Source organism: Pyrgilauda ruficollis, unplaced genomic scaffold (genome assembly GCF_017590135.1).
Source record: "Pyrgilauda ruficollis isolate IOZ18807 unplaced genomic scaffold, ASM1759013v1 scaffold21, whole genome shotgun sequence".
NCBI classification, from domain to species: Eukaryota; Metazoa; Chordata; class Aves; order Passeriformes; family Passeridae; genus Pyrgilauda; species Pyrgilauda ruficollis.
In genome coordinates this window covers 1,602,052-1,742,433 of record NW_024520318.1, presented here as the reverse complement: position 1 = coordinate 1,742,433, position 140,382 = coordinate 1,602,052, and the positions used below count along the sequence as shown (strand labels likewise).

General features: G+C 42.9%; 7 protein-coding genes and 1 non-coding gene across 18 annotated transcripts in view; 6 read left to right on the top strand and 2 right to left on the bottom strand.

The window, feature by feature from the left end:
* PPM1L (protein phosphatase, Mg2+/Mn2+ dependent 1L) overlaps nucleotides 1-28,548 on the top strand; it is a 57,396-nt gene extending 28,848 nt beyond the window's left edge. Inside the window, exons 2-4 of the mRNA XM_041467744.1 lie at nucleotides 21,617-21,791; nucleotides 26,369-26,530; nucleotides 27,008-28,548. Coding sequence (XP_041323678.1) covers nucleotides 21,617-21,791; nucleotides 26,369-26,530; nucleotides 27,008-27,357 — 687 coding nt within the window. The 3' untranslated portion in view covers nucleotides 27,358-28,548. The remainder of the gene's footprint in view (nucleotides 1-21,616; nucleotides 21,792-26,368; nucleotides 26,531-27,007) is intronic.
* A 134-nt stretch (nucleotides 28,549-28,682) lies between these two features.
* On the bottom strand, nucleotides 28,683-38,015 carry B3GALNT1 (beta-1,3-N-acetylgalactosaminyltransferase 1 (globoside blood group)). Of its 8 annotated transcripts, XR_005955176.1 has the most exons (5): nucleotides 37,904-37,962; nucleotides 37,184-37,502; nucleotides 35,812-35,966; nucleotides 32,996-35,322; nucleotides 28,683-32,920 (listed from the first exon to the last, which is right to left on the bottom strand). XR_005955176.1 is itself a non-coding variant. In XM_041467746.1 (4 exons), the coding sequence occupies exon 4, from the start codon at nucleotides 35,260-35,262 to the stop codon at nucleotides 34,276-34,278; it is 987 nt and encodes a 328-aa protein (XP_041323680.1). In that variant the 5' UTR covers nucleotides 35,263-35,322; nucleotides 35,812-35,966; nucleotides 37,184-37,375; nucleotides 37,904-38,015; the 3' UTR covers nucleotides 32,936-34,275. The 8 variants fall into 8 exon arrangements, 7 of the variants coding, with proteins under 7 accessions (XP_041323680.1, XP_041323681.1, XP_041323679.1 ...); XM_041467746.1 differs by lacking the exon at nucleotides 28,683-32,920 and having other exon boundaries at nucleotides 32,936-35,322; nucleotides 37,184-37,375; nucleotides 37,904-38,015; XM_041467747.1 differs by lacking the exon at nucleotides 28,683-32,920 and having other exon boundaries at nucleotides 32,936-35,322; nucleotides 35,812-36,025.
* Nucleotides 38,016-38,651: 636 nt separating this feature from the next.
* On the top strand, nucleotides 38,652-39,566 carry ARL14 (ADP ribosylation factor like GTPase 14). Its single transcript, XM_041467913.1, has one exon. The coding sequence runs from the start codon at nucleotides 38,735-38,737 to the stop codon at nucleotides 39,314-39,316; it is 582 nt and encodes a 193-aa protein (XP_041323847.1). The 5' UTR covers nucleotides 38,652-38,734; the 3' UTR covers nucleotides 39,317-39,566.
* A 12,835-nt stretch (nucleotides 39,567-52,401) lies between these two features.
* On the top strand, nucleotides 52,402-71,254 carry KPNA4 (karyopherin subunit alpha 4). Its single transcript, XM_041467720.1, has 17 exons — nucleotides 52,402-52,422; nucleotides 57,543-57,587; nucleotides 58,243-58,332; nucleotides 58,420-58,449; nucleotides 58,529-58,581; nucleotides 59,268-59,363; nucleotides 59,465-59,550; nucleotides 61,225-61,311; nucleotides 63,031-63,200; nucleotides 63,287-63,331; nucleotides 64,204-64,335; nucleotides 64,510-64,638; nucleotides 66,007-66,111; nucleotides 66,716-66,787; nucleotides 67,379-67,541; nucleotides 68,259-68,353; nucleotides 69,320-71,254. The coding sequence occupies exons 2-17, from the start codon at nucleotides 57,546-57,548 to the stop codon at nucleotides 69,416-69,418; spliced, it is 1,494 nt and encodes a 497-aa protein (XP_041323654.1). The 5' UTR covers nucleotides 52,402-52,422; nucleotides 57,543-57,545; the 3' UTR covers nucleotides 69,419-71,254.
* On the top strand, nucleotides 64,958-65,240 carry LOC121353874. The gene has a single exon (XR_005955206.1).
* LOC121353831 (skin secretory protein xP2-like) lies at nucleotides 69,580-76,146 on the top strand. Its single transcript, XM_041467991.1, has 4 exons — nucleotides 69,580-69,586; nucleotides 71,610-71,642; nucleotides 72,646-72,782; nucleotides 73,810-76,146. Exons 1-4 carry the CDS (start codon nucleotides 69,580-69,582, stop codon nucleotides 74,521-74,523), a joined length of 891 nt encoding a protein of 296 aa, XP_041323925.1. The 3' UTR covers nucleotides 74,524-76,146.
* Nucleotides 76,147-76,283: 137 nt separating this feature from the next.
* On the bottom strand, nucleotides 76,284-105,932 carry SMC4 (structural maintenance of chromosomes 4). The gene is made up of 24 exons (XM_041467719.1): nucleotides 105,718-105,932; nucleotides 104,921-105,116; nucleotides 103,638-103,816; nucleotides 102,893-103,084; nucleotides 101,178-101,354; nucleotides 91,439-91,603; nucleotides 90,084-90,211; nucleotides 89,726-89,866; nucleotides 88,863-89,013; nucleotides 88,392-88,556; nucleotides 87,430-87,663; nucleotides 86,688-86,873; nucleotides 85,999-86,160; nucleotides 85,624-85,849; nucleotides 85,447-85,526; nucleotides 84,656-84,808; nucleotides 84,426-84,552; nucleotides 83,322-83,511; nucleotides 82,669-82,813; nucleotides 81,887-82,060; nucleotides 81,251-81,433; nucleotides 80,465-80,697; nucleotides 79,881-80,064; nucleotides 76,284-79,345 (listed from the first exon to the last, which is right to left on the bottom strand). The coding sequence occupies exons 2-24, from the start codon at nucleotides 105,075-105,077 to the stop codon at nucleotides 79,157-79,159; spliced, it is 3,921 nt and encodes a 1,306-aa protein (XP_041323653.1). The 5' UTR covers nucleotides 105,078-105,116; nucleotides 105,718-105,932; the 3' UTR covers nucleotides 76,284-79,156.
* Nucleotides 105,933-108,023: 2,091 nt separating this feature from the next.
* IFT80 (intraflagellar transport 80) lies at nucleotides 108,024-139,158 on the top strand. Of its 4 annotated transcripts, none has more exons than XM_041468036.1 (20): nucleotides 108,024-108,195; nucleotides 109,279-109,355; nucleotides 109,922-110,143; nucleotides 112,912-113,022; nucleotides 114,805-114,873; nucleotides 118,109-118,218; nucleotides 118,523-118,612; nucleotides 120,230-120,367; nucleotides 127,050-127,229; nucleotides 128,678-128,796; nucleotides 129,494-129,568; nucleotides 130,036-130,199; nucleotides 130,809-130,873; nucleotides 131,287-131,422; nucleotides 131,799-131,946; nucleotides 132,354-132,525; nucleotides 134,265-134,354; nucleotides 134,440-134,612; nucleotides 135,647-135,770; nucleotides 138,067-139,158. In XM_041468036.1, the coding sequence occupies exons 2-20, from the start codon at nucleotides 109,319-109,321 to the stop codon at nucleotides 138,178-138,180; spliced, it is 2,337 nt and encodes a 778-aa protein (XP_041323970.1). In that variant the 5' UTR covers nucleotides 108,024-108,195; nucleotides 109,279-109,318; the 3' UTR covers nucleotides 138,181-139,158. The 4 variants fall into 4 exon arrangements, with proteins under 4 accessions (XP_041323970.1, XP_041323973.1, XP_041323972.1 ...); XM_041468038.1 differs by having other exon boundaries at nucleotides 108,026-108,087; XM_041468037.1 differs by lacking the exon at nucleotides 108,024-108,195 and adding an exon at nucleotides 108,978-109,119.
* Nucleotides 139,159-140,382: the final 1,224 nt, after the last annotated feature.

Below are 140,382 nucleotides of genomic sequence, written 5' to 3'. Positions count from 1 at the left end.
ACCATCCCATGCCATTCCTTCTAGCCCTCCTTCCTGTGGTGTCCCTGTGAGGGAGGGCAGCTCTTATTCCCTTTTTTCCCAGTATTTTTTTTCTCCTGGTTCTCTCCCGTCCTCTCCCTGTGGTGCAGACACTTCCCTCATCCCCTGCCTGCCCAGCATTTCTCCCTGGCAGGGACATCCCTTTACTGACTGGAGATTATTCATTTGATATTTACTTGGGGATGCTGATGGAGTTGCTGGCAGTTTGCAGGCTGGGATTCAGCAGAGCAGCTCTGACACTTCGTGTTCAGCAGGAACCTGCCCTTGGCTGGCATTAATAGTGTCATTAATAGTGTCATCATTGAAATTCCTAATAATCAGCCTGACAGCTTCCCCTGGAACAGGAGCTGCTGCTGCTCAGTGTGCCTCGGATCCCAGAGTGGGAGGAAGTTATGGAGGGTTTAAAGTTTCCCAAAAGTGCCTTTCAGGGGGTGTTTTTTGCTCTCAGCAAACCATCAGCTCTGTGGTGGGAGTTGTCCCTGGGAATGCAATCCTGCTTTGCCACAGGAGTGCCAGGGTGGGATTGGGATGGTGGTGCCTGGAGAGGCCACCTGCAACAGAATTAAAGGAATAAAGCAGGGATTTATTAAAATACCTCAAAGGATACACCTTGGGCAGCACAAGAGCCTGGGCAGAGCTACACCCAAGACTGACCCAAGATGGACCCAAGGTCAGGAGTTCTCACCCTTTTATAAGTTTTGGTCCATTTCCACGTTGGGTTCCCTGTCCAATTCCAGCCCCAGGTCCTGCAGTCCCACCCTCCCAGGCTGCTCCCCTCCATTCCCTGCTGTTTGCACTGTTGGGCTGAAGCTGCAGCGGTGTCCTTGGTTCTGGGGCTGGAAGAGGATTGCTCTGTGTGCCTGAGCTGAGAGGAGAGCTGCTGGCACTTTATATGGAGTTCAGAGTTATATATATACTGTTATAATGCAGTACAGAATCTGGAAAACAAAAGCTAAAGTAAGGCATCAGTAGGACAGAGCTGTGTTTGGCTTCTCAGGGTGCACACCCTGGAGTCCAGGGCTGTAGGAGAATGGTCATTCCAGCTGGATTTGTTGGAATTCACCTTGGCCCCAGCTCTTGGTACTTGTGCTGCTCAGGGAGTGGCCCCCAAGTTGTGTGCACACATTTTTCCTGCCCTGCACAAGTCCAGGGTTGTTTTAGGTCCATCCCATCCTTCCTCCTGGCGTGCTTTCCCCAGGTGAGGTGAATTCCTGTTTGGGCAGGAGTTGTTTGCTCTGGGTGGCTGAATGGGCTCCAAGTGTTCCTCTGTCTCCTGTGAGAGGGTGAAGGGGAAAGCAGCTCACCCTGAGGGCTGAGTTTTGAGTTTTCCCCTTCAGTCTGGGGGGGTAAATTGAAATTCCTAATAATCAGCCTGACAGCTTCCCCTGGAACAGGAGCTGCTGCTGCTCAGTGTGCCTCGGATCCCAGAGTGGGAGGAAGTTATGGAGGGTTTAAAGTTTCCCAAAAGTGCCTTTCAGGGGGTGTTTTTTGCTCTCAGCAAACCATCAGCTCTGTGGTGGGAGTTGTCCCTGGGAATGCAATCCTGCTTTGCCACAGGAGTGCCAGGGTGGGATTGGGATGGTGGTGCCTGGAGAGGCCACCTGCAACAGAATTAAAGGAATAAAGCAGGGATTTATTAAAATACCTCAAAGGATACACCTTGGGCAGCACAAGAGCCTGGGCAGAGCTACACCCAAGACTGACCCAAGATGGACCCTGGGTCAGGAGTTCTCACCCTTTTATAAGTTTTGGTCCATTTCCACGTTGGGTTCCCTGTCCAATTCCAGCCCCAGGTCCTGCAGTCCCACCCTCCCAGGCTGCTCCCCTCCATTCCCTGCTGTTTGCACTGTTGGGCTGAAGCTGCAGCGGTGTCCTTGGTTCTGGGGCTGGAAGAGGATTGCTCTGTGTGCCTGAGCTGAGAGGAGAGCTGCTGGCACTTTATATGGAGTTCAGAGTTATATATATACTGTTATAATGCAGTACAGAATCTGGAAAACACAAAAGCTAAAGTAAGGCATCAGTAGGACAGAATTGTGTTTGGCTTCTCAGGGTGCACACCCTGCAGGACAAAGCCTGGAGTTCAGGGCTGTAGGAGAATGGTCATTCCAGCTGGATTTGTTGGAATTCACCTTGGCCCCAGCTCTTGGTACTTGTGCTGCTCAGGGAGTGGCCCCCAAGTTGTGTGCACACATTTTTCCTGCCCTGCACAAGTCCAGGGTTGTTTTAGGTCCATCCCATCCTTCCTCCTGGCGTGCTTTCCCCAGGTGAGGTGAATTCCTGTTTGGGCAGGAGTTGTTTGCTCTGGGTGGCTGAATGGGCTCCAAGTGTTCCTCTGTCTCCTGTGAGAGGGTGAAGGGGAAAGCAGCTCACCCTGAGGGCTGAGTTTTGAGTTTTCCCCTTCAGTCTGGGGGGGTAAAAGCTGCTCAGGGATGATGGAAAGCCTGGCTGTGAACAGTTTGCCTTTTATTGCAATTTATTGTTGCATTTTCCCTCAGTAATTATTTTCTGTGGTGGACCCACATCAGCACAGTAAAGCCAAGCACCAGGATTCTGGAGCTGATTTAATTTGTGTGAATATTTTGATCAGCAGCATCATCAACCCCAGTGCCAGGCTTGCCCTGATAAAGAATTTATGAAAACATCATGTTACTGCAGATTTACCAGGGAGCTGATTTTGTGTACACAAGGTTTGTCACTTTTATATCCTGTCCCAACTCCAGCAGCTGTGTTTAAATCCATTATTTTGGTTTTGAAAAGCAAAATATAAATATAAATGGCCTTGTGTAGATGAAAGCCCATCAGTGCTCACTGTTCCTCTGGGTCCCATCACAGACATAAATCCTTCCAGTTCCTGCATCACCCCCAAAAAATGGGTAAAATGCTGCAAATTCTTCTCCAAGTGATGCTGGCAGCATCAGGAATAAATGTTGTTCCTGGGATAACAAACCCTGGCTTCTCTGTGCCACTTCAGGCTTCAGACTGGCACCAAGGGCTACAGAGCACCAAGTCCCCAAAATACTCCACAACTCCTCCTCCAAACCAAATCCTCTCATTTTTTACTCCACTTCTGTGTCAGAAACAACAAAGCAGCCAGGAGGAGGGAGAGCACTTCCCTGCATTTCCCTCCCAGCTCTTCTGGCAAGGGCTGCACATCATTTATCTTTAAACACTTTTGCTCTGCTCTGAGTTGGCTTTGGACTTCAAAGAGACGACAGCTTTTGGGGAGAGGAATTTTGTTGCAGTGTGTGTAAAGCAAGAAGGTGTTTGTGTAGTACTTGCCTGGCGCTGGAGAGGCTGGATTTATTATTTATATCTGTGTTATGATACAGGCAGACAGAGGATGTGTTTATTAGAGCTCGTGTTGTTCACAGGGAGGCAAATCCTGCAACATTCCAAGTGCTGCTGCCCTCAGTGAGGTGTAGGCAGCTTTAATGAGATTTTTGATGGCATTAATGTGGTCAGGGATCCAGGGAGCATCATCAGCTTCCTGCCAGAAACATTTTAACTGGTCACTGCTGAAGCCACCGCGTCCCCAGATGCTGCTCTGGGTGCTTGTGCATGGAGAGCTGGAGAAATCCCACGTTTTTGGCAGGAAAACCCCAAACCAGCAGCTCCGCCTGTGCTGGTTTTGTCATCCCTGGAGCAGCAGCAGCTTCAGGGTGCAGAGGGAAGGGCCATGAACAGGAGTGGCTGGAGCCACAGCCAGACCTCTCCTTCTGCTTTTCTCTTGCTCCATCTCCAGAGGGATTTTACAAAGGGGAAAAAGCTCATCATCTCTGATTTTTAAATGTTGCATTGCAAGGCAGCACTGGAGGAGCAGCAGGTTCCAGTAGCAAAAGGTGCAAGTTGTTCATGTCTTCCTTAATCCAGGAAATCCAGGGTTTTGTAGTTTATTCACTTAGTATTAACATTTAGGAGTGGTGCTCAAATCTTCCAAAATGCTCAGTTCTGGATTGATACATGGCTTTGCATTCACATCTGAAGCAAAAATTATATCTGAAATTCAAATCTCAACTCTGTTACAGCGTCCTTAGATCTCTGCTGAGGTTTTCATTTGGGTTCTGGAATCTGTTTCTAAAATGTTTGAGCCATTATAAATTCAGGGAGAAAATCCTGACGTGTGAGTCCCATGTCAGCAGCAATTAGGGCACTTTTGTCAGGAATAAAACCCCCCTGATTAATGATTTTTAAGCATTGCATGTTACGTGCTCAATAAACTCTGCAACTGCAGAGGTGAAGGTGCTCACAATTACAGTGAGAGTGGGAAAATGCCCTTTAATTTTTGCTTTAAATGTTTGAAGAATTAGAAGAGCAGAGTTAACATTCTTAAGTCTGCAATCCCCTAAATTTAAAAGTGGAGTTAAGTTTCTGCTCTTTGCAGTGTGTCCCACACTTCCCCCACACTCATTCTGTGCTGTTCACACTATTAGATTTCAGTTGTAGGGGTTTTTCTTTTTAAAGATGCTAATTTTGCATTAACAGAAGGGAAAAAAAATCCTTCCAGCTGCTTGAATTAAAATGCATGGTCGTGATTTCATCTTGGCTCTGTGCTTGGGATGAAGATCCTGAGGACAGGGATGGGGCAGAGCTGTGCCCCTGGGAGGGAATCTTTCCTCAGACATTCCCAAATCACAATTTATTTCCCTGTTTTCCCTGGGATTCAGCCTTCAGGTGTGCCAGGAGAGCCAACAGCAGCGCCAAGCTCTGCCTGCAGCCACAAATGAATCCAGCCAAGCCGTTTGTGTTTGGCTTTCCTCAGTCCCAGGGGTTTAATTCCCATTCCCTCTGCTCCACACAGCTAAACTGGCCTCCATGTCAGCCCCAGTTCCACTGCTGCTGATTCCCTGTGGTATTAACCCATCTTTGATGGAGTGGAGAGGAAATCCCAAATGCCAGCTGCTTGTGGGGCTGCCTGCTGCAAGCACGAGAGGGTGGGGTGGCTCTGCAGGGCAGCATTCCTGGGATGGGCCAGGAGCTGGGATCTTCATCATCATCATCACCACCATCACCATCATCACCACCAGCCACGAGGAGCTTCCTTAGCCCCAAACTTCAGCTCCTCCTCAAGGTTTCCATCTCCTAAGCAGAGCCCAGGAGCTCGGAATGAAGCAGCTCTTTGGTTTGAGCATAAATTTATCCATTTTCTGCAGCCTGCTCATTAAATTTTAAGTGCTGCAGTCTTTTCCAGAGGGGCTTGGAGCAGGATTTTCCCTTTGCTGGGGTAAATGACTGCTCTCTGGAGATGCTGGAGCTGTGGGGTGTTGAAGGGTGGTGGTGCACAGGTTCTAAAGCTGGCAAACACCATTATATTTATTGAATTAACCTCTGAACTTGCTTGAGAATAGCTCAAAACACCCAACACAGAGCAGACAGCTTTTTTTGGTTTATAGCCACAGTTTGGGTACAATTTACTTCATTTGTCATTCTTCTGTAATTATTTTTCTAATGCTGCATCTACTGCAGGGACAATATGTGAATTTGAATAAGCTGTGAAAAGCTGCTCATGAGGGGAATAACAATTCAGAAGCGTGGAGGTAGTTACTTACACTCATTCATTTCTTTTTAATGGAGTTTCTTTATCCTCTTTATCCTCAGCCTTTATTGTTAATAATGTTGTGGCTTGTCCCCAGACACTGCAGGGGGTGTGAGGTGAGTCTTATTGGGAGGGCAATTCTTTTCTGTTAACCTGAATTAGCTAAAATGGTGTCAGACCACCAGGCAGGAGCTGGAGCTGCTCACCTGAGCAGCAGAACTGAAATGAGGAGCAAACCTCTGCAGGGAGCCCTGGGAGAACGGGGAGTCTGGCAATAAAGTGCTTTAATGGTGGAGTCACCACCCCTGGAGAGCTCAGGAAAGGTGAGGATGTGGCCCTGGAGGATGTGGTTTAGTGGTGACTGTGCTGGTGGTGAGCTGGACTCAGTGGCCTTAAAGATCTTCCCCAAATTTAAGGATTCTCTGATGAATTTGACCCATCCTGGTCAGTTCCTGGTGTGCTATTGGATCGTTTCCTGCTCATCTTCCAACCTTTTAAACTCTGGGAGGGGTCCCACGTGCCCTGCTGTGAAGGAGGCTCCACATCTGACAGGGAGATGGTTTTAAACTGGAAAGGGAAAGGTTTGGATTAGGAAAAAATCCCTCCCTGTGAGGCTGAGGATGTCCTGGCACAGAGCAGCTGTGGCTGCCCCTGGATCCCTGGAAGTGTCCCAGGCCAACCTGGAAGGGGCTTGGAGCAGCTGGGACAGTGATGGGGTCCCTGCCCCTGGAATGGGATTTAAGGTCACCTGCAGTGTCCCTTGGAGCAGCCTGGGACATTGGCAGGGTCCCTGCCCCTGGAATGGGATTTAATGTCACCTGCAGTGTCCCTTGGAGCAGCCTGGGATATTGGCAGGGTCCCTGCCCCTGGAATGGGATTTAAGGTCACCTGCAGTGTCCCTTGGAGCAGCCTGGGATAAGTGCCAAGTGCAGGGCTTTATTTTCCAGCTGTCAGCACTTATTTAAAGGGTACCAATGTCACTCCCCCTGAAATGCTGCCAGCTGGGGACAGAACTTCCTTATCACCTGCTCATCTCCTCCTAAAGTAGCTCTCTGCACAGATTTATCCCCACTGATGAAGATGTCTCATCTCAGGTTCTTTATTTAGCAGAAACTCAACAGTTCTTGTGTTGCTGTGGCTTACAGGAGTTTTGGTTTTTTTATATTTGGATTTTACAGATCTTGTTCTTCATGGAGGCGAGATCAGGCTGGTCTCCCCTTCTCTCATTTCTCCTTGAAATAAGATTAAAAAAAACATTTATCCAGAGGGATGTTCCATGCAGGAATCTGCACTCTGAGCAGATCACAGCTGGGTGACTCTCTCTCCTGTTTTCCCACTGAATTCCACGGAGGAATTATGTGCTTTGTTCTTTTCCCTCAGTAAAGAATCTTTCCTCAGTCTCACAGGACTGAGCTGCACTCCTCCTCAGTCAGGTGCTTTGGGCAAATTCACTGTTCTGTTTCTCCACATTCCCTCCCAAACCCTTGTGGCTGCACTGAAAGGAAAAGAAGGGAATTCTCTCAACGCCATTCACGAAATTTGATTTTCCTTTCCGTCCCTCTCACCTCGTGCCGTGTGTTGGAAACGTGGAACGTGCAACGCAATTAAGACACAACGCAGTTCATTAAAACCCACAACAAAGCTCTGGGTTTTGGGATTGACTCACGGGAGCATCTTGGAGCAATCCCAAGTTTCAGCCCAGCCCACAGCGCCCTTTGGAGGTGTTCTTGCACAGCGCCACACCAAGTGGGGATGATGAAGAGCTTTCATGGCACAGATCTGCTGCTGGCTAAATACAGAATTAGGAGGGCTCTTCCTAAAAGCTGGCAAGTCTCTGCCCGGAAAATGAGGGGATATTGGGATTTAATGGAAAAAGAAAAAGCTGGGAAAAAAACCCTCATGGATGAGGAGCAGCAGAGGTGGCACTGAGTGAAGGATTGTTCACATGGAATTCAGCCCATCCGAGGGCAATCCTTTATTTTGGGTGTAATGTCAGTGCCATGGGAACGTGGTGGGAAGGAGCAGGGCTGTCCCTGAGGAGGATAATTGGTGTTAAATCAAGTTTGTCTTGCATCTGCTTGGGAAAACCGCGTGGCCAAGGAGCATTTTTGGGACAGAAGTGTGGCCACGGGGCTTCCCTCGGTGTTTTATCAGGTCACATTCCTGTTTTTCCTCGTCCCTTCTCCTCCCAAACCACCTGCATTTTAACAATTCTTGGGGTTTTTAATCATTTGCCACTCGTTCTTCCTGTTTTCTACCAGCATTCCTCTGCTGGATGTGTCCAGGCTCTGTTGCCCAAGGTCCCATCCCTGTCTCCGGCTGTTTGTTGGATGTTGATGGGAGTGGGATGTGAAAATCTACCCCAGGCTGGATTCTGGACCAGGAAGTTCCACGGCCTGAATGTTATCCCAGTTTTTATCCTGGCAGCTTCCAGGCTAAGCCTGTGGTTTGCACATCAGGACACAATAATTCCATTTTCAAGTGCAGAATTCACAAACATCCTGTCCCCTCGTGTGGTGACACCGCTTCCAAAAATGCCTCCTAAAATAACCCTGAAAGGGACACATCAAAGAGGGACCTTGGCAAAATTTCCCCCAAAATAAACCTGCAAACAAAGCCCTGGCTAGGGCGTTGGAATTAATGATATTTTGTGTTGTTTCCTTGAGAAAAGTTCTGTGAACTTCAAGGTTTGTTATCTATTTATAAAGCGTTTTCTCTCTCAGTGGTTTCAGTACAGTGGATTTTAATTTGATTTATGGGTTGTGGTTAAGGTAGGCTGGCTTTTCCTTCAGTTCCACACCTAGGTACAGGCAGTGGTGAAAAATTAATTAAATTATGCTGCCCATACTGATTGCAGTGTTCCCTGGAATGGGATACCACCAGGAATGGGATGCTCCAAGCACTTTATTTAGAAATTATATACAAATTATCTACATAAATTACATCCACAGCACATCATGTTCTCTACAGGAAAATGAGATTTTTTTTTCCTCTATTTATTGAGCTTTAGAAATCTATCAGATATCCTGTTCTGCTCACACCATTGCTCTGGAGCTTCCTTCCATCTTCCTTCACTTCCAAGGAATTTCTGAATCATGGCCACTCCATTTTTTCCCAAGAAACCTCCATGCAAGCTGATTTAAATACTCATGTCCTTGGTTTTGTCTTTCTGTGACCTGATGGAGCTCTTTAATCCTGCAGAACGAGGCCAACCAGCAGTAAAACTCCAAGTTTTACCCTGCCACATCCAGTGGTGCCACCCAGACTTCAGGCAGGCCAAAACATTCTATTTTTAAACCCAAAATAATGCTTTGAAGTACTTATTCCAGCCAGAAAAGGCACTGGGATCAGCACAAACTGTATTTTATTTATGCCTGAGGTACAAAATAGAGGTTTTTGCTCAGAGACAGGCAGAGATTTAGGCCTGGAAATGGGAATACTTTGATTTTTTTTTTTTTCCCTGCTTAGCCATTCCTTGGCTAAAGGGTTTTTTAGTTTCTTCATTGGTTTCTTGTAAAGGAATAAATGGTGCCACAAAGCTCCCACTGACATTTGAATTGTGAATTGTGAATTGTTCTGGGTATTAATGCAGATTTCAACTGGTCAGATTTCCAGCTGTCAGCACATCTGGTTGGTTTATATTCCTTTATTTTATATACAATGAATATATTGTATATTTTTATATATATTTATTTATTAATATATATTGTATATTATGTATATTTCATACATATTCTATAATTTAGACTAGGTAATATAGAATATAAAAACATATATACACACTATAATATAATGAATATATAATGCATTATGTATTTATTATATATTTATATATTAAATATTATATATTTTAATGTATTTTTAAAATATTTTATATATTTCTAAATATATATTTTATATATTCCAGTGGTAGAAACTGGGGAAGAACCTCTCTCCTTCCCCCTCCCAATGCCCCACAAAGCAGAAACTTCAGGATTTGCATCCCCTGCTTTTCCCCCTGGGATTGCTGCAGCTATTCATGACCAAAAAACACGAGAAGGTTCCAAAAAAAGTGATGGAAATATTGAGGGAGAGCTTTTGCTTCCCTTTTTTCTGGTTCCACCATTTGGTGTTTGATTAAAAACTCCAGACCTGGTGTCTTTTCCTGTGCAAAACACCTCGAGCTGGAAACAGTCAGACGTGAAAAGTGGGATTGATCCTCAGTTCCCAGTGGGATTTATCCCCAATTCCCTGTGGGATTGATCCCCAATTCCCTGGGGGATTGATCCCAAATTCCCTGTGGGATTGATCCCGAATTCCCTGTGGGATTTATCCCAGTATTTCTGTGGGATTGATCCCAATATCTCTGTGTGATTTATCCCAAATTCCCTTTGGGATTTATCCCAATATCCCTGTGGGATTTATTCCAAATTCCCTGTGGGATTTATCCCAAATTCCCTGTGGGATTTAAGTCCCAAATTCCCTGTGGGATTTATCCCCAATTCCTGTGGGATTGATCCCAAATTCCCTGTGGGATTGATCCCAATATTTCTGTGGGATTGATCCCAATATCTCTGTGTGATTTATCCCAAATTCCCTCTGGGATTTATCCCCAATTCTTTGTAGGATTTATCCCAAATTTCCTGTGGGATCTATCCTGAATTTCCTGTGGGATTTATCCCAATATCCTTGTGGGATTTATCCCAATATCCCTGTGGGATTTATTCCAATATCCCAATGGGATTTATTCCAAATTCCCTGTGGGATTTATCCCAATATCCCTGTGGGATTTATTCCAAATTCCCTGTGGGATTTATCCTCAGTTCCCTGTGGGATTTATCCCAAATTCCCTGTGGGATTTAAGTCCCAAATTCCCTGTGGGATGTCCAGCTCGTGGCATTTTCTGTGTGAATACTCGGACAAATTGCATGGAAATGATTTTATTTATTAGATGCCTTTCAAGGCTAAATGCCCGTTAGTCCTTGCAGAAGGGAGCAAGCTGCGGGTTACTTTGGCAATATTTGGTGAGAGAAAAACAGATTTTTCTCATAATTGATTTCACTGTAAAAAACCACGACGTTAAATCACCAAGAGTTCTTGTTTGAGTGGGTTCCTAGCTCGGTTTCTAAGAGAAAATCTGATTATTTCTTGGCCACCTACCTATGAAAACATTTTAACAGCTTTTTTTACTTGAGCCTGTAGTTATATATTTTATTTTAAATAATTCCTGTAAGCACTGAGAAGGGCCAAAGAGAAAACCACAGGAATCAGCAGGAAAAAGCATTTTCTCTCAAGCACATCCTCCTGGTGCATATAAAGTACAATTTAAAAAGATTTTAAGGAGTTTTATTCCACCTCAGTTATACCCCCTAAATGTGAAGTGCTCAGAGTTTGTTTTTTAGGCCCAGCTGAGCTTCACTGTTTTATTTATTTTCTGTTTATTGAATATATTGAAGAACCACAGAATCATTTAGGTTGGAAAAGACCTTTAAGATCATCAAGCCAAATAATACTCAGAGGATCATAAAGCCCCAAAACCTGCAAAATAAACTTTAATATTCAAAATTCATGGTGCAAAAATAGCACAGTGAGAACCAGAGGTTGGGTAACAGTGTTTGGGCTCTGCTGGAAAGTTGAGGCCTTAAATTCAAAGTTTTTAAGGACTTTTAAGGAGAATAAAATGAGGTTCTGTAAGAAAGGATGCAAATAACTGGGATTGGGGGAGGAATGGGAGTGGGAAGGCTGTGCAGAGAGGCCAAGGGCAAAAGCACAGCAATGAGAAGTAAAAATAGCAGGATAAAGATCATTCTGGTACCAGAAAATAGCCTGTAGCTCCTCGTGTGCATGTGAAAGGGGAATAGTGACCAAAATAACCTCCATGGAAAAGAACTCCTGGATGCTTCCCCAGCAGCTCTCCAGAAAATCTGTGTACGGATGGGAGTGGGGAAACATCTCTTGTGAAACAGCTTTCTATCCTTAAAACCCAGAGAAACTCCTTTTTTATTTCTTCATTTGATTGCTGGGGTTAAATACTTCATTTTTCAGCTTGTTTAATCTGCAGGTCTTTAAAAATATAACATGCCCTAATTGTATCCAATGAAAAACGTTCATTGCATAATTTTGTGTTTGGATTCATTCACCCTCTGATTTCCACCTGATTTCCAGGCAGCAGAGTTTATTGCAGAGCTTTAGAAAACCAGATTAGAATATTATTTTAAGTGTCAGGAAGCATCAAGCATTTTATCATGATTTCTTGCAGTTGTTGCTCTTGCAAATTTGATTTCCCACTTCACTGAAATCCACTTTAGGAAAATAGTGCAGCCACGTGTGGGGAAAGGGAGTTTATGGGCTCCAAAATGGGGATAAGGAGTTCAGAAATAGCCCTGATTCAATTTTCCTGGGCTTTTTGCTCGTGTGTTTTGTTCTGGTGGAGCCTCTTAGGTGGGAAATGAAATCCAACGTTTCCTTTAAAGCAGGATTTTCACCTCCCAGAGCAGCACATTCATTTGCTCCCAGCTTTTCCTCCCGGGATATTTTTGGGTTGGTACAGGAGAATCAGCAGCTCCTTAGGGTGAGGCTCACTCTCACTCTTTGTTTTGCAGGGGATTTTCTGCTCCCTAGAACAGGGTGGAATTAAAACAGCCAAAATCCAATCCCAAAGCCAAGAAGGCAAAATAATCTGATTTTGAGCTGCTGAGCTGGCACAAACTCCTGGGCAGGGATCAGCTCCAGGCTTTTCCTGGGGCTTTGCAGCTGGAAAAGCCACCTGGAGCTCCCAGTTCCTTCCTGAGCCCAGCTCAGAGCTCCTGTCAGCCCTCATCCCCAGCCAAGGGGCTTTTCCCAAAAAATGGATTTCATCCCTGTCAGGGCACCCAGGATTTGCCAGCAGGAACCTCCCAGATGCTGGAGCAGCAGCTGGAACATCTCAAGCCATGGTTTTCCTTCTCCTTGGGAAAATGGGAGTGGTTTTTATGGAACTGGAGGCCAGTGCATGGATTTGGACACTCCCGAAGGACCATGGATGAGGCTTGGGAGGTTTTCATGTTCAGCACCTCAAGCACCTCTTCTTTCTTTTGGCCTCCTAGCAAAGCTCATCCTTAAAGGTATCTCCCAAAATTCCCTTTCCTTTAACTTTCCTTAAATCTCCCAAAATTCCCTTTCCTTTAACTTTCCTTAAATCTCCCAAAATTCCCTTTCCCTTAACTTTCCTCAAATCTCCCAAAATTCCCTTTCCTTTAACTTTCCTTAAATCTCCCAAAATTCCCTTTCCTTTAATCTCCCAAAATTCCCTTTTCTTTAACTTTCCTTAAATCACCCAAAATTCCCTTTCCTTCCTCTCCCAAACTTCCCTCTCCTTTAACTTTCCTCAAATCTCCCGAAATTCCCTTTCCTTTCACAAGCTCCTTGGTGCTCAGCCTCCCCTTTTGTCCCTTTTCCTTCTGCCAGCCTTTCTCCCTCAGAAATGCCATTATTTGGCTGTACCATCGGGTTGGCTCCAAAATAAGTTTCTCACTCTTCTGCACACCAGGTTTTTCCCCCCCTCAACATTTCCTGCTAGTATTTTATTTGTCTCAATTTAGATGAGTTTCTATCACACCCACAAGATTCCCAAATCCTCTTTTTACCCTTTTTTTTGCTCAGTGTTGGCAGCGTTTCTTTGAACCTCAACGATTCTTTCAGATGTTGTTTTCTCATTCCCTGTTTGTGTCCCGCCGTCGGTCGTCAGGAAACAAACCCACTTTTTTTTTTTGGGGTGGAAAGCTGCAATTCCACACTTTCCTGCCCAAAATTATTCTCTCACTTTTTTTTTTTTGTCCCGATCTCTCGAGACACCTCAAGCTGTTGAGATTTCTTTTCCATTCTGCTCTTCTCTGGTTTCACCACAGTTCATCCCTTTAGTGTTTACCTGCTCCGAGGGTTGCTGGGAATAAATCTGGATTTATTATTTAAATGTATTTATTCCAGCAGCTGGGATCAGGCAGTGCCTGGAGGGAAGGGGCTGTGGAGGTGGATTTAAAAGAGGCTGCACCTGGAGGTGATGTGCTGGAAGGTTTAGACATGGTTTAGTGATCAGGTGTGGTAAACAGAGCTCAGGCAGAGATGACACCTTGGATACGTCGTTCTGAGAATAATCCTGGAATTCTGGGGGATGAGAGGATGACAGGAGTGAAGATTTGGAGTGATGCTCCCACTGCTTCATCTGGAGATGTTCCCAGAGCTGTCTGGCTGGGGTTGGGGTCCAGGAGTTTCAAATTGGGAAGTCATCAGCTGGGAGTGGGACTCAGCCATGAGCCTTGCCTTGGACAACTGTTAGGGAACTCTCTGGAAAATTATATGGAAAAACTGTCTGGAAAATGATGGAAAATCTGGTGGAGTGGGAACAGTTCTGTGGAGATGATCCAGGTGGAATAATGGGCAGCAGGGGGAAGAATCCCCACAGAGCCCCCCCATCCTGAGGGATTCAGTGAGGGAGCAGCACCAGGGAGAGGGACAGAGCACCAAAGAGCCCAGGGAATTTGGGGAGAATCACTGCCTGAGTGACAGCAAAACATATGGGAAAACTGTCTGGAAAAATGATGGAAAATCTGGTGGAGTGGGATTATTTCTGTGGAAATGATCCCAGTGGAATAATGAGCAAGCAGGGGGAAGAATCCCCACAGAGCTCCCCCATCCTGAGGGATGCAGTGAGGGAGCAGCACCAAAGAGCCCAGAGACTTTGGGGGGAAATATTAATGATTTTGGGAGATAATAAATCAATGCCTGAGTGGCAGCAGAACATTGATTTGCTAGCAGCTGTTTTTCTGGGAAATAAACTTGATCTCCCCAGCTTCCACCTCAGAGCCTGTCAGACCTGGCTCAGGACTTGCTCACCACCAAGGCAGGAAAGCCCAGCCAGCCCCTGGGATATCTTGGGTTTCTCTGAATTTCAGATTTGTTTTCCTTCCGAAACCTTGGCTCAGGTTTGTTTAAATTTCTGCTTAAACTCCTGGAAGTGCAAGGTTGAATATTTTTGGGAACGTTGCCAGAATATGAGGCTGTGTGAGTTGCTTTGCTCCGCGCTCCCGATAAAAGGTGTTTGCTTTTTGTTGTCTCAAGGCTTGCCATGAAATCTGAAAACTCCAGGCTGTGTCACTTTAATATACAAACACTCCAAGCAATACAAAAGCCTTAAAATCAAAGCTGTGCCGTTATCTCTTCGGAGCAGGAGCTTTTTTCAAGGAGCTTCTAATGCAGGAGCAGAATCACTTCCAGTTGCTGCTTTGAAGTTTTTTATAGTGTGCTATCATGGACCTTTAATCCCTGCTGGGGCTGCTCTTAAAAATAGGAGGAAATTGCAAAGTGAAGCAGTAAAGGGAAAGAAACAGCTTGGACATTTAATCAGCCTCCCTTGGGAGAGGGACTGGTGCTGTCCCCGTGAGAGGAAACCTGGTCACGGCTGTCACTTGGAATGGCCCTGTCTGGGTGCAGCCTGGCCAGGAATAAAAGATATTAAAAATGGTGTAATAAAAGATATAAAATCTGCTCAGTTATGGCTACAGCACTCTGATGTCACCCAGAGGGTCTCAGCTCACTGTTTATTCCCCTTTTCCCCCTCAGCTGCTTAATTCCCTGCTCAGCTCCCCGTTCTCCATCCATTCAGAGATGAAAATAGCTGGGAACCTCCTTGACCTTCTGCTTTGATAATGAGTGCAATTAACAGCCCTAACAAGCTGGAGAAACACTATGGCTATGTACCATCTTATTTAATTAAACTGTGGTTCAGGAAAATTTCCTTTAAATGGCCGCTGATATGGCCATTTAAAGGAAAAGATTCCCAGTCTTTTGGAAAGATTTCCCTGGTGTTGCATCACTGGGGTTGGAGAAGATTTCCACGACCATCGAGTCCAACCTGTGCCTGACCCCCACCTTGGCAGCAGCCCAGAGCACTGACAATTGGTTTCATCTTTCCTTTTCCTGATTATTCCCCTTCACTCACTGTTCTCCCTTCCATCAGTATCTATCCCTTCTTTTCTCCTGCATCTGCCTCCTCCCTCCTTGTTTTCCCATCTTTTGGAATGAACTGCTCCAGGACTTGAGGAATATGAACAAAAACCCCTCCGGATCATTCCCCGCTCCCCACCTGCCGTTGGGCTCAACAACCAGGGATGTTCTGACCCCAAAAATCCTTTTTTTTTTTATTCTTTCACGTGTACATTTGTGGAGGGAAGAAGGAATAACATCCAGGCACTGGTGTTTGTCCTGACTGGGGCCTGATTTATGTCCCTCCTGCTCTCCAGGGTGCAGCTCTCAGGGTTTGTGTTGTGAAATGCCTCCAGAAAAGGAACAGGCTTTGGGAACTATTTATGGATTCAAATTGGCTGCTGTTCTATTTAATGAAGTCCCTGTCTTTGAGCCTCTGCCATTTAATTAAGTGCTTTATATAATTACTCTGTGACATCAATTCTGTCCACTCTGGAAGGTTTGTCTGTTCTTCCTGAAGGAGGTGTTTTATTTAATGGGAGTTTCTGGGAGGAGAAGCTGAATTCCAGGGCAGTCACTCTGTAGCAGGGTGGGATCCTGAGATCCATCCTTTTTTGCCTCGGTCACTGATGTCCCTGAAATTTCTCTGATTCCTCCTGTTTTTAGGAAAAGGAGCTGTGTCACTGCAATCTGAGCCTTCACATCCTCACCTCTCTCAGCTCATCAAAGTTTCCTTCTCTGGGGAAAAAAAAAAAAAAAAAAAAAACCTTTTAAAAGAAATTTTCCCCTTTTTTTATTGTTTTCTTAAACCCTCAGATATTCTCTCAATTCTCAAATTCCAGGTGCAACAAGCAGGGTTTTCCATGAACAATTCCCAGTCAATCATTATTACCCCACTGTTTGTACACCTCGGGATTCCAGGAGCCTTTTCAAGCACTAAGTTGTGCCACAATCTCGTGTTTCAGCTGCTTATCACCCACATGATCCCAAAAATCTCCTTTCCTGGCAGCCTGCTGTTCCAGGAGAGGACACAAAAGTTTGCTTTATTCTGGATTAGTTTTACAGGGACCAGGAATGTGGCTTGTCCAAGTGCTTTCCTGACTGGGAAATGGGAAATAATTGGGATTTCATGGATCACACGTGTGTCCCCGCAGTGTCACCCTGTCCCTGCTGGGTACAGGGAGAACAGAATTTATCATTTTTCCATCCCAGATCTTGTTGACTTCCTTGCTCCTCGTTCCAGCTTTCCTGGCTGCCTCCAGCTCATGATTCGGGTCAATACCGTGGATTTTTCAAACCCAAAGGGAGGACCTCAGAAAATAACCACAATTACATTTAACCAGAGCTCATCGAATCTGCAGTTGTTCCCCTCAGAAATTTTAATTCCTGGAGGGAAATGGGATTGCACCTTTTGCCTGTTAACTCTTTGTGGGCAGGGTTTGTCCCGGCTGGAAGGGACAGAGCCACGTCCCAGCGGTGTCTCCATTCCTGGGTCCCTCTGGGATGAGCCCTGAGGCTCCCCAGAAGGTTTTATCTCATCTCATCTCCTCCTCCTCACAGCTTTGGGTGGAACACCAGGCTAATTATTAATGGGATTTCTTAATAGAGAACTTTTTAAGGTCAGACTTCAACAGGAGCTTAAGGACTGCTCCCAGCATTGGATTTATCTCATGGAAAAGCCTTATCAGGGCCCCAAGGGACAACATCTCCTGCTCCAGGAGCTTTCCTGCTTCCCTCAGGGGATTTCTAGCTGGGAAAGACAAAATGATAATATTTTATACATTAACACTCCGCTGTTATTTGAGAATTCCTGTGTGTTTGCTGCTTGCTGAGCCTTGGGGCTGTGCTGGAAGGAATTACAGAAATATTCCACTTAGAGGTGCTGGGAAGAGTGGGAGACAGGTTTGTGACCAGCTGGTGAGCACTGCTGAAATTCTAAGCAGGTGAAAACAGATTTTTTTATTATTATTATTATTATTATTATTATTATTATTATTATTATTATTATTTTGGTCTCCTGTGTAACTCACCCAGACCGAATCTTCCCCTTCTTGGTTTCTGCTTGGCACAAAGTGAGCTCTCTAAATCAGGAGAGACCATTTAGGCTGAAATATTCCACTGCTCTCCCTCAGAGCTGGGAGGGAGAGAACAATGGCAGGGAAAGATGAATGCTTCTTGCTCTTTAATTGACTCTAATAGGCTATAAATACATTTTTTCCCTCAACTACAGGAGCAGAATGAAAGGCTTCTGGTAAAACTGGTTTTTCACTTAAAAAAAAAAACCTGCTCTTTGGAAAAGCTTCTGCACAGAGACACCTGTGGAAATCCCCTGGAGTAGTTTTAAGGCATTTTAATTCCTAATAAAAGCTTTCAGTTCAGGGGCTGCGTTGATGCAGGGTTACAGAGTTGGAAATGGCATTTCAAGTTGAGTCATTTTGCAAACCTCCTTTTATTTTTTATTTTTTTTTACCTTCAGTGTTGAACTTGATGAGCTCAGTAAAATCCAAAATGCAGCATTTTGCTGTATCAAAAAATGAGCAGTTCAACACCTGTGTAAATGCAGAGGGTTTATGACACTCTGAGCATTATTTTTAGGGTTATTGCTCTTCCTCTCTCTTCTGCCTGTTTATGCCAATATAAAAAATGATCCCTTTTGCTTAGATTTGATTACAGGGATATAAAAAAATAGTACAGTTAATCCTGCTTGGGTGAAATGCTCCTGGCTGGCCTTCAAATGCAATCCCTGCTCACAAAATTTAGGGAAAAAAATTGTAATTTGGGACCTGGGGTTTTCTGCATTGTTACCTGCTAATGGCCAAGTCTTTTCAGGCATTTAAAACCTATTTTTTTACAGATCTCCATTCCATACTCAGCTCACCACCCAATTAGCATCAAAATCAGGTGAAACCTCGACATCCCTTAATTTTTTTTTCTAGCACTTCGATCACACCCATTTTGCTTTGTGCCATGAACTAAACCCTGCCCTTTGGTAAATTCAAATATTAGACATTAAGGTCCTTTCCTGGTGCTGTTGGTCGGAATTTTTGTGTCTGTGCCTCTCCCGTTTTTGTGGGATCCATCCCCCCTGAAGCAGCTCCAGCTCCCCGTGTGTCAGAGCTGCCAGGAATTGCACCAAGCACCTGCTCTGGGCCTCATTTGCACTTCCATCTCCCCACTAATCCTGATTTTTCTCCTAAAATAGGCAATGATTGACTTTCTAATTGAGATTCAGGGTTTGTGTACGTGCAGTTTAAATGCTGATGCTTTTCTTTTTGCCGCAGGAATAATTCCTGTGCTCTCATTATTCCTGATATTCTTAATTTTGGGGGGGGTGTGTGTGGTTGTCAGAGCAAATGTTCAGGGTGGGATAACCCAGCCCAGCTGGGATTTGATATTTCCATATCAAATGTGGGAAATTTGGCGACTCCACAGCCTCTCAGGGCACCCTGTTTGACCAGAAAAAAACCCCTTTTTATTTAAGTTTCAATGGAATATCCTGCATTTCAGTCTGTGCCCATTCAGGATAAACAGAAATTGTTGACTTGGTGTGTTCACTTGGAAAATTGTCCTCAGACTTCTCTGATCTTTGATGGAATTATCGACAAATAATTGATAAATCCAGAGGAATTGCACTCATTTGCTGGGGGAGCATCTGCAAATAACTTAATGCACCAAAATTTGGTGTTAAAAGGAAAAATTCTCTTGGGAAAGGAACGGGAATTGAACACATTGTCCCACAATGGACATTTTAGACCTTTCCTCCCCCCCTGTACAGAGCAGCTCCCAGAAAATGCCAAAAGTGCAAAATTCAACATCATTTACAAAAGGAAAATTTGCTTTGGATGGGTTTTTTTTTTCCCCCCATCAGTTAAAAACTGTGGGCAAATTTGGGTTCAGGTTGCTGAAGAATGAGGGATTTCAGCAATTCCTGGTGGGATTTTTATATCAGGGGGGGGCTTTTTAGTGAGCAGAGAAAAATGGGATTTTTGTGGTTAATAATCTCTGCGAGTATATTTCATTGTAGATATTTTACAATGTATTCTCTCTATATGAAATATTCATTTTCCATGGTAGGACGAAATACCCTCGAGTCAATTAAGGTATTAAAGTCAATCCTTTATTTAATTTGCTTCAGACTGGAAAAGCAGATTCCCAGGGGATGCTGGAGTTCCAGTTTTACACAAGTGGCCATGGAATTCTTTCCTGTGGGCTGATGAGGAGGAAAACTGGAAAAATCAAATTCCTGAGCTCAGGTGTTCCCCAGGAGCGCAAAAATCCCCCCAAAAATCCAAGAGAACAAATCTGTTCTCACCTTAAACACGAATTCCTGGATTTGGGATAAAATAATCCGTGTGCAGTGTGCCTTCTGGCCTTCCTGGGGAAAAACCAGCTCTTCAAATGTAATGGTAATTAATAATTAATTAATTACCCGGTGCTCCTGTGGGCAGTTCCTTTGGTTTTCCAGGAGAAATTCCCTGGTGCCACTCGGGATCAGCGTGCAGGAACGTGGAACACGACCCCAGGGATATTTTGAGATTGCAATTTAATCTCTGATTGACTTTGGAAAATGAAATTCAACCCCAGGAAGAGCCTGGAGCAGAGCAGGGGGGACTTCTGGTCACTCCCAAACCTGGAATAAAACAACTTTATTATCACTTATTTATATATATATATATTTTTTCTGCTTGAAAACTGAAGCACGGGGCCCTTGCTGCTGTGTCAGGGAGGGAAAGCTGAAAAAAAACCAAAATTAAAGCTGGTAAATTAATTACCAAATTACATTTCTCTGCCAGAAAAAGGGAATTTCTATTTTCTGTCCCAAGGGGAGGGATGGTGGTGCTGGAAATCAGGAGTGCAGCTGTTCCCAGATGTTCTCAGGGGTTATTCCACCCTTCCTCCAGCTTTCCACAGCTCCAGCATCAGCCCAACCGTGCCCCCTTGTGTCAATCCCTCTGCTCCAATCCTGAGCAGGGAATTTAAGGAATTTTTGGGGTTTTTGTGTATCAATATTTATGGCTTGGTGGTGTATCAAGGGCAGTGATTCCACTCCGTGCTTTCAAATGTTAAAAAAAAACAAAAAACCAAAAAAACAGATTAAATTTGTTTCTGCTCTGCCACGCGGCGCTTTAAAATTCAGAATAAACACATTAAATTTTATATCACCTTCCACGTGGTGATTTAAGATTTAGAGTAAACGCGTTAAATTTGATTTCTCTTTGTCGCGCGGCGCTTTAAAATTTAGAATAAAAATTTAGAATAAACACATTGAATTTGATCCTGCTCTGCCACGTGGTGCTTTAAAATCTAGAATAAACACATTAAATCTGATTCCGCTCTGTGGCTTTGTGCTTTAAAATTTAGAATAAACGTATTAAATTTGATTTCACTTTGCCACATGGTGCTTTAAAATTTCGAATAAAAATTCAGAATAAACACATTGAATTTCATTCTTCTTCACCACAGGATGCTTTAAAATCTCCAATAAAAATTTAGAGTAAACACTTCGAATTTGATTCCACTCTGCCATGTAGTGCTTTAAAATTTAATATAAAAATTTAGAATAAACACATTAAATTTGATTCTGCTTTGCCAGTTTGTCCTTAAAAATTTAGAATAAAAAATTCAGAATAAACACATTAAATTTGATTCTGCTTTGCCAGTTTGTCCTTAAAAATTTAGAATAAAAATTCAGAATCAACACATTAAATTTTATTCCACTTTTCCACGTGATGCTTTAAAATTTAATATAAATTTAATATAAATTTTAGTATAAATTTAGTATAAATTTTAGTGTAAATTTAATATAAATTTTAGTATAAATTAGTATGAATTTAATATAAATTATAGTATACATTTTAGTATAAATTTAGTATAAATGTAGTATACATTTTAGTATAAATTTTAGTATAAATTTAGTATACATTTTAGTATAAATTTTAGTATAAATTTAGTATCAATGTAATATAAATTTCAGTATAAATTTTCAAAGAGCCGTGCTGCCGTGGGTGTGCTGTGGGTGCGCAGCTGGGGATTGGGGGGGGATCTGCTGGGTGCCAATTAATGGCAATTAACGCCGCGGGTTAACGCCGCCGCTCTGTGCCGCAGTCCGCAGCGGAGTACGTGAAGGCGCGGCTGCCCGAGGTGCTGAAGCAGCACCTGCAGGACTACGAGAGGGACAAGGAGAACAGCGTGCTGTCCTACCAGAGCATCCTGGAGCAGCAGATCCTCTCCATCGACAGGGAGATGCTGGAGAAGCTCACCGTGTCCTACGACGAGGCAGGTACGCCTGGGCTCTTCACAATCCTCATTTCGCTGCCAAAAATGGGTCACCTTCAGTCCTTCCCCAAGCCCCTTCAGTTTTCTCCTTGTTTTTTGAAATGGTTGTTCCTTTTCAAGTGGTTCCTCATAATTCTCATGTTGCTGCCTCAAAAATGGGTCACCTTCAGTCCTTCCTCAAACTGCTTCAATTTCCTCCTTGTTTTTTGAAATGGTTGTTCCTTCGCAAATGGTTCCCCATAATCCTCATTTTGCTGCCCCAAAAATGGGTCACCTTCAGTCCTCCCCCAAGCCCCTTCAGTTTTCTCCTTGTTTTTCTGAAATGGTTGTTCCTTCTCAAGTGGCTCCTCACAATTTTCATTTTGCTGCCCCAAAAATCGCTCGTTTCCCCAAACACCTTGAACTTTTCTCCTTGTTTTTGTGAGATGTTTGTTCTTCCTCAGGTGGCTCCTCACAATTCGCATTTTGCTGCCAAAAAATGGGTCATTTTCAGTCCTTCCCCAAGCCCCTTCAGATTTCTCCTTGTTTTTCTGAAATGGTTGTTTCTTCTCAAGTGGCTCCTCATAATTCTCATGTTGCTGCCCCAAAAATGGGTCACTTTCAGTCCTTCCCCAAACCCCTTCAGTTTTCTCCTTGTTTTTATGAGATGTTTGTTCTTTCTCAAGTGGCTCCTCACAATTCTCATGTTGCTGCCCCAAAAATGGGTCACTTTCAGTCCTTCCCCAAACACCTTGAACTTTTCTCCTTGTTTTTGTGAGATGTTTGTTCTTCCTCAAGTGGCTCCTCATAATTCTCATTTTGCTGCCAAAAATGGGTCGTTTTCAGTCCTTCCCCAAACCCCTTCAGTTTTCTCCTTGTTTTTATGAGATGTTTGTTCCTCCTCAGCCAGTTCCCCATAATCCTCATTTTGCTGCCCCAAAAATGGGTCACCTTCAGTCCTCCCCCAAGCCCCTTCAGTTTTCTCCTTGTTTTTATGAGATGTTTGTTCTTTCTCAAGTGGCTCCTCACAATTCTCATGTTGCTGCCCCAAAAATGGGTCACTTTCAGTCCTTCCCCAAACCGCTTCAATTTTCTCCTTGTTTTTATGAGATGTTTGTTCCTCCTCAGCCAGTTCCTCACAATTCGCATTTTGCTGCCCCAAAAATGGGTCACTTTCAGTCCTTCCCCAAACCCCTTCAGTTTTCTCCTTGTTTTCCTGAAATGGTTGTTCCTCCCCAAGTGGCTCCTCATAATTCTCATGTTGCTGCCTCAAAAATGGGTCACCTTCAGTCCTTCCCCAAGTCCCTTCAGTTTTCTCCTTGTTTTCCTGAAATGGTTGTTCCTCCTCAAGTGGCTCCTCATAATTCTCATTTTGCTGCCCCAAAAATGGATCATTTTCAGTCCTTCCACAAACCACTTCAGCTTTTCTCCTTGTTTTTCTGAGATGTTTGTTCCTCCTGAAGTGGTTACTCATAATTCTCATTTTCCTGCCCCAAAGATGGCTTGTGTCCTCAAACTCCTTGTGCAGGTTGAGCTTTTTGTCCTGGTTTTTTTTCCTCCTCAAGTGGTTCCTTAGAATTCTCATTTTATTCCCCCAAAAATGGCTCGCTTTCAGTCCTTCCCCAAACCCCTTCAGCTTTTCTCCTTGTTTTTGTGACATGTTTGTTCCTCCTCAAGTGGTTCCTTAGAATTCTCATTTTTCTGCCGCAAAAGTTTTTTCATTTTCTGTCTTTCCCTTGTTTTTGTGCAATATTTGTTCCTTCTGAAGTGGATCCTTAGAATTCTTATTTTACTGCTCCAAAAAAAATGGCTCATTTTCAGTCCTTCCCCAAACCCCTTGTGCAGGTTCAACTTTTGTCCTCGTTTTTGTAAAATATTTGTCCCTCCTGAAGTGGTTCCTTAGAATTCTCATTTTTCTGTGCACAACATTGCTCATTTTCAGTCCTTCCCCAAACCCCTTGAACTCTTGTGTCGTTTTTGTGAAACGTTTGTTCCTCCTGCAATGATTCCTTAGAATTCTCATTTTTCTGCCCCAAAAAAATTGTTCATTTGCAGTCTTCCCCCAAACCCCTTGTGCAGGTTCAGCTTTTATCCCCATTTTGGTGAAATGTTTGTTTTTCCTGAAGCCAGGCTGGCTGGGACTTGTCCCTCCTGGGTCTCTCCGTTGCTACCCCCTGGTTTTTGCTCTTTTCTCCTTCACAAATTCCTGATTTTTGGGCATTCCCAGCACTGGGCAGGCACAAAAGCTGATTTTTAAAGCTGACACGAGGCCATGGGCAGCCAAACCCAGGCAGTTTTGGGGGCTTTTTTAACAGTGAACTCCCAGTTTGCAGATCTGACACTTTTCCTAGCATTTTCTTTTCAAGCAATCAGAAATGCCTTCCAGCTTTTAGATCCCTCTGGAAAATACACCTCACTCCAGGGGCTTGGCTTGTGGGTTCTCAAGGGCCAGCAGAGGTCAAGTGAGGGTGAAAAATATTTTTTTCACCACATATGGCTTGCTTTTAATGATACATAAAAAATAAGCTTCAAAAATTTTTTGCTTTCTGTCACCTCTGTTGATCTTTTCTCACACAGAATTTCCCAAAATCCTGTAATTTTTTTTTTTTCTCTTAGTTTGGTCACTCCAGCTCCTCTCCACTTATTTTCATTTAAAGGAGTTTGTTAGGGAGGAGAAAATGCAGGGGAATTACTGATTCCTGTCAGAAGGAAAAGAAAGCTTTTTCCTTTACGGAAATCTCAGTGTTTGTATGGCAAAAATAAAGATTAAAACTGCTTAAAACACATATTTGGGGATTGATCTCATCCAGCAAAAATCATGTGGAAATGAGAAGCTGTGTAATAACCGGTTTAGAAAATTCCCAGCAGCACAGCTGTAAATGAAAGCCCAAAATTCCAGCTTGATCAGAGATGAAAACACAGCAGTGGAGCCCCTCATCCTCCTAATTGTGTCCCTTATTTATGGGAAAGGCAGAAATGGCTCTACCTGCCCTTGGAACGAGAGCTGCTTGTGAGCAAAGCACAGAAAATGGGCAGTTAAATATAATTACAGCAGCTGCTGGTGATCCTGGGTGCTCCAGCCCTTGGTGGTGACATTTTCCCTTTTTTTTGGCTTATTTTTTTCCCAGAAAAATCAACTGAATGAGGAACTCCAGCTGCTGGTGGGGTACAAAAAGCGAAGGAAACAATCCTTCAGAATTGGCAAAATAGAAGTGATGGTGATGAAAGGGGAGAAAATCCAATTTTGTCTGGCAGGGGTGATGTGAGGGATCACCCAGAGCCATCCTGGAGCCCTGCCGGGGTTTCAGCTCTGAATAATGATGAGCAGGTGGAATTCCAGCAGCTGGCAGCCAGGGAAGCTGCCAGGGGAGGTGTTTGAGGGGCTCCCAGGGCTCCCATGCTGATTGTGGCTGGGTCTGGTGCACAGGGAAGCACTTCCACATTTTTTTTCCAGCCAGGAAACCTTTCCCATCCCTCTTGGAAGGAGCATTTTGCACCCCCAGGTAAATCCTTCCTCCCCAGGGATGTTTCCCAAAGTGGGTCGAGTTCAGCTGCACCATTTCCCAGAGTAAAGCTGAAATGCTCTGGGTTTGGCACAATTTTGGGCTTTAATTTGGCCTTTCTGGCAACATCCTGTGTTAATAAAATGCAGCCTTGATTCCACATCCCAATGTGGATCTTTCCCTCTTTTTGTGAATCTTTCCCTTTAGGAAATCAATCCATGACAGCTACAAATAAAATGAGTTTGTCTGGAAATAGTCAAGTGCTGGCAAGATTTTTTTGTGAGGTTTGAGTAAGGAAGCTTTAAAAAATGAAAGGAGGCCAAAAGTGACAGATGGGGACAAATCTTCTCCTAATCTCTAAATCCTTTAGTTTAAAAAGTGGCATTCTTGACTCGCTAAGGCTGGGGTAATTTTGTGCAAGAATATTTTCTCCCAACAAAGCTTTGCTGGCTCTTAATCCCATTCCTTTGATTTACAGCATCCCTAAACATCTGAGGTGGTCAGTGACCAATTTTGGTTATTTAAAAGCATTCTGCCATTTAATTCCAAGGTTCCAGGGAATTCCAGCCTGCTGGCAGGTTCTGGAGGTGGTTTTGTCCTGTGGGAAATGTTTTTTTCCTTAATGGATGGCCCTTCTTCCCCAGGAGTCCTGAAAAAATTGAGTTTCATTACTGCACAACAAAAAAAAAAAAGAGATGGAAATCATTTTTCCCTGCTGTCAAGCAGTCCTGGAGATATTGATATTTGGGATTGCAGCCAGAGCCAGGAACCAGCCCCGGAATGGGGTTTTTTTAGCTGGTATTTGCTGGGTTTGGGCGAGGGGGGCAGGAAGGGGAAGATGGGAACTGGAAAGGAGATGAGAAATGGAAAATGGGAAACATTCCTCCCCTTTTGAGGTGGGTTCAGTGCTCGGGGGGGTCACAGCTGGGACTCCCCAATCCTGGAAGTCTTTCCCCCCTCAACCATCCTGGCATTCCGCGACAGGAATTCCTGCTGATCAGGAATATCCATTTCATGGCAGAAATAGGATTTTTTTTTTTTTTTCACATCTAAAACCACCCCCCGTGGTTCTCTGCCTCCCACCCTGGTGTTCCTGCAGGCACCACGTGTCTGATCGCCCTCCTGTCCGACAAGGAGCTGACCGTGGCCAACGTGGGCGACTCGCGGGGCGTGCTCTGCGACAAGGATGGCAATGCCATCCCCCTGTCCCACGACCACAAGCCCTACCAGCTGAAGGAGAGGAAGAGGATTAAGAGAGCTGGTGAGTTGTTGGAAGGTTCAGCTTTTATTTGTCGCTAAAATTGACATTTCCCCTGGGAGAGGGTGGGAAGCGCCCGACGGAGGCAGCAGCAGATCAAATCTCCTGCTCTCCACCCAAAATTCCAGTGGGATGTCCCAGGGCAGAGGTGGCAGCAGATCACATTGGAGTTCATTGTCCAATTCCAGCTCAGCCCCTGCACTCCCATCCTGCTTGTTTTTCACCTGAGGCATCACCTCCCACATTCTGAGCTCTGTAACCCCTCAGGATGAGCCTTTGGGGAGGTCTGGTGGGAACCAGAAAGCTCCTTGGATATTCCAAAGAGCAGCTTGGACGTCCCGAAGAGCTCCTTGGATGTCCCGAAGACCTTCTTGGGTGTTCCAAAGAGCTGCCTGGGCGTTCCAAAGGGCTGTTTAGGTGTTCCAAAGGGCTGTTTAGATGTTCCAAAGAGCAGATTTCAGCGTTGCTCTTTCCCCCCAGGTGGGTTCATCAGCTTCAACGGCTCGTGGCGCGTGCAGGGCATCCTGGCCATGTCGCGCTCGCTGGGCGATTACCCCCTGAAGAACCTGAACGTGGTGATCCCCGACCCCGACATCCTGAGCTTTGACCTGGACAAACTGCAGCCAGAGTTCATGATCCTGGCCTCGGACGGGCTGTGGGACGCCTTCAGCAACGAGGAGGCCGTGCGGTTCATCAAGGAGCGCCTGGACGAGCCGCACTTCGGGGCCAAGAGCATCGTGCTGCAGTCCTTCTACAGAGGCTGCCCCGACAACATCACAGTCATGGTGGTGAAGTTCAGGAATAGCAGCAAAGCAGAGGAGCAGCAGTGAGGAGCCCCCGGGCCCGCTCAGGACTCAGAACAGTTTGTCCGTGGTGGGAAGCTCAAGGAACGCCGTGCGGGCTCTCCCGCGGCAGCGGATCTCTCTGGGCTCTGCTCTTGGCTTGACAAAAGGAGCAATACAACAAATCCATGCTGAGCGACCACAAGAATCCAGTTTGTCCCCTGTCCCTGCCCTGTGCCCTCGCTGCTCCTTAGGAAGCGACTGGAACCTCCCATTTCTCACTTTTCTTTAGGAATCCTGTGCAGGGTTTTGGTTTGGTTCCTCCCCTCTGGGGTGCCAGCCCCAGGCTGGCTCAGGGGCATGGCACGGGCAGGGCAGTGCTGCTGCTTTTCCCTCCTGGGTGTCACGGCTCGGGAGCTGCTCTCATGTTCCTCATCTCTGTACCCTGCAGTGGTAGGGGTGGGTGGGAGAAGGGTTTGTGATGTGAAGGAGGAAGAGGAGCCAACTCTCAGCCTGCTGCCGCTGCTGGCTCTCGCTTTGTTCAGCCTCCCCCCGAAATAAACCCCTGCCAAGCATGTGAGTAGGTAGAGCTCCTGAATTACCACGTTTATTCAGGCTGTGCATTACTCTAGGACAGTTCTTCTAGGCCATATTGTATCCAAACCAACTCATGGTGGACTTCAGCCAAACCCTGAGAGTTCTGAACCTCCTGGATGGGAGCAGAGCTCAGCTGTGGTAGCAGAATGTCTGTCCTCCACCGAGAATCACCCTGACCTTATTTCCGTGGCATGGACTTGGAAAGTGATGTGAGAGAAAATGAATTTCACTGGTGACTGTTGGGAGCCTCACCCAAGCAGGGAGTTCCTCAGAGCTACCTAGCTGGGAGTCAAGCCTGTGAAAGACTTCCTTGTACCACTGCAGATGGATTTGTGGTGTTAATCCCGGGGCAGACCCCTCTGGAACGGGCTTTTGGGATGACATGCAAATGCCAGGCAGCATCAATGCACTGTAGAGATGAAAGGTTGTGTTAAATCTAGATTTTCAGAAGTATGTTTAGATCTAACTTTCAGTATTTAATTGTATTTTGGGATCTGTGACTGCTGTAAGTTGGAAAGAGGACAGTTTGGGTTTGCTGCACCTCTGGTACCAGCTGTGTCATGGCAGAGGGACAGGGCAGGCAGGATTTTGGATGGCTCCTTTATCCTTATCCTGCCTTACAGAAGTCCTTGGGATCTCCCCGGAACGTGGTCCTGGACAATCTGCTCAAGTCTTCAGGGTGATGGAGGCTGCCTGTGTTTGGGTGTGGAGTTGGGTCAGGGATGTGATGGATTTCCTGGCCTTGCCTGTTCCTTGGGAAAGGACACTATTCCTCATTTCCCAGCTGCCTGGCCCCTCTGCTCACCTCCAGGGGTCTGGGGTGGGGCTGAGCTCTGCTGGGGAGGTGCTGAGGGGGTCTCTCAAGGCAAAAAATCAAAGAGCACAAACTTCTGCTCGAGAAGGAATCCCCATCTTTGTCTTGTTTTGTCCCTGGGTCACCTCTCCCCCAACAAACTTCCCTCCTTTAATTTGTTTGGGGATGATCTCAGCCCTTAATTGGCTCCCTGACCTTTGCAGTCCCCTGGCTGTTCAGGTGAGCAGCTGACAGGAATTGGTGACAATTGCTTCAGTTGTTGCAGTGTGCACAGGCAGCGAGGTCAGGTGCTGGCAGGTGCAGCCCGTGGGTGATGATCCCATGGGAATGCTGGATCCTGGGCTGGGATGGCACAGCAGCAGTGGGGGAGCAGCTCAGTGTGTGGAGTTTGCCTTCCCTGTCCCCTTCAGTGCTCCTGTTGTGCTTTCCCTTTGGAGGGCACGGCTGTCCTGGGGAAAGAGGGATTCCAGCCAGCAGCTGTGGAGGAGAGGGATGTTTGTGTGCAGACATCTCCACTAACCCATCCCAGGCACTGGAACGATGGCCATGCCCAGGAAAACAGCACACATCCAGCTGGGGTGGGAGCTCCTGGCTGCAGGGAGCATCCCAAGGCCAGTGAGCATTCCTGAGGGATCCGAGAGCTCTGAGCACAGCCCTGGGACAGCCAGGGACACGAGCTGGCAGGAGCTGCAGCCAGGAGGGAGCCCTGGCAGGGGGCAGAGCAGCTCGTGCGGGATTCAGGCAAACGCAGCAGGGCAGGAGGGGTTTGCAGCTTTGCCTGGATCATTCCAGGATCATTCCAGGATCATTCCCTGTCCCTCAGGCAGATCCCAACCAGCCCTGTGCCAACCCCGAGTGGCTGCAGCTGCAGCAAGAACTGGCTCAGCACCTTCAGCTTCCTCTCCCCTCCCTGGCAGGGCTGTCCTGGCCAGAGCCATCCATGCCAATGATCTCTGCTCAGCCAGGGAATTTTTGATTGGATTGCTTTGAAAAAGGAGCTTCAGCTGCTTCCTTGAAGAGGAAGGACTGATGGATGTGAGAGGCTTTGTGTGGTCTCCCACACCCACGTGCAGTGCCTACCTGTGCTCCCAGCTGGAAGGTTTGGAAGCTTTCCCTCCAAATCGAGGCATTTCCAGCTTTCCAGTGGTGCTGATTTGTGCCAAACTCTGTCGTGACACAGCTGGAGCGTGACAGGATGAACTCCTTGTGCAGATTGCTTATGCAACCTGACCAGTGCAGGGCTCTCCCACTGCCTTAACACTCCATCCTCCATCTGGGAAGGGCTGCCAGGAACATCCCTCTGGCTGTGGCAGCAGGGCTCCAGCCTTCCTGCTGCTCTCCTCCCAAAAACAGGGAGCTGCCTGGAGCTCCTCCTGCTCATCCAGCCAGCTTTGGTGGCTTCATCCCCCTGGGGACAGCTGGAGCCTCAGGGCACAGGGAGTGGCTGCCAAAGAGCATCTTCAGATGGCCTGAGGTGACAAAGGGACCACGAGGCTGAGCCAGCCATGGGGAACTGGGCTGTTCCCAAGCTGGGCTGTTCCAGGGATGTCCCAGCACTCTGAAATTGGGCTGTTCCCAAATTGGGCTGTTCCCAAACTGGGCTGTTCCCAGGGGTGTCCCAGCTCCCAGTGCTCAGGAACTGGGCTATTCCAGGGACATTCCAGCACTCTGGAATTGGGCTGTTCCCAAATTCATCTGGTCCCAGGGACATCCCAGCTCCCAGTGCTCAGGAATTGGGCTGTTCCAGGGATGTCCCAGCTCCCAGCTCTGGGGAACTGGGCTGTTCCCAAGTTGGGCTGTTCCCAAGTTGGGCTGTTCCCAGGGATATCCCAGGTCTCTCCCCTGGGATGCTCTGATGATTCCCTCAGCCTGCAGCACAGATTGCTGTGGAGTTCATCCATCCCTCGGATCCTTCCTGGAATTCCTGGCAGGGCTGGAATGTCCCAGCCTGTCCCCAGCTTGGTGGCACCGTGGCTCCTTCTGCTGGCCTGAGACATTCCCACAAACCCCACAGCAGCCCCCAGGATAAAGGATTTCCACTCCCACTGCTGCTGCTGTTGCAGGGTGAAACCATTTCCAGAGGTGAAATTAAAAATGTTGTGAAGATTTTAGAATCCAGGAGTCAGAATTAAAGCACTGCATCAGCTTGGCTGCAGAAACACCAATGCCACAGCCTCAAAAAAAAACAAAAAAAAAGGGAATTTTGTGTCTCAGGATACAGGACAGCCCTGCTTTAAATAATATGGATTTATTGCTAATGTAGCTGATACTTGTTTTACACAGAGAAGCATTTAGTCAGTGATTATATTACAGAAAAAACACCTCACCTGCCTTTCATCCCCCAAAGCAGGATTTGAGGCCTCTGAACAAAATTCCAAGTGAGAATGTTCTGCTGGAATTTGGCCACTGCAGAGCCCAGAGCTGCAGCCCCTTGTGCCCAATATATTCATAAATGGCCTTTTTAAACTCCCCAGAGAAAAATATCTGTACAGATAATTAATAATGAGCTGAAGTTTCCTTACTTTTATTTTTCCAGTGCTGACTGGACAAGGCTTAGGGGAGCAGGTGGATAAATTTGGATTTTCCTGAGGTAACTTAAAATTCCAGCTGTGTCCAGCTCTGGAGGATAATCTGGGTGCTCTGGGAAGCAAAACCTGGTGGGTGCAGCTGGAGCCTTGCCAGAACCACAAACAGAGCTTTGAGGGCAATTCTTGAGGGAAAAACGTGTGGATTTCACGGATTTGGGCAGCTCCTGTGCCTGCTCTGCTCAGCCCTGAGGGAGTTGGAATGAGGGGGTTTTTAAGGTCCCTTCCAACCCAAACCAGTCTGGGATTCTGGGAATGATCTGAGCAATAGGGAACTTTTTAAAGCACTTTTTTCCAAGCATATTTGATGGCCAATCCTGCATTTTTTGAAGTGGAGTTGCATCTGTGGACACAGGCAGCCTCTCTGACACCGGTCATCCGTAAATGTGAGGCAAAATTTAGGGAAATGTCCCAAACATCCTGTTGCACTGAGCACGGGGAGTGCTGCCCCTGCATCTCCTGTTAGATTTATGGGGAATTTCTTTGTGCCAGGGTGCACACAAAGCATTTGAACTCCTCTGAAATAACATCCAGAATGGGAATTTCACCTTGGAACTCACTCCTGCTCCCCACCCAGCAGCAACTTCCAAACATCTTTGCCCAATGAATTAACATTATTATTATTATTATTATTATTATTATTAGGCTTTTCAGGTCAGAAAACCGTACAGTTTTCCTATCAAAATCACAAATATTTGGAATTCTGATTTAATACAGCTGCATGAGGAAAAAAAACAAAACCTTAGGATTTGGGAAACCTTTAACCTGTGTTTTACACTTTGTTTTAGTACAATATTCTAGGCAGATGCAATAAAAATTTGCCCTCCACCCCACTTCAATGCCCAGATTATTTCATATTTTTAAGGTTTTTCACCTTTTGCCAGGCTGCTCACACTAAAAACTTCCCTAAGAATGGCTTTGAGCAGAAACAGGAGCTCAGTTAGGAATTTTACAGCCTTTTAAGCAATAATAAAGTCAAAATCAAATACAAGCCAGACTTGGAAATGAGGTTTTTTTAGGAAAACCAGGGGCAGGATGGATGTTTTTCCAGTGCTGCTGGCACTGTCAATGACAATTAATTTCAGGTGGCACAAAGAGATCACTGTGTATAAACCTAACCCTTGGAACCTGTGAGCAGTGTCAGCATTTGGGGCACAAAACCCCGAATTCCTGCAGGTGACAGGAGAATTTCTGGCCATCCTCACCTTCCCAGGACTCTCATTCCTCCCTCACCACGAGCATTCTCTGCTTTATCCATTTCCTGAAGGCAGCAGAGTCATAATTACATTTTTATTTTGGAAAAAGCAATACAAGCTGTGCTGTAGTATCAGTGTTCTTGTGGTAAATAATTTATTTCTAAGCATTTCACGTGGCAGGCTTAGAGAAGAACTGAGGGGTTTGGGGGTTGAGTTGTGTAAACAATCACAGAACAAGGCAGTTCTCCCCGTACCTGCTCAGAGAGCAATCAAATCCCAGCTCCTAAACCCACAGCACAGCTGGAATTTCACCCAGATCTAGGAATACAAGAGCATCGTTCCCTCAGTTATGCAATACTGTATTTTCCCAAAAAATAAAAAAAAAAAAATAATAGCCTTTATTTTTTAAAATCTTTGACCTTTTCACACAATACTGTATTTTCCCAAAAAATAAAAAAAAAAAAAAATAGCCTTTATTTTTTAAAGTCTTTGACCTTTTCACCATCAGAACACTGACATCTGAAATCCTTGTCTGGAGAGTGTTTTCCCCCAAGACTTTTTCATCCCTAAAAAACCACAAGCCCATCCTGAGATCCCCTCCCCAGCCCCAGGTGCAGCTGTGGAGCAGAGCCAAAGCCAGCAGTGCCTGGGTGCTGGAGGCACTGCTGACCCCTCAGCCCTGCTCCTGCAGCTCTGGGCAGCCCTGAGCTCGGGCTCTGGGACACACCAGGGCTGTGGGGTCGTGCCAGCCCAAGGGGAAGCCCTGGGAGCGTGGCCAGGACGTCTCCTCAGTCCCTCCCCCGTGTAGTGGATGTGTCCAGGTTAATTCTGTTCATGCAATTGCAAATTCTGTATCGTTGTCCATTAGAAGTGTAAACTACTGAAAACTGGGCCTTGCTGATATGAATAAAGTGATTAAAAAATGGTCTTTACACACGGGGAGGAGTCGGTCTTCTTTAAAGTAGCAATGGGGGGGTTTCTTCCTTTTTCCAGTTTTCAAACTGGAACCAAAAAACTCATTTAGGACCAGGCATAAATCACAACAGAAATGATTTTCCGTCTTCTCCACAGGATTCCAAAACTCCTGGGATGCATCACACACATACGTACAGGGGTGGGGGGATTGGTGATCCCAGTGGTTTTGGGATGTCCAGATTGATCGTGAGCTCCACTCCATCTCCCTGGTCTGGGAACACCAGCAGAGACACCAAAGTCATTCCATTTAATAAGCACGCCCAAAATGCATCACATTTCCAGCATTTCTCACCAGCTCCTGCAGATCCCACAGGCTGGGAACACTCCTGGAAGGGTTGTGGAGGTGACACATTTAAATAACAAGGTGTGACACTCTCGGGAGGCTTACACAAAAAACAAGGTTGGGTTGGGTTGGGTTAAATTCTGTGCTAGGCAGAGAACAAATAAAGGAGAGTGGCAATAAAACAATAAAAACAATCCAGGCAGCAATTCAGGAAGCATCCTCCAAGCTGCTTGCTTGGCAGGAACATCTTTCCTCAATGGCATTTTGTACATTCCAGAGGATTCAGGGGGAAATTCCAGGGCTGCTCCGAGCACATGGAAAGGCAGCAGAGGCAGATGGGACAGAGCATTCCAAGGCACCCTCTGGGTGTGGGATACACACCTGGAGAAGTGCTTTGTGAATCCCTGCTTTTGTTGAAAAGCACTGGAATGCCCTGGAGAAGCATTGCCCCAGCAGTCAGAGTCATCTCTAGAGGCTGCTCTTACAGCAAACTGAAGTTTCTAAAGAAATCCACAATCAAAAGCAAGGTTTTGAAGTGTTGGATGACAAATCCTGCCAGAACTGGACCAGTTCACTTGATGTGAGGCCATGAACTGCAATCAGATGTCTGTATTTACAGATATCAAAGTCGATTTTGTAGAGAAAGAATTGTTCTGCATCTTCTGGAATAGCGATGTTGACCTTGAGTATATTTAAGCAAATTCCCACATAAACATCCTCAAATTTCAGAGGTCTGACGTGGCCCATCAGCTCGTAAGTCCTCAGAGCCAGTTTTCCATCCAGGATGTATCCCAGGCCGCTGCAGTAGGGAGGATAGAGCTTGAAGGGATACTCCTGGTAGGAGATGTACCTTTTCGGGTCGAAGCCTCGGTAGGCAAAGTTATCGATGAGGGGGTACCCGGTGAAAACGTTCTCCGAGGAATTCAGCTGCAGCAGGAACTTCACCAGGTTGGGAGTGTTGATGAAGACATCGGCGTCGGTCTTCATGAAGAACCTGGCGTTGGAACAGAACTCGGAGAACCACTGGAACGCCATGATGGTCTTCAGGGTGAGGTTGTCGTAAGTGTCCATGAAGTCCTGGCGGATGATGTCCCCGTAGAGGGTGCTCTCGTCCTCCACCGCCAGCGCTGCCGCCCTGTCCTCCCTCTGCGTGTCCTGCCCCAGCAGGAACAGCGTCAGGATGTGCTGGCCCCACCAGGAGTCCCGGGAGCCCCACGTGATCCTGATGGCCTGCCTGGCTTTCACGTCCCTGGGGCTGGAAGCCACCAGGATGACCAGGAAGGGTTGGAGGTCGGCGCACCTGGGGCGCTCGCGCAGCGTGAACGGGCGCGGCTGCCGGTACACGGGCTCGTACTCGAAGAAGTACAGAGGGTTCACGTTGTCCAGGCCAGCCCTGGAGGAGAAGGTTATGTACCACATGGTTATCAGGGAAAACACCAGCAGCAACAGGAAAATCCATTTCAGGGGTCTCATGCACAAGGTGCTGATCGGGACCGGGATCATGGTCGGGATCTGCTGGTGCCACTCAGAATCTGTTCCACGAGTCCTGGAGCATCTTCCTTGCCGAAAAAAAGGGGAAAGTGGCATTCAGAGTGCTGTTAGTCAAATATTCCCTTTTCCTTGTGTTGGCTGAAGTGCCAGCTGGGATTGTGCTGTGGTACCAGCCAATGCATTCCTGATCCAGCTGTCACCGCCCTGATCCCAGGGATGGCAGCAGGACACGGAGCCCCTGCCCAGCAGGGTTTGCAGAGCAGGGCACACAGCCCCTGCCCTGCAGGGTTTGCAGAGCAGGACACACAGAGCCCCTGCCCAGCAGGGTTTGCAGAGCAGGACATGGAGCCCCTGCCCAGCAGGGTTTGTTGAGCAGGGCACACAGCCCCTGCCCTGCAGGGTTTGCAGGGTTTGCAGAGCAGGGCACACAGAGCCCCTGCCCAGCAGGGTTTGTTGAGCAGGGCACACAGCCCCTGCCCTGCAGGGTTTGCAGGGTTTGCAGAGCAGGGCTTGCACTGAAAGCTCGTGCCTTTCACCCTGCAGGATCCCCCCCGCACACACCTGATCTCCAGCAGGGATCCTGCTCCAAGGGCTGTGATCCAGGGATCTCAGCACCACGTCTCTGACTCGGCCTCTCCTCAAGGACACCACGCCGTGCACCAAACCCAAGGAACGCTCAGGAAATGGATGCTCAGAGCCTCAGAACTTTTGTTTTTCTGTTAGTGACAGGAAGTCTGATCTGCATGAGCTGCAGCACGTGGGCAAGACAGCAGAACTACGAGCAAGTATTTCATTTCCATTAAAGGCCTGAGCAGCTGCTTGTTCTGAGGGGGAGGGGGAAGGTGAAAATCAACTTCCTTAAACCAAGCGATGCACTAAAGCTGGTTTTGACCAAAATCATGACTGTTTTTACCATTAGCCAGGTAATTTTTAGATTTGAGGCACACAGATCCACAGCAGGTCCTTCCAAACCCCTGTGGAATCTGTGCTGAAGCTGCTGCTCCAATGTCAGGATTAGAGATTCCAATGGATAAATCTTCACAAAATTAAGTTCAAAACTAAACCCCCAGGCTTGTACCCTCAGGTAGCTTTATTTCCTTAAAACTACACATGCTCTATCATCTATTTTAGCCATCTTTAAGCCAAAATAACTCCAGTGCTTAACTGTGGGAATTCCAAATGGTTTCTGATGTTTGCAGTAATAATATTTATCCTGCACGAGCACACACAAAGACACAGTCAGGATAATAGAAGGTTTGATTTCACAGCACAATTAATTACTCTTTATCTTCAAAAATCTCACCACAGGGCTCAGAAATGTTTTAGATTTGACAAATAAATCCAACCCCCAGAACAGCACTCTGGAATGCAGGGGAATTTGATTTTCCAGAGCCCACCTGCCTCGTGTTTCTGTGTAGGATCTGATTTTAAATTAATCATCCTTTAAAGGAAGCAATTGGAGAACATTTCACCAACAATGGCCTTAAAACGGATTAAAGCAATTTTATATAAAGCATTCAAATAGAAGAATTTCAGACTGATTCCTCTCAAAATCAGTAATTAACTAATAGCAATCTTCTCTTTTTATGCATCAACCTGACTTTCAGTGGACAATAGGAGAATACATACTGGAAGAAAATAACCTAGGTTATTTATCAGTGCTTATTATTTGATTTTGATCAACAACATTTATTTTATGATCAACTTTAAATCACATCAGTGAAATCTGATCCATTTGATCAGTTCTTGGCAGCCTAATGGAAAAAATATAAATATTTTGATTTTTGTAGGAAGAAAAGCCCGATTTCATGACACTGTGAACAACAAAATTGGAGACAAATCCTGATCTGCTACATAAGGAAAAATCTGGGAAAATAAACATCAATTCAGGTCTTTCAGGAAACCCCAGCCACACTGGGAAATTAATCCTCACCTTCTCCTATTTCGAGTGCTTGAAGCAAAGTGAGGCAGTTGAGTCAGCGAGGTCCGAGCACTTCTGCTCAGTCATGGTGCAGGTTCTGCCCTTCCAGCTCCTCCTCCTCTTCCAGACTTTGTGCCGGCACGTTTTCCCTTCCAGCTGTGGACGGCAGCTCCTTCCAGGGCATTGCTTTTACTTTCTTCCAAGCTGAGATAGTGCCCAAAGTGAAACTGGTGACATTTGAAATAAATGTGAGGCAACACAAGGCTCAGAATGCTTCACAGGGATTTAGATCCATCTCCACCCAGGTAGGGGATTGTGTAACGTGGACATGCTTGGGCAGGAAAAAGGTGGGAAATTCTCATATTCAATAAAGATTACTAATTATAATAACCAATAGTCCAATATGATGATTTTAAAAATACTATAATAATAGGTGTATAGGAAAATAATTCCTTTTTAAAGCTACCAGCAGAAATAATTTGGAAATATACTATTTAAAGCTGCCTTGGACGCAGCCTGGTCTATGGGAGGTGTCCCTGCACACGGCAGGAGGTGAAGGAGTTAAAGTTTAATGTCCTTCCAGCCCAAACCAGCCACCGATTCTACGTTTTTAAACTTAAAACCAATCGAAACTAGAGGCAATTTTACAAGACCCCGTGCTGCCATGCTCTAATGTAACAAAACTTCGAGGTTTTTTATTTTTAAAACTTTAAAAAAAAACCTTTAAAATACCTTTACCAGCGCCTGGCTGTCACTCCGTCCATCGCTGCTCGCCGTCCCAGGCGCCTTTTCCGAGGCGGGGAGGAGCGGGGAGGTCCGGGCCGGGCAGGAGGGGATGGCTGCGGGGCCGTGCCGCCCTCTGCCGAGCCCAGGCACCCATTTCAGCCTTTTCTGGGCTTTCTGATCCGAGCCGGCAGCGCGGCGGCGCTCGGGGCTCGCTCGCACTGCGCGCTGCCCCGCACGCATTTCACCCCAGCACGCGGGGGCCGCGTCCCTGCCCTTGGTGCCCAGCTGGAGCAGGAATTGTTTTGCCCACCTACTCTGTGAAGAGAGCTCACCAACACTTAACATGAAGCTCAGACCTGCACACTAAAGCAGCACAGAATCTGAACATAAAATATCAGAATATAAAAGCTAAAGCCTAAGGCATCAACCTCATTTTTCTCCCAGATGGCTGTGGATGCTCAGGGGGATTCTCTCAGAGCCAGGACCTGGTGGTGATCAGGGAATCCCTGGGTCAGGCTGGAGGTGCTGGGAACGTGGCTGTTCAAACAAGCTGGCAGCCTGTAACCTTTGTGCCCGTGCCAGTGGGGCCGTGGTTACTCATCCCAGTCCCACCCACAGGCTTGGCACGGAGCTCTGCGCCTTCCGAAGCCTCGTGGCTCCTTATCACCTCGATAAAAGCAGCGTGTGTTTGTGCAGAGCTCTGGCTGCTCCAGAGCTCACAGCTGCCTCTTCTCCCTCTCTGCTTGTGCCTCACCTCAGGAGGGGGAAAGGCAGCAACACAAACTGGCCCCAGGGAAGAGGGGGAATATCCCTGGAACAGAGAAGTCCCCGGGATAAATGGGCCTCCAGAACGCCAAGCCCTCAACGAAGGCGGCCAACATCGTGATGCTGGGGCTGGACTCCGCGGGGAAATCCACGCTGCTCTACAAGTTCAGGTATAAAGATGTTTTTATAACAATGCCAACCATTGGCTTCAATGTGGATATGATTGAAGCAGGGAAAGATTTCACGCTGACGTTTTGGGATGTTGGAGGACAGAAGAAAATGAGAGAGCTCTGGAGCAATTTCCTGGAAGACGCCAGCGGGCTGCTGTACGTGGTGGACAGCTCTGACAAGCGGCGGCTGGAGGAGTCCAGGAAGGAATTTGAGCTCATTTTAAAGAATGAATCCATAAAAAACGTCCCTGTGGTCGTGCTGGCAAACAAGCAGGATTTGCCTGGAGCACTGAACGCCGAGGAGATCACCAGGAAGCTCAAGATGAAGAAGTACTGCAGTGACAGGAACTGGTACGTGCAGCCCTGCTGTGCCACCACGGGAGAGGGGCTGGCAGAAGCTCTCCAGAGGGTGGCCACCTTTGCCAGGCAGTACAAGAAGTCAAAGGAGACTTTCATCGCCCTGAAGGAACTCAACTCCTTTTAAGGATTTCTATCATCCACTTCTGGTGACTCTTAACATACTTTGTTGGACAGATTAAATCTGGAAATACTGGATTCTGAAGAACTTTTATATATAAATATTTATAAAGGACTTTGACAATATTAAATTCTACAGTTATACCTGCAGATACTTGATATACCTGATGGGATATCTCATACCTGAGATAGGACTCTGTAGCATTTTATTATTATTTTTTTATTTACTTGGGGTTATTCAAGTTGAATGATGACAAAGGGGCAGTCACGCACATGGAAATAAAATAGGTGAGCAGTGTTTAAGTGGCTTAAATCAAATGAAGATTCAAATCCATTTTTTTCAAGATGTAAACCATCCAAGTCATTTGGTCAGCAGTGATCAAATGCTGTTTTGTAATAAATGGAATAGATGTGTTTCTTATTTGAAAATAGAGCGGGGTGAGAGCTGCAACTCCAGTTATGTACGAGAGAATTTGGCTGTTTCTGCATTCTAGAAACAGTTCCTGCAGAGAGGTGGTGATGAGCAGGACGAGCTCCTCACCCAGCCCCGGACAGAGCCTGGCTCCTGTGCTGTCCCCAAGGTGCAGCTGTGGCCTCCCATTGTCCCAGAGACGCACGTGCTGCTCCCCGTGTTCCTGCAGCGCTGCACTGCCCTCCTCACAGGAGATCAGCCAGGGAAGAGCTGAATCCCCTTGGTTTTGTGCTGACTTCCCAGTCCTGGCCTCTGGAAAAGTCGTGGCAGGGGTCCTCTTGTGCTCCCGTTTTTTTGTTTCAGGATTACACCAAGGAAGTAGGTGGGAAGTAGGAAGTTTACATTTCATTCTTACTAATAAACAGACAGGAATGTCAAGTTATAAAAGGGTGAAGCAGCAATAAAATCACCCAGACATACCCTGTTGTCTCATGCACAGGTTATTCAAAGTCAAAAAACATCAGGTGGGTTTGATGAAATAGTAAACAAAGGGAAGTTTCCCAATAGTAGCTGTTATTAATACTGAGACTAATTAATTACCAGGGGCTAAATCCTGAGTCATGCTGAGACTCTTGCTAAAAAATGAGCAAATATCTGGATTTCTCATTGCCCGCTCTGGTGATTTGGGCTCAATAGAAAATATAATCTTCTGTCCCTAAAAAGATCTTTAAAAGTCATTAAAGTTGGTTTTCCAAGCCAAACAATTCAATGTTTAAAAAGTGATATTTCATATTGATACATTTATAAATGTTTGCATGTGTATAGGGTGAATTCTCTTAATCTAATCATGGGTCTGTTATAAAGCAGAATTCACTTCTGTGGGCTCAGGACTTCCTCAGGGAGAAACGCTCCTGAGAGGTTTAATGAGGGTGCACCAGGGTCTCAAATTAGCCAAGAAGCAAGTTCTGAAGGGAGAAATAAAGTCGTAAAATAGACCGGCTCATACAGCTAAAACTGAGAATAAGCTCTCAGGCACACAGACCCTTCTGCAGGTTATCAAATTACACTAAATGACACTCACATCAACCTGAAAAAATGCTCTACATTATGCTTCAAAGGAAAGGAAAAAACTCAATTCCATTCACTTCACAGAATATCAAGTATTTAACAATTGCATTTTCCAAGAGCTTGGTTTCCCAGAGAAGTGAAGGCAGGCCTGTTACATCTGCCCAAGGAGACCCCAACCTTTTGGAATCATTTTAAAGCTTTAAAAGAAATATCAGTCAGGCTGATATCTTTCTTTAAAAGAAATATCAGTCAGGCTGGCTTGGAGGCGCAGGTTCTCAGAGGAATTAAATGCCTGAAAGTTTAATTAAAAACCTCAGTGAGAGGGAAAATTGACCACCCCTTAAAGGCAAGGCTGCTAAGGCACAAAAAGCTGATCCCCACGGAGATAAATGTTCCATTGGACATCAATCCAGAGCCAGGGCTTCTTGGGTTCCTCTGCTCCGGGAGCTGCCGGGGCTTTTCCATCGTGCTTGGATCAGCAGAGCACTCGGGGCTCCCTCAGGATGGGACAGAGATGGAGTGCACTGCTCCAAACCTGGAGCAAAAACCTCCCTGGCACTCAGCACTTCTTGGGAAGGTGTTGGGAAGGTGCAGAGGAAGGGAACTGGGGCTCAGCTCCGAGCACAGGCTCACCCCAGCGTGCTGTGTGCTCCCGGGGGAAGCCCGGCAATTGTTGGATATCTGATCCCATCACGTGTTCCGTGGTGAAATCAATACCCAGGGACTTCCAACGGTTCCAAAGTTTCCAGCTCCATCCCTCTTGGGGAGTTTGAGCTGCCTGGCTGAACGCCATGAGCAGAATTGTCTTGGTGTTTCAGGAATTCTGCCGGTGCTAAAATCCAACCAGCAGCACCAGGATAATTTATTCCTGCATAAATTTGGCTTATTTTATTATTTAGAATTTTTACAGATTACTCACTACAAAAATTTTAGGATTTTTGAAGTGTTTGGGATACTTTGAGATGGTAAGAAATCAGAATGTCAAGAGCCCTGAGGCAGTGGAGCTGAAGTCTGGGAGCTGAAAGGTGGGATGAAAGTCCTTAAAGAGTTGGGGTCAGATGTTTGTTGGGGTCAGCTGTTTATTTTGCTTCAGATTTGGGAAGTTTTGTCATCAACTCACCCTGCTGTTTTGCATTTTTAATTGCTGCCTTCTGGCAGTCTCATGCAGGTGTTCTGTAACTGAAGGGCTCAAATCCTTCAGCGTCTGCTCCTATTCCTTAAAGAGTTTGCTGTCCTGTTCCTTTGTGCTGACAGAAAAGTCAATGTGACAAAATGAGTGAGACACAAAAACAGAAGGATCTGAACCCCAGGGCCTGCAGGACCCTGTTCCATCTCAGGGAGATGGGTTTGGATGGCACCATTTAAAGCTGACAGACCCAGAGGATGATGCCTGTCCTGTTGGCCATTCCTTGATAAGATCCCTGTGGTTTGAAGTCATGTTGAGCTTTCTGAGTTTAGAAATAACTCATGGAGCTCATTGAGCATGGGTTCAGTGGGGTGAAATGGGGATGAAATGCCATTTTAAGGAATGGTGTGGAGCAGCAGAATAATTTGGATAGCAGCACTCCCTCCTGCTTTGCCTGGGAGACAACAGTCCAATAATTCAGAACCCAGGAGAAGCGTGGTGTCTAAGGAATGCAGGAAAGGTTTCTCCAGTATCAGATAACTGGTGTTACTCAAAGTGTCTCTGTGCCATCCTATTTCGGACAAGTAACTGAACCAAAGGAGAGACTTTCCTGTGCCAAACAAGTTCTGAGTGCTGCAAAGGAGACAGCACCACTTTGAAGTGCTGTGTGCACATTAAACAGGTTTTTTCCCCAAGCCATGCTGAGTTCTGTGCTGCTCCAATCAGGCTTCCTCCACTTTAATTAGCTCAGGTACCCTGTTTGGATTCTGGACATCCATCTCCTCAGATCCCACAGCCTGGATTAGCCAACTGGCTGTAATTTGGGATGTAAATTCTGGAGGGTGGAGGCCCTCAGCACACACCACACTGCAGGGACCATTTGCAAATGGAAATTCATGGACAGTAACGAGCCCAGACACATTCTGAAGGCAGGGGATTTTAGCAAACTGAGCATTCCTTGTGCTTCAGCTTCTCCAACATTCCGTTCCACAGCTGTGCTCGGTGCTCCTGCTCATCCCTGATGTGCTTGTGGCACTTGGACTGACACACGTCCCCTCAGCCCTGCCACCCCTGTGTCCCCTCCCTGTCTGTCCCCAGCAGAGCTTTCTCCCTGTCCTCGTCCTTCCCCAGGAGTCCCAAGGGCAGTGCAGCTCCCATGGTCTCCTTATCAGATTTCCCCTGGGTTTTTGGGTTTGCTCTCAGCCACTCCTCGGGCTTGGAGTGACCTACAGACATTTACAGACATTTACAGACATTTACAGACATTTACAGCCCCATTTCACTGTTTTCTGCCCGGTCCTTCCTCAAAGCTCTCCTTTCCCACGAGGTATGCAAACCTCCTGACAATGCTTTATGAGCCGTGGCTTTTGATGAATATTTTTTATTATTTCCTTGTTCTCCCCACACTTATTCATCTGCTCCCTTTTAGTCTTACAGGGTGCTTTTATTGGTGCAAAGATCATCTTTTTGTTCTAGGTTTTTACTTTTGTTTTAACCTTTTGCTGACTTGTTTTTACTTAATTTTACCCTTTTTATTTGCCTGGCCAATGAGAAGTTTCTAGGCCTTGTATTACCCTGATTCTGGCAAAATACCTGCAAAAATAAGTAATTTTGTGAGTTTAATAACCCACCTGGCTCTGAAACCTGAGCCATACATATTGTTTGTTTTCAGCAATTTTATAGCTGGGAACAGCAGCAAGGATTTTATCGATCCAGACAAAGGCCAATCTCCTCTGAAATTCTGCTTGGCTGTTAAAGGGTAACTGTGCCTTAATCAATAGTTTTCAGTTACTTTATCTAAAGTACACACGTTTATCACTGAAGAATGTGAGTCTCTCAGCCCTCCCTTAAGAACTCAGAGAAGTTTTATTTCTTATGGAGCCATCCCAGACTGCTGTGAAAATCTCTCGTGTCATTTGGATGTGGCACAAAACATAAAGGCATTCTGCAAACAGCTTCATTAATAGATGATAAATTAATGTCTGGCTCCTCATGGGGTGGCTCAGGGCTGGATGCCTTTCCCAGCACAAGGGAATAATTTTTGGATTGAATTCACGTGGATTTTCCTTTGTTGAGGATTAACAATAAAGGGAATAATTTTGGATTGAATTCACGTGGATTTTCCTTTGTTGAGGATTAATAATAAAGGTTTAATTTACATAAAATGTCTATGGGTGGTCACACAATTCTTATGTGCCCAGCAGTATTACACAGCTTGAATTCTTTGAAAAGGTGAAAAACAACAAGAAAGAATTGCAGAAGAAGAATTTAAGGAGTTAATCTGGAGGGGTGGTGGGGGAAGATGAACAACAGCAATACCATGAAAAAGGGAAGCGAAAAGAAAAGTGAGAAAATTCTCAGGCCAAAGTACTGAGTGTTGTAGACACACAAAGCAATAGAAAGCAAAAAAAAAAAAAAAAAAAAACCTCCTTCCCAGCCATTAACTTTGCACTCTGGTGCAAAAGCTGAGGCTGCTCTTCTTTTAAAATCAACATTTCATGCGTGCAGTCCCTCCTGGTGCTCCCAGGGGAACTTGCCTGTGCTCTCCCTGAATGTTCACTGCTGAAGGCAGCAGTTCCACAGACAAAATAATAGCAGGTCATAAAGATAATGAAACTCTGGAGAAAATACTCTGCAAAGAACTGTCTCCTCCCAGCAACTCCAAACAGTCTTAATCCTGAGTGCGAATAGTTAAAAATATTTAACATATTAAAGTCAAACATTGTGGAAATGAATTATAGTTTCAAATAACTCATCCATTTAACCTACACAGGAAAATTTAAAATTTCTTAGCTGTCACCTACATTGAGCCTTTTCTTTTTGATGCTTAAGGTTTTCCACTGAGTCATTTGGATCATTGATTATTTAAAATACCCAATTATTGCCCACGCTAACGGGTAAATTTGTACAGGCTTGGCTTTCTCGTGTGCTGCTGAAAAGCCCCTGTCAAGCACTAAAGAAAACCCGAAGAAAACACCAGAAAATTGAGTAATATTATTAAAAAATACTTGTATGAAATGTGTTTCCTCGCTGAGACATCTTGTGGTGTGTGAGGCTTCCTGCAGCTCGTCAAAACGAAACTATCGGGCTGCAAATTCAAACGGAGACCAGAGGAGCCCGAGAACTCTCTGAGAGGCTTAAAGCACACAGCTAAAAATCGCTTTTTTAAAACAAAAACTGCCTCATTACAGCACCAATGGGCTTATTTTCAGAGATTATTTTCAATTTGTTAAATATAAATAAATATAAATATATAATTAAATATATAATTGAATATATAACTATATATAGATATAAAATTAAATCTAGATATAAAATTAACTATGACTGTTAATATTAATATTAATATTAATATTAATATTAATATTAATATTAATAATGCTGCTCTTTAGGTAAAGCCCACATTTGTTTTCATCATGCATTAAGATGAAGTTTCACTTTGTGCACTGGAAATTCCTTCCGAGTGATGTCCAAACTGCCCAAACAAGCAGATTCCTAAACGGGAATTCCCATTTTTTCCAAGTTGGCTGTGATTTAGAAGAGCCCTGGTTACCAGTTCATAGCTGAAGTGAGATTTGAATATAAAGAGGAATAATGAGCATTCAAAGAAAGGGTTGATCTCGGTGATCTGACAGAGGCACAGATTCCTGAAGCTGCTGAAATGCTGTGTAATTCAGGAAAATTAGGTGCCCATTCTTCCCCCTCAAAAGAAAAGCTGAACAGAAATATTACCATTTATCAGCCATCATAAAATCAAGGAAACCTCAGTCCTGAGCCTTGGGAGAATGGGCCTCGTTAGTGCTGCTGCTCAGAGCACTCATTTTCTCCATTACAGCGGAACAAAGAGAGATGCAAACTTGGAGTATTTTCATTTCTCTGCTCAATACCGAGCTCTGAGCCTTTCAGAATTCCTTATTCAGCCATGTATTCGAGATTCCTTTCAAAAGGAGCCTGAGACACAGCACTGACAATAGCAATCTGCATCTGGACATTTACATTTTTGTTGCATCTTGGGTTTGGTGCTGTTTTATGAGCTAAACTCTGCTCCCTGGAAGTGTTAACAGCCAGAAATAAGAGTTTAAACCTGAGATGCTCCTTAAAATGTCTCTGTTTTCATGATCCCATCAATGTTTCTGTGTACAACATGAACCACATCACCTCACACCTCCCACCATTTAATTATCTGAGCATTTGTGTAGATTAATTTTTCAAATACAGCTCCAGTGATCAGCCTTCCTTTTGGACACCTGAGGAATTAAGGATGGAAAAGCAAATTCCCTTCCTGCAGTCAAGTGGAACAGGATCCAGAATACTGGAGCTCCCAGACCTGCCAGCAGATTAGAAGTTTTCCTTTCCTTTTAGAAATATTATTGAACTCACCCCAAACCAGACACAGAAGCATTTTTGTCCCTGTCCCACCATCAGCAGTGCTCCAAGGATTTAACACGGAAAAGCCACATCCCTGGATCTTCCAGCGCCCCCTGACATGGCTCATCTCAGTAACCAATTCTTCACTTTTTATATCAAATGAATTTTTTCCCTTTCCTTTAATAGGGAATTGTGTTGGAAAAGCAAAGCAGCTGGACACCAGCAAGGAAGTGCAGCTCCACAATCTGCTGGTTGAGGATTGATTCCTCTTCTTGGGCTATTTGCAGCTGATGGATTTTTGGGATCTACTCCAGCTCTGGTACCAAGGAACATTTTTGCCAGTGGTCATGTCATGACCTACAAATTTGTCTGCAAAAGCTCTGATTTAGCACACGAAAAACTGAACATTTACGGGCTGAATTGTGGCAAACACGCCGACGCAAATTAAAGGCAATCCTCCAATGGAACGTTGCAGGAAATAAAAAGTGATTTAAAGCAGAGTGGCTGAGATCAGAGCAGGCTGTGCTCTTGCTGATGCGTTTGGAGCTGCCTGGCTCCTGCTCGGTGTCATGTGGGAGCCCTGGGCTGAGTTCTGGTCGCAGGAGCAGATGTTGGGCTGATGTGGATCAGCAAAGGGCCACTGGAGCCAGAGGAATTCCCTCCAGCCTGCACCCTCTGGGAGCTGGGCTGCAGCCGCTCCCCGGAGGACACAGAGTGCTGGGAGTTATCCCAGAGCTCATCCCAGGGCAGCTTCCAAAAAGAATAAAAATGAGAATTTTTATTTTATTTTATGAGAATAAAAATATCTAGAGGCCTTTAACTAGGAAAAAAAGTGCTCATTGGGGGTGTTAGACATTCGGAGGAGCCTCGTGGGAGGAGATCCCCGAGGCAGCTGTGAGCAGAGCCCAGAGCTGGTGGGGATGAGGGAGAGATCCCAAATAAATCAGTGCCATAGCAGGTCCTTGGCTGCCCTAACGTCTGAGAGGGGCCAGAGCAGCTCCAGGATTTCAGTGCCCCACTCAACTAAAGGGTTAGAAAGGGAAAGGCATTGAATCCGGCCAGACTGGCAACATTTGAAGCTGGTTTTCCTTCTCAAGCCTGTGCAGTCCATCGCTTTAAGAAACTGATTTTAAAAAGTGAGTTTTTAAGTACCACCCTGACTGAAGAGCGCTTTTCTTGAAGTGCAAATGCTTGGTTTTTTCTAAATAAAAAAAAAAAAAAAAAGCAGAATACAGCGTAACCAGAGGTTCCAAATGAACAAACCCGAAGGGAACCACGCACAGGAGCTCTGCAGCCTTGGAATAAAAATGTTCCTGCAGAAGGGAGCAAGCCCTGAGTGAGTGTGAGCCCAGCCTGGAGACAGCAGAGCTGTCCAGGTGCCCGTGGGCCAAATCTTTGTTTCCTCCTCTCATCCAAAGCACTTTGGCCAACTCCCATCAAAAATCCCCTTCAAACCTGTCTCTTGCCAAAGCCTGGGTTTGCACACCAGCTGAAAGATTATTATGAAATATCCTGCCAGCAGTGGGCTGCTTCTTTGTTAATACCAGCTATTCCATTTGGATAAACCCCGGGATTAATGGGTGTTTTTCTGTGTGCAACACAAATCTTTGCAGCTTTACATAACATTTTGTTCCTTATAGGAGGGAGATAGGGCTACGAAAAGCCATTTGCAGGAGCTCCTTTCACCTAAGTGTACATTTAGTAAATAAATTTTACCTATTTTATATATATTTTTTACTAATAGATTAGTAAAAGCATTCAGATCGATTCACATTATTACTCAAATTAAGTGTTTGAGATAAGCTGAGGATTAAACATTTTCTAATTGCATAGTGAGGTGCAAAATTCACAAGTTGTGAATTGTAACAAAATGTAAATTCTTTATAAAACAAATCTATCTGTTGCTTGAAGGATAGGAAGTTGAGCAGAGCCTAATTCCCACCTTTATATTTGCATTATTATTTTCCAAGCTAAAAAATATCAAAGAAGCAGAGCTTTGCTTTGTAGCATCACATGAAGTCTGAACAGCACCATACAACAAGAATTTGTATTTTATGCATAATTTATTATGTTGTAGGCACCTACAGTAAAAAAAAAATTGTAAAAAAACCTGATTTAGTAAAATAAACTGATGATTTAGTAAAAAAACTCATTCAGAATCAGAATATCCAATTGTTTGGGTTTTTCTTTTAAAGGCAGCCCAGTGACCCAGGATTGAGGATTCAGAGGGGAACTGGTCTATCCTTCAAAATTGCCCTTCTGAGTGTTTTTGCACTGTGGACCTGAGGTAAAATCAAACAAAAATAATTGTTCCTCTGAGAGCCAAGCAGCTTAATTAGATTACAGTTACACAAAATGCACTTGCTTCATCTCTGGTTATGTCTACAATGAAATCACAATATAAATTGTGCTTTGATACCAGATCAAAAGACCACCGAAGGATTGTCTTCCTTCATAACTCAGCAAGAGCAAAGCATGTTTTGGATATTATTATCCAAAAAACAAAATTATTATTATCCAAAAAAACAAAGCATGTTTGGATTATTATTATTCTGTGGAGTTACACAGAAAGGAAATGGGCTGTTAGTAAATAAATTTTATATATTTTACATATTTTGTAGTAATGAGTATTAGTAAATACTAATAGAAGTAAATAAGTTTATATATTTTACATATTTTTTAGCAATGAATATTAGTAAATACTAATATAAGTAAATAAATTGCCTGTATATACAGAGGGTATTTTTTACCATCATATTCTGACCAGTTCTGAGCACTGGGCAGCAATGGAACATGCAATACCAGAGTCCAATTTCATTATTCATCAGAGAATTTCTGCCTAATATCTAATCTAAACCTACGCCCTCCCAGTTCAAAGCCATTCCCTGGGTCCTGTCCCTCCATCCCTTGCTCAAAGTCTCTCTCCAGCTCTCCTGGAGCCCCTTTAGGCTCTGGAAGGGGCTCTAAATTCTCCCCAGAGCCTTCTCCTCTGTAGCCTGAATAATCCTAACTTGCTCAGTCTGTAAATGAAACAGAGAACTAAAGATACTAAACTCTAGATACTATTTAAAAAAAAAAAAAAAAATTATCTCTATCTAGTCTTCTACAACATTACTACATGAAGAATCTCATTACATTTTAAAGAGTAAATAGCTGTCTCAAGAAAATGTCATTTTTGTCCATCCAGACTGGGATGTGAAAGGGCTGCTGTCCGAGACCAGGTTTGGAGAAAATGCGTTACGTACTGTGAGACAAGCCGTGCCTGTATGGAATACCACCAGCACTAATTAGCCCTGACTAATTTACCTTCCTCAAATGGCTGTGACATCACTGCTACATTTATGCAACAGATGGGGCTGCGGTGACGCAGCCCCTGTCACTTTTGGGGTTTTTTTGGAGAACCATCTAGAGCCAAGCCTCATTCTCTGGGAAACGTCCAGAGATAAAACACACAGAGTCTGAAAAATCATTGTGTTTTCCCCAGGAGCTAAACCCAGTTCTCCTTCCTCAGTCTCTGAGGAACTCGGTGACTTCATTTTCACGCTCGGGAAAAGCATCTCCTGTCTTAACTTTGACTTTTCTCAGCAAGTATCATGGAAAATTATAACAAGCTCTATCAACATGGAAGGTGTCGTAGAGTTCATTTCCAATCATTAAAAATGAGTAGAGACTACATTCAGGATAAGGGCAGTATGTATATATTTATTGATTGGTTGATTGATTAATTGATTGATATACATACCCTAGAGAATTCTCATAATGGCACAAAGGCCTTATTTTCTGGGTAAAATTTCAGAAGTAGGAACAAAATTACCATCCCCTCTGCTCTGCAAGTGTATCTCTCTATTGCTTTCAATATTCTCTATCTTATTTCATTTAAAAAAACTAAAATTTCTGTAGCAGCATTTTTTTTTATTTGCTAAAATTCTGGAGGACTGGGAGGAAGGGGGATTACTTTTAGCAAATGCAAAGAGGGGAAAGATTGAAGCGTAATTCTCGGCTCCATGATGCAAAAATAGATGCAAAGTGTAATGAGGGGAAGGATTAAACTTAATTTTCGACTCCATGATGGGGACAAACGCAAACTTTAGTGAGGGGAAGGATTAAACCATTAACTTTGGGCTCTGTGAGGGGACTCAATGTATAGTGGGGAGAGTGATTCAGCGGCCAACTTTTTTTCAGTGAGGGGAGTGAATGCCAAGCGTAGCAAGAGGAACGATTAAACCGTTAACTGCCGGCTCCACGAGGGGGGCGAAGGGAAAGCGCAGTTGGGGGAAGGATTAAAATATTAACTTCGCTCTCTTCCCGGCCGGGCCGGCAGCAGCGCAAGCGCGAGGAGCGCCCAGCCCGCCGCCCCTCCCCTCAGCCCACAGCGCCCAAGATGGCGGCGGCGCTGAGGCGGCCCCTCCTTCCCTCCCCGTGCCCGCGCTGCGTCACCTCTCCCGCCCTCTCCCTCCCCGCCGCCATTGGCCGCGGGGCGCGCGCGGCGCAGCCAATGGGCGGCGGCGCCCAGAGCGAGGCTGGCCCTGCTCCCCCCCCCTCCCTCCCTCGCTCGCCCCGGGCCTGCCCGGTGCCGCTCCGGGGCTCCGCGGCCCCTCGGGCCCGACAGCGGGCGCCGGGGCTCGGCCCGGCCCTGCTCCGGCGTGGGCTCGCCGGAATCGCTGCCGGAACAATCTCTCCGAGCAGCCCCTAAAAGCCTGAGTCAGGATTAGGGCCCGCTTGGGTGTTTCTGCTGCGTGTCTCCAGGATACCTAACGCAATAAATAACGCCCTAACTTTCATAGCAAGATTTTTTTCTTAAAAAAAAAAACCCACGTTTTCTCTCTCTCTCTCTCTCTTTTTATATATATATTTTTTAAATATTTCTGTTTTCGGCTCAGCTAGTTGAGAAGCAAATCTGGCTTGTAGCACAGAGGCCCTGAACTTTTTGGTGGTTCAATTGTTTGAGCTGTGAGGGTGCTTCCTAAACACAGCAGGATACATAATTAACTTGGGGTTTCCTTAGGAAATGGTCAAATTTTAAAACTAAGTATCAATCCTCACCTTTAAACACTCGGCCGGGAGCGCTTTTGAAGCTTAAAATTGTCTGTTCAGGGTTCTGGATAAGGATTTTGGTGTTCTCATGGCTGCTTTTTACTAGCCTCAAAATGTCCCTTGTGTTTTCCATGATATTCCAGTCTTATATATGAAGGCATTACAATGTTTCAAAAGTAAAAACTCCTTTATGTTCCCTGTTATGTTAATTTCAACATCAGCCGAGTTTCCCAGAAGTCTGTAACACCTGGCTTTTCAACCTGTCCAGTTAGATTGATAAAACAGTTTATTACTCAGTTATGTCCAAACTTTTGGCAAAAATATTGGGAGTGGGAGTAATTAATTGCTCTGTTTGCTAGCAGGGTTGTGAGGTAACCCCTTGCCTTAGATACTAATTTATTTTTATATAAATTTTGTTACCACTGAATAGGCAGTTATAGGAGGGCATCTTTAGGACTGCACACAGAATGTGCCCTTAGAGTGAAAAATGGGATTCATGAGTAGACACAGGCTGGAATTCAGGTGTTTTGGTGCAGCATTTTAAGGGAAAAGGGCTGAAGCAGGGAAGGTTCAAGATGGACACGCAGGTAACACCACGTGGGAGTGTGTCAGAAGGCAGGCAAGCTCTTCAATCATTTTTTTTATTTGCTGCAGCACTGAAATGCCTTTTTCCACAGCCCAAACCCACTGCTGGGCCGTGTTAAATTTTAGAGAGTGACATTTATCCAGCAAATCCTGGAGCACATGCCTGCTCCCTAAAATAACCACGGTGCAGGGCTATTTTTCATACAATAGCTCAGGCTTCTGGCTGTCCCTGCTGCTCATTAACTGCTTACACATCACACTGGGCACCAGACTGGGGAAATTGCTGGTGCCCACTCCCAGCCAAGCTCCAAAATCCAGCTTGCAAGGCTGCTTGGGCACAAAGTTGTGTATTTATTTGGCAGAGGAAGCCAACATTTGATCTTTATCTCCTTCACTCCTCCCCCTTTTTATCTGCGCTGAAATTCTCGTTGGCCCTGGGTTGTTTTTACAAAACCATCATTTTTTTAAAACTTTCCATGACAGTTTACCCCTGGAGAAATGAGAGAGCACCCTAATTTTGGTGAGTTCCAAATGGAGAGATATCTAGAGGTTGTGAAAGGTTGCCATGTTGTGAATTGCAAACTTCCTAAAAATGTTATCTCTTAATTCCATGTGCTCAGATCAGTCCATTGACAGTTACAGTTCCTGTCACATTGTCCTTGCCTTCCAGGTTTTACATATTCACAGGAAGTTCTTGTATTTCTGACCAAAATCAGGGAATTTCCTACATTTTATCCCTTAAAGTACCAAACATGTATTCACCTTTTTGGATACTCTAGTAATTTGATTTCTTTCCCTCAATATACTTCTAAAAACACAAATTCTGGCCTGGAAAAAAGAGGAGAAAAAAGAAAACAAGCCCCAACACAAGCACCTGTTTTACATAAGATGTTTGACAAAATTCCTTCATATGCTGAAGTCTTGGGTAAACATTTCCTGCACGGGCACGTTGTAAATAATTGCTGCCATGTGTTTGGAGGTGACAGATTGCTGGTGACACTGGGAATTGAGGGATTCACTGGGACCAGAAATCTCCAAGAATTCCTTGTCCTGTCCCTGGTTTCTGCTCCTGCCCAAAGGAATACACGGTGTAATAAAGTTTTTAATAGTGGGAGAGCAGTAATTTGGAGCTGAGGCAGCATCTCTTGGGGGAATTGAAGATTTCTGGTCAGTGCTTGCCACGTGTTTTTTAGGGTCTTCAAGATTTTAGAGATTTGAGGGAAAAATAGAATTGGTTCAGCACAAAGAGGAGCCTTAAAAACTGCAGAAGTTTTTAACCTCCAGCCCCAAAGTCTGACTTGAAGAAGGGCTTATCTGGACTCTGATATTAAATTATGCAAATACTGATCCATTAGGGAGCTGGGTAAGGTGACTTTTTTCATCTTGTCTTCAGTGAGGAACAGGTTTTACTTGGGCTGTTTTTTTTTTCCCTTGGATGAGAAAGGTTGAGCTGGTTTTTACTGGTTACTGTGGGGAAGGCTGTGCTGACACCCATCCAGCCTTGGTTTTTAATGGTAATACCACAGGTCCTGGAATTAAATACCAGATCTTCACTATACAGAGGCCACATAAGTGCAAATTGATCATTGTGGCTGTGCTAGGGTTTGTGAGCAAATTGAGTTTAAATAATGCCTTTTTAGCCCTCTATTTAGGGGTCTTGATTTGGGTGGGTTTGCAGAGTTTTTGCTGTTTTATTTGCTTCATTTTCTTTCACCTGGTGATTGAACATTTCATTTTCTCTTGGTGATTGTTGCCTGCTGCAGCATTGCAATCTGACTGACATTTAGAGTTGTTTTTGTTTTTTTTTTAATGAAATAAAAAATATTTCCTGCATTTTATTTCTCTGGAAATCTTGCAGCAATCTGCTGAATCTTTTCTCCCCTACCTCACCTATGTTGCTGGGCAGGAGATTAAGGATTGCTTGAACAGTGCCAGCACAGGAGAGGTGTTAAATAGAGATTTCTGCTCTGCAATTGAGAGATGCATGAAGGGAAATGATGATAATTCTGTGATGCAGAGCACTTCAATACTAATTTTGGAGCAGCCATTGCATCAAGATGCTTGAAGATCAGTAATGTCAGGATTTTGAGAGTTGCCAGCATCATTCACTGGACTTTAAAAATACCAATATTTTTTGAGAACACCAAGGAAGCTCCAGGGGAGTGAGGGAAAGGTGGTGGTGTGAGATATATTGAATATTGCAGGTACTTTGAAGCTTTTCAACCCTTTCTGTATCCCACACAAAATAGTCTGCTTGGGATTAAATATGGAAGAACTGAAGGAGAGCAGGAATTTCACTCAGTGAGATAAAAATAGGTTCCTTTAAGCTGACTTGGAGTTCTGTGGTGAAGCTCATCCATCTTGTCACTTTGAAATGATACTGAGATACTTGTTTAAGGCATTTTCTCTGCCATGCACAGCTTCTCCAGGAAAAATGGGCCTGGTGGCACATGTAATGTCATATTGATTTTTATTTTTTTATCTGGAACTCAGACTCCCATTTTCATTCTGAAGTTGCTGAGATGTGACTTCTGGGAGTATCTTGGGTTGGCTTTATGATCCCAAAGCATTTTTATCAGTGGTCTTGAGAGCAGATTTCATTGCTCCACTTTGGAATTGAGATAGGATTTGTATAGGAGGGGATAATGGATGGAGGAGGGCCTGAATCACTGACTAAAACTGAGGAAAAATAGTCTGTTTTCACATGTCTATTCCCTGTGGGGTGTGTTTTGTTTTTATTTGGAATCCCAGACCACACTGGTGCTGGTAGCAACTTCCTGGGAAGGAAGGAAGGATGGCACAAGTAGCTCATTTTTTACTTACAATAACTGTTGACTTTGCAGTTCCCCAACAGAAACAATGTGCCCTTGGAAACCATTCCCTGGGATGAGAGCAGCAGCCAAAGTTCTACAGTTACTCCTGTGCTCTCAGACCTCCCTGCTGGAGGTGTAGAAATGGAGTGGGACATTTTATAACAGCAAAAAAACCCCACCCCAGCCAGGAGTGAGCACAGGCTGAGTTCCTGATCTCTTCAGGGAAGGGATCCCGTTCCAGGATCCCATTCCAGGTGTGTTTAGGAAGGGCTGGTGCATCCCAGCTGCTCAAAAACCCCCAGAATGTCCCAGGATCCTGCAGGCATCGCTACCACGAGATTTTAATGATAAGCTGAAGGGCTCAGTCATGACTAATGGTCAGAAATAGCCCTTATGATAAATCTGAAGCTAAATATAATTGAAAAAAGGAGGATGGAGGGGTGGCCATCGTAGGCCGACAGAAATAGATCGGATCATTTGATTTTTGGTGTGGCAAATGACAAACAGGATCCAGTGCCTGAGAGAGCCACGTGAATTCCTGACAGAGTGGGACATGTTTTTCAACTGGAGCCCTTCCCAGGCCTCTCTGAGCTCAGCTGTAAAGCCCTTTCTGGTCAGAGTGGTTTCCTGTGGTGGTGTGAGCTGGGAGCTGATTCAGATAGCTCAGATCTCGCCCAGAACGGAAGGAATCATTGCCCACGTGCCAGGACACCACCATCCCTCATCTCTGCCCTCTGAGCTGCTCTCCAAAAGCTGCACAAGTCAATCTTGGCTCTGCCTGGCATTTTGCTTTCTCCAGACTCTTCCATCTCTAGCTGGGGTGGTGGCACTGGGAAATCCCGTGGCAGAGCTGACTTCAGTTCTCATTTGTTGTGCTCTTCCTCCTCCTCAGAGGATGAGCAGTGCCAGGTTGACCTGTAACTATTCTGTCAACAGACTCTGTTTACACAGAGAGTGATTTTAGTGGAGCCAGGCTTTGGTAAATCGTGCTTCAGAGTGACTTCACTGGTGGCTTGTCTTTCATGTGAAGGCTTTTGTGATTCCAGGGTGTGCAGGCAGGAATTCAGGCAAGGCCTGACAGCCTGTGGCAGGAGGGAGAACATTCTTCTTGTCCCAGCAGAGATCTTTTAAAGTCTGATCACCTGCAGATAGGATTTTTTAAGTAAAGAATTTTCTAAATGACACATCTGAGGCTTTTTTGTTGTAATATTTTTTTGATCCCACTCAGTTCTCTCTGTGTCAGCAGCAGCTTTGCTGTCACCCCTGAGGTCTGGAGAGAGCCACCCCTCTCCCAGGGCAGCTTTTGGGTGGGAATGTTGATTTTGCTGGCCTGTGCTTTGGGAAGGTGTTAAAAGTCCTGTGAGATCATCAGGGGCGTGGTACAATTCTGCAATCTGATTATCAGATGCTTTCCTCACATTATTTTATCTTGGATATGCCGGATCAGTGGAGTTTGGAGAAACTCCACTGAGCATTTGAGAGCAGCAGCTTGGAGTACCTAAAGCATCTTTGCAAAGCCTGGAAGTGCTGGGTGGGATCCAGCAGCAGATCAGTTTTCCTGGAGCTCAGAGAAACATCCCTGGAGTGATTCCTGCCTTCCCTCTGCTCCTCAGAGCTGCGTCCGTTGTCCTGGGGGATCCCAGACTGTGGGATATTAGCACACCCCTGAGGATCTCACAGGACTTTTAACACCTTCCCAAAACAAGGCAGCAAAATCAGCATTCCATCCAAAAGCTCCCTTTAGGGTGGGAATGCTGATTTTGGGAGAGGGATGGCTCTTCCCAGACCCCAGGGTGACGCTGCTGCTCACAGCAAAGCTGCTGCTGACACAGAGACAACTGAGTGGGACCAAAACAAATATTACAAAAAACAAAAAGCCTCAGCTCCTCTGTTCTGGCTCTCCCAGGTTGCTGCAGCTGCTCCTGGCACTTTGCCTTTTCCGGAGCAGGAATCTGTCACTGGGGGAGGTTGGATTTTGCCCTCAGCCCCTGCAGAGTTCTGCCCCCAAAGCAGCAGGGCACCATCCCTGCTTTGCCACTTTTTCCTATCCTCAACCTTTTCCTTTGGGGAGCTGCAGTGCCATGGCCAACTGAAATTTGATCTGATGAACTGCACCTTCTTTTTGATAAGAATAATGAAGAAAAATGCTTTGAAAATGAGGGTTTAATGCTTATCTTCAGATCTCCTCACTGTTCAGGAGGTTCCTTTGCCTTCTGCCCTGTGCTCGGGGACTTCCAGCTTTCCCTGGGCTTGTCACAATAAAAATGGAATTGTTTGGAATTTTGCTGTTCTCATTTGCTGTGGAGTTCAAAGATAAAATCACTCCAGACTGATTTATTTCTGTTTTCACTGCAGTAGCACAAGCAGCAATAAACCAATTTATGTATATTTACAATTGATGTTTTTCCCTGAATGCTGTCAATGGCAGCTGTAGAGAAAATGACCAAAAAATTGCTTTTAGAATGTCAAAGGTTCTAATTTATAAATAACAGCTCTGGAGCTCAGCTTTGCTTGCAGGGTCTCTTAATGTGTGCTTCTTTATAAAGTTATTTTGCTGTTAGATTTTCCATTTTGCCTTTTGAAAAATATGGTTTTATTCCTAATTCCTTTTTTCCTCAACATGAAGTCTTAGGAGAATGTTTTAGGATGAAATAACAGAAATATTGTAGTTATTTCCATTTCCTGTAGGATCTCTACTTTTATAATGAAAGTTAAACCCTGTGTGTAAAAGTTCTGTTTAAAGTGCATGAACTTAAATAGTTGTACAAGAACTTTTTAAATTGATCTTAATTCAGATTATAATTTTTTTTATCTTTATTCTTCCCAGACTATGAGAAGACAAAGAAATGAAGTTGTCGTGGAGTTGAGAAAGGTGAGATGACCCAGAGTTTTTATTCTTTTATTTTGTAAAATTATTCTCACCAAGTGGGATTTAACTTTATTGTCACTGTGATAAAATAAAAGAGTTTTCATTAAAGACTCAAAAGTTGTGAAGTTATGGGAATTCCACAACTTTTGTCCTGAAAACCAGGAGTTTATTTGTAACCTAATTTAAGAGACTCCTCCTTGCACTTCCAGAGGTTTTTAAAGATTTGGTTTTCCTTTGAAAATCAGCTGTTCCTGCTCATCTGCAGGCAGAACATTATTTCCTTACAATTAAGTGTGGAAGAGTGTGAAGGTAAAGCTGGAATTGTTGGAAAAAAAGGAATCACAACTGGAATTATTTTTCTTCTGAGCTGAACAGAAAACCCCTGGGAATTGGTGTGTCCTGTTGGAAATGATGAGAAATAAGCTGGAATGTTGATGGATTTGTGCACATCAAGCTTCCAGCACAAGTTGGATGCAGGATTTCTTAGGAAGAATTCCCAAAATGTGCTTCTCTGTGCAGTCCTTTCCAACTTTTTTTTTGAAAATTTAATGTCAGATGTATTTATAATTGTTTGAAACAAAAGCTTCTCTTCCCTTCTTAACACCCTCACCCCACTAAATCCAAGTTTTAAAGTTATTCCATCATGTTTCTCTTTAAGAACAAAAGAGATGAGCATCTCCTAAAGAGAAGGAATGTTCCCCATGAAGATATCTGTGAGGATTCTGATATAGATGGGGACTTCAGAGTGGTAAGAATTAACTTGCAATAGTTTCTTTCTTTTGCATCCTTAAAAGACTTTTGAAATTTCTAACTGCTTCTTGTCTCTGTTTTCTAGCAAAACACTTCTTTGGAGGCAATAGTACAGGTAAAAACTATTACATTGTTTGAATATTCTTCGTGGCATGATGACAGATGTGTGAAAAATGTAATTTCTCTTATTTTAGAATGCTTCAAGTGACAACCAGGGTATTCAGCTAAGTGCTGTGCAGGCAGCAAGGTAAGAACACACTTTGCTCAAATATCCTGATTTTATTCTTATTTTACCATGCTTTTAATGTCAGAAAATGTGTTCTAGCTTAACTGAAATTGTAATAATGAAGAGATTTTTGAAAGGAAAATAGAACTTTAAAGAAATCAGAATACACAGACCTTTTAAGTAGTGTGGATTTCCTTTACATGGAAATACCTGGATTTATCTTGATGCTTCTCACAGGGTAAAACACACACTTTAAAGGACTGTAAAATCTTTGGCTTGAAGTGTAGAAAGAGCTGAGTGTCTCCTTTTGTAGGAGTTGGAGCTGAATAATTCCTCTTTTATTTTTCTGGCTGGTGATAAACTTCCAGAGGGGAGAGAGCATGGAGTGAAATGGCCAATGGATATAATGGCTTTGTTTTTCCAGTGGCTCAGTAATTTCACTTTGGGGGATTATTTTCACTTAAAGAGGAGGAAGCAAATCCTGTGGGAGGAGGAGAGAAACCCTTGGGAAGGAATTCCCAGCCCAGCAGGAGCAGTTTGGTCGTTGGGGCTCCATTGGAGATTCCCAAACTCAGAGGAAGCCTTTACTGACCTGTCCAGTGGCAGCACTGATCCCTTTTTGAGGGGATAGTTGGATTAAACAGCTCCCTGCTCCTTTCCAGGCAGGATTTGTCTGTAATTTGGTTTTTTTGTCCATTTTCCTGCAGGAAGCTGCTGTCCAGTGACCGCAATCCACCCATTGACGACCTAATAAAATCAGGAATATTACCTATCTTAGTGCACTGTCTTGAAAGAGATGACAAGTGAGTACTGCCAAAACTCCAAATATTGCAGCAGTTCTTGCTGTTCAGCTGGTGTGCCACTGATCTGAGTGCTGACAACTGTGCTTTTTCTTTGTCTGCAGTCCTTCCTTACAGTTTGAAGCTGCGTGGGCTCTGACAAACATTGCCTCTGGAACCTCGGAGCAAACCCAGGCTGTAGTTCAATCCAGTGAGTGCTGCAGGGGGGATCTGCTCCATCCACACCTGGGATTTGCTTGGGATCAGGTTGTCCATCAAGGCCCTGAAGGAGCTGCTGCCAGGTTTACCTCACACACCTGGTTTTGGCTTCATTTCCTCAGGGTTTAAACCCACTTGGCTTTCCTAATGGTGAGCTGGAAACTCAAAATATCTTTGCAGAGTTGGTACCTGCTGGCTTCCAGTTTTCAAACTTGAAAAAAAACACCAAAAAACTTGGGGAAAAAACCAAACAACCCCTCTGAAAAGCTTCCTGTTGTGAAGAGGGGAGAATATTCATAGACCAGAGGGTGCCTGACACTGAACTCTTCCAAAATTAAGTTGAATTACAAAACCTGTCCTTTCTATTTTGGGGCATCTGAAACGTGGGAAGGAATTGTTGTTGGAGTCCGAGCTACCAGGCAAAGCAAACTTTGTTCTGGGCTCCAGGCATGTCCTGAAGCAGAGCTTCTGTTGCTAAATCAGAACTAAGTGGGCAGGGTTTTTAGTTGAGTGAACAAACCAGAGCTTCCTGAAGAATCAAAGATACAGTGAAATGAGTTTTTCCTAAAATTTAAGGAAAAAATACACACAAATTATGTTGGCTGCGAGATCAGTTGCTTCTGTTTTTGCAAACTTGGTGTTAAGACCTGTGAACTTTGACATAATTTGATTTTCACTCTTACAGGATGTGCCTTTGGTAATACTTTTATCTTTTTCTCCATCCTCTTCCTTTCCCAGTTGCAACCTGAGTTTTCTTTGGGAAATCTAATTAATAGATAATCTATCCCACCCCGATCTAGAACACTTTAAATCTAATTTATCAGTGGATTAAGTACATTTTCAGTGATTTCTGTAGGTCTGTACTGCACTCTGTTAGTCAGTTCAATAGCTGTGACATACAAAATTATGATTTATTTCAATTTAAATGATGCTTTTTTGTAATTTTTCCATGAGAAATTGTTAATCTGCTTGCTGGAGATGTTTTTTCTCCTTGCATACAGACACTGTAAATACCTCAATTTAGCAGGAAATAAGAATCCTGCTGATTAGTTGTTTCTCTAGTAAACAAATGGTTTACATTAAGAAAAAAAAATCTAACTAAAAATTCCAAATTTCTCTTGAAATTTATGAAATAAATGGGTTCCTTACAGACTGGGCTGTTATGTAAGCAAGCACCTTGGTGCTGGGGGAGAATAAAACAGGATCAATCATGTAAATGTGGATTTCTTTCCTGCCCTCTGCCTCCATTCCCACTCCTTAATTCCCACTCCATTCCCGCTTATTCTCCAGTTGCTTCTTGGAGTGCCTGAGTTTGGTCTCTGCTCTTCCTTTGCACTTGGGGCTGGTGCATAACTTAGCAGAGAATTTCTGAATTCAATAAATGGAACTAAATTTGGATCCTGACAAGCTTCAGTAAACTTGAGACTCGCAAACAAATTAAATGTCAGGGGTTTAATATTCTCAAGTGCAGGCTCTGTAAGAATATGCAGCAGAGGAAGAATCATTGCAGTGTTTTATTTTAGTATCACCTGGGAAATTAGTGCAGCTTTGGCCAGTTCTTAACAGGAGAAAAATGGCTCCTGTGAGAGTTAATTCTGTGCATTATTTGCTCTTTAGAGATGCATTTTTAACCATTTCCCTCCTGGGTTCTTTTTGTACCTTTCAGATGCTGTGCCGCTTTTCCTGAGACTGCTGCATTCACCTCATCAAAATGTTTGTGAGCAAGCAGTGTGGGCTTTAGGAAATATCATAGGTGGGTCTTCCTCCTGCCACCACCACCCTCTGGGGGTGTTTTATTATTATTATTATTATTATTATTGTTACTTCTGCCACCACCACCCCCCTGGGGATGTTTTACTGTTATTACTACTCCTACCACCACCGCCCTCTGGGGATGTTTTATTATTGTTGTTGTTATTATTTATTATTATTATTGTTGATGTTGTTGCTCCTGCCACCACCACCACCCTCTGGGGATGTTTTATTATTGTTTGGAAATTTTGTCAAGGAATATGTTGGGCTCTCACTGGTCTTGGTGGGCTGGTGTTGTCTGCCACCCCTTTCCCTTACCCACCACCATCCATCTGGAAATGATGGGCTGTTTTCTGGTAAAATCTCTAAATCATGGGATGGGTGTTTTCTGGTAAAATCTCTAAATGATGGGATGGATGGTATTTGTTAAAATTTCTAAATGATTTGGTGTTTTCTATTAAAATCTGTAAATGCTGGGCTGTTTTCTGTTAAAATCTGTCACTAATGGGCAGTTTTCTGTTCAAACCCCCCTGATTGTGTCCCAACAGGATCAATCATGTAAATGTGGATTTCTTTCCTGCCCTCTGCCTCCATTCCCACTCCTTAATTCCCACTCCATTCCTGCTTATTCTCCAGTTGCTTCCTGGAGTGCCTGAGTTTGGTCTCTGCTCTTCCTTTGCACTTGGGGCTGGTGCATAACTTAGCAGAGAATTTCTGAATTCAATAAATGGAACTAAATTTGGATCCTGACAAGCTTCAGTAAACTTGAGACTCGCAAACAAATTAAATGTCAGGGGTTTAATATTCTCAAGTGCAGGCTCTGTAAGAATATGCAGCAGAGGAAGAATCATTGCAGTGTTTTATTTTAGTATCACCTGGGAAATTAGTGCAGCTTTGGCCAGTTCTTAACAGGAGAAAAATGGCTCCTGTGAGAGTTAATTCTGTGCATTATTTGCTCTTTAGAGATGCATTTTTAACCATTTCCCTCCTGGGTTCTTTTTGTACCTTTCAGATGCTGTGCCGCTTTTCCTGAGACTGCTGCATTCACCTCATCAAAATGTTTGTGAGCAAGCAGTGTGGGCTTTAGGAAATATCATAGGTGGGTCTTCCTCCTGCCACCACCACCCTCTGGGGGTGTTTTATTATTATTATTATTATTATTATTGTTACTTCTGCCACCACCACCCCCCTGGGGATGTTTTACTGTTATTACTACTCCTACCACCACCACCCTCTGGGGATGTTTTATTATTGTTGTTGTTATTATTTATTATTATTATTGTTGATGTTGTTGCTCCTGCCACCACCACCACCCTCTGGGGATGTTTTATTATTGTTTGGAAATTTTGTCAAGGAATCTTCAGGAATATGTTGGGCTCTCACTGTTCTTGGTGGGCTGGTGTTGTCTGCCACCCCTTTCCCTTACCCACCACCATCCATCTGGAAATGATGGGCTGTTTTCTGGTGAAATCTCTAAATCATGGGATGGGTGTTTTCTGGTAAAATCTCTAAATGATGGGATGGATGGTATTTGTTAAAATTTCTAAATGATTGGGTGTTTCCTATTAAAATCTGTAAATGGTGGGCTGTTTTCTGGTAAAATCTGTAAATGATGGGATGGATGTTTTCTGATAAAATCTGTAAATGCTGGGCTGTTTTCTGTTGAAATCTGTCACTAGTGGGCAGTTTTCTGTTCAAACCCCCTGATTGTGTCCCACAGGTGATGGACCCCAGTGTAGAGATTATGTCATTAGCCTTGGAGTCGTGAAGCCCCTGCTGTCCTTCATCAGCCCCTCCATCCCCATCACCTTCCTCAGGAACGTCACCTGGGTCATGGTCAACCTGTGCCGCCACAAAGACCCCCCTCCACCGATGGAGACCATCCAGGAGGTGATGGGCTGGCTCTGCAGGGCTGGGCTGCAGCTGGGGTTTGCCTGCTGCCAAAATAACCCTCAGGTGTTTCTTTCCCCCCTCAGATCCTGCCAGCGCTCTGCGTTTTAATTCACCACACGGATGTAAATGTGAGTGACCCCTCCTAAAGGCACTTCCAGCTTGTGCTTTTTCAGCTGAAGTATAAAATAAAATGAAAATCTATCATGTTCCCTTTGATTAGGACAAGATTCTTTGGTATCTATTAACTGCTTCTTTTAAAATGATGTTATTTTTAAATAGTGATGGTTTTTTTCTCTGATATTTCTGTCTTTGCAAGTGTTTATTTGCATGTACTTTCCCTGCACTTATAACTGAAACTGCTTTCTATTTTTATTTCTGTGAGCATTCATTCACAGAGAAATACAGGAATTTTTTTTTGCCTAGCATTTTAATTTGTAATGAAAATCGGTGTGAATGAAAGAAAAATCAGTGTCTGCTGCACATGTCAAATGTCAGGGTTAGATGTAACTTCTGAGGTGTTAAATATGAAATTGTTTTTTAAAAGTGAGGTAAATGAGCAAAGTTTCATTGAAATTATGGAATGAGTCATCTTTTTGTCTGAACATAAATCAGAATTTAAGATTAATTCTTGCTTCCTAAAGAAGTTGTAGCTGGGTTGATGGCAACATTGCTCTGCAAAAAATGTCTGTATTAACTTTACCATTCCTATGGTAATTTTGTGATTTAATTTCTTGTCTCTAAGGTGAAATTAAGTTTATTTGAATTTTGGAAATTCCTGTATTGGTGAGCCAGTCAAGAGCTATCAGCTGAAACAACACTCAGTCAATATTTTTGCCAGCTGTCAGTTGAAATGCTCACATTTCCTGCTGCTTAAACTGACTTTTCTGCATGTGAATGCACACACGCATTAATTGAAATTAATTGTCAATGTACCTGTAATTGTACATCATTTTGGAGCTGTGTCTGTGCTGCTGCCAGAGCCATTGTTTTGTCCTGTCAGATATTGGTAGATACAGTCTGGGCACTCTCCTATCTCACGGATGCTGGCAACGAGCAGATCCAGATGGTGATAGACTCTGGAATTGTCCCTCACCTGGTTCCTCTCCTCAGCCACCAGGAAGTCAAAGTCCAGGTGAGTTTGGATCACACAGAGAAGTGACCCCAAAATGTGCTACCGCACAAAATGCTTCCTTTTTATAGCTCACACTGAAATGTAATAAATATTATTTTCCTGTGTGCTGCAGCATTTGCATGAAACCTTTTGTTTGCTGAGAAGCTGTTTTGAAAGGAAATGTTTTGTTTTCAGACGGCTGCACTGAGAGCTGTGGGGAACATCGTCACTGGCACCGACGAGCAGACACAGGTGGTTCTCAACTGTGAAGCTCTCTCACATTTCCCAGCACTTCTGACACATCCCAAAGAAAAAATTAATAAGGTGAGCAACACCAGGGATTTTACCTGATGGAGAACTTTTCTATTTGAGCTGGGGTTCCACGTTGTGTGGTGTCATAAAGATGTGAGTAATCGACTCCTTCCACCGGTTTGTGGCAAATTTCAGCAAACACTGATGTTTTTTTTCTGGAAATTAATATCCATAGGGAAGTCTCTCAGGAGCTGCAGACTTGTGCTTGACAGGAATATCAATGTTTGTAGGAAATCAAAGCTTTCTCTTATAAATCTGGCTGTTGACTTGTGTAGGAGTTCTCAATTCTCAGTACATGAAATGTCACCTTAATTAATTAACCTGACTCTCTCAGAAGTGATGACACAGAGATAATTGGGTGTGTTTGGGTGGAGTGTGTGTGAGAAGGGGAGCTGAGGCAGAGCCTGGGTGGGGGTTGTGTGTGGGGTGTGTGGGGGGCTCTCGTGGGGGCACTGATGGCAGTGCTGAGCCAGGAGTGCATCTGAGGCGTGTTGGGCACCTCGGGGCCCCTCTGCAACACTGCCTGTGATTAAAGCCCCAAAAAAGCCCACCAGGAGAGCCCCAGGCAGCCCAAATGTCTCCAGGGTCACCAGTGATCCTGTGATCTGATCTCAGAGAGTCAGGGATGAACGCTGCTGAAGCTTCTTGCGAAATTCTCAGATAAAAAGTTCTCATTCAGGGAGGCTGAGAAGGGAGTTGAATGCTGGAGGATTTCTAGGAAGAGAGAAATCTCATCAGCTGTAGGATTTTAAAAGGTTGATACTCTGAATATACTAAAATTGTATTGAAAACTGTTACTTCTTGATTAAAGTTTAGATTCCCACTCTAAAAGGGAGGTGAGGGCCCTGAATTTAACTCAGGGAGGGGCTGCTGAGGGAGAGATCTGCTCTTGCTTGCCTGGGAGTAGAGTCCTGGCCTTGTGGACAGAACGAGCATAAAGAGTCCAACTTCAGAGTATTGTTAAAAGTCAAGTGTTTAATTCAAAGTGCTGCATTTTCCTGAAGCTAAGAAGAGCCCTTAGGAAGCAGGTAAAGAACTGTCATGTCTGGAATACAGGATTCTGCCAGGAAATCAGCTGAGACCTGCTAATTGGCAGTGCTGGAAGTGATCAGAAGTGCTCATTTGGCATTATCTCTCTCCAAATAATTTCTCCTTTTAATTTGAAGTATTTGGTTGAAGCTGGTAATAACAGTGAAAGGCTGAGGAGTCTTGTGGAGTCTCCTGAGGTGAGATTGTCCCTTTGGTTTGTCTCAGCAAGAATTCAGCTCTGCACAATGGAGCTGATGGAATGCTTGGTTGTGTTCAAGGTTGCCCAGTTGCAGTGGACATAAATGATGTAAAATCCTTCTGTGAATTAATTCCTGATGTTTTATTTTGCAGGAAGCAGTGTGGTTCCTATCTAACATCACTGCAGGAAACCAGCAGCAAGTTCAGGCAGTAATAGATGCAAACCTTGTTCCAATGATAATCCATCTTCTAGATAAGGTCAGATCCCAAGGATTGGTGGTGGGCTTCAAATCCTGCATTCCTTTCCAGCTGTTGGGTGTCTTTTAAAAGTGACTTCCCAAACCACTCTGTGCTGCCAAGGATCTGCTGTGGCAGAAGGAAGGAACAGCTAAAAGCATGTGGGAATTATTTAAGGGAAAAGACAAATAACCCAGAGCTGGTCACAAATTGCTCTGTTAATTGATCTGTGAGAAAAGATTGGAGACTTTTCCATGTAATCCCAGCCCTGAGCTGCTGCAGCAGCCCCAGCTGCAGCATGTGCAGGGCTTTATCACAGCTTTATCACCCTGGGCTCAGCTGGCCTGCAGGATGTGACAGCTGCTGATAAGGGCTGGCAGCGTGCAGGGCTGCAGCTCTTCTTTGCCTTGATGTAAACAAAGTTCCCTTCCCTGGCAGATCAATTGCAGACCTGGTTGTAGGGAGGGATGAACACAGAGAGAATCAAAGAGGATTTATTTGTTACCTCACTCTAAACTGCTACAGTGACACCTTGCAGAGGGGACTGTAACAAATGCAGCTTTTGTGGGAATCCTGCCTGGCACTAAGCCTGGAATGACTGTCCTGTCTCTGCTTGTGCTTCCAGGGGGATTTTGGGACTCAGAAAGAAGCTGCTTGGGCAATAAGCAACTTAACAATCAGTGGGAGAAAAGACCAGGTGAGTCCAGCTTTGGGAAGACTTCCATGTCCTGCCTTGGGAGGTGCTGGGGCTATGGGTGTCTGTTCAGTAACTTGCCCTTCTCCTCGTGGGATTTAAGTGACCTCCCTGTGTTTTGGGGTGCCCTGAGGTCAGGAGCATCCCTGGGGTTTGTTGGGAGCTCTGTTGGGATGAGTGACTTCAGTCAGGCTCTGATGGGATTCTCAAGCATTCCACATTTCTTTTTACCTTTTTTTCCCACACCATGAGGATGTGATCATTAAAAGGACAAATGAGTAGGACACACAAGTCCCTTGTAAGCCCAGAGTAAGAGATTTGTGACAGGGTTGGGGTGGTGCTGTCACTCTTCAAAGGTGAGGGTAAAACTCCTTATCTGACACTGAAAAATTCACAGTATTTGCTCCTTGGGTGTTGTAAACCTCAAATCTATTTGTAATTTACTACCCAAAATGTGCCAAAAAGGGGTTCCTGAGGTGGCCACTGCAGAGTGCTCTGGGCTGGTGGTGACTGTGACTCCTTGGGTTTGCTGGGATGTGTTTGCCTGTGCTGCTGCCACGTTCCTGCTGTAACTCTTGGCTTTTCCCTCCTCAGGTGGCTTACTTAATTCAACAAAATGTAATTCCTCCCTTTTGCAATTTGCTGACAGTAAAAGATGCACAAGTTGTGCAAGTGGTTCTGGATGGACTAAGTAATATATTAAAAATGGCTGAAGAGGAAGCAGAAACCATAGCCAATCTTATAGAAGAGTGTGGAGGTAGGAGGAGCAAGATTTTCACACCTTTTCCAGGGATTGCTGCTTTGGCATCCTGCTTGTGTTGGGTTTATTGTTGGCACAGATATTTTAAGCAAACCTGTTTTAAAGCACCCTTTTCATACCTGTCAGGTGAATATCCACAGCTTTTCCTAAGCTCATGATCAAATAAAATGTGGAGGAGCAGGATAATGGCAGTAAAGTTCATTAGGTGCTAATTTTGTAACAGTCTCCATATTAGACAAATCAGTCTAATTAACAGAAACTAAATTAGTCAGTGTGGGGGTGATGTGCTTACCTTAATCATGCACGAGTCATATCCAGGTGAACTTGGAAAAAAGAATTCTACATACAGTGGTTGTACACATGTAATAACTTTAATTTCCTCGTGCTTTTGAGACTTTCTCCATATTCTTTGTGGTTTAAGTTGACTGAAACTTGTCAGGGATGAAAGAACAGTGATAGTAAATTTGGGCACAGGTAAAAAACTGTGGGATATGGTAACATGGAGTAGAATAATCCTTAAAATACCAAATCTGTGCACTGAACTTCTGTGTTTAGATGTATAAAATATATATAAATGTGCCAGGTGGGTTTAACAGCATTTTATTCATAACCAGATCGTTCATAACTCTATTCCCAATGTATTTTTTAATTTCTTTGTTGGAAGTGGTTTGGCCTGACTTTGGTGGTCTGAGATCTCTTGTGTGTTGGTTGCAGGCCTGGAGAAAATTGAACAGCTACAAAACCATGAAAATGAAGACATCTACAAACTGGCTTATGAGATCATTGACCAGTTCTTCTCCTCAGATGATGTGAGTGTGCAGCTCCCTGCAGTGGGCTCATTGTTTTCATTTACAAACCTGCTGCAGGAGAAAGGCAGCAGGGCTGGGCTCAGGGGGGAATTTGAGCCCTTGTGTGAACCTCCTGCACCTCCTGCCTTTGCTATGATGAAGCATCTAAAGAAGATCTGATGCCTAATTTAAGCCTCATCTCTAGGGATTAAAATCCCAGGCTGTGAATAGTTCCCTTAACTCTCAGTTGACATTTCTCATTTGATAAGCTCCCTGCTGACTGCAGGGCTGAGGCTGCTGCTTAAGAAACAAAGCAGTTGGAATATCTGAACAATTCCAGGGGTGGAATGTGCTGATCAGGAGCGTTGTTCCCATTTCAGCCATGGAACATGAGCCAAAGGCAGGGTGATGTGTGTGCACTTCCAGTCAGGAAGCTCACTGCTGGAGGGGAAGGGCAGCCCTGGCAGCCTGTGCCATGCAGGGAGGGCTTCCTGCTGCCTTGAACACTGCAGAAGTGGTCGGGTTCAGCTGCATTCATGGCCTGCTTTCACTTGGAAGCTCATTTTGTGCTGGATTTCACTTTGGTGTGAGCAGTAGGATCCAAGTCTTGTCTAGCAACTCAACTTTGGCATTTACGGCTGGACTTGGAATTTAATCCAGTGTCAGTTTGGGCTTAGTCCTTCCTTGGCTTAGTGGTGCTGGTCCTCTCCTGAGAACTGGGACAGTTTCTGAGACTGCCAGAAGGATTTCCAGGAGAGAAGGTTGTGTCACCAAGAGGGTTTGGGGTGCCATGTAGCCCTCCCTGACAAATACAAACTAAAACATTTGGGTTTAAATCGCTTCATTTCAGTGCTCTCACTAAACTAGGGGAGGGATGGCAGGACTGGGTGCAAGGAGGTGAAGGGAGAGCTGCTTTTGGGACTGTCCAGCTGCTGTGTAGGGGGGTTTTGTTGTGTCCCTGCTCACGATGTCCCCGTTGCATTCCAGATTGATGAAGATCCAAGCCTTGTTCCAGAAGCAATCCAAGGCGGAACGTTTGGTTTCAATTCATCTGCCAACGTACCAGCAGAAGGGTTCCAGTTTTAGAGTGGTATTTTGGAAGTTTAGGTACAATGCAGCACTGAATAAAAAAAAAAAAAAGGTTTGATCCATCAATCTTGGCTCATGGGATCCGCTGCTGCATTAAATCGGGAAAGTAAATGTGAAGATTTCATTTGGAATCACAGAAAAGCCCAAATGAAGTCAAGATGGCGAGTGGGTGCGAGTGAGAATGAGTGGCAAAATGTAATGACAAACTTCACACTGAATGCTTCTTTAGATTGTTCAAAGAAAAAGGGCTACAGGTCACAGATCTTCAGTGCCTGAGAAGGAACACCGAGCTCCCGGAGCAGCGGGGGGACGCAGTACTCTCATCATCAGCCTCGTAAGCATCAGAGAACAGGATGCCCACAGCAGGGAGAGGAGCCCAGGCCTTGCTCTGCAGCCCCGTGTGAATGGCCAGCGAGGAGTGAGTGTCTGCACCCGCTGCCCCGGGCCAGCCCGCGCCGCCCCCGGGCCCTGCCGTGCGAGAGGAGAGTGCCTGTGATGTGTCTGTGAGCGTGCGAGCCTGAGTCGCCTCCAGGGGCTGAGAAACCGAAAATCATCCAATGAGTTCACAAGTGTTGACTTACACTGGACACACCGAGACCGGTTTAGCAGCAGACTCTGGTTTACTCCTGCAGCCTGTGTTTTCCTCTTTTTTTTTTTTTTTTTGTTTTATTTTATTTTAAATTTTTTTCCCTCTTCTTTTTTTTTCTTTCAGTTCTTTTTAATTTCTTTTTCCTGTTACGGCTTCTTAGTTGTTTGTAAAGTCAGAATTTCAGGAAGGCTTCCCTGTGCATTTGCACCAGATGAATGTTTGATGTTATGAAAAGCTTTTCCATATCATCAAAACTAATTTGTAGATTTTTGCATGGAAAAACAAACAAACAAAAAAAAAAACCAAACATCCATTTCCCTTCAGACTAGACTGTGTTGCAGTACACAAGTTGCCATAATAGTAGAAAGCAGTAAAAATGTGGTAATAAAACCTCATCCTTTTCATTTTCAAAGATAACATGAAGACCTTTGCATGTGGTAATCTCCAGCATAGTTCATTTTTAGATTTCGTTGAGTCCTGTAACCAAAATGTTTCTGTTGTGGTAGGATACCGTGCTGTGTTTCAATGTTACTTGTTTTCAAACTTTGTTTTCTATGAAAATGATATGGAAACGTCTAAAAATGAAATTTGGTGCATATGTACTGCTGAATAAAGAGCGAAAAAAAGAGGTGTGAATAGATGTACAAATCAAGTCATGGTTTGAACACCTTTAATATGCCTAATCCAATTGTTTTAGACTCTTTTTATCTTAGATGTAGGCAGCCATGAACAATCTATTTTGAGCCACTTTAGAGAGAAAAAAAAAAAAAAAACCTTTGTATTTTTAAAACTTGCACAAAAAGGATGCAAGTGTTTTTATAATTGGAGGAATGCCTCAGTTTTGAGGTGGTGCACACTAAATTCAAGGTGATGTTACAAATTTGTACAAACTGAACTCTTGATAAGGTGGCTCATTGTAGGAAATGCTGTGCCTTCCCCTTTGAGCACAAGTGTTGCATGAACAACAGTTTGCTATAATAAAACATCCCAGGTTAGCCACCATTAGCATCTATATCTACCTTGTGTTTTCAAATCAGCTGGTAATTCTGAAACACTGTAGAATGGATAAAGATTATTTTGTGATCATAACTCTTTGTTGGACTAGAGTATTTTTGCAGCATTCCTTGTCATCAGAAACATGGTTAAAAGTTTAAAACTAGAAGCAGCGGAAAACTAGCTTGTGAATTTATCCAAGTAGAGTGCAGGCTAGGCTGTCTTGGGGAAATAAACATTAAAACTTGCAACTCTGCTGCTCTGCCTGTTTCTTTATAGAATATTCACTTTTTTTTCAGCAGGAAACACAGAGGTTATTTGAAGAAAGTGACTTTTAAAGGCTCTGGGTTGAGGTTTTTACCTGTTAAATGGTTGCGTTTTGCAGGCTGTGAAGCATGGAGTTATTTTGCTGTAAATGTTAATAACGATTTTATTTCAGTTTTACTTAATTACCTCTGTATATTCACTGAACGAATCAGGGCTGTTTTCATGGAAAATGCAGGGAAATGAAATCCTTGTTATGGAAGTTGCAATGTTCTAAGGAAAATGCTAACCAGTAAATCATCATTTTCACCCTCAGACACCTTTGTGGGGGATGCTCCACAGAAAATTGCTGGTTTACAAACCTTTCTTGTTGGGGTAAGAGGAGAACAGGTATTTGTGGCAACTTCTGCTTTCCTAAAAACAAAATACCCCCAAAGCTCTGTATTTAATGCCAAAAAAATGCTTTTTTTGGGCACTTCCTGGGTATAACACAACTCCAGAAAATTTCCAGCTTTTTCCCTTTGTGGTGGATTTGGAGCTTTGGGGTGAGTTTTTAACAGGGAAATTCTCTTCCCCTGCTTCACAGCAGCTCCCGTCAGTATTTCACCAAAATCCGGGAATGTGGAATATTCCAGGATATCCACAGGGTGGCACAGCCGAGCTCGGGAGCGGACCCGGAGCCGCTGCGTGCGATGACTTTTCTCCCAAAATTTGCATTTTGAGGTGGTGCCCTTGATTCCATTGTGGGGAAAAGGGGGATTTGTTGGGGAATCTCGGGATACAAACAACAAATAATTTGGGAATTGCCTCTGGGAATACTGATCAATGAGTTTGGGTGTTGTATCTATATTAATATGGTATATGTATTTTAAATTATCCTGTACTTCGGAGTAGAAAATTACCTTTTAACCCGATTTTAGGATAGCAAATAGAAAAATATTTACAATATTAAAAGGACAAAAATTAATCCACAAATCAGCTGTGCCGGGTGGGAATTTTTATTTTAATGGAAAAAAAAAAAAATCAATTAGCTACCCTGGAATTTTAGGATCTGGGAAGAAGAATAAGCTGGGAGGAAAGGGATTTCTTGAGAGAAGCTGATCCTTTCTCTGCTGGAAGTGGAATTATCCCTGGTTCTTTTCAGCATTCCCTGCACAGAGCTCATCCCATCTTCCTTCCCTGTAAATTGTGAATTTCTGCTTTGGGAGTGGGACAGGCTGCTAAAAATCCTAATTTCTGCACACAACAGTCAGATAACGAACAAATCAAAAGGATTTCGAGGCAAATGAATCCCTGGCAGAGTCACTTCATAACTTCAGGATTTCTGCAGATTAAAAGTGAGACTTTTTGCCACTTTTAACTATAAATGTTTCCTCAGCTCTGCGTGTCACCAAACCCCGGCAGGAGAGCAGCTCCCGAGGCTGGAAGCAATTAGAGGAATTCTGCATCTGGATCGAATATTGGGAGAGGAAACTTAGTAGCTGCAAACGTGTCAAGTTTACAAACTCGCTCGGGGTAAGTTGTAGCTACTGCTGCAGTGAAACTCGGGGGCACAGAAATCCTTGGCAAATTAATATTGCTGCACTATCCACAGAAAGTGCCTGGCAGCTTCATTTCCAGCAAATAATTCCCATTTTTGCCAGTGGATCCATTAGAAATCCTGTATTTACCCTGCTGGTCTGCTGTGCCCCAAAGTTGAGGAAGACTTTTCTTAAATTGTCATTAAAATGTCAATACTTTCAATTTTAAGTTTCTATAAAGCACTAAAAGCTGCTCTTACTAAAAAAGGACCAGCTTTGGGAAACTTTAAATGCTAGTTGTTGTTAAGTGTGTTCCAGGAGTTTTGTAATTTGATGGAAAGGCAGGTGAAGGTCAGACCTCCTATCAGACCATGGGTTTAATCACTGATTTAATTCCTGGAGTGCCAGTTTGCACTTGAAATGCTGCTTCTTCTGAACTCTCCATTTAAGTACATCAAATAGATGAAAACCAACAGATGTTCTTACTCTCAGTATTGTGAGTTATTGTTAAAAGCTCCCTTATTTTCTGCTCCTGTAGTTTTCCCCTTAAGGTTTTCCTGATGTGTTGGGTAATTTGTGATTAGAGCTTGAGGGTTTGAAACTTAATTCTAGCTGTTTCTCCGATATTTGTATCATATTCTCTCCACAGTAGCTTTAAGACACGTTTAGGTAAGTTTGGAATGATGGTGCATTATTATTTACATCACAACATTAAATGAGTTTCATTTCTCTTTCAAATGCACTTTGTAACAACTGAGAGTGACTTCAGTGACCTGTAAATTAATAGAGAATAACGCAGAATATGAGAAAAGCCTTCACTGGGTGTTTCTCTGGGCCTGCCCACCCTCCCAGGACGGAATTCCTTCCCAAAATCCCACCCAGCCCTGCCCCGTGTCCTGGCACGACCTGAAACCCTCTCGGCTGGCTTCGGTAAATGAGCTTCAAAGGAAAGACGAAATAATTGACATTTCCGTGGCCAGCAGCTGGCACAAAGTTCCGTGTCTCCCGTTTTCCACCTTCAGGGTGAATTTTTCCGCGGGTTGTGGAGCGGGATCCCCTCCGTTCTTCCATCCCCTGAGCCCGCAGCGATTCCTGCCGCTGGCACCGAGAGCTCCGGCTCCATCCCGGTGAGCTCCGCCATCGCAGCGCCACAAACCGCGCTCCTGCCGGCCGAGGGAGGGAGCCGAGGGCCCGGCTCGGCCCCGGCCCTGCCCTCCGTCCGTCCGTCCCTTCCCTCGGTTCCGTGGCTGCTCTCCCTCCCTGCCCTCCCTCGGCTCCATCCCCTCCTCAGCTCCGCCCGTTCCGCCCCCGCTCCCGCCATTGCCGTTCGAGGGCCGCGGCCGTTACCGAGCGGGGCGGAGAGAGCGGCTCCATCACCGAGCAGAGGAGCTCGGAGCGGCTCCATCGCCGGCGGAGCTCCTCGGGAGCGGCTCCATGGCCGAGCAGAGGAGCTCGGAGCGGCTCCATCGCCGGCGGAGCTCCCCGGGAGCGGCTCCATCACCGAGCAGAGGAGCTCGGAGCGGCTCCATCGCAGAGCGGAGCCCGGAGCGGCTCCATCGCCGGCGGAGCTCCCCAAGAGGAGCCCGGAGCGGCTCCATCACGGGCGGAGCTCCTCGGGAGGAGCCCGGAGCGGCTCCATTGCCGGCGGAGCTCCCCGGGAGGAGCTCGGAGCGGCTCCATTGCCGGCGGAGCTCCCCGGGAGGCCCAGGCGGGTGCTGAGGGTCCCCGCAGCCTGAGGGGCCCGGCCCGGGGAAAGCCGCCCTCCCGGCACAGCGCGGGGGTCGGGGCCGCTTTTCTCGTGTTTCAGCTCGTTGCTGTCGCTGTGACTCGCAGGTCTCGGGTGTGGATGGAGCCCTTTCCCAGCCCCTCGATCCCCGTGTCCGGGAGCTGCCGGGACAGCTCGAGCTGTGCTCCCCGCTCTGGCTGCGCTGCCCGGGGCTGTGCGGTGAAGGACAGGTAACTGCTCGCGGCCAGAAGCTTTGAGTTGGTCTTGGCGCTGGAATCGAAAGATAGAGGGGGATATAGAATCATAAAATACCCTGCGGGTATTGGGAGGGACCCACAAGGATCCGAGCTCCTGGCCCTGGTTTCTGCTGCTGTCTTGAAGTTTGGTGTTAAAATTCCCAGCAAAGGTTCCTATTGTAAACGTCTTGGTTGAAGTGATGCTTGTACTGGTCTTGAAACATCTCTGAGATGGAGGCAGAGTGTGAAAGTTGAGTGAAAATTGCTGTGGATTCCTTACAAGCCAAGGCTGGCGCTGAATTCTTTCTGATTAAAGAGCAGAGAACCCCCCGGCTGTGCCTTGCTTTGTGCTCTGCAGTGGCACAGCCCTGGAAGGGAGCAGATGTTTCCTGTGCTGCCCAGGAGCAGCAGGAGCCTGGCAGCTCTCCTTCCTGGGGGGCTTTGCCCTTGGAATGGGCTGTCACAGCCATTACCCAATGCCAAATTCACCTTTTCAGTCCCTCCCAGTAGAACAGGGTGGGATTGTGCTATAAAGCAGTTATTTATCTGCCTACACTGATGGCTGCTGTATTCCACAGCCATGTATGCTTTATCTGCACAGCTGTAGCAGGTAAAGCCAGCATTTCCCGGCTTCCTGCTGCTTTTTTTCCCCTGGAAAACTGTTTTGTTCTCTGCTGAACTCTGTGGTGTCTTCTCTGTCCTTCCCGTTGTGTTCCCAGTGTGTTTTGAGTCTGTTCAATCCAGCCTGCAGGTGGAAATCGATCAGTAAATGAACATTTCCTCCGTGCTGCAACAGAATTTCAGGATTTCCACCTTTTATATTGTCTGGAACAAAGTAAGACAACAGCGGGGGCCCACAGCAAACCTGAGCATTCCAAATGTTGTTTGGACACGAAGGAGTAACCACCAAAGAGCCCCAGTGCTGTTCCCTGGAGCAGGGTGTCCCTCTCAGCCCTGGCCCCTGCCCTGAGCTGAGCCAAAGCCTCTGCTCCCGCTGCTGACTCCCAAATTCGGGCTGGGAGCTGCTGGGAATGTTCTGGGGGATGGAATGGCAGTGTCATCTCCCCGGGCTGGCTTATGAACCCCTGGGGCAGGGCAGCTCCTGTGCTGGGGAACATTCCTCCTGCAGCTCTGAGAGCATTCCTGACACAGCCAAGAGACATTTTGGAAAGGTTTTCCTTTGCTTTTCTGCTAGCAAACAACTCCTTGGCAGTCAGATTTGTTTTCTCTCACCCTTTCCACAGCTCAGGTAAGTTGGATTTGTGTTCTTCAGGAAGGAAATTTCCCTCCTGTGCCAGTGTGGGAGCCCTGGGTGCTGATCCTGAGCTTTTCCTCTCTTTCTTTCCTCTCCTTCAAAGCTGGAACTCCTGCTGCCATAAATAAAACATCACAGTTGATCCTTTGGCCTCGTTTCACCTCAGTTTCAGCCCAGGGGCTGAGTCAGCAGCCCAGGCTGCCCTCCCTGACCAACCCCAGCCTGGCTAAGCCAGTGAGATAAGCCAGGCTTATTTCTGTGCCAGCAGCACAGGCTGCTGTGCTCAGAGCTGATTTAACTCCCAAAAACAGGGGCTGGCTGTTCAGCTCCTGCCTTCCCTCAGCCTGGGCCCACATCATTGTCTGCAGATCTCAGCTTAGACCCTGAATTGATGGGATTTGATCCTAAATGCTCTGACAATTAATTTCTGCATTGTAGCAAAGACTACAGAGCTGATGAAGGATAAGAAAAGTGTGGCACAAAGAGAAGGAAATTTGGTGCCAATTTCTCCATTTTTAGCAGAAGGAAAACCAGGATTATGATTTATTATGAAAACAGACTTTAGTGTGACTTGTGACTTTGCAGTGTGATTTCACTCAGCTGGGAAATAGAACAAAGCAACATTGCAGAGAGTGGAAAGTGAAAGTTAATTTTTCATTTTGGTGCTTAAAGTAACCCAGGAGTAATTCCTGATGTGGTGTTGCCTGTGAGGGCTGCTGACCTCAGAGCCTTGAGGGAGCTTCTCAGTGTGACTGTTTAATGAACTTATGACTATTTTATGTTACAAAAGTAACCCTTGAAATGCATGGAGAGAAAAAAAAATTCTATGCTTCTGTTCACATTGAAAATGTTACTCCTGGTGGGAGAAAATTTCCATAGCTCTGAGGTTATTTAGAAATTCTAGTTGTGGCTTTCAGCACGCTGCTGCCGTTTCCCACTGTAGCCAGTATCTGGTGTCAGACTGCTGCTTTTCCCGGGTTTCTGAGGGTTGGCTGTGGATGATATGGATACGGCTGGGTGAATGCTGAGTGCAGCCTGGGGTTTGCTGAGCTCTGTTGCTCAGTTCCATTGGATTCCCCCCGGTGCCGAGGCAGGGAATTCCCAGCCAGATGTGCTGCTGGGGCTCGTGGGTCACTGCAGGGGCTGCGAGCAGAGCTCAGTCCCCTCTGCTCTGTGTTTTGTGTGGCCGTGGAGCGGCTGGAGGAGCTCACCTGTGCCATGTGCTGACAGCCTCTGGAGCTGCCAGTGCCTGCTGCCAGGCGCTGCCCATGCTTGCGGTGCGTTGTCGTGGTGTGCCTCAGTTTCCCCGGTTCCTTCCCCAGGTGGGGTGTCAATCACCTCTCTTTTCCCCACCCTTGACCCCTGCTGGGCACTCTCTCAACCCAGAAATTGAGTGCTCGGCAGGTTCAAAGGATGCTCTCCACCCCCTGGGGCCACTGGCCCACCCAGGTGTCCCTCTCACCTGAGACCCCCTCCCCCATTCCTGGCTGGTGCTCCCTGTGTTCTCTCCCCAGGTAAAAGGGCAAGCACACCACACGGTTGGAGTGCTGTTGGAGTTGCAGGATTCAGAGGCCATGCAGCCCAGAATAAAAACTCTCCATCAGGACCCACTCCTTCCTTCACCGTCGCCTCAAAGGTTTCTCCAGCTCAGGGAGGCCTGAGGAGTGACCCCTCAACAGCACTGCTTGTCCCCACGTGCCCAGCTGCGACCACAGGCACTGAACAGCATTTCTGGGGAGAAAACTCCGCAGGTGCCGCTATCTGGTCAGCTGCTGGGGCCAGACACACCAAGGCAGCCCCGTTCAGTGATACTGGCACGCTCCGTACCCACCGTGCCAGCAGGAGGAGCGGGCTGCAGCTGGAGCAGGGCACAGCCCGGCAGCCGCCGGGCATTCTGCGCCGCGGGCACCGCCAGAGCGCCCACAGCAAAGCCAGGGAGGCTCCGGGGCAGCTCCTGGAGCAGCTCCTGGATCCGTCCCGCTCCAAGGTGGTCTCTGCTCCGAGGCTGCGGCAGGGAAGCTGTGCTGCAGTAGATTAAGGAACTTGGTGATACCTCGGAGCATTTTGGAGACATTCGATCCCCTCATGGAGGAGGTGGAAAAACGAGGTAGAAGAGTGAGCTGAAGGAGCTGCACTTGGCTCTTCAGGGGGAGTCCCTGCTGCTCTTCCTGGAGGAGGTGAACGAGCTGCAGCTGTGGCTCCACGCTCTCAGACTGAGGCAGCTCCCGGAGCCTGAACCTCTGGAGATCCATCCTAGGATGGAGAAGGTGCTGCAGGACACGTGGTCTGAACTGAAACCGGGCAGGTGAACGAGATCCACGCCCCAAAGCTACACCTGGATCACAACAGCCAATGCTCTGGAAAGCAAACAGCAGCACCTGCACTCCGGGCTGCTCTTACTGAACCACAGGCTCTTCTGCTGATCCTGACCTCGCTTGTGTCGTTGTGGCACAAGGAGATCTCATCTGGCACCATCCCTGGGAATTCCTGCTGGGGATTTATCAGGATTCCTGCACCTACCTGCAGGCCAGAGTGCAGGAGCTGTGCCTCTCTTCTGGCCTGCCCCTGGAGCTGTGCAGGAGAATCCTTCCTGACTGCTTCCATTAGATTGAAAACCTCTTGCAGCAATCCAGCATTATTTTCAATTTCTGCTTAAAAGCTGGATTGCTAAAGCTCTACACTTGTTCTGTTTCTGTATCCTTCCTCTTCTGTATTGCATGGATTTCCTCTGAACTGCAGTCCTGATACACTTCAGGTGAAGAGAGGTGAGCTTTGCCTTGATCCACAACTGTGGAATTTGGTCCTTAACATCCTCCTGGAATTCTCTGCCAAAGATCAGGTGCATTGCTGAGCTTATCCCAAAATTCTTGGCAGTTTTGCATTACAGTAAATGGCACTGATTCCTTAAATTGCTGTCTCTTTGGTGCTGCCCCTGCCCAACCTCATGCAGTCTCTCTTTTCATCAATTTACATCTCTCTTTCCTCAATTTTTACATGACATTCAAAAACAAATTTATCAATGCTGGGTTTATATTAACAAGAACAATTTTTTACAAATTTATTTAGAATTTACAAAACAAAACAAAGTCTATGATACAAAATGAGATCAGACAAAATAAACAGCAGCCATGGGGCTGGAAGTTGCTTCTTCCCTAACTCTGGGATACACTGCATGAAGGGAGACCAAGTTCCTCCAGTCCTTTCACAGCCAGGATTTTGGGGTTGGTGGCCACACTTTTGGTGGTGTTCTGAGTTTTATAAATCCCAATCAATCTGTCTGCAATCTCAAACATGTTGTTCCTCAGGCTGATGATGATGAACTGGGCGTTTTTGGTTTGTTCCTGAAACAGAAGTGATTTGTGTTAGTGCCTAGCATTCCCAAAATCCCCCCCGTCCTGGCGTGGCACACCAAGCCAAGTCTAAAACTGCAGCTGCAGGCAGGGAATTTCCAAGTGCTTCCCTAATCTGAAGTATCTGCCCCTAATCTTTGTCAGTTAATAATAACTCTGAGTATTCAATGTTTAATTACCTGAACTGGAGCCGCGTAAGGGGTTTGCTTTGATTAAATATGCTGAGGGCAGAAGTTTTGAAGGCATGAAAAAAATCAATTACTACTAATTAAGATACAGATCAAAGACACTGATGGGAATGACATGGGAGTGTAAATCCAAGGAACCTTGGGAAATCAGGAGCTTGGATCCATGGAGACATCAGTGACAGCTAAAGTTGTGCGTTCTGCCAGTAGCTGATGCTTTGGGGGAGTCTGTGTGTTCAGAGGGAGCAGCCCAGACCTGAAATCTGCCTGCAACTGTGTGGCCACTTTGTCCCTTCTGGAGGAGAAGGGCCCCTCTCAGGGCTGAGGCACGAGGAACTCACATAGATGTAAAATGCTACGATGGAGACGTTCTTGAAGTCCAGGGCGGCGTCGATCTCGTCCATGAAATACAGCGGGGTGGGTTTGTAGTGGTGCAGGGCAAACACCAGAGCCAGCGAGCTCAGGGTCTTCTCTCCTCCTGACAGGTTGAAGATTTTCTTCCAGCTTTTCTTGGGAGGCCGGACACTGGAACAGAGCAAGAGTTGGGGCTGTCAGGAATTCTGATCTCTGCCTGAGCTCAGCTGGGTAACAGGGGGCTGTGCCTCACTGCCTTTCCCAGCTGAACTCCCAGCTCATGGATTCATCCTGGGAGCATTCCTGCCATCATTCCTCATGCAGAATGAAGTGACCTGAGAATTAAGAAGTGCTGAGAAATGAGTTCAAAGCTTTCCAACTGCTTTAGCTCCTGATTTCTCCAGGAGAAAGAAATGAATCTGAGAGCTAAAAACTTGTGGTTTCTGTCACTATTTGACCACATTGAGCCTGTCTTGGTTCACTGAAGATCAATGAGCATTTACTTTAAAAACAGGTTGAAAAAAGGACTATAATGATTAAAAATTAATAGAATATAAAGTATTTTGAAAACCTGAACATGATTCCCTCTGAGAAGGGATCCAGACTGTCCACAAGCTCCAGCTCAGCATCCCCTCCCAGCGTGAGCATCTGGTAGTTCTCCTTCAGCTTGTTGGTGATGACATTAAATCCTGCCATGAATTCATTCAGCCTCTGTTTCCTCAGCTCTTCAAAGGCCTCTCTGAATTTGTCCCTCTCGCTGGTGATGTTGTCCAGTTCTTCCACGTGCTTCAGGTACAGCTCTTCCTGCAGGGGAAACAACCAAACCCAAGGGCACTTGGAGCTGCCTCCTCAGTTTAATGTTTAAATCACTTTTCCTACCATGTGAACATTCCTTTTCCCCAGCTTGGCTAACAGCCCTGAAACAAAACCCCTCAAATTGTCTCTTTTCCCATCTCTGCTGCTGAGGGAAAACAAAAAACCAAACCTGTGTCAAAATAAAAAATACTTCATCTCTTGAATGGTTTACTATTACTGATGTGAGGAGGGAAAAATCTGGGTATCGTGTGTCTGTCTTGGCTGTGAAGACTTGACTCTGTTAAATAAACATTCCCAGGAGAATCACGGAATTATTTAGGTTGGAAAAGACTTCAAGATCACCCAGGAAGTTGTCACCTGACACTGACAACGGTGTGGGAAACAAAAGGCAGACAGAAGCTCCTAGAAACAACCTTCACCTCGGCTAAGGACCAGCTGCTAACAACAGGAACAGGCAAATTCCAGGCTTCCAGAAGGAAGGAGGGGGATCAGGCCCGTTCTCCTGGAATGCCCGGGGCTGGGCTATCCCCCGGGGCTGTACCTTGCTCCTGTACTCGGCGATGGCGCCCAGGTTGGGGCGGAGCTGGTGGCGCTGTGCCTCCAGCAGCGCGATTTTCTTGCTGAGCACGTCGGGCTCCTGCAGCGCCTCCAGCTCCTCGTCGCTCAGCAGCCGCAGCTCCTCGCGGGCCTCGCCCTCGATGGCGTGCAGGGACAGCTTGGAGATCTGCAAACACGGGGTGGGGAGTGTAACAGACACGTGGGGCTCTTTCTAAAAGGAGTTTTTTCTGGGTTAGTACAGAGAAGCTTCTAATCTCCAAGTGCTCCAAGAGTCTTCCCACAGGTCTTTAAAATAGGAAGTGAAAAAGAGAATAAATTCCCTTTATCCTATCATCCTGCTCCTGCATATACAGCAATAAGCTGGGATCTGAAGAGGAGTTTTCTCCCAAGTCCTCTGTTTCCTAAGGGGATGTTGATGGTTCATCCTGTGAGATCCACAGAGCAGCTGGGGCTGCCCCAGGATCCCTGGCAGTGCCCAAGGCCAGGACAGGGCTTGGAGCAACCTGGGATTGTGGAAGGTGTCCCTGAGGGTGGATCTGGATGAGCTTTAAGGTCTGTCCCAACCCAAACCATTCCACAATTCCCTGATTTAAGTTTTAGGAACTAAACCATTTCCTACCTCTTTCTGCCAGTATTTAATCTTCCCCTGGTGGGTGGAAATGTGGCTGTCAATTTGTTCAATTTTCAGCTTGATGCTCAGAGCTTCACTTTGAAGGGTATGTTCAGCATCTCGAATAGTTTTCATCTCCTGGAGTAAATTCTTCAGCTCCTCCTGCACTGCTGGCAAAGCTTCCTGAGTAGGAAAATGGCAAATGCCCCCAAAAAGAACATTAATCAATCACCTACAAAATGCTACCCCTTTTTTGGGTGAAAAGTCTGTTTTCACTTAATTTAGTCATAGCTATGGATGGAAACAAATATTCTTAGATTTATAACTGATCCTTGAATTCTGGAATTACTGAGAAAATGCTGCAGTTTGTATTTTCATTCCAGATCTGCATCAAACGTGTCCTGCACTCATTTTTAGCTAATTAGAGAAAGATATCAACTCTTAGATTTATTTGAAAGTATTTCAGCCATCCTGGTTTTCCCTCTCTCACAGAAATCTAGATGGGAAACTAAAATCCCACATAACTGGAAAAATTTTAAGTTTAAGAAAGTTTTTATGTGTAAGAAAAATTTTATACTTAAGAAACCCAGCAATTTGTTTGGGGAGACCTGGTGTTAAGTTTTTTTCCTAAACTGGGTCAGGATAAACTTCCAGGTGAGTGTAAAAAATGAAAATACACCATTGCCACGGCCTGGCTGCTGTGCAGAGAGAATGGGATATCAGTGGGACACAGGGAGGATTTAACTCCTCTCCCTGATTTCCCTGGAGCACAGAGTGGTCCCAGGACTCACCTCAGCCTGCTTGCACTCGTTCATCACCTCAGTGGCTTTGTCCTCCAGCGTTGTCAGCTCTTCTGTCAGTTTCTTCATTTCCTTCTCATTTTCTTCCATCTCCTTCTCCGTGCGCTGCAGAGCCTCCTCGGATTTCTTCAGGTTCCTGCCCAGGGACAGGGAGCTTTGTGCACCTCACAGAAAATAATCCAGGAGCACAGTCTCACTGGCAACAAGGAGGAGGTGCTGGTTTAGGCACCAACTCCCACACTCCAGAGGGATCCAAGGAAAATAAAGTTGTCTTCCTCAGCAGCCAGACCTCTCTAAACGACTTCATTTCTTCTTTCAGAGTTTGGAATCTCTATGGAGTGGTGAGCTCCCATAAAAAATAGATCCCTTTTTATTTCCTGACAGAGCTCCTAATAAAATCAGTCCCTTCAGATTTTAACTGCTCCAGCACATCCAATCAAGTGCTATTTTGGACTTTCTCCTGAATATTGCAGTTTAGGCAATATTAAAGAAATAATTCGGTCAAATACTAGAGAAATGCTGATTAAATGTGACTTTTAAACTATTAGAAATTACAAAATTTGACTTCCCTTTCCCTCGCTGAGCCCCACGTAGCACAGACACTGAGCGAGTGCAGCTCCAGCCTGAGGCTCCCCGTGCTGTACCTGTCTGCAGTCTTCACTGCCACCTGAGCCTTGGTGATGGCTGAGGAACATTCATCCATCTCCTTGTCAATCTTATCAATTTTGTCCTGCTGAGCCTTCAGTTTCTGGTTGTTGGTGTCCATGATGAGCTGGTGCAGCCGTTTCACCTCCTCCTCCATCTTCCCGGCCTTCTCCGCCACGCGCTCGTAATCTGTGTGAGCAAAAGGGGACTCAGGGCCCTGTGCCAGCCTGGCCCTGCTCGTGGGCACCAGCACTGGAGGGACAAAGGGATGGAAGGGACTCCAGGTGGGAGCTCTGCTCTGCTCCTCGATTGAGGAGTGTACATATTCTGTGATAAATGATCAGTTTAACTGTGACAAACATCAAAATCCGCTCACTTCTTTCTGCCACTGCTCTAGCAAAGCTCTCCTGCCACAAAACCCACTCAGCATGGATTACTTAATGTACAGAGTACTTAAATACAGGAGGTGGTGCATGAGAAGTTACCTGCCACAAAACCCACTCAGCATGGATTACTTAATGTACAGAGTACTTAAATACAGGAGGTGCATTAGAAGTTATTCCAAACTCATTCTTTGCATTTAATTAATGGGAAGATGCTCAAAAGGTAAATTTTTAAAAACTGGCCACCAGCATTTCCCAGGAGCTGGTGTCAATGTGTAATCCTGCCCCTGCTGGACAGCATCACAGCACAAAAGGGATGTGTTCCCACAAACAATACAGGGATCTCTTTTATAGATCCATGGCAGAGCCTGGTTAGAGCCTGGCAAAAACCTTCACTTGACTTTCATATCATTGCCTCCTCATTAACAATTCTTACCCCTAATTAAACTACGTTTCCCTATGAATGTGTGATACAGCCACAAAAATCTAAGCAAAGAAACAAAATACTGAAATTCATGTTTACTTTAGCTTGACTAAAACATGAACTTGAGCAATTACAAAGAAAAGGGGTTTTACTTTCTGATCTCTAGAAATACCTAGAAAAACGAGGTCCCAAACCAAGACAGGGAACTGAAGCACAAACCCAAACCCACTCCTTCCTCTATTGCTAAAAGAGATTACTACAACTTTTATCTCAAATCCCCTCTCCAAAAAATGTACCTTTTTTATAACCATCAAGGACTTTTTCCAATTCCTTCTGTTTGGTTTTGTCTGGAGCAGCAGCAGCGACGTTGGCTTCGAGTTCCTTGATTTGATTTTTGAGATCAGTTTCTTGCTCAGAAAATCCCTGCAGAGAACACAAAACTGGGCTGGAATCTTGTCCTTGAAAACTCCTTGAGAGCAGCCAGGCCCGTGTGGGGCTGAGGCTGGAAGTGCTCAGGGATTCTCACCCGGATACTGGCTGTGTATTTCTCCGAGGTGTTCCTCATCTCCCGGATCTCCTGCTGCAGTTTCCTTATGGCTTCCTCAAGCTGGGATTTCTCCTCCTCACACTGCACGGCTCTTTTGGAATCCCTCTGCAGCTGGGATTCCATTTTGCTGATCTACACAAAATGAGAGGATTATTTACTGATGTCACCATGACAAAACCAAGCCAGGGCTCATCCCTGTGCTCTTAAAACGCAGGAGAAAGTGGAGTAAAAACTTCAGCTTGGGGAGTCTGAGCTGGGAACATCAGCTGTGCCAGTGAGAAACAAGAGGAGCAGCTCCAGATTAAAACCTAAATGGAATTCAGAAGGAAAAGCAAACTGCATCCTGCTTTTCCAAAATGGTGTCCAAGCTATCAAAGGAAGCACTGAGAGACTGAATTCAATAATGGGCTGGGCTCTGAACAAACACAGAATTCCAGAATTCCTGAGGCTGGAAAAGCCCTCCAGGACTACTGAGTCCAGCCTGTGCCTGGTCACCACCTTGTCCCCAGCCCAGAGCACTGAGTGCCACCTCCAGGGATGGGGACTCCAAACCTCCCTGGGCAGCCCCTGCCAGTGACAACCCTTTTATCCCTGATGCACTTCAAAGCATTCTAACCTCTGCTAACAGTGGGAGTTTTGTCTTTATAACCCCTTCTAATTATCCTCCATCCCAGACTGCTCCTGCTCATGGTGCTGTGAAAGGCACATGTGTGACAGAACTGCCCAAACGAAGGAATTCTGCTGGAATTGCATTTCCATCATGTACTCACCTCTTCTTCTGAGATATCCATCACGACTGAGGAGCCCATTCTGCCCTTCATGACTTTTCCTCCCCCACCAGTCATGGTTCCTACAGAAAAAGGGGTGAGAAGAGCTCAGAGAACTCCTTGGGCTGCAATATCACCCACAAAGTGCTTCCAGTGGAGCTCCAGCTGGGGCTGCAGTACCTGACACCTCGATGATTTGTCCTTGCAGGGTTACCACCCTCCACCTTTTCTGCTTTTGGAATGCTATTCTGGTGGCTTCTTCCAGGTTTTTGGCCACCAGAGTGTCCCTGAGAGCGAAGTAGAAGGCCAGGCGAACCATCGGGTCCTCCACCTTCACCAGGTCAAAGAGCCGCGGCACGTTCTCAGGAGTTGGGATTTTCTCCATTTTCTTTTCCCACACAGCCATCTACATCCACAGAGGAAATCAAGGAATCAATCTCTGGGATAAATGTTGAGGTCATCTTGTTATTCTATGGGATATTAAGGCTTTAAAATAAATGTAATTAGACTGCAATTAACAGCAAAATGATTTGTTTTCCCAAGGGTGGGACTCACCTTGTCCAGGGCTATAAAGGTGGCAACTCCAATCCCTCCGGCCTTCAGGAAGTTCACACAGGCCTGGGCAGTGTCAATGGTGTCCACAACAATGTGATCCAAGGCTCCACACGAGGAGGAAATGGCCACGTCGTACTTGTCATCGATGGCCCCCAGGTCTCCCTGAGGATGGAGGGACGAGGGACAAACACTGATTAGTTGGCACCTGAGCTGCTCTTTGAGTTGTGTCCCAGTAAATCCGTGAATGCGCTTCTTAAAATCTGAATAAACTGATTTTTCTGAAGGAGAGATAATTCTCCTTGGACAAAAAACTGCAGAATACAAACCCAGCACTTTTACAATTACACTGACATGCAACAGGAATGAAAACTCAGGTTTGAATTTTCAGAACTTTAAACCAACATTGCTTGGAAAGAACTGAAAAATGTTTGATTTTACAGCAAGTCCACGGGATTTACAGCTCTGCTCTCCAAATTCCTAATGCCAGGGTAGTGAGGCATCCCTCTCCAAATTCCTAATGCCAGGGTAGTGAGGCATCCCTCTCCTAACTCCTAATGCCAGGGTAGTGAGGCATCCCTCTCCAAATTCCTAATGCCAGGGTAGTGAGGCCTCCCACACTTCATCACAGGAACACCACTCAGCTCCTCTGAAGTTCAACACTGGAGTTGTAACAGCCTTCTAACACTTACCAGCCTTCCATAGAGGCCAGGAATGTTCCCACATTTCTTCTGCTGGAGCAGAGCCTCGAGCACTTTTCCTCGGCTGCGACTCTGTGCTAAAGAACTTTTGGCTTCCTCTACTTTTCGGCGCAGGTTTCGCACGAGATCCTTGGCCCCGGATTCTTCCCTTCCCAGCTTCTCCAGAGCATTCTCTTTCTGGGGGTTCAAAGACATTGGCTCAGCCTCCCAAAATCTACTGGATTCAGGGAGCCTTCAATGCATGCCTTTGTTCTTTGGGGAATGATTGAGGAGCAGGAAATGAAATTTAAAGAATGATTTGGGAGGGACATTGAAGCTTGCCCAGTGCCACCCCTGCCATGGCAGGGACACCTCCCACTGTCCCAGGCTGCTCGAATTCCCAATGTCCAATCTGGCCTTGGGCACTGCCAGGGATCCAGGGGCAGCCACAGCTGCTCTGGGCACCTGTGCCAGGGCTTTAGCACCCTGAAGAAGGCTCAGGAATGCAGCCACATCTCAGTGTCAAATTAAATCTGTTCCCTTGCAGGGATATGTAGGATTTAAGTCAAGTCAATATTGGCTTAACAGAGTAAGTCTGAAATCCAGAACTTGCTCCACCAGCAAAGTATTAGAGAATAGCTTTTCAGTGATGTTTGAGAGGAGATGGGTCATGGTTTATGTCACCACAATTATTGCCAAAGAGAAGAGTGGGTCTTTGGTTTGTGTGTGACTCAAAATGAAAGTCAAGTCTCACCTCCTTGAGCTGCTGCTCAGCCTGGGGTAGTTTCCCAGCGATGTCTTTGATGGCAGCTTTCCTTTCCTTCAGGGTGGTGGAGGTGCTCCCCAGGGCCTCCTGGGCCTGGCTGAGCTGGGCCAGGGCAGAGTTGTACTTGCTCAGGTAGAGCTCCAGCTCTGACTGCGCGATCTCCATGTTGGAGCGGGTCTCGGTCACCTCCTTGCTGAACTCCATCAGCTCCTTCTCCTTGCCCTGCAGAAACACCAGGGACACTCAGCTGGGCACAGGGGAACAGGACATGGGATCTGCTTTTCCAGCCCTGGTAGCAGGAAACACTTCTGCTCTCTGGGAGAAGCAGCCTTTCTTCATTAATCAGCGTGAATGGCTGGGAATTTAACAAGGCTTTTCCTAATTATAAAGAATGCCAGGGAGTTATCACAGAGCATTTCCACACAAGCTTTGGATGGTTTTCTCAAAGGTGGAAGGAGCCCTACACATTGAGCTAAATTACAGCTCAAATCCATGGAGAATCCACGCTTTCCAGGACAGAAAACAGCCCTGCAAATTTACAGGATAAATTTCCAGCCTCCAGGTACTGAACAACACCACCAACAACCAAATGTTAAAGTAGTTGTTCATTAATTCACAGACTGTGTGGGAAAGGCTGGGAACAGATCATTCCAGAGTATCTTTATTTATTTAAGCAACACCATTGGCTTAAATGTTTTGGTGGCAGAAAATCAGAGTGTATTATTTATATTAAATCTATCAATGAGCTACTTGATGATGTTTGAGCACTCAAAAAGCAGCCAAGGATTAGCTGTGATTATTAATTTAAGATTAATTTCCCACCAAGGCTCCTCTGAACTACCACGAGGAACAGTGGAATTGTCAATAAATGGCATTTTACAAGTGCCTGGTGCTGGATTCCTTCAGAAGAGGGAAGTTACAGCAGGTGGGTAATTCCTGCCTGTCCAAACCTCTTTTTCCTTCTGGATTCCCTTGGTCTCCTCCTGCAGGCTGGCCAGGACCTGCCTGAGCTTGGCCTCCTCCTTGTCCTTGGCCTTTGCCAGCAGCTCCCTCTTGGCCGTGGCGTCCTCGATGGCCTTGGAGCTCGTGGAGGGGACTTTCTTCAGCTCCTCCACCTGCACAGGAAAGGACTTTGAGCCTCCTCTGCCACTGGATGGCAATTCCTGAATCCCTCCTGCATCCAAAGGCAGCCCAAGAGCTCTCAGTGACCAAGTGGATGACACAGCTCCATGAATTAACTCCACTCATGGAGTGATCACTGCAGTGAGTGATTAGCCAACAAAATCTTGGGCTGATTTAATGGCTTCAAAATCTAACTAAAACAACTCCAACCCTATTTTCCCACCTTCTTTGTGCCCTTCCCATTTTCTCCACCATTTACTGCACTTTTCCAAGCCAATCCAGCTGATCTAACCCCCTACCTTTTCCTTGTCCTTTTGAAGCTGCTTCTCCAGTTTTTTAGCCTTGCTCTTGGCATGTTTGAGTCTCTCCCTCACTTTCACATCCTGCAAATCAAACTGATTGAATTTTTCTTTATTTTCCTCTATGAACTTTGTAATTTTATTTGATTTCCTGGAGGAAAAAAAAGAAAAAAATATTTAATATAGTACAAAAACAAGGCTTATTAAGATTGCTTTAATAAGTAAACATGGAGAATTTAAGCTAATATTACCCAGGTTTTGTGATTAACAACATCCAATATTCACTATATTCCCAGTATTTTCCCTGGGACAATGATGTTCCATCAGAGAAAGATCAACTACCCAAGCAATATTAAACATCTTTTCAGAAATTTTCATTTTTTTTCCTTGACAGAATTAATAATTCCCATCTCTCCCCAGTATTCCCTGAGGATGAGCAAGTCAATATTGCAGCTGGATTGGAGATCAGCACCCAGGCAAAGCAATTTTAAGAAACACAATTTATGAATAAATGACTCATGAGGAAACCAGGGAAAAATTCCCAAATCCATGTCCCTAAGCATTGGGGTTGTAAATCTAAAAAGCATCTACTAATTCTGTTTTTGAACAGTCAATATAAAGAAACACTTTAAATCTATTAAAAATATCAGACATTTCCTAATTGCAATTCTGAATCTTACCCAGAACTAAATCAAACCTATGTGAATTTGTTTATTTTTTGTGCATTTAATTTATTTTATGCATTAATTTAAATGCTTCTTTGTGTATTTAGATGTACCAGAAGTGACTCTGGTCATCAGATAATTTCATTTTTTGGTGGGAAACATGTAAAACACAGTACTACACATCCCTGAAGTACTCACTTTTCAAGTTCTTTCAAAGCTTTATTCTTGGTTTTTGTTTCCTCTGCAAGTTTACTGCTTTTCTCATTAATACTTTTAGTTTCTTCATTAATTTTCTCCTTCTGCATTTCCAGGTCATTTATTCGTTTCTTTAGGTCATGGCTAGGAAAATAAAACAATACATCCTCATTTTTCTCCATTTTCACAATGAATCTCTAGTTCCAATTCTCAGTGTAACAATAGAATTATGTAAAATAATCAAAAAATAACAGTAATTTGGAGTTAGAAATGGAAAATATTTCTAATTAGAGATAATGAAGCAAAGTTTAACAGCAGCCCCACCACATTAAAGCCAACCCACACCCTGAGAACTACTTACATATAATATTGACACATCTGATTCTTTTCCTTAAATATTTGGTTTTCCAAGCAAAGGAACTCAATGGCTTTATTCTTGTCCTCTTCCAAGGCATCTTTTTCTTTTTCCACCAGTTTAACTCGATTTAACTGGAGAAAACAGAGGGGCAGAGCTGAGGCAGGGCCAGCACTACAGGAGGAAACCATGAGGAGAAAATTTCAAGCCCTTTGAAGGACATGAATCCTCTGGAAAAATGGTATCAGGAATTACTTCTGCAAGGCAATTTTATGGTGATTTCCTTTACCTCAGCCTTCTGACTGGCCATTTTTAATTTAATTCCTACAACTACAGGTGTTGTTTATTTTTAAAACAAGTCTGCTTCGGGATTTATCACAGACACATCAAGGAAAACTGATTTTATTTAGAAGTTAGTAATTTTAGCACTCAATACACCAATAAAATTCTACAAAAGCAGGATTTTTAGGGGCAGCAGTGAAGCCTTGTGCAGGCTGTCCTGGAGCAGAGGCTGGCCAGAGCTGCAGAATAAAGCAGGGATTGATTCAAAGGATCTCCTCCATGGATCCACCTTGGGCAGCACAAGAGCCCAGCCAGGGCTGCAGCCAAGATGAACCCAAATGGTCCCAAAATGCACGAGCGCTCCCGGGGTCTCTCCCTGGGATCAGCTCTGCTCCATGTGCACATTGCAGTTCAGTGTCCAATTCCAGCTCAGCCCCTGCACTCCCATCCTGCTTGTTTTTCTCTCTGCAGCCCACGGGGTTTGTGCTCTTGGGCTGAGATTTGGATCATTTGTCCTTGGTGCCCAGCTGGAGCAGGAATTGTTTTGTCTCCCTGCTCTGTGCAGAGCTCACCATCGCCTGATGTGAAGCTCAGAACTGCACACTAAAGCAGCACAGAATCTGAAAAACCTAAAAGCTGAGGCATCAGCAGTAATTCCATGTATTTTGAACTCTCCATAGGACTATGTGCAGAAATGCTGGGATTTGTTTGGGAGGTCCCAGGAGTTCACAGAATGACCAGGTTGGAAGAGAACTTAAAGATCATCGAGTCCAGCCCAGCCCCAACACCTCAACTCAACCCTGGCCCCCAGTGCCACATCCAGGCTTTGTTAAACACACCCAGGGATGGTGACTGCACCACCTCCCCGGCAGCAATTCCATAACTTTATCACTCTTTCTGTGAAAAACTTTTTCCTGATATCCAACCTGTATTTATCGCCCTTGGCGCAGCTTGAGGCTGTCTCTGTGTCAGTGCCTGGAGGCAGAGCCCAGCCCAGCTGAGCACAGGCACCTTTCAGGAGCTGTGCAGAGCGGTGGCTGCCCCCAGGCTGTGTGCTGCAGCCCCAGCAGCCCTCTCACCTTCTCCCCGCGGCGCTCGTTGAGCAGCTCCACCCTGCGGCACAGGCTGTGGATGGGCTCCTTGAGCCGCGCCGAGCCGATCAGATCCTCCAGGTACTCCAGCATCCCCTCGTCGTGCTCCGTCTGCCCCTTGGGCTTCATCATGGCAATCTGCTCCACCTCCCCCTTGGGAAACAAAAGTTGGGTGCATCTTTTCTTAGGGTTTGGGTTTTGTTGGCTTTTTTTTTTTTTTTTCTGGGATAGGGAAAGTATTCTGAAAAAAAAATCTATGGAATGAGGATGAGATGTTATTAAAAAAACATAAAATAAGGCGCCAACTAAAATGATTCAAACTGGAATGTCACAGAATCATTAAGGTTGGAAAAGATCTCCAAGATCAAGTCCAGTCTTCACATTTATCTGGGAAAACAAGGATCAGGATGAAGAAAAATCTCCTCTCCAAGGTGAAGTGGAGCCACCCTTCGGGTTTGACTGTTCCTTCATTCTCTAAAGATTCAAAATGTGTTTCCCCAACCTAAAAAAAGAAGAAGAGAATAAAGCAGGCACTTGGCAAGAGAGTTTAATCAGGACTGAAGTCCCTGAAGGGTCTCTTTAGAAACAGAAGATCCACAAAATCGTGGCTGATGGATGAACTGGAATTGGAATTAACTTAATTGAGGCTTCCTTGGTGGAGAAAGGAAAGGATTCTTTAGGTAAGAGAGTTCCTTTGTGTAATTTCCTTTATGTACTGCATTAATTTTAACTGATTTAGGCGGTATTAAAAATAATTTCAATTTTCAGAAATGATATTTAGAAAGGATTAAACAGAGCCAGTGACAAGGACAGTTTGTGTTACTGACAAGACAAAAAACCCCAGCCCAACTCTTATTTTCATTTCTTGCACATCTCAAAAAACAAAACAAACCAATCAATTTGTGAATAACTGTTGCTGGAGTCTATAAAACTCCAATTATCCATTTGCTGCCTTACCACAAAAGTGGGGGTTCTCACCCCAAAACTGCCCGTCAGCTCTGGGGAAGGAAACTGTGCAACCTCCCCGATGATTGTGGGGTTGTCAGAAGACTTTCTCCTTCTTGCATTGAACATTTCCTCTGTTTACATCCACGAGGAAACAAAGACTGAACTCAGTGCTGATCAGGACTGAGGGGTTTCTACACTGGCTTCACAGCCCCTGTATTCAGTGTTGGAAATCACAAACCCACCTTGGATTTAACAGGGAAAAATGGCAATTATGGACAAGCAAGGAATGAATAAAATTTTTATTATTTGGTTAAATAGAATTAACCACCTCTAAGAAAGATGATGGTGCAGTTGTAGGGTTTCTCTGTAACTCACTAATGTGAGTTCTTGAATTATGTTCTTATTGAGGACAAAAATAAGTATATTTATAAATTATTAATTAAATAATAAGAGTATTAAGTATTATTTAATATTTATACTATTATGTTAATATATTAAAAAATCTGTTTAGTTCAACCCAGATTTAAGAAACAAAAAGGCTTCCAGAAAAGAAATTAAAAGTTCCTTTAATTGATAAAGGAGAGTGAAAAACTTGTACCTGCTCTTCTTGACAATGATTAACAGAGCAAACAGATTTTACAGCTGCTAAAACTCCATTGCAGCGTTTCCTAATTAATTAGCAGTGCTCATTACTTGATGCCTTATTTGAATGGTGAATTTCAAAGCCCCAACCCTCCTTGCCGAGGTTGTGAAAGTGAAAGCAAGGCGGGGCAGGCAGACATTTGTTGAGCACTGAGAGAAGGAGCTCGGGAGCTCCTCAGAGCTGGCACCCCCAGCTTTGCCAAGGCTCCAGCAGAACCCCTGGAATTGTGCAAATTGTGCAATTCCTTCCCTCAGTTGTCCTCCTGAGACTCAGGAATTCAGGACAGGGAGCAATGTGTAAAAAAACAAAGGAAATGCAGGCACTGCTCAGACAGTCAAAATGGATTCAACACCCAGCCATGGGCAATGCCAACAAGGAACCAAACGTCCACACGAGGGGAGAAGTTCCTGAGAAGAAAACCAGCCTTGGATCTGTGCTGGAGAACTCCAGGGTGCCAGAACTGAGACCTTCCAGTGCCTGAAGGAGCTGCAGGGAAGATGGAGAGACTGTTTCCAAGGGCTGGAGGGATAGGACACAGGGAATGGCTTCCCACTGCCACAGGGCAGGGTGGATGGGATATTGGGAACTAGGAATTGTTCCTGGCAGGGTGGGCAAGCCTTGGCACAGGTGCCCAGATCCCTGGCAGTGCCCAAGGTCAGGCTGGACAGGGCTTGGAGCAGCCTGGGACAGTGGAAGGTGTCCCTGCCATGGCAGGGGTGGGGCTGGATGGGATTGAAGGTCCCTTCCCACCCAAACCATGCCAGGATTCCACGTTTCCATACCCACCAAGCCATTTGGGAAGGTTCTACACTCGATGCAAGAGTTCTGAATGGAATTACAAACCCAATCCAGCTTCTGCAGCGTGTGGAGCCTTCCACATCCATGTGGATCCACGTGGCCAACTGCAGCTCTGCACCATGCACACACATCCCAGCAGCAGTTCAGCTCCCACAGAATTCCCCAGGGAACAGCCACTGGGAATCCCACAGCATCACCTCAGCTGGGGAAACATTTCCAAGCAATCAGCTGAGCCCTGGGGCAAATCAGGACAAACCTGCTTGGAGACCAGGCTGTAAAGTAAGGGAAGAGCCCTTCTCAGCTGGAGTGGCTGCTCTGGTGAAAAGGATGAGGAATAAATTCCTGCAATTTGGAACCTGTGTTTCTTTGCACAGCTAAATAATTCACAGCTGTGATATTTATGATACTTCCTCAATTTAAGAATTTAATTTTGTATTGTACCTAAGTAAAGAGGAGAAGTTTAAAACAAGTTTCAGGACTGGCAACAACAGCAGCACGTTCCAGCACTGGTTTAAAATTCTGAGTCTGCCCACAACCAGTTTTCCCTAAAAGCAGGAAAACAGCTGATCCTCTCAGCACAGCTCTAACCTGAGTTTATCCAATATTTTCTGGCACATATGGATTAGAATTTTTAACAAGCTTTTCTAACCACCTGATAAAGGGAAGGTTTGACCTACTCATGAGGCTTTTCCTGCAAACGTGGTCTAGAAACAAGGTCCTACAGAGGTAACTCCCATTTGCTGCACTGTGTTCCAGAACATTCCCTGCGGGACTGGCTCCTGTTCCCCAAAGCTGTGGAGTGTGAATGGCACAAAGTGCTGATCCCAGCAGGGACCCCAGCCCCCAGGGGTGTGACTGGGATCGTGGGGCACTGGGACAGTGCTGAAGGGGAACAAAGCAATTTTGGGATCCAGCCACCATATCCCATCCTAAAATTCTGCTGTGGAAGAGACAGGGATGGCAAAAAGCCTCTGGCATTGAAAAATTACTGACAGCAAGCTGAGAACTCTTCATGAAGAGCAAACACCACATTTTGGGTTGGAAGGGGCCCTAAGGGACACTTAGGGTGCCTTGGACACCTTCGGCTGAAGGGGAACAAAGCAATTTTGGGATCCAGCCACCATATCCCATCCTAAAATTCTGCTGTGGAAGAGACAGGGATGGCAAAAAGCCTCTGGCATTGAAAAATTACTGACAGCAAGCTGAGAACTCTTCATGAAGAGCAAATACCACATTTTGGGTTGGAAGGGACACCTTCAGGGATCCAGGGACAGCCCCAGCTCCTCTGGGAATCCCACCCAGCTCCTCCCCACCCTCCCAGGTAGGAATTCCATCCCCTGGGCAGGATGAGCTGTTTCTGCAGAACCTAGGAAGATGTTTGTTTTTCTTGATTATTGTCTCTTCTTTTCATCCCTGAGAATTTGGGATAAAGCTTTGGGAAGGCAGCAGCTCGAACAGCCTGAGTTGTGTCTAAATGTCACTGCAGCATTGCCAGAGCTCTCTGTCAATGTCCCACGGAATAATTACGGCACCAAGGAGGCAAAAACAGCTTCCAGGGTTTTGGATTCTCAATTTCTACTGTCTTAAGCTCAGCTTTAAAAAGCTGAGAACCTTGGGATAGCTTGGAATTCAGTAGGTGGGAATGCACCGTGCCCTGGGCAGGAGCTCAGGCAGTTTGGGTGGTTTTTGAGGGGAATTTTGTGGTGCACTTGTGCTGGTTTAGGTTTTGTTTTTTTAGGGGACCTCTCTACCACTAATCAGAGGTGGAGAAATGTGACATCTGACTGAAGTGAAAAGCACAGTTGTGCTCAGAAGAAACGGCTTTAGAGAAAATATTTCCTGGAAAATGCAACACTATGGATCAGGAAAACTGTCCCTGATTGGGGACAGGTCAAAATATATAAATTTGTTTCAAAATCCCATTAAATCACCAGAAAATTTAATGTGTGAACCTTGTGACTATGATACTTGGTATTTTTAGGAATATTTAGTATTTTTAAGACAATTTTTTTAAAATTCAGAACAAGATTAAGGGATATTTGGGGTGAAATAGTACTATAAATGCATTGGTAATTAAAATTTAATGTAAGCAGTGTAAAAACCACCTTGACTTGCACTTTTGTGGAGGATTAGAGCAGCCAGAGCTAAAATCTGCTGTTTGTCTAAATGTAAAAACTCATCTTAATTCAAATGACACCCCAATTTCAATCATTTTCTGAACTTTTTACCAGTGACCCAGCACAGGACAAACCTCTCTCAATAAAAGTCAAGTTCTATTTGACTTCTTTTCCAGAGCACAGCAATGTTTCACTTCTCTCAAACACCGAAGAAAGTGGAGATGAAGAGATTTTGCAAGAACTTCTCCAGGAGCTGAAAACTCCTCAGCATCACAAGGAGCAAAGCCAGAGTGACACTGGATTTGTTCAAAGGAAAAATCCCATTAAAACTTCTGCAATGTTTGTTATAAAGCTGTTTTTCTAGAGATGTAAAAGAAAATCCAAGCCTAGTTCCTGCTTTTCCTTTAGTTCTTTACCCCACTGTTACTGCTCCTGAGTTCAGCTTTTGGCTCTTTCAGCTCCAGTTCCACCTGCCTGACACAACCTGGAACTGCAGCAAAAGCCAAGGTGAGGAACATTTATTTAGAGGAAAAGAAGCCTGGAATTTTGTTTTCTCACTACATTTTTATTTCCTGGCTGTTTTGTGCCATCAATTTCTTGATAACATAGCACCAAAGTGCATTTTTCTTTTCAGAAAGCCTTTAGTCAGCAAAATGAGACAAGCATCTCCCTTTCTCTGTCTGCAGCTTCCACTGATTTCACCCTCTGTCCCAGATTTCAATTTTTAATTTTTCTTTTACGTGCTCACACTTGGCTTTGGGTTTTTTCCCCCCACTTTACCACAATGGTAGCTCTCATTTTTAAGCAGGAGTACAATAAAGAATGGCAAAAATCCATCCTAAATTTCTGTCTTTTATTTATTTATTTTATCTCATCTCACAAAGCTTTGCCCATGAATTGCAATTCTGCATCCATGGATTTTGGAATATGTATGGAGAGAGCAAATATTCCCATAATCTCATTATTGTCCTGCTGTAACAGAGCTCTGGGAAGCTACAACAGATTGTTTTGACATTTTTTTCCTGTGATTCTGTGTTATTGTTGCTATTATTTAATGCTTGTGGTCCTATCTCATTTCTACATTTGAATTTTACCACATGGTGAATATACAGGAGAGGAAAAAAGCACCAAAACATTTTCCTTTCCAGGAAAACTCAATGGGAAATAAAGTCAAATACAAAATAAATGTACTTATAAAAATCTGCAATGTCACCACTGGCCAGAGATGAAGAAAATATCAGACTGAGCCTTTATACAACATTCAGTTGTGTGCACAAAACTACAATTCTGCATTCTGGAAATAAGTTTACAAGTTTTAAGGGCATTGCTGTGTTTAATACCAGAGAACATGTTGAGTGCAAATCCAGAGTCACTTTGGAATTTAAATCAGGAATTGGCAAACCCAACCTGCAGTGTTTGATTTGCTACTGGGCTGTTCTACAGAAAATATTCAATTATCACTTATTTTCTCCTCCCATTTTCCATGTTTTTCTGCAGAATTTCCTACAGGAACAATCCTCTCTTTACCCCCCATGCTGGCAGCACAGATTTTTTAGAATCCCATTTATAAGCTCAGTTCCAGTGTCCTATCAGGAGCACAGTCCTCAACAACTGGGAATTTCTGGTTGATCTCAAAGGAGAAGAAAATCTCTCCCTCATTTCCTCCCCACTCCCCTGGAAGTGACTCCCACATTGTTTCCACACAGGAGCAGGTGAAAAACCTGACAGAATTTCCTTCCTGGCAACCTCATCTTGCCACAGGATAAAACTGAGCTCCAAAATACAAAATATACCAAATAAAACAGTTAGAAAATACACCAAATAAAATCCCTGCAGTTATTTAGATATAAGATGACAGACAAATATTTTAATTAAGTTTATCAAATATATTAAAGTGAAAATCACTGTAATTAGGACAAAATTGACTTAAAACAGTTCTAATTTGTTTGTAAGATTCTGAAATAAATTTAAATCAATTTAGAAGTTCGTTACCATGAAAGCAGAATGAATTCTGCAATACTGATGTGCAGAGGGGCTGCTGGGGGTTACCTGGGCAGCTCCACTTGGCTTTTCCACCCTTTTTGGTGAGTCTGCTTCTCACCTTGCCCATCAGAGCAGCCACAGATCCCAAACATTCCCCCTGCACTTCCAACCCTGCCATTCCCCAGGGCTCCCATTTCTCTCATCATTCCTTAGAGAAAAGCACTGAAGGCTGAAATGTTGGAACCTTTCAGAGCAGTCACTGCAGAGAGCAGCACAAACACTCTGGGTTTGTCAGCCTGGCCACAGCAGGCTTCCAAGGCTTTCAGTCAAAGCTAAATTATTTTATTTGCTGTTCTTTACACCTCTGCAAGCTCCTGCAAGGTGTGCAAGACAGAAAAGCAGCAGTAAGGTGCCAGATTTTCCCCCAAACTCTCTTTTTTTTTTTTTTAAGTGATAAAATGCACTTTTTCCTGCTGCAGTTTCAGGCTGTGGCAAGCTCATTAAAAATGCAACATATCTGTGATGATTTTAAATAATAATTATTATAATAATGCAAAATAGTTGTCTATTCCTGAAGTACTAAAAGCACAGGGAAATTTAATAAAAACATGCACTATGGAGTGTTGGAGTTAAGGATCCCAGAAGTGACAAACTCCTCCTGTTCTGTGCTGGCAACATCCCATTGGAACCAGAAGAATTCTGAAACCAGATTTATTTCAATTTGCAAGTTCAGGCACAGAATTTGTAATTTTTCTAGAACTACTCAATTACTCTCACATTTTCTGTTTTCCCACAGGTGTTTTTTTTTTTTTTTTTTTTTGTGATGTTATTCACAGAAGTCAGCAGCAGTTGGATTTGAATATTTTCAGTCTGGCATCAGCAGAAACATCTATATCAAAACTCAGCTTTCAAATTTTACCCTAAAAAGCACCAAAATCAGCAGAAAAACACTGCAAAATAGGGGGTGAACGGGGGAAAAGGAAGCCAAAAAACCTGAAGCAGTCTTCTAAAAAGCAAATATTTTCCATTGAGTAATGGCAATTATGTGAGCAAGATAAAAATCAAAGCTCTAAAGGTGTTGGTACTACATGTAGGACATGTTCTCCTGTAAGATTTGCTTTAGTACTGACAGCAAATGTTCTGTCACACACCCAAACCAGCATTTGATAATCCTTCATTAATATTTTTCCCCAAAATCCAGAGTACAAATGAAATATTTTAATTACATCCTGTTGATATAGTCAAAAATCAGAGATTTAGAACTTATTTTATTTGAGAAATACTTGGTTCAACTTAGTTTAATTAAACTCTTAGTTTTGCTGCTAAAAAAAAAAAAGCCAAATAAACTTGTTACTTATCCCTTCAATTTTAAATAATTTGAAAAACATTAGGGGGGAAAATGCAATCCTTGTGATAACAATCCACAGCCTTAGATGGTTTTATTTCCTTCTAACTATAAATTTTAGGATTTGGGGGTTGAAGTTCTGCTGTCATTCTGTGGAAAATATTGCTACATTTCTCAAGTGGAAATACTGAATTTTGGACTGTCAGATCAGTGGATTTCACTTTAAAAAGGCAAAGAGAAAGGCTCTGCCCTGTCAGAAAAGCTAAAAAAGGCAGAAAATCTCAGTGCAGTTTCTGAGACAAAGCCTGGTGTGATGAAATATGAAAATTATGGTGGGAAAGCTCTGGTTTATGGTTTATGTTTGCTCTACTTCCCCTTGTTTCCCTTTGTAGGGTGGAAAGCCTGAAATTCCAGCTTTTAGGAAAAAAGGGATGCTCCCCTCATTAAAACAATTTGTGGGAGAAGAAAACAAATCCCATTTGGGGGGAAAAATATCAAATAAATGAATTTATCAATATTCTCTTCCAAATGTTCCCCTCCCCTGCTCCCAGTGTTCTCTAACTGAGCTTTGGGATCTGTGGCCCAGCATTCCCACCCTGCTTCATCTTTCACTTTACATTTCTCCCTTCTGGAAATTTTGGCAAAATGATATTGCAGAACAACTGTATTTAAAAAAAAAAATAAAATAAATTTTAAAAAAAGGATGTATTTACTCCAAGTTGTTTTCTTGGAGGTGCTTCTTGCTCCATCCTGAGGCAGAAAATACAGGAATAAAGTGTTGGAGGAAATAATTAATTGGCATGGAGACTTGCAAACAGAGATATCCTCTTTTTGTGGGTGTAGCTGTAAAAAAGGACTGCACAGAAAGCCTGGAGGAAGTGAAGCAAGCACAGCCACCCAGCTACAAGTTCTTTAAATATTTTGGTTTTTTAGAGGGGAACTGGAAGGTCCTTTGACAGAACCAGGCCTAAAATAAACTCTATTAAACATTTCAGACCTTGGGAAGCTCCCACTGATCACTGATTTCTAGGCCAGAGTAGATTTGGGACTTATTAGTAATTACAGGTAATGGCAGAAATAGTTATTTAATAGAATTAATATTTAAATACTTGTAGCTTAATTTACATTTTAATTGGCTGGCACATAGCAAAATTCTCATGATTTAAAAACTAGGAAAAAAAAAAAAATGAACGTTGTTCCCTTCAGCCTGACTTTAAAACAGCAAACAGATGCAAGCAAGCCTCAGAATCTGAAGGTCAAACATGAATATAAATGATATTATATTGACAAATTGTGATTAATTTTACAGTATGGGCTGTGAACTGTAATTGGTTATAAACGTTGGTTAAAACTTTCTGGAGCTGGTAAACAAGTGTAAACAACAAACACAATTCAGGGATTTTTCTTGCACTTATTTTATGCACAATTCATTTTCCCACTCATTTCCCAGTAAAACCGTATCTCTGTGAGAGCAGCAGACAACAGCAGATGAAACAATTAAACAATTCAGATTTCAATTAATACTGATGGAGTTCAGAGATAAAAGCACCCCCAGCAGCTGAGTCTCTGCCACGCTGAAGCAGCACAATAATATTGGGGTTGAAGGTTTCTTTGACACTCCAATATTTACGTGCTGCTAGGGCGGAACGAGCACGAGTCCTGCAGGCAGGAACACAAAATTCCCTCCTGGAAAAAGGGACAGAGGATCCCCCAGTGCTTCTGAGCCTTCAATTCCTACAGCAGCAAATAATGATTTGCACCCTGAGCAGAGCATGCAAACCATGATGTGCTGCTACAGCACTTCAAGGCCTCCAAGGAAACTTTTCAAACCTGCATTTTTTAGAGTTTTAACTGGAAATACAACTTTCAAATGGAGGTTATTCACACACCAACCTGTAAAATTAAGAACCTGTTATGATCCAGGTCAATGCCATGGCTTCGGAGAAGCATCCCAACATCTCTGAATGTCTTTTTCTTGCCATTGATGTAGTAGGTGGAGGAATTGTCTCTATAGGCAGCTCTAGAGACACAGAATTTGCTGTCAGGAATGACTTCGTAATCATCTCCTTCCTGCTTTGGGGAAACACAAAGCCAGAGAAACAATTACTGTAGATGGGAATTTACCTCCTATTTCACAATTAACCAGATAAGTTTCATCATGAGATGTTTTTATCATGGACTCTGAGTTGTAGAAGTGGGAGCTGTCTTAAAATTGCATCTCTCAAAAAAAGAGAGAAAAACAACAACAAAAAAATCCTTTGAGAAGTGGACAAAAAAAATCCCCTGAATTGTCTTTCCCCTGTAACTGACAGGAACTCCCTTGCATGGCCCAGGCTGCAGTGGCTGTGCTGTCCCAGCCTGGAGTGCCTCTGGGGACTGCAGAGCTCCCTGCACTCACAGCTCCTCCAGAGCTGCTCTCAGCTCCACAGAGAAACTGCACAAGATAAAAAAGCCAAACATTAAAGATGTGACAAATGTGACATCAGCAGCTTCAAAAGAGAGCTTCCATTTACCTCCAGAGCAGCAGCCAAAATAAAGCTGGTGCCAGGCTTCAAGAAGTTAAAACTCACCCAGATTAACCCCCAAGAGCTCTCAAATTACTCTCTGGTTTTAAATCAAACTCAGCTTCTGGATGTTCACACAAAGTCAAAAAAAATTTTTTTTAAATTTAAATAGATGAATTTTTTAATCTGGTTATTATAAACACAAAAAGAAAAAAAATCAAGTGCCTTTTCAAACAGTTCCTAAAAAAGGCTGTAAATGCTGCCACTTTATTAACACCATTTTTGGAATTTCAATGTACACTTCCCACTTTTTTGGTTGACCCTAAATTTAAAAGTTTGGATGTGTGCACAAAAAAGAAATTTAAATTAGGAGAAATAAATTCTTTGTACCACAACTGCAATAAATCAACAAAAAAAGTGCTAAGGTTTTTATCAATACACAAAGCAGAAAGCAAAAGAAATATTTTTAAAATTGCCAACACTTTCTATTTCATTCAAACAAAATATCAGCTTCAAAAAATTTTAGTGGTAAAATGTGGGGTCCAGAATTTTTGCTGAAAAGTCTGTTAAAATTACAGGCATGATTACAGTACATAAGGTGTAAATAAGTTTCAGATTGATTATATATTTTTCTAAATTTAGATAACCTAAAATAATTTCTAATTGGTTTCAAAAGTTTCTTAAATAGCTTTTATTTCTTAATACATATATTTGTGTTATACATTTAAGAATATCTAATATGTCCAAATATAGACTTGTAAATTTCCATTAATTCTTTTAATTGCAGAAATAAATTTATTTACTTGAGGTAAACAAGATTACTAATTAAAACGAGTTCTTCTTAAAATGATGATTAAAAATTTCTAAATTGTTTTCAAAAATAAATCCACCACATATTAGTCCTGCAGCAAATTAAAGAATCCCTCCTAAGATTTTAAGAGCTGCACTACTCAACAGAGGATTTTTAAAGTTAATTAACACTGATGGTTTATATCCCAAAGGTAAACTAATCATGCTATGAAGCTTTCCCCAGCTCCAACGAAAATAAGCAAATATTAAAAGTTTTTCAGCTCCTTAAGGGAAAAAACCTGGGATCATACCTACCTTGTCAATGATCTTTTGGAAGTGAACTTCCACAGAACAGCTCGGGATGTCCTTGTGCTCATCAGAATTATGGATCAGCACCGAGAGCTTTTTGGATCGGATTTTTTGGGCTCGATAGCCAAACACAAAAAGCAGGGAGTCAATGATATTGGATTTGCCACTGCCGTTTGGCCCGATAATACATGAGAAACGCTGCACAGAGAAGGGGAAAAAGTGATCTTCAAAGGGAAAGAAACCCTGCCCAGCGTCCATCACCCATTTCAAGCACAATTATTCCTCGTGCGTGCAAGTGTCTGAGAGCTGAGCTTTTGCTGCCAAGGTAGAAGTGAATAAAAGCCCCACAGCTCAGCTCAGCTTTCCCAGCTGCACTGCTTAACCCAAGCCCTGCACTTCGCAGGCTTCACAAGCAAAGTTTCATGCTCAGCCACGTAAGTCTCTTGTGGGCACAAAAAAATATTCTCTTTCTTCAAACACAGCCCTAAAAGTTCTCCAGCAAACGAAATCAAGAGAAAAGAGAGTTTTTCTAAGCTGTGCTGACAAATTAAAATTGCACAGCATTGGAAAGTTGCACTTAACTGTTTTCTCTACTTAATTTAGAATATTACTGTCAAAATATTTCTAAACCTTAAATATTTTTTCAGTTATTTTGAGGTCAGCTTAGATGAAGAAAATGCAGGAAGGAATAATACCACCCAGTGAAGTCTTACCTTGAGTTCAAAACTACTTAAAGGAAAAAGAAAGATACCTTGTGAAAAGGTCCCAGAGTTTGCTCCCCCGCATAGGATTTGAAGTTCTGGTTTACAATGTGAGTGATCATGAGGCGAGGAGCACCAGGTTCACTGGTCATTGCTGGAGGTGGGGGAGGAGGGATGCTACCCAAAATCTCTTCTAAACTTCGATTATCCACCACCTCATCTGAGGCTGCTAAAACCCATCCAAACAAACAGAAAGATTAAAAAAAAAATTTAAAAAAAAAAAAAACAACAAAAAAACAACCCAATTCTAAGCTCTCAGTTATTTAACACCTTTTAAAATGTTGAACCGAAAAAGCAAACATCATTTCTGTCTGAACCAAACTATATTTTGGCCTGCAGTTATTAATATGAGCCGAGTGGAATTAAAATTCTTCTTTCCACAAACAAAATGTTTTTTAAGAGCTACTTCAGATGTCCCATCACTGGGTTTGTTCTTTCATTATGTAATTCTTATTCCAACACACTTTAACAGGCCCCCTGCAATTCCAACAGCTCCAACCATCACAATAAATCTGCAAATCTGAAGCAGGCAAAGCCTTTCTAATGAATAAGTGCAAAGCCACATTTCAGAGTCACTGTGCAAGATTTGGGGATCTCTCACGAGGCTCTGAAAGCTGCAATGACAGCACGGCTGCTCTGCAAAGACAGGAAGTTTGTTACGAAAACAAACTGGCCCCCTGGATATCAGCAGAGCAGCTTTTCCCCAGGCACCAGCAACTCCTCCTTCCAACAAGCAGCAGTTTTTGCCACCAATTTTAATGTATTTGTCAAATACCTGCCTTTAACAACTGCACATCTGGCTCCCTAAAAAGTTACACAGCTGCTGGTTTTGCAGATTTTTTTCTGCGAAAGCTCAGCCCAAGGAACTCAAGAAAATACACTGCTTCATGAAAAAGAAAGTCAAATCATTTTAAGAGTTAAGTAAATAAACTTGACATTTATTCCATTCCAAGAAATCCCATACCATTGGCTGCCTATAAATTTGAAAAATCCTGCTGTTGTACCACAATCTTAAGTACAATGTTCCAGATCAGAGCTCCGAAATAGGCTTTATTAGGAGAAAGTCTACAAATTGCTTTTGCACTTGTACTGGGCCAAACCCTTTAACTCTTTGCAAGCTCTTTTGACCATTTTAAAAGCAGTTTTAAATTGCCAGGGGTTTCAGCGTTGCTTTGTAGAAGGGAAAAGAGCAAATCCCATCTGGAAGAGTTGGGAAATTCAAGATGCTGCTGAGGAGGCTCAACGAGCACCACGACAGCCAGCCCAGACCTACCTTGGGGAGGTTCTTTGTCAGGCTCCCTGGTGCCTTCGTTTTCCACTTCCATGTCCATGGAGGACTCCTCCAAGGGCTCCCTGCCCTTCCCACGGGCTGCAGTGGAGGTTTTGGTGCTCTTGCCTGGCACGGTCCCTGTTGGCTGCTCCCCTTCCATTCCGAGCAATCAAACAACTGAAGGGCTCTATCTCCTTTGCTAACACAAACAAGAGAACCCCGTGATCTCAGCACCGAGCTACAGCCCGCAAGGAATTCACCTACACCTCTGCCCAGATGCTTGACTCATTTAGAAACTCAAGACTGGAGGCATTTAGAAGACAAAAATCCAAATTGGAAACAAAATATCGAGGTTAGCTTCGTAATGATATATTTTAAGATACATCACCCCCAAAACGAGGGGCTGAGCCTAATCTGTTTTAACAGCATGGATCTACCTGCTGCCAGCCCGTGGGGACATGTCAGGGCAGTGACTTTGCTCCCTGAAAGCCACCCTGGTGCTGGGGGCAAAAGGGTTAATGACACATTGAATAACAAGCCCAGGAGCCACATGTCTATACTCTCCTGGAAGAACTCGTTATATTTCAGACCTGACACCCGTTTTACTTTCAATAATCCGTGCTAAATATTCGTATGGATATAGAGAGATTGACAAACAGATAAAGAAACAAAAGCCCTGCATGATTATAGCAAAGATTTAATTCTTAAATCATTTAAATCGACACACTCTGCTCACAAAATACCACACAACCCCTCCTGCCAGCTTTCAGCATTTCAGAGAGAAAGCAAAAACGAAATACCTTCATCTAGCCGGGATGTTAAAGTGATCTGAGCAAGGACGAGCATTACAAAAGCCATCAGCTGGCACTCGAGCACAGCTCCCCGAACGGGTGAACAGAAAGCACCCGATGAGAAGAAAAGGAGCAAAACTCTCCCCAAAGAGTTGAAATCGCAGCAAGTGGCGAAGTGAGTTCGCAGAAAAACAGACATGAGAAAGTTTACTTCTCACAAGATAAAAAACTGACGTGGTTAGAAAGTCATCTTACAATTGGTGCCAATCATTTGACGTTTTCAGACCTACCCCCAGCCCACACTCTCCTGAGAGTCCTTCATTTGGGACAATGGGGGAGGGGGGAAATGAGAGACAGAACTCATTTTCAGGCAATTTCAGTCTATGCCCCCGTTCAGAGCTGTTCCGCAATGGCTGTCGCAGACAATTACAGCCTCTCAAAGCACATTTATTTATTATTTTTTTTTCCCGAACTGCTCCACTCCAACAGAATTGTGCAATATAGACCTATTTACCTTCCCAACCCTTCCCCCCCTCGGACACTTCACCAGAACGAACAAGCCGAACTACTTGACCTCAGCTTTTAAATCGCGATAAATCAGCTGCCACATAGTCTCTAACAAATTTAACAAATTCGTGCCCAGCCCCTCCCCCGAGCCAGCTCGAAGGTGTTCGGTAAAAGCATCTCTCCTGCCAAGCGCTGTTTTCCTCACGGGGATGGCGAAAAAAAGAGCCGGAGACGGACAGAAAAGCTTCCTTATTAACAGCCGATTAAATGTGACAGAGACAAGCCCTGTCAGTGACAAATCTGGGGCTTTTTTAAAGCCTAAGGAGCCAGACTGCACCCTTGTCACGCTCTTTCCAAGTCACAGGCTCCCAGAATATTCCGAGTTGGAAAGGACCCACGGGGATCATCGAGTCCAGCTCTTTTAAGCGAATAGCCAATCATTAAGAGCTTTCTTGGGATTTTTCTCTCACCCTTCAAGCATCAAAGCAGCAGGCAGAGCCGGGGCTAGAAGGGTTCCTGCTCCAAGCAGATTAAAATCGGATCCCTCCGCTACCCAAACGCGTCCCTGAACTTCCCCGTCCTCCGAGCCGCGGTCCGCGGGGGTCCCTCAGGGCACGGCGGGAGCCCTTGGGCTGCACAGCCCCCCGGGGACCCGCTCCTCAAAGCCCCGGGCCGACAGCAGCCGGGACGGACCCGCGGGGCGCGGAGCCCTCACGGGGACCCTCAGCGGGGCAGCCCGGCCCGGGGAGAGGCGCTGCCGCCGCTTCTGCTCCCTCCGGGCCAGGGGGGAAGTGGGGAAATGAGGCGCGGGGCAGAACCCGCCGATCCCCCAGCACCTCCTGCCATCCCCTCAGCACACCCCACCTTCCCCCTCAGCGCCTCCTGTCTCCCCCTCAGCACCCCCGGCCTTTCCCCTCGGCACCTTCCCTTCAACATCACTTGTCTCCCCATTAGCACCTTCCCCTCAAAAGTCCTAATCTCCACTTCAGCATCCCTTGTCTCCCCTCAGCTCTCCCAGCATCTCTTCTTTCGCCGTCAGCACCGTCCCCTCGGCACCTCCTGCCCGGGGCAGCCCCCTGAGGGCACCTCCTCCGCCGCGAAGCCCCCCCACCCCACCGCCCTGAGGCGAACCGCCATCGCTTCCTCCCGCCGAGCTCGTACCTGCTCGTCCCGGCGGCTCCGTGCCCCGGCGAGGCGGCGGCAGCGCGGGCGGCTCCGGCTGCTGTAGAAGCTCGGCCGCTTCCACACTCGAAAATGGCGCCGAAACGGCGAACTCGAACCGAAATTCGTTAGAAAAGCGCGGGGCAGGCTGGGACGGGAGGGGCCGGGCCCGCGGGTTTGAACGGCACCGCCGCCCCCGCCCGCCATCTTGTGTTCGTTACAGCAGGGAGGGGAAAGCGCGCAGAAATCCGCCGGGAGCGGCTTTTTCTGGGCAGAGACGGAGGGCTGGGAGACATTAGGGGGTGAGGGCGGCGCGGTAACACAGCCTCGCGGCCGTGCCGGCGGAGAAAAGGGTTAATTTTAATTTTAGAAGTAGGTCAGTGGGCGGTGCTTGGTTGCTGGGCGACGCGCGCTGGTTTAAAATTAATAAAAAAAAATTATTAAAAAAAAAATTTCTAGTGAAAAAAAATTTAAAAATTGTGAGGGCGCGGCAATTTTGAAGCGGGTTTAATTAATTAACGGGCGGCGCCGTGGCACCTTGGGGGGGCCGGGGGGGACCCGTGAGGTGGCGGAGGAGGAGGATGAAGAGGATGAGGTCTCGCGAGAAGTCGCCATAGCGACGGCGGCGCTTGGCGGCGGGGGGGAGCGGGAGCCGCCGCTCCTGAGGCGACGGGAGCGGGACCGGGAGGCGGGATCGGCCGGGAGCAGCAGGTGGGATCATCCCGGGATCGGCCGGGAGCTGGCGGCGGGATCGTCCCGGGCTCCGCCGGGAGCGGGCTCCGGCCGCCGCTCTGCGCGCTCCCTCCGCTGCCCGCGCAGGTAAAGGCGCGCTGGGGAGGCGGCGGCCGCCGGCCCCCTCCCCTCGGCTGAGTCACCGCCGCGGTGGGCGAGAGGGTCGGGAGCCGTGACCCGGGCTGGGCGTGGGACGGGCGGATGGAGGGGAGGGAAAGCTCCGGGGGACAGCTGAGGGCAGGGCGGGGGAGCCCCGACCCTCAGCAGGGGTTGGGTAATGGCTTCTTGGAAAGCTGGAAAGGGAGGGAACAGCGGGTGGTGGCCGAGGCTGCCCCGAGGGTTTGGGGTCTCCTTCTCCGTGCCCCGCATTCCGCCGGCTGCTTTTCCTTCTCGGCGTTCCTGCTGTGGCATTCCTTCCCTTTCCTGCTCTGCCCCCATCCCTTCCCGCTGCCTTCCCTATCCCGCCCGCTAGTTTTCCTTCCCGGCGCTGCTCCATCCTTCCCTCTGGCATTCCCTGCTCCCCCATCCCGCTCTCCTCCGCCGTTCCCGATCCTCATCTCCGGATGGCAAAGGGAGGAGGCGTCGGGCACTTTGGCTTCTCCGAGTCCCGATAATTCCTGCTTGTAATTCCTGCTTATTGCGACATCTCTCCTAAAACTCCAGCGGAGCCCTGCTGGATTCCTTGGGACGGAGGGAATACGTGTGCTGGCAGTGATGGATGTACCTGTGGATGGCCCAGGGTGGGCGTTCAGCCTTTTAGTAGCACAGAGCGATTAAAATGCATTAAAAATTGTAGGAAAGTTCTGGGCTTGGAAAGGCAAAGATCATGTTTTCCCTTCCTGGCTGTGTGTCAGCACAAGGGATCTCCAGTGCTCCCAACCTCTGATGTCTCAGGCTTGATCTTAAAGGTCTTTTCCAACCTTAAGGATTCACTGTTCACAGCATCATTTCTTCTTCAAGTTGTCCATATTCAGTTGGATAATGTGAAAACAGAATTCTCTTTAAACTCAGGTATTTCTTGGTGCTTGTTTTTCCCCAGTAGTGATGTAGTATTACTTCAGAACTTTTAATTTTAGTGTGTCTTCCATTTTAATTTTAGCTGCTTGTGTATGCATATATATTATGTTAATTATCCATACTTATATATGTATTTGTTTTCTTTTATTGCAGTTATAACACATGGTTTTAATGCTCCATCTGAACAACTGAGATGAGACTGAAGACTTCCCTTTTAAAGGAGCCAAAACATATCCTTTGTCACAGTAAAAACCATGGAACATCGTGTTCATTCTGAATAGACTCTTCCAGACAATATTTTTTTGTTGTTGAAGTTTCAGTAAAATATTAGTAAATTGCAGATGGCTTTTTTTCCCTGTTTTTCTTTTGTTCCCCTTGTCATTGAGTGCAGCTTTTAAGGACAATGTTTTAAGAGATACTGGACGCTTATATATGATGTGGTGTTAATAAACCAACACTTTTTAATGAATGTTGGATGTTTTGCACTTGTATTTTGCACTAAGACCCTTCACTAACCCAACATTTTAGCCACGTTTCCATAACTTTACATCATGATAAGGATTTTATTTTTATGGAATATTTTCATTTTATGAAATGAAAATTTGCTTAGTTTTTAACTGAATTTTTACCAACTCTTCTTGGCACAGAAGAGCAAAAAAAATGAAGATTTTTTTTTTTAAGTATTGAACATTCCACGCAATCTTATCAAAATAATCTTTCTGTATTGTGCCTTCAAGATGGGGTGTTTGATTATTTTTAGTGGCTAACCTTCTCAGATTCCTTAACTGAATGGCACATAAGGACTTGGTGAGCTGTGTGGGCTGGACAACAGCTGACGAGCTCTACTCGTGCGGCGATGACCACCAGATCATGAAGTGGAACCCCGTGACCAGCGAGACCACCCGAGTGCTGAAGCTGCCAGATGATGTTTATCCCATAGATCTGCACTGGTTTCCCAGAGGCATCGGTGGCAAGAAGCAATCCCAGGCTGAGAACTTTGTCCTGACGAGCTCTGATGGTAAGGCAACTTAAAAAAATTTAAAAATAATAAATTGCAAATAGATTTTTGAAGTATTTATTGTTTCGTGTACCCTTGAGTGCTCATGTCAGTCAAATACAAGGCATTATTTGAGGAGCAAGAAGCTTTGAGGATTGCTTGGGATTTTTTTTTCCCTTCTCCCCGAAAAGATTTTTCCCTTGGGGTTTTTTTCCCCCTTCTCTCCAAAAAGATTTTGTACCCAGCCAGATTTTTCTACCTGCACGAATTTTCCTGCACCAGCCATCTCCCCTCTGTGCTAAGGATTCCTGGAACTTGCTGAATCCAATGGAAAAGCAGCATGATGTCCTGACAGGGCTGCATTAATTCCTAGTTGAACTGCAGATGTTTGAAAGCAGAGCAAATGTAAATTTAGTCCCCTTGGGTTTTTTTCTGAAATTTGTCTCTTGGGGGATATTGTTCTTTTATTTCCTACTGACATTGGTCTTGTTGCTATTTTTTAACAAAAATGAAGAATATTTTTGGCTTTAACCTCCAAATTAAGGACAAATCCTAAGTGATTTGACCTTTTTTTTTTTTCATTTTTTTTAATTGACAATTTTGTATTAGGTCAGCATTTAAGAGTCCATGGAAGTTAATGAACAAAACATACATGTTTTACATTCTGTGTTTGGATAGGCTGGGAGTCTCCCTCTGGACATTCCTTCAAAGCTGGGGAGTCATTTTCAGGTTGAGGACAGTTCTGGCTTCAGTACTTAATAAAATAAAGGTCCAGAGATTAAGTTGAATCACTTCTACCTACTCCAGGCGTTTTGGCTGAAATTTTCTCTTTTTTTTTTTTTGTGTAGTAAGTTGTGATTTGAAAGTCTCTTTTGCCTCAGTTGAACAGAAATCCATGGGAATGGAGAAACCTCCCTGTGGGAATGCCATGGAAAAAGCATTTGACTGGCAGCAGTTGTGAATTCCCCTGTTGGAAAAGCAAAGAAGTTGCAGAAGTAAAGCTGCTGTCCCTGAAAACTTGATCTCCCCTGTTCTGCAGCAGGATTAGGATACAGTTTTAAGTGATGATCACATTTTTTCCAGAGGAATTCTGGAAAGTTGATCTTGCTTTTACATGTAACCATGTTCTTCCCTGCTCAGCTACAATTTCCTCTGTTTCCCTCTTTGGAAGGGGCCTTGTGAGAGTAGTAGGAGCTTGTGGAGTGGGAGAGGATGCAAAAGATGGGGAAAATAGTGGAGCTTTCCCTGGATAACAGGATTTTATCTGATACTTTGATGTTGCCCATTTTCCTGGTATTTTGACTTCACCAAGTCCTTCAGTTCCTTCCCAGCTGCTTGAGCTTCCACTGGAATTTCATTTATCTGAGTGGAGGAATTGCTCACAGAAATATTCAGGGGTTCTGCTTAGGTCAGTGGGAGCTGTTCCAAGATATAAAATCCCATGGAATTCTGTATATCCTGAAAAAAGCCATTTCTCTGAAGAGCTCAGCCACTTCATGCTGGGTCCTGTAGGTGATGGCATGGGAATACTCCTGCTTCTGGGAGATTATTCCACCTGTCTCCAAGACCTTTGTCATTGGAGAATCCTTAAACCAAAGACACTGCATGAAAAAAGGTGCAGAAAATGTTTATTTATCAGAAAATAAAAGGTGTTTTTAATGTAAAAGCAGAAAAGGCCATTTTGGTAATTGAATTGGAGCAATTAACACTGAATTCCTCTAAATCCAGCTTTTGCTTTTACATGGAGCAGGAAAAGCTCAGACCTGAGAGATGTTCTATACAATAATTGATACATTTTTGAGATAAATTCTATTTTATAATTACAAAATAATGGAATGCATTAAATGAACACCTTGGAAGTGTTGGAGGGGGCTTGGAGCAGCTGGATCTATGAAAGGTGTTCTGCCCACTGGGATTTAAGGTCCCTCCCAGCCCAAACCAGTCTGGGATTCCATGGAATTTTAAATGTTCTGTTCAAATAAACTGATTTATCCAAACCATAGTTTTTGATCAGTGTTAGAAGTCTTTTCCTTGGAAATTTTGCACTGGCAGAGATTTGGCTGGATGATTGTGCCAAAGTTCTGGTCACTCAGGAACTCCCTTGCTTCAGTCTGGCAGCTTAGATCAAATAATACTAAAAATAATTTGATTTTAAAGTAGTTCATTGCAATTACTGGACTGCTCATTTTTCCAAGCCCTCCATTGTCTGCTCTTTGCTCCAGTTTAAATTTGATCTTCCTGGATTTAAGCAGCATCCCTTATTTGGGAAGAAAAACTTCCTGATCCTTCTGTTGAAGTCATTACAATCTTTGGGGTTGGCTGCTGTGGAATTCCATCCCAGCTCCAGCATGGGAGCAGGAATAATTCTGATCTGAGCTGTGAAAAACAACTGCATGTTCTCTTTGTATTGCTGCTTTCTTGGTTTGTGTGTTTTCCACAGAAGGTACCAGACTTCTGTAACAATATAGAATGTAATTAATAATGTAATTTTATTTGGGAAGAAAAACTTCCTGATCCTTCTGTTGAAGTCATTACAAACTTTGGGGTTGGCTGCTGTGGAATTCCATCCCAGCTCCAGCATGGGAGCAGGAATAGTTCTGATCTGAGCTGTGAAAAACAACTGGATGTTCTCTTTGTATTGCTGCTTTCTTGGTTTGTGTGTTTTCCACAGAAGGTACCAGCACTTCTGTAATAATATAGAATGTAATTAATAATGTAATAATAATTTACTGTATAATTAATTATCTATAATTCTGTAAATTCTATACACTGTATCTTTTTTTTTTTAGGGAAATTCCACTTGATTTCCAAGCTAGGAAGAGTGGAGAAAAGTGTAGAAGCACATTGTGGAGCTGTCCTTGCAGGAAGGTGGAATTATGAGGGAACAGCTCTGGTTACAGGTGAGCATTCCTAAATTAGTAAAGTGCTTTGAAAACTTAAAATAATAATCTGCTTTTTTTGCTCTTATTTATCACAGAGGTTGTTACCACCTTGTGTACTAGGAGTTCATTTTGCACTGTTTAATTAATGCTGTTTTAGCTTAGTGTTTTCCATTTTAATTAATAGATCTAGTAAAAATATTTCTCTTTTTCATTTAAGTCATCCAATCCAATTGAAAGTAAGTGTTTTAATATCAGAGAGCTTAGATGGTTTTGTGGCTGTTCTGAACTTCAGAAAGGAGAATATTTGATTTCTTTCTTTTCTGTCTGTTACAAGAAAAAGTTGCTAAGTTGGTACATTTATATCCCTGCACGTTTGGGGTTTTTTAGCCAAAAAGGCTCATTGATCTTGAATATTCCTGTGCTTCATTCCTTAATTATCAGTAATTATCACCTCCAGCCTGTTTATATTAATGCTAGGGGAGTGAGCCCAGAATTTCTTCATTTCTACACCATTTTTTGTCCTAAATCTTTTATAAATGAGTTGCTTTTGGTAGTTTTTGTCCCAAATTCTATCTGGGTTTTGAGGGGAACTGCTGAAGTTGCCTGTGCTGGGCTCCTTGCTGGGGTTTCTGGTGGTGTCAGCCTCCTGCTGATGGAGCACAGCTGATTCCTCTGGACAACTTCCAGCTCAGGCCACAAGAACTGAAGATAATTTTGGATCTGCTCATTTCCAGACTCTGAAATGCTGCTTCAAGGAACTCTGTCTGGCCTGTTCCTCTGAAATCCCAGAGGGATGGAAATATTGTTCTTTTTAAAGACAGCTTTGCCTCAGGAACTTCTCCAAAGACAAAGTCAAAATTGTCTTTTGAATCCCTTTTTTTTTTTTTATGAGACTGCATGACACTGACACTTTTTGGGGAGTGTGGGAATTCATCACCACTTCCAGTTTATTCTGAGGAGATCAACTCCTCTTATGCCACAGCTGTACTTGGAGGAAGAAGAAATAAATCATTGCTACTGCACCACTTCAAATATTTTTATGGTTCTATTTCAACAGCATCAAATGTGCACAAATAAGATTTTTAATTTTGAGTGGGTTTGTTTAACATCTTTAAAACGTTTAAAACAACACTGGCTAGATAGAAAAACCTGAAATGTGGTAAATGAATTATATTTGAATGGAAGAATCCATTAATTTCTTTTTCCTCATTAATTGCATCTGGGAGGCCTGAACTGAAGGACCAGAGCATTTTTAAAGTGACACCACACCAGGAATTGTGGTGTACAATTCCCTAGCTGTGCTGTGTAGTTTAGCAATGAATTCTTCAGTAAATAAACTGAGTTATTTGGTAACACACAGTTGTGGTAGAAAATTGAAGCCATCCAAACAGAGTTCTCTTCACTTCTCCCATTTATCAGCTGTGAAATCTCCTGCTGAATCCTTCAAATCTGCTCCTGCTCCCCTGGGCCTTCTCAGACTCCTCTAAGCAGCTTCTGGGCCACTGAAGGAATCAAAAATACAGAATTTGGGATGCTTAAATAATGATGGATTTTCCCTTCCTAGGACCAGCTTCAGGAAAGAGTTCAGGGGTTTTCAGGAAAGGAAAATTTCTTGGTAATAAAAAAAAGAACCATCTTAAATATTTTTCCTTCATATACTTCCTATTGCATGTTTGGAAGACTGAACAAAAGGAATTCACCTGTAAGAAAAGCTGGCTTTATTTTAACTCCAGTGTTTCCTGAGTACATACAAATACATTTGTTAGACTGAACATTGCTGATTTCTGTGCTCATTTGCAGTTGGGGAAGATGGCCAAGTGAAAATCTGGTCTAAAACTGGAATGCTGAGATCCACCTTGGCTCAGCAAGGTGAGTTCTTTCCTCAAAGCTCCATCACAACTTGTTCATTTGGGTTATTCTGAGATATATTTCAATAACAGACCCTGAATATGGCAGTGATGGTTTATTCAAGGGTGTTAAAGCCTTAATTAATCATAAATGTAAATCAGAGTTGCATTTTAGTATGATTTTTAAACAGTATTTCATTTTTCAAATTCGAAGTGTTGAAATATTTTTAGGCAGCAGTCTCATCCCACGCTGAGGATTTGGTGCCATTTCAGTGAAGATCCTCAGCTAAATTTTGTTTTTCAGACTTCATAGATGGAGCCCGTGTGACCTTGTGACATTTTTGAAGAAACCACATGCACCTGGGCTTGGGTTAAATGTCAGGCCCTTATCTCTGTCTGAAACAAATGATCTGAATGCTTTCAACCTGGGGAAGGCATTTTAACCACAGCACTGAATCTAAAATACATTTCAGTTCTTTTAAGGAAGTTCACGTGCACATGCAATGTTTGTCAGGTAAAAAGATAAACCAACTGAACTAGAATTTAAAAAAAAATATTCAAACTGAAGCACATATTCTTTGACATTTCTCAGTTCATGTTGTCAGATTTCTTATGCATTATTTTGCTTATTTGAGGTTTGAAAAAGCATATCAAGTAAATTCCATGCTGTCCTTTGAAATATGAATTTTCATTGGTTTCTGCAAGTTTCTGGTGCAGTACAAAAGCACAGTTGAGTCCCCATGGAGAGTAACTGTCACCTTGTGTTTGTGTTTTCAACTTAAAATCTTGTGAGGCCCTGAAATCCTTTAAAGTCAGAGTCAGAACCCCACAGTCCCTGTGCCAAGCATGGCCACACCTGGGGTCAGGACAGGATTGTTCAACCATTTTTCCTTCCTTTATTATAACAAGAACTGAAGAAATTCCCACTGCCAACATTCCTTTGCCTCATCCCACTCTTTGTGTTAGAAATAACTTTTCAGGCTGGTATTTTGGGATGATGATCCACGTGCATGTTCTGTCTTTGGCCTTTATTCCTCCTTAGATTCCCTTAAAATTCTTCCTTTTATTCCTCCTTCTCCCTACACTGAAATGTTGTGTTTGTACTTCCACTGATCCATTTAGATGAGGAAACCTTTTTTTCCATGGATTTCTTAGATGATGTGTTGAGAACCCACAAGATTAGCATGGAATCCTGGGATGGTTTGGGTTGGAAGGACCTTGAAGCCCATGCCCTGCATGGCAGGGGCACCTCCCTCTATCCCAAACCTGTCTTGAGCACTTCCAGGTATCCTGGGAATTCCATCCCAGCCTCCCCAGGGAGGAATTCATTCCTGATACCTATATTCTTTCGGAAACACCCTCCCAAGATCTAAAAAAAAATGATTTAAATTAAAGTTTCTCCTCCTGTGACAATCCAAAATCCCACAAAACTCTTGCAATTACCAAGTGTGCTGTGGGATAAGCCAGACCTTCCTTCCTCAAATCCCAATTTTTTGCCTTTTTGCCTCCTTTTTCCCCAGAATATTCCTGTTTCTCCCTGCAGTGGGGCTGTTCCTCTGGGTTTTCCAGGATGTTGGCAGCGTTTTCCCAAGGCAGCCCTTGTTAAGTGCAGGAGGAAATGAGTTAACTCAGCTCCTGCTGTTAAGCCCTGGAAATTGTGGTTAAGTCCTCAGCCATCATAAAAAAGGCAAACATTTGGTTTAAATAGAAAACTCCTCTGATTGTTAGATCAGCATTAGGAAAGGACAAAAAAAAAGGAGTTTATTTAGAATTTCTGCTCCAGCTGGGGACAGAATTTATGGCATTTTCACCAGGAATTGCCAGGGGGAAAACAGCCAGAGCCACATTTATTTAATATATGTTGTGTTTCTGGGACTTGTCTGCTCTGATGGTTGACAAGTTTAAAAAATCTGCCATAATTCTGGATTTTTAAGGAATAAAATTCCCTGAAAGAAAATCTGTGAAATACAGAAATCTTCAGGAGCAACGACACCAGGTCTGAATTTTGAGGGTGAATATTTGGGAGCTCAAGTGGAGTTTAACCACAATAAAATCAGCTTTTTGCACAGGGAGAAGTGGGAGATAATGGATGATTTTAGGGCAGATCAGTCAATTATCTAAATCTCATCAAAATATTCCCATACAAAAATATTCCTGAGTCATTTTTGGAAATAACATTTAATATGCCAAAATTGTCACTGAGAATTTTACCCTGTAAGAGCATTTTTAAGCCTTTTGGTGTTTTTTATTACCATAAAGTTACATTAAAATTGTTTATTTGAACAATTTTAAATCAGTTGCTGAGTTTAATACTTGGAGAAGCTTTTTACTTAACTTTCTTCTTTTTATTTCAAGGAATCAAGTAGCAAAATCCTTTGATTTTTCTTCAGAGGAGACAAATCTTGTCAAATAATATGGAAAATATTTGCATGGTTGGCAAGTCTGACTTTTTTAAATTCTTTTTTTTCCTTGGATGTTTTTCCATGTAATTTTTGCTTTATTCTGTTTTCAAAAAATCTCATTTGAAAACTGGAACATGATTTTAAAATGGAACAGTCAGTTTTATTCCAGATACAAAATTCTGAGAGTTTCAGTCTAAGAAAGTTTCAGTTAATTGGGAAAAATCTGTCCAGCCTGTGGCCAGTTGGATTTATTGTCATTTATTTTGGAAGTTACTTGTGAATGGGATGTTTGTGCAGCAAAACAAAAATCTGTGTTAATTATAGTGCCCAGAGATCTAAAAAAGAATAATTTAGGTGCAACACAAAACTTTTTCCACCCATTTTTGTGTTCAGCCTCATAATTTGGGGTTAAAAGGTTTATTTTCTGAAGTCTCTTGGTGAGCATTATTTTGATTTTCTGTATTTCTGGAGTGACAGTTGGGACTAAATTGTATCAGTGGATAAAATCTGAATGTAGATATAAAATGTAGCTATTTCCTGTAAGTGTTGTGGACTTAAAACCTTTCACTTGTAAAAGTTTTAGGAATTGTTAATGTGGTAAATGGCAAAAGAAGAGGCTTGAGAAATGTGTAATGTACATTTATATAATAGTGTTACTTACATAGCTATTTATGTAATATAAATTTAATATATTTTATGCAAGAATGATGTATTTTATGTACTTAAATATTTTATATATTTATACATATATAACATATAATGATGTATTTTATTTATTATGCACGATTGTATCAAATATATCAAATATTATTATTATTTATCTATTAAAAATAGAGTATTTTTCCATGCCCACAGGAACTCCAGTGTACTCAGTGTCCTGGGCCCCTGACTCTGACAAAGTTCTCTACACCTCAGGGCAGCAGCTGATCATTAAACCCCTCCAGCCAAATGCTAAAGTTCTGCAGGTACCATTCATAATAAGATTTATTTACAGAAATAAAGATACAGAAGCCTTTTCCCTTTTATCTTATTAAGAAGCAGTTATTGAATTTTAATTTTTTTGGATTAAAAACTGTAATGGATTTTTGGGTGGAGGATTTTATGGCAGATTTTTGTGCTTTGATTCTGCCTTGTTCAGGCTTTATTTAATTTATTTTTCTGCTAAATCATAAAATGATTAAGGTTGGAACAAACCTCCAGATCATCAAGTCCAGTGAGTGATGAATATTAAAAATAGGAGTTTGTGAATTGATTTTTTTTCCCTTTCAGTGGAAAGCCCACGATGGCCTGATTTTGAAAACTGACTGGAATTCAGTGAATGATCTGATCCTGTCTGCAGGGGAGGATTGCAGATATAAGGTGAGTTCTGGTTCCATTTTAACTACCTGATACAAAAATTTATTAGATATCCTGAAATTCTGGCATTTTACCCTGGAAGCCCAAAAATGGAATTAGAAATCTTTCATTTTTCAAGAATATATTATATTATTTATAAATACACCTCGCTCTGTGTAGTATGATAAAATTACAAATCTTTTTTAAATACAGCAGGATAAAAATTGTCAAAATGGGAGAGAATCAAAAAGAAAAACATGTACAAATATAGAAGTGTTTATTTGAAATAATTTAAGCTGATACATCAAATTAGAGGGTATAAAAATGCTGTTTTCTTCTACAGGGACATTAGTGAATCCCTCAGTAAATTTTGAAATATATTCATATATATTTGGATGCAGGAAATACATTCATATAATCTGCATCCAAAATACAAAGGACCTTTTGGGTATCTTCCCTTAATTAAAAACTGATTTTTAAATGGATCATGTGTTGGTTCTGTCATTTAATTGTGTAATGGCTGTGATTGAAAATATGCAATTAAGAAATGTTAAAAATCCAATAAATTGTTAAATTGTTTTGTGGATTGATTTCCATTTTAAATTTATTTATTTATTTTTTAATTTGCAGGTTCTTTTATAGATTTGGGGCAATTTACAGTAAATAAAACTCAGGGGTGCAAAATATTTTATACAGAATATTTTGTCTAGAATTATGTGATATTTACCATGGCAAAAAGCAAGCATGTTGCATTAAATAAACCAATACTAATTAAAAAATGATATATACCTCTGTGTGTGTGTATATATATACACATATCTATATTTATTTATATTTATATAGATATATGTATAGTTACACTTAGTTAACATGGGCAATTATTTCTACAATTTCTATGTCATGAGGGAAAATTATACTTCTGGAATAATGAAAGTATAACAAGTGTATATAAAATAAAAGTGAGGAATAATATAGGTGATTTTTCCAGTTACACTTTATCATGAGGGAAAATGATAGTTCTAAAATGATAAAAATACAAAATATATATATATATATAAAACAAAAGTGAGCTGTAATACAAGTGATTTTTCAAATTGCACTGAAAACACAAGAGAAAATTCCACTTCTGGAGTAGTAAAAATACAAAATATATGGATAAGACAAAAGTGAGATATATATTAATATATATATATAATATATGAATATATATCATTATTTGTATATATATTACAGGTGATTTTTAAATTTACACTGGAAACATGAGGGGAAATTACATTTCTGGGGTAAAAAAAATACAAAAAATATCTATATAAAACAAAAGCAAGACATATATTAAATACCTATATATTTTTTTTTTATATCTATATAATACAGGTGATTTTTCAAGTTACCTTGAAAACATGAGGGGAAATTAGACTTCTGCAGTAACAAAATTACAAAATATATCTATATATCTATATATATATATATAGATATAGATGTAGATATATATATATATATATATATATATAAACCAAAAATGAACTGTAATATAGTGATTTTTCAAATTGCACTAAAACATGAGGGAAAATTATTTTTCTGGAATAATCTAAGTGCACCCACAGCGTGGTGCCATGGATGGAAATCTGAATTTTGCTGCAGGTCTGGGACAGTTTTGGCCGTGTCCTGTACAATTCCCAGCCCCACGAGTATCCCATCACTGCCATTGCCTGGGCTCTGGATGGAGAATTGTTTGCTGTGGGGTCTTTCAACACTTTACGTCTCTGTGATAAAACTGGGGTGAGTAAAACTCTGAAAATTTATTTCATCTAGATGAAAAAAATATATTGAATATAATAAAAATATTTTTAGTTTTTAAAATATTTTATTTTAAATTATTTTAAAATATTTTCCGGTGTAAAACTCTGCAGATTTATTTTCTATATATTAAAAAATTACTAAATATAATAAAAATTTAAAAGTCCAGAGTAAAACTCTGGAAATTGTCCAGATTTATTGATAATACAGCAAATATTCCTCAGGATATCAGTGTACAGGTGAGTGTTTTATTAGCAAAAACTGCTTGTGATTGCCAGCACCTTTTTGCTGAGCAGAATACTTTATTTTTAATAATATTTTGCCTTTTGGGACATGAAATTCTTTACCTGAAAACCAGAGAGTTCACAAGCATCTCTTGTGATCAGAACTAATAATAATTTGCTATTTTTAACCACAAAAAGGAATGTATAACAATAACCTGATAGAAAAAGAAGTGGAAGAAACATTTACTATTATATTATATTATATTATATTAATTTACTATTATATTATATTATATTATATTATATTATATTATATTATATTATGATATAATAGCCACTTTTATTATTTTTTTTTCTTTTGAAGGTTTACTCCTAATCATTATTTTTATAGGGTTTTTTGCAGCTTTGTCTCAAATTAAAATCAATTTAATTCAGCTTCACCTCCCTTTTTGGGAGCACAGATTGTGTCCTCATTGTCTCTGGGGGTTTCCTGTGATTCTGCACATTTTTCCTCAGATTTTTTGCAGCAAACTTTGATCATTTGGGACTTTCATTGTCCTGGTTTCTTGTTGTGTTTTTTGCTCTTTTTGGGTAAAAATTGCTGTGGTGTTTTGGGTGTGTTCAGTCAGTTGTGGTTCACCTCACCATGAATTTGGAGTGTGTGTTTCAAATATTATAATTTCATGAAGAGGAACCTTTAAAGATTATTTGAGAAAAGGTATAAGGTTCAAGGTATAAGGTTATAATAACAGGTTATAAGGTTGTAATAAGGTTATAAAAGGTATAAAGTTAAAATTAAAGATTATTTGAGAAAAGGCATAAGGATAAAATCTGACTTTTCCCATTTCACCATCTGTAGTGTTTCTGATTTCACTGATTTCCACTGACTGTGTATAAACGGAATTTAATTACAAATTTGTAAGTAAAATTTAATTATAATTATCTAGAAGGGAAAGATCTCAAATGCATTTTTCTTTTGCAAAATGTCAGTTTGCTGATTTAGAAATGATTTATTTTGATATCTACAGCTCTGTAATTTACTGTTAAGTCTGGCTCAGACTCCTGCAAGCTAAAAAACAATGTTTCAATCAGCCTTTAACACTGAACAGGTCATTGAGAATTTTAATGCAGACAGGTTTATTTCTTATAGAAAATTAAAATTATTTTACCTGAGTTTATTAAGAGGTTTTTTTATTTTATTTTATACCTGAGTTTATTATTTATTACTGCTCAAACACAAATGAGCAGTAGCTGCTGCCAGCTGCTCTTTGTGTTAAGCAGCTTTTATTCTCTTTAAATTCAGGGTTTTGAATGTAAATAATGGCCCTGGCTGTAAATACTGCCTGCAGAAGAGGCTGGGTGGAGGGAAATCAGGGAGGGATTCCCAGGGAGCCTGAGGAGAAGCAGAGCTGCCTTTCCTGCTCAGCACAGACACTTTTATTGTGGCTGATGGAATGGAGCTGCCCTGGCAAACAGCTCCCCAGGGAGCCATCAGGACAATAAATATTTATCATTAACTCCTCTCCAGCATATGTCTTCACTTTGGGGCATAATGCAATTAAATTCTTGCACTCAATGCTCTTTTTGCTCTTTTTTTCCCACCTCCCTGGGATGTTCAAGCAGCTTCATGGTAAACACCAAATTTACAAATTTAATATTAACATTTTAAATTGTATTTTTTCGATTAAAAGTCATGAAAAGAAATTATATATTTATATATAAAATAAATTATTGCAGCTGTCCTACAGGCAAGTTGTGTTCCCAGAGACTTGAGAATGCAGAGGGATCAGTGATAAAAAATAGTAAAAATGAAACACTGGTCAAATTAATCATTTCAATTAGTAAATAGGGGCATCCAATTTCTATTTAAATAATGCTGAATCTATTTCTGCATCTTCTCTTAATGACTTACTTACCCTGAATGGGATTGATCAGTTTAATTTAATGTTTTTGTTTATTTTCCAAATTGTGATCAGTTTAATTTAATGTTTTTGTTTATTTTCCAAATTGTTAGTGCTCTTCTTGTTGAACCTTTATCTTCTGATGTTGTTTATCTATAAATTGATATTTATTTGACTGTTAAACCTGCCCTTTGCTTTACTCCTGCCTTCAACATTCTGCTGAGAAAATTCTATGTAATAAAACCAATTATTTCCATTAATCCATAAATTTTAAAATTATCTTGTACATTCTTCAAACTTTTCGTGTATTACAGAGGGAATTTTGGCCATTTTACTACACTGGCAGTTTGCACATCTGACTGGTCATCTTATATTTTTCTATTCTATCAAGTTTTGCTAGAAATTCGATTAAAAATATGGGATGTTGCCTGATATCTTTGGAAAATAGAGGAAAACATCCTGCAAACTTTTACTGCATTGTGCAATCAGAAGAGGGAAACTCAAGTTGCTGCTTTTATGGATTTATTTAATAAAATTTACTGTTAAGTCTGGCTCAGACTCCTGCAAGCTAAAAAACAATGTTTCAATCAGCCTTTAACACTGAACAGGTCATTGAGAATTTTAATGCAGACAGGTTTATTTCTTATAGAAAATTAAAATTATTTTACCTGAGTTTATTAAGAGGTTTTTTTATTTTATTTTATACCTGAGTTTATTATTTATTACTGCTCAAACACAAATGAGCAGTAGCTGCTGCCAGCTGCTCTGTGTGTTGAGCAGCTTTTATTCTCTTTAAATTCAGGGTTTTGAATGTAAATAATGGCCCTGGCTGTAAATACTGCCTGCAGAAGAGGCTGGGTGGAGGGAAATCAGGGAGGGATTCCCAGGGAGCCTGAGGAGAAGCAGAGCTGCCTTTCCTGCTCAGCACAGACACTTTTATTGTGGCTGATGGAATGGAGCTGCCCTGGCAAACGGCTCCCCAGGGAGCCATCAGGACAATAAATATTTATCATTAACTCCTCTCCAGCATATGTCTTCACTTTGGGGCATAATGCAATTAAATTCTTGCACTCAATGCTCTTTTTGCTCTTTTTTTCCCACCTCCCTGGGATGTTCAAGCAGCTTCATGGTAAACACCAAATTTACAAATTTAATATTAACATTTTAAATTGTATTTTTTCGATTAAAAGTCATGAAAAGAAATTATATATTTATATATAAAATAAATTATTGCAGCTGTCCTACAGGCAAGTTGTGTTCCCAGAGACTTGAGAATGCAGAGGGATCAGTGATAAAAAATAGTAAAAATGAAACACTGGTCAAATTAATCATTTCAATTAGTAAATAGGGGCATCCAATTTCTATTTAAATAATGCTGAATATATTTCTGCATCTTCTCTTAATTACTTACTTACCCTGAATGGGATTGATCAGTTTAATTTAATGTTTTTGTTTATTTTCCAAATTGTGATCAGTTTAATTTAATGTTTTTGTTTATTTTCCAAATTGTTAGTGCTCTTCTTGTTGAACATTTACCTTCTGATGTTGTTTATCTATAAATTGATATTTATTTGACTGTTAAACCTGCCCTTTGCTTTACTCCTGCCTTCAACATTCTGCTGAGAAAATTCTATGTAATAAAACCAATTATTTCCATTAATCCATAAATTTTAAAATTATCTTGTACATTCTTCAAACTTTTCGTGTATTACAGAGGGAATTTTGGCCATTTTACTACACTGGCAGTTTGCACATCTGACTGGTCATCTTATATTTTTCTATTCTATCAAGTTTTGCTAGAAATTCGATTAAAAATATGGGATATTGCCTGATATCTTTGGAAAATAGAGGAAAACATCCTGCAAACTTTTACTGCATTGTGCAATCAGAAGAGGGAAACTCAAGTTGCTGCTTTTATGGATTTATTTAATAAAACTTGTAGAAATCCTGGGTTTGTTCTTGAGAGAAGTCAGTGAAAAATTATTATACAAGACAAGTAGAACCCAAAATATTGAATTAATGTTGGACCAATATTAATTCCTGGAGTCACAGTCAGACCTTTCCTAAATTAAAAAAAAAAAAAAAACTGTCTTATTTAGGAATTTCACAGCAACTATTCTGGTTCTTAAATTGTTTCTATTTAAAAATGAAGAGCTAAAATGATTTTTCTGATAAGATTTTATGGCCATGATAAATGGCCCAGCAGTCTGCAGGGAGCATGAATCACTGGAGTGCTCTGAGTTACACAGAGCCTTCAAAACAGCTGGAAAATAAAGCTTGGAAATGGCTTTTCCTGGGATTTTAGGCTATGATCTGCAAATACTTGAATGATTTTCAATGGCCTGAAGAAAAAAAAAAAAATTATTAAAGGAGTTTTGGGAATGGATCCCATCAGAGCTGCAGTGCCTCTGCTTTCCATGGAAAAGGAGCTCCAAAAAAACATTCCTGGGGCTCCTTAAAGTGGTTTTTAATTCTGGTTTGTGGCCTTTGCTTCTCCTGGTGGATCCTGGATCCTGGGGAAAGGACCTCGGGTCTGCCTGGGAGGAGCCTGGAACAGCTCCTGAGAGTGATCCCAGGCAGATTCCAGCTGGGAAGCTCATCTGCATGGAGCTCAGCCTTTAATTACTGGGGTCAATTAATGGGGAGGGTTCGGGGCTGAGCTCAGCCTGGCCAGGCATCGGAGCAGTTGGGGACTGGGCAAAAATGGGAATTTCTTTCCAAAAAATGGGAATTTCCATCCTTGGAATTCAAAAATGGGAATTTCCTTCCTTGGAACTCAGAAATGGGAATTTCCTTCCTTGGAACTAATTACTGGGGTCAATTAATGGGGAGGGTTCGGGGCTGAGCTCAGCCTGGCCAGGCATCGGAGCAGTTGGGGACTGGGCAAAAATGGGAATTTCTTTCCAAAAAATGGGAATTTCCATCCTTGGAATTCAAAAATGGGAATTTCCGTCCTTGGAATTCAAAAATGGGAATTTCCGTCCTTGGAATTCAAAAATGGGAATTTCCTTCCTTGGAATTCCAAAATGGGAATTTCCTTCCTTGGAACTCAGAAATGGGAATTTCCTTCCTTGGAATTCAAAAATGGGGATTTCCTTCCTTGGAATTCAGAAATTGAAATTGCCTTCCTTGGAACTCAGAAATGGGAATTTCCTTCCTTGGAACTCAGAAATGGGAATTTCCTTCCTTGGAATTCCAAAATGGGAATTTCCTTCCCAAGTGCAGCTCACGCAGACAGGGGATGATGGGGAAGGTGAAGCCTTAACACCAAGGCTTGAAATGGAAATTCAGGCAGTGCCAGCATCACCTTTTAGTCCCCCTGGTATGGAAAAAGAGCTTTAATTCCCAGAATTCCCAAAGCAGGAGCACCACTGGGGTTGGATTTCACCCCATGGAATTCCCTTCCCACTGAACCTTTTGAGTCCAACACCTTTATTTTACTGGATTTTTTGGGATTTCCTTCCACCTAAATCATGCAAAGACTTGGATTTTGGGGATTTTCTTCCACCTAAATCAAGGACTTGGATTCTGGGGATTTGTGTCCACCTAAATCCTACAAAGACACTGATTTTTAGGATTTCTGTCCACCTAAATCATATGAAGGCTTTATGTGAAGGACTTAATTTTTAGGGTTTTGTGCTGTACCAAAGAAATCAGAATATGAAATGTGTTGGAAGCATCAGATGAGGATTTTCTTCCAGCTGTGCCCCTTTTGGGATAATTTCATGTACCCAAAAGTCAATCCAATGTTTACATTTAACTTCAATCACATGATTTTTATTCTTGATTTGCTCTCTAAGATTTCAAACATATTTGGATATTCAGGTCATTCTTCAATTACTACAAAATTACTACTCCTTATACTCCTACATTATTACTACTCCTTAAAAATATTCTATTACATAAAGAGGAAATAATTAAGATTTGCTCTTGTTTTAGAATCTGCTTGAATATCTTCCTAAAATTCCCTAAAAAGGTTATTTAATTCTTATTTGTCATCCATTTTCAGGGAAACATCTGTTTGGAGATTCAAGATGATTTGTGTTTCTGATATGCAGGAAATTTTAAAGTGTCTTGGTCTGAAAATTCTAATTTTTGACAAGAATTTATTAATAAGGATTTAAACTTCAGAGGAGTCTCATGGCTAAGGCTGAGGGAATTAAGAATTAAGGTCTTTGCTGGAGGAAATTTTTAATTAATCCTTCACTTGGACAGTAACAAAGTGGAGAAAATGTAATTATTTCTTAAGCACCTTAATTTTATGTAGTGATTGCCTGGATTTATGAATGTGATCACACTTGGAATAAATGATGAGTAGGAAACTGATACCTGATGTACTCCAGCATTGTGACTTTTTAATTTCTGCTTTTCCTTTTATTTTTTTTCCAGACTCTCACTTAAACATCCAATCCCAACTCAACAAAAACTTCATTTATTGTCGCTGCTTGAAAAAACCCAACCCTGCAAACGTATTTCTGACAAGAGATGATTTCTAAAATTACAGAGTAACTGAAATTATTATTTTTGTCTTGTTTCCAGTGGTCTTATGCCCTGGAGAAGCCCAGCACTGGCAGCATTTTTGCCATTGCCTGGTCCATCGATGGCACCCAGCTGGCCGGAGCCTGTGGGAATGGCCAGGTCATCTTTGCCCACGTGGTGGAGCAGCACTGGGAGTGGCAAAACTTCCAAATTACCTTAATTAAGAGAAGAACCATGAAGGTAAAATCCCCTCAGAGCTGGGCAGCCCCATCACAAAGCTTGTTTTAATGCAGAATGGGAATTTTGGGTTTAATTTGTGTTCCCAGACATTGACTCACAAGGTTTGTTCTCTGGGATAATCAAGATTTCCATCCTTCCACATTTTCCAAATTACACATTTGGGGCTTTTCAGCATCGAGTTCCTAATAAATTCCTAATGAGACCCTTCAATGTTTTTTTTTTTCATTTTCATGTTGGGTTTGGAATTGGGAAGAGTTGGAGCAGCAGCAGGGCTGGATTTGGGGTTGGGGCCGTGGGTGGGATGCTGTGAGTCAGTGTCTGGGAGCACACAGCACAAATCAGCTCAAAATTCCCAATTTTTCCCCTCATTCCCAGACATTGACTCGTTCCAGATGCACTTGGGAATGATCTCCATGGGGTTTGACTTCTCTTTTTGAATATGCAAAGAGTGAGGAAGTGTAGCTAACCCTGACTCATTTTTAATTTTCATTCTTCTACAGTGATTTTATTCCTATATATTATGTAGGAAAATCCTACAAAATCCTACAAAAAAACTTGCAGATGGATTTTTTTTTCCTGAGTATTACAATGGCAAAGTTAATTAGTGATGCTGTGGTGGGCATAGCAATTAACATATCCTTGGAAATGGTTTCCAGGCTCTTGGAATAATTGAGGTCAGTCCATGTTTTGCAATTGGTGCATAATGGAGAACATCAGAAGGAAGTTACCACCCTCAGAATGGTGACATCTTTTAAAAAAACCCCAAAACCCCACCAAAAACCAGGACACTTTTTTGTTTAAGGTCCCCCCTCCTTGGATTTTTAGCTCCTAAAATCTCTGAGCTGAAAAATTTGAGGCAAATTCTGATTTTCTTGAGCAAATTTCAAACAGAATAACAAAACCACAACCTGCTCACCCAGCCTGTCTCCTGGATTTCCTGTGCTTCCAGCTGTGGAATAATAAAAATTCCAGAGCTCTGCAGCATCTTCATTCCAGTGCTGGATATTGCTGGATTGTTTGGATGAAGTGTTTATTTAAATAACACACATTTAAATTTATTTAAATAACAGTGAAATAAACATTGACGTGTTCATTTCAAATATTCAAATTATCAACAGCTGAGCAATCTTAAAATGGGAATTTTTGAGTTTGGTTAAAAATGTAACCAAACTCAAAATAAATTAAAAAAATCATAAATCTATTTAATTAACTAAGCCTTACACCATTATAAAAAAGCCTTTTAAAAATAAGCATATCTATATTAATTATAATAATCTTTATACCTTATCTGCTTCAGTATATCCAGCAAATTTAACAAAACAGTCAAAACAATATTGATGGTTCAAACACTCCTCCATCTCAAATGATTTTCTCAGCAGGAATATTTCATGAATTAATTTGAATTTCAGCTCTTTTGTGTCATTCCCTGACCACTTCCCTGTGCTCAGGTGCACAATGTCATCAACGACGCCGTGGATTTGTTGGAATTCCGGGACAGGGTCATCAAAGCCTCCCTGAATTATGGATACTTGGTGGTCTCCACTTCCCTGCAGTGTTATGTGTTCTCGTGAGTAAAGCAAATTCCTCTTCCTCACATTGTTTGGAAAAGTGGCAGAAACTTGATTGGAAACACAAGAATTAATTTATTTTTAATTTTTTTTTTAAATTATTTTAAATTAATTGGAATATCTGCTCAGTGAACACTAGTGCAGATCTCTGTAAAAGAGTCAGAAATATCTTAAAATATTTTAGAAATAAAATAATCCATATAAATATAATCTTGCTAATTTTTCCCTGCAGTGTTATATATTTTTGTGAGTAAAGCAAATTCCTCCTCCTCACATTGTTTGGAAAAGAGTGGCAGAAACTTCATTGGAAGCACAAGAATTAAATAATTGAAATAATCAGTGCAACATCTGCTCAGTCAACACTAGTGCAGATCACTGTAAAAGAGTCAGAAATATTTAAAATATTTTAGAAATAAAACAATCCATATAAATATAATTTTTGCTGGTTTTAAGACTCCTGGGGCAGCTGCTGCTGGTGTGAAGAGGTGAAACAATGAAGGCAGGAGTTTTATTCCATCATGTTTTGTGCTCATCAGTGTTCCTTGGCTTCCTCAATGCTGTTTGAAGTTGGAAAACCTCCCTTTTATTAATATTTGTTGGTTGAAAGTGTGTGATTTGCTTGCTGAATCCAACTCTGTGTTTGAGCTATGTGGGAATTAGTGATTTTTAATTAATGCTGATTTTTTGTATTTGCAGGACAAGGAACTGGAACACTCCATTGATTTTTGACCTGAAGGAAGGAACTGTGAGTTTGATTCTCCAAGCAGAAAGGTACCTGACTTCTTAAAATGCTCATTATGAACAGAATGTAACTATTAAATAAATAAATTTATTTATTATCTATATTATAAATACGTCTATTTATTTATTATATTGTCTATGTTACAAAATAATTTATTATATTTATAATAAATTTATTTGTTATATATATCTATATAATGAACAAAATAAGCTCAAATTGAAATATCAGAAATAAACAAAAAATACCCAGGTAAAATCATAAATATTTGACATAATAAATATTTCTCTTGGAAATAGATAATACATTAAAAAAAACCAAACTTTTCCATACAGAATTTCCAGGATATCTTGAAAATGTAAAGCTTAGGAATGATGGAAGCTGGAAGAAGAGTTGCAGGATATTAAACAATTACTTTCCCATTGTGGAAAATACCATTTTTATATTATTTAGTGATTTACTTCTTTGTCATTGGGGATTTTTTTTCTTTTTTTTTTAGGCATTTTCTTCTGGTGGATGGTGGAGGACTTTATTTATATTCCTATGAAGGCAGATTGATTTCCTCTCCAAAATACCCAGGCATGAGGACAGACATTTTAAATGCCCTGACAGTGTCCCTGAGCAATGACACGCTGGCAGTGAGGGACAAGGCTGATGAGAAGGGTAAATCCTGTTTTATTTTGCACAAAAATATATATATTTAGTATAAAAATGAATTCAAGTTATGGGTCTTGCTTAAAATTAATTTAAAAACTTCAAGAGAATGGTTTGGCTCTGAATTTCCATGGAATCCCTGGAAATATTTACAGAAATATTACAGATATTACAGAAATATTTACAGAAATAATACAGAATATTACAGATCCATGGAATATTTACAGCAAATAATAGAGTAAGTTTTTACTCCCTGAAGGGATTTTTTAATTTTCTCTCTTTCTAAACATTCCCACTGATGAAATTGTGGGTTAAGATTGAGTCAATCTGACGTTGGAAATGTGGATTTATTTAGATTATTGATGCAGGCTTTTAGCACAATTTGATGTCGTTTCTGGAAAGCCCCATTTGAGACAGGAAATGAAAAACAGGGATAGGAAGTGAAAATTCAGTTTTTTATAAGATTTTTTTCATCACCATGTGAAAATCACTGGTGAAACTCACATGGAATATTTTATCCACTTGCACTAAATTACACCCAAAAAAGAGTGGAATCCCTGGAAAATCCATTAAGAACTTCTGCTTTTATTAATAAAGTATATCATTATTTTTCTTCAGTTATCTACATCTTTGAAGCTTTATCTGGGAAGCCACTGGGTGATGGAAAGCCTCTGACCCACAAGGTAAAATAAGAGCTTTAATGTCTTTATTTCACTCAGAAATTAAGAATCACTAATGGTTTTCCTCAATAATGGGACTAAAAACCCATTAAAGGTTTTAAAATCTTAATAGAAAGCAGCTTTGCTGCTGACTTTTAATGCTTTGTGTTGTCTTCAGAATTGTTTTAATCTTTGTGAAATTCAGTTTATAAAATCACAGAATTGTGGGATGGGTTGGGTTGGAAAGGACTTTAAAATAATCTGAATTTTAACCTCATGGAATGATTTATTCCACAGATAAATCACACACAAAATGTTTTTCCAGCCCAGTTTATCCAAGAATTTTGGTGCCTTGTTTTTAGGAAAAAAAATCAATTTGAATGTCCAAATACAAAATCTCCAAAATAAGAATCAGAGATTCTCTTTTATCTTTTCAGACAGAGATTGTGGAGATTGCCTTGGACCAGAAGGGACTGACAAGTGAGAGGAAAATAGCTTTTATTGATAAGAACAGAGATCTTTTCATCACCTCAGTGAAAAGGTTTGGGAAAGAGCAGAAGATTGTCAAAATAGGTGAGAAAAACTCAAATTGATGTTGGGAAAGATGCTGGGAGGGAAATAAATTTGTATTTAATACAAGAGATAACATTTGCTTAATTAATAGTGAAATTGAATTTGAAAAAAAAAACCTTTGGCTATTATATGATGGAGGTAGAAACAATTTCAGTACATTTTATCTAAATTCTGTTGATTTTTTTATCATTTCCATCCACAGCAGCTTTTAAAAATGCTACAAATTTGGGGTTAAAACCTTAGAGAAGCAACCAAAAATGCTGAATAACCACCCTGGTACAATTCCCTTTATTTTGAAGTTTCTCCTGGAAATGCCTTATTTATTTCTTTATCTATTTATTCATTGATTATCATTATTTTTTGTCTGTACATGAAGGGACAATGGTGCAGAGTTTGGCCTGGAATGACAGCTGCAACATCCTCTGTGGGATCCAGGATTCCAGGTTCACAGTCTGGTATTATCCCAACACAGTCTACGTGGATAAAGACCTTCTCCCAAAAACCCTGTACGAAAAAGATGCCAGATAAGAAATCCTTTTAAATCCAAATATGATTTATTTTAACTATTTCCCTCATTTCTTAACAAACTGTGCTCGGGAGAAGTAAAAGCTGGCCTTGCAACTTGTAAAAGTCTCCTGTTTCTTGCTTGGGAAATGAGGAAAAAGGGGTTTATTAAGAAAATTATAAAGTTTAGGGTTGAAATGATGATGCAGGGTTGGAAAGCAGAGCAGCATCTTGATGTAAGAGAAAAATCTGGATTTTTTCTCTTAAAATTTTACCTCAGGTTTTGTAAAAAAAAAACCCAGAAAAGATTTGTTCCGATGACGTCGGCAATTAAAAGCAGCAAAACACCAGCTCACAAATAACCGAAATTAAATCCTTTTCCTGTAAAAACATCTAAATACTCATTTCTTTTTCTTTCTGCGTGCAGTGAGCTGAGCAAGAGCCCGCAGATCGTGAGTTTTGTGGGCAGCCAGGTGACAATCAGGAGGGCCGACGGGTCCCTGGTGCACCTGCACGTCTCCCCGTACCCCGCCATCCTGCACGGCCACGTCAGCTCCTCCCGCTGGCAGGACGGGCTCAGGCTCTGCAGGTTTGTCAAGGTACATCTCATTTTTGGGAATATTCACGACCGTTTCTGTGGTTTTAAGTGTTTTTCTGTAGTGATCTCTCCGTATGGAATGGTGCGGCTCATTTCCGGCCTGCTTTGTCGCTCCTGGAAAATGAGGTGGTTTTCTTAATTCCGTAACTTCCGTGAAAAATAAGAGTTCTTATTTTTAGCCACACCAGAATCCAGCTGGATTGAACACAAGTGCTCACAGAATTCAGTTTTAAACCTAATTTTTTTAAAAGTTTTTAAACTTAAGGTCTGTACCTTAATATAACCAATATTTAAGGTCTGGGCCTTAATATAACCAACCTTTATCTTTAAGGTTTGGGCCTTAATATAACCAATGAAAAGTGACATTTCCACAATTACCTGTTAATTATCATATTTTATTTCACTTCTTTTTTATTTTTTTTCTTTTCCATTGCTTTCTTTTGTATTTATTTAGACAACAGCAACAGATGAGGTGAGTGTGGTAGTTTATAAAACAACAAAAGCCCTTCAAACCTTCCTTCCCATTTATTCCTAGAAAATTTAGTACCTTAAATGTGTATTTCAGATATTTGTGTAACCAATTATTAAATTAATGCACATCCAGATCATTTGTGTTGCATAAGTAGAATTAATTGTAACAGAATCTTTATTTGCAGTGTCCACATCACCTGATTTAAGCATCCAAGTCAGGATATTTTGATTTTGGCAGCCCAGGTAGAGAGTAAAAAGTATTTCCAATCAGGAATAACAAATTAGGTGGTATTTTTGAGGGGAAAAAAGCAGCAAGAAACAATTTGGAAGCATCAAAATAATAATTTCATCTCCTGGATAATTTCAGGCTGAGCTTTCAGCATTTTGTCACCTGATTTTCTAAATAAAAGGGAAGTGGGAAGAGAATGTGACGAAAATTTTAGGAGCGTTTCATTCTCTGAACAATCTTAATTTTCCCACATTCTGGGCTTCCTGCAGGAGGGTTTTTCCTGAGTGATGGAAAAGTCACTTGGGAAATCTGGGAATGTCTTTAGAACTCCCTCAGTGCAGCTGCTCATTCTGATTTCAGTCAAAAGTGATCCTTCTGAAACCTTCGCAGTGCAAAGTCTTTATTTCCACATTTGTTACTGAACACACTCAACAAAATTCTCCTTAATTCCTGGACCAGCAAGTCCAAAATTACATTTTTTCTGTCTGAAAAGAGTTTTAGATGTTGTAGCTTAAACTAGATTAAAATATGGTTTATTAGTGTGTCTTTGTCAAAATGTTGTCACTTGAAAATCCATCAAAATGTCATTTAGGATCTTCCTACATTCTGTGTTCATGGGGTTTCCTCAAGGTTGCATGAAATGCCCCAAAAAACCCTCACAGAAACAATAAAAGTAATATATAAAATAATAATAAAAGGGTAAAAAAAGGAATTATGTAAAAATGTAATATAGAAAAATAAATAATATATGAATGTATATATTTATGAATAAATATATAAAATATAATAAAAAGTATTTAAAACAATAATAAAAAGGTGTAATATTATTATTAGCATAAAAGTTTTTCTAATTCCTAGTTCTGAGAAATAATTAATCATTTCCTAATAAGAGACTTTAGAGCACAGTGCCATAAATGACACGCAGAGAAATGTAATATTACACAGGATTTTTAAGCCTTGTGTAGTTGCTTTGAGGAGTCACTTGCAGCATGATAATGAACATTTGAAGGTTTCCAAGGTGTTTTTATTTTGAATTTCAGGACCAGACCCTGTGGGCTTGTTTGGCTGCCATGGCAGTGGCCAACAAGGACATGAGCACAGCTGAAATCGCCTACGCGGCGATCGGCGAGGTAAGAAAGCACAGTTAAAATGGAATTAAATCCTTGCAAAGCCAAGTTGGTGAATGGATCTCCCTGCTGTCCCCCTCCTGAGCAGATTGACAAAGTGCAGTACATCAATTCCATCAAGGAGCTGCCCTCCAAGGAGTCCAGGCTGGCTCACATGCTGCTCTTCAGTGGCAACAGCCAGGAGGCTGAAACCCTCCTGCTCCAGGCAGGCCTGGTCTACCAGGCCATCCAAATCAACATCAACCTTTACAACTGGGAGAGGTAGGAGTTGTTTCCCATTAAAATACGTTTTCCTGATTATTTCCATCAGTTCTTTTATTGTTGACTCATTTCTTATCTTTTAATCGCCCACCACTTCAAAAAAAAGCTAATTAAATCATAGCCAACAAACCCAGCATTTTTGTATTTAGAAAATACAAATATTTGGTGATAAAAGCCCAAAATATGCCTGGAAACATTTTGAAATAACATTTTGCTTTCTCATCACTGCTAGCACAGAGGAGCCCCCAGTGATGCCCCAGAGTGGCTGTGGAATTTGGGCTGCTTGAAAATGTCTTGCTGCTAAAAATAAAGTTGTGGCTACCCAGACTCCCAGCATTGTGTAGGTGGAGAAAATATGAATTAAGGCTGAGAAAACAAAGGAGGAATTTCTCATTTAAACAAAACCCCCACATTCTGTTTTCTGACAGAATCCTCTGAGTTGTTTACTCCTAATTTCTCTGCTGTTTTATTGATGTATTCAGGCAAAAGGTTGATTTTTTTTTTCCCCCACAAATCTGTAATTTGTTTTGTTACGAAGCTGTGTCAGAGGGGGTTTAAGTTGGATATTAGGAAAAGAATATTCTTTTATTCTATCATCAAAAACTCTCTGTAGATGAAATATCAGTGTTCTTAAGCCACTGAGAAGAATCCAAGTATGAGTAATGAATTAAATTAATCCAATGTCTGACCTTTTCCACCTATACAATATTTATAAACATTATATAGAATATGTGTATTATGAGTGTTCAGAACCTACTTCTGACTAGAAAAAAGTTATTAAACATTATTATTTTTGTGCTAAACTCTGAAATATTCTGCATTTCCTTGAAATAAAAAGCCTCCTGGGCTCAAAATCATGATGTGACGAGGTTGTCAGTGGGAATAATTGTTGGGTATTTTTCATCACTGGCTACTTTGAATCCCCTGATCCTATTGTGGGGTGGGATTTGGGATCTCTGCCCTCAGCCTCAGAGTTTCTGGGTGTTGGTGGAGGTGCCAGAGCATTTCCCCAGCCCATTCCTGCCCTGTTGCAGAGCCCTGGATCTGGCAGTGAAGCACAGGACACACGTGGACACAGTCCTGGCTTACAGACAGAAATTCTTGGAGGATTTTGGGAAAAAAGAAACCAACCAAAGGTTTTTGCAGTATGCAGAAGGTGTAAGTATCCCCCAGGGTTGTTCCTGCTGGAGAGTGGGGTGGGTTTGCACCTCTGGTTTCCTTCTGGGGTTCAAATGTGAACAGAAATGTGGAATTTTTATAGGCTTTGGTCTAATATTGGCCAGGAATAGCTGGGCATGGGTTTTATTTGAAGATTCACTATATATATTTATTTAATATTTGGTAAAGATCACACAAGTGAAGGCACAGTTGTTTTCTATAAACAGGGAGTTAAACATCACCATGGCTCAATGAGTCTCTCAAATATTTCCAACATTTTTTGTGGCATTTTGTGGATAGAAACAGGTTGATACTTTGAAGAAATCTTTATGAATCTTTATTTTTATGAACTGCAAACCATTCTGATTTTAAATACAATCAACAATTCCATATAGATGTATTGGAAACCCTCTGCATCCCTAGGAAATCAATTTATTAGTGTTTCACAGATCCTGAGGGCTGAGGGCACGTCCTGAAATTCAGCAGCTGGATCTTGGATTCCACTGCAATATTTCCCCACATTTCCCTCAGGAGAGCCACAATTCCCTCCTGTCCTTCCTGCTTCTCCCCTCCTTGTTCCTCAGCATTCTGAGAGAGAAATGATCCCAAAAAACCTCTCCTTTGTGTGGAATCCTTTTATCCCTGCAGCTGAGGGGTCAGGGAACACCTGGGCTGGGAATTCACATCCTTCCATGGGCACTGCCCAGGACACTTGGAATAAAGCTGGATTTCTAATGGAAGGCATTAGCTGTTAGCACTTTGTTCATTTCCTGAACAAAAGTCAGCCCCTAATGAACCATTCCACAGTAATTTACCTGGAAAATACAGAGAAATAAAGCACAGACTCCAGGCATTTTTATCCTGGAGCTTTTCCAGCTCTGTGTGTTCTCTAAAACCCATTACAGAGCAAAAATCACAGAAATTCCCTGATGCTGCTGATGGACATTGGAGAGAATCCTGATTTTCTTAAAATCCTGGAGGAAGCTGTAGATTCCATCAGGATTCCTAAGGAATTCCACCTTGGCAGTGCCAAGGTGTGAGCAGGGTGATTTTTCAGCTTACTCGGTCCTGAGACTTAGAGATTTTGAAGTTTTCTAAAATTGATTTGGAAATTTGGAGATTTTCTTGAAATTGGGGTCTCACTCAGGAGATTTCTGGAGGGAAAAAGTCCTTTTCCACATCTGCTGGAGGTCTTTGCTGGATCTGTGAATAGGAGGGATCCACATAATGTGAATTTAAAGCTGTAATTAAATTCTTCATGCAACCTGTCAGACTCATAAAGCAAACTCAGAAAGAAATTGAAAAGCAAAGCATGATTTTGTGCTGCTGTTCCTTCTCAGGGATAAAAAAGGGTCTCAGATTCCCTCTCACAACCTAAAACCTCTTCAGACTTAAATAAGGAGTTTTTCCCTCTGTTTTCTGCAGCCAGGCAGGATCTAAAATTGTGCTTATTTTGTATCTCAGGTTCTCATACCTTACACATATCCTGAGAATCCTGGGGCCAGTCACTGCCTCTAGAACTGAGGTATTATTACATTTTCACCTGAGAATGTGGGTGTTTAATTTCACTTTCCCTCTTAGAGAATCCCCCCTGTTTTTCCATTGCTTAATTACAGAGGAGAATTCCCTGTAATCCTTCTCCCATCCCACCTTTGCCAGTGTTAATTCTCCAGCAATAAACTGAACTGCACAATGACATTTTGGACATGTTGTTGTGGTCATCAAATGCGCCATGATCCATTTTTTATTTCCTTGTCAAGCATTTCTTGGGGAAGAAACAACTTTCCTTCCCACATTTGTGCTGGGGTATTGTGCTGTGTGTATTGCCTGGGGTTTCACTGGCACAAAGCACAGCCACAAAATGCCAATTCTCTGCAGCTGGAGGAATGCCAAGGTTCAACCTGAAGCATTTATTGATGCAGAAGGGCAGTTTCAAGCAGGAATCTGATTGCTGTGGGAGCAGATAACTGGTTTGATATCCTATCAGCTCCTTGGAGGAGACATCACTCCTAAATTAATGATGCAGGGCTAAATTTTCAGTAACAGGACACTGACATCATGCTGTTGAATTAGAGGCAGGTTATTTTTGTGTTTTATTGCCAGACACAATGAGGTTCATTAAAATAGCTCGGGTTGGTTTGTTTTAAAGGTGAAGCTCAGTTAGAACTCAGCTGTGCCTTCACACCTTCCATGAGTTTGGGTACCCAACACTTGATAATTGTCTTTTTAAATGGAATAACTGACCTGGCCCTCTCTGATGTTGAGCTCTGTGTGTTTCATTTTTCTCTTCTTACAGCTGGAAGTGGATTGGAATAAAATCAAAGCCAAAATAGAGATGGAAATTGCTAAAGAAAGAGAACGAGCAGCAGCCAGTGCTGCAGGGAGGAGCAGTGTGACTGTGCAGCAGTAATTCACATTTTGGGCACCTTCAAAGTGCTGCTTCAATATTTGATACTGCTTTGTTGTAAAAGAAAAAAAAAAAAAAAAAAAAGCCACAGCAAACATTTTGTGGGTCACAGGAGAGAGAATTTCTGGGGATTTGAACCCTTGGGTGACACACAGGATTAATTATTTCCTTTCATTTTGAGCTGGGTTTATATTCTGGTGCCAGTGCTGACTACATACATGAGAAAAAAGGGAATGAACAGTTCCTCTCTCAGTGATTTTAAATTTTCATTGCCATTAATATTCTTTAACCTGGGTTGCCTCTCCTGAAATCACAATTTAAGCCCCAAGTTAAGCACTTTGGTTATTTCTGCAAGCCCAGGGACCTCTCCAGACTTGTTTCAATTGCCCTAAAACAAATTTAGCAAACTGGAAGTGCTGAAAATGCAAAAAAAAAAAGGGAGCTTGAGCCTCTCAAGTACAAATATTTCCCTCACAGTAGAGGCAATACATATTTGTAGTGAGTTCTTTAACAGATGATTTCAGATGATTTCAGGTTTGTCACTGAGCAAAACATTCAGCAGTAAAAGGTTTTATTTTTTTTTTTTGGTTTAAAATGCTTTGGAATGTGCTTTCAGGGTTGTTGGAAGTAACAAACAGCATTTGTAGCATCTGATGTGTAAAACTGACAAGAATATTTAAAATAAGAGAATATTTCATGTCTTTTTTCTGCCCAAAACACTTGATTTGTAAATAATCTTTCTTAATTTATGTTATTTCATCAAGATTCACTTTTCTGTGTTTCACACCCGAAGCTGGCTGCGTTCTCTTCATGTTATAAACACATTACCAGTTTATTCATCACTGACAAGGTTTATTATGTATCTTTCAAGTGTTACCAGCAAAATGTTAAATATCTGTACATACAGCAAATTTGTAAATCATTGTGTGACCCTCTCTGGCACAGTTCATAAATTTCTTAATAAAACCAAATCAAAGAGGAGATTTTTAATGAACCTGAGAGCTGCTGCGTGTGGGGATCAACACTGAGTGCTAAAAATAGAATATTTGGGGTGGTTTAATGACATTTGGAGGGGATGGGAGAGGTGTTTAATTCCATTTTTATCACACACATCCAGTCCTGAGCATCCTGGTGTTAAATAGAAAGCAAAGCAAAATATTGTGGAACAGCACTTTTATCCCAGGTTCTAAATGCAGTTATGACCCTGGGTATAAAATCTGAATTTCAGGAATTTCTCAGTAGAAAATGTTCCTGCATGGCTTTTCTGGCATTGTGGCAGGGATTTTAGGGATTGTAATTCCAAGGGAAGTGCCACCATCCATGCCAGGGGAATTTTGAGCTGGTTTTTTCTGGGGTTTCCAAAGTTTTGGATTATATTTTTACCTATTTTCAGTTATTTTTTAGTATTAAGTAAAAATAAATAGCAGAAGGATACAAATGTTTTGGTTACATTATTTCCCAGAACAAGAAATTATTTAAAAATAAATACCTCTAATTTAATTCCTGACTACTTGATTTAAACCATCATAAACCAACCTAAAAAACCAGAGATTAATTAACATAATTAAAATTCAGTTTTTTAGGTGCTGCTGTGATGGATCAATAATCAAAAATAACCCAAATTTTGCCATTGCAGGGTGGGAGTTGAGTTCATTCACTTCATTTAACCTTGGCCACAGTAAATCCTCTCTGATTATAAAAAAGGGAAGTTGAAAAATACTTCTTTAGGTGAAAAATAAAGTCCTCAAGTGAGGCAAAAATAAAAGCTCAGGTGGGTGTTTAAAAACCTACTGCATATTTGTAATAGTTCAGAGGGAAAATTAAAAATAGCTTTTGTTTTCTGGTTTTTAAGGCATGAAAACTTTGAGATCTGGATTTTTCTGTGGGATTTTACCCTTTGGGACTGGAGCAGGAGGAAGGTTTGAATCATCTGACATGAAAATTGGATTTTACAGATTATGTGGAACTATTTCCTACAGAAAAACTGCTGATTGTTGCCTGATTCACTTCAGAATAGTCACAATTATAAAGGAGCAGCTATGGAAAAAAAGCTTGAAGCTTTCTAAAATTTAATTCTGAAATTTTAATAGATATTTATATTAATATAAAGTTTGTGTCACCCACAGCTAGGGGGAGGTTGGAGAGAAGCAATTTGCTATTTCTATATTATAGACAGGGTTTTTATATTGGTTTTTACATGTTTTT

Coding starts and splice junctions, on each gene's coding strand:
- B3GALNT1 (XM_041467746.1), bottom strand. CDS start 35,262: ATGATCCCGGTCCCGATCAGCACCTTGTGCATGAGACCCCTGAAATGG.
- ARL14 (XM_041467913.1), top strand. CDS start 38,735: ATGGGCCTCCAGAACGCCAAGCCCTCAACGAAGGCGGCCAACATCGTG.
- KPNA4 (XM_041467720.1), top strand. CDS start 57,546: ATGAGAAGACAAAGAAATGAAGTTGTCGTGGAGTTGAGAAAG. Junction 58,450..58,528: donor CTTTGGAGGCAATAGTACAG/GTAAAAACTATT, acceptor CTCTTATTTTAG/AATGCTTCAAGTGACAACCA. Junction 59,364..59,464: donor TGTCTTGAAAGAGATGACAA/GTGAGTACTGCC, acceptor CTTTGTCTGCAG/TCCTTCCTTACAGTTTGAAG.
- LOC121353831 (XM_041467991.1), top strand. Junction 71,643..72,645: donor TACAAACCTTTCTTGTTGGG/GTAAGAGGAGAA, acceptor ATGTTTCCTCAG/CTCTGCGTGTCACCAAACCC. Junction 72,783..73,809: donor AGTTTACAAACTCGCTCGGG/GTAAGTTGTAGC, acceptor TTCCACCTTCAG/GGTGAATTTTTCCGCGGGTT.
- SMC4 (XM_041467719.1), bottom strand. CDS start 105,077: ATGGAAGGGGAGCAGCCAACAGGGACCGTGCCAGGCAAGAGCACCAAA. Junction 103,085..103,637: donor CTCTGGGACCTTTTCACAAG/GTATCTTTCTTT, acceptor TTCTCTGTGCAG/CGTTTCTCATGTATTATCGG. Junction 81,434..81,886: donor TTAAATACTGGCAGAAAGAG/GTAGGAAATGGT, acceptor CCGTGTTTGCAG/ATCTCCAAGCTGTCCCTGCA.
- IFT80 (XM_041468036.1), top strand. CDS start 109,319: ATGAGACTGAAGACTTCCCTTTTAAAGGAGCCAAAAC. Junction 120,368..127,049: donor GTCTCTGTGATAAAACTGGG/GTGAGTAAAACT, acceptor TCTTGTTTCCAG/TGGTCTTATGCCCTGGAGAA. Junction 134,613..135,646: donor AACCTTTACAACTGGGAGAG/GTAGGAGTTGTT, acceptor GCCCTGTTGCAG/AGCCCTGGATCTGGCAGTGA.